This window comes from Heterodontus francisci, chromosome 8 (genome assembly GCF_036365525.1).
Source record: "Heterodontus francisci isolate sHetFra1 chromosome 8, sHetFra1.hap1, whole genome shotgun sequence".
NCBI classification, from domain to species: Eukaryota; Metazoa; Chordata; class Chondrichthyes; order Heterodontiformes; family Heterodontidae; genus Heterodontus; species Heterodontus francisci.
Window position 1 is genome coordinate 15,817,717 of NC_090378.1, and position 144,179 is coordinate 15,961,895.

At 44.0% G+C, this 144,179-nt stretch overlaps 2 protein-coding genes across 3 annotated transcripts in view; both read right to left on the bottom strand.

Moving 5' to 3' along the window:
• Positions 1 to 14,446: 14,446 nt before the first annotated feature.
• gipc2 (GIPC PDZ domain containing family, member 2) lies at positions 14,447 to 101,347 on the bottom strand. 2 transcript variants are annotated; one of them, XM_068036663.1, is made up of 6 exons: positions 100,949 to 101,347; positions 44,844 to 45,029; positions 35,657 to 35,837; positions 25,130 to 25,239; positions 20,745 to 20,826; positions 14,447 to 16,919 (listed from the first exon to the last, which is right to left on the bottom strand). In XM_068036663.1, the coding sequence occupies exons 1-6, from the start codon at positions 101,228 to 101,230 to the stop codon at positions 16,768 to 16,770; spliced, it is 993 nt and encodes a 330-aa protein (XP_067892764.1). In that variant the 5' UTR covers positions 101,231 to 101,347; the 3' UTR covers positions 14,447 to 16,767. The 2 variants fall into 2 exon arrangements, with proteins under 2 accessions (XP_067892764.1, XP_067892763.1); XM_068036662.1 differs by having other exon boundaries at positions 25,130 to 25,242.
• A 28,326-nt stretch (positions 101,348 to 129,673) lies between these two features.
• dnajb4 (DnaJ heat shock protein family (Hsp40) member B4) overlaps positions 129,674 to 144,179 on the bottom strand; it is a 21,457-nt gene continuing 6,951 nt past the window's right edge. Inside the window, exons 2-5 of the mRNA XM_068036683.1 lie at positions 140,483 to 140,549; positions 136,711 to 138,724; positions 134,976 to 135,556; positions 129,674 to 130,927 (exon numbers count right to left, since the gene is read on the bottom strand). Of these exons, the coding sequence (XP_067892784.1) occupies positions 130,694 to 130,927; positions 134,976 to 135,556; positions 136,711 to 136,921 (1,026 nt within the window). The 5' untranslated portion in view covers positions 136,922 to 138,724; positions 140,483 to 140,549 and the 3' untranslated portion in view covers positions 129,674 to 130,693. The remainder of the gene's footprint in view (positions 130,928 to 134,975; positions 135,557 to 136,710; positions 138,725 to 140,482; positions 140,550 to 144,179) is intronic.

Below are 144,179 nucleotides of genomic sequence, written 5' to 3' on the forward strand. Positions count from 1 at the left end.
GCCAGAAGAAGGTATCGTCTTGCTCTCTTAGAGATCCACTCGCAGGGAGGCGTGGCGCCTGAAGTGCTGCAATGTCCATATTGAGTCTACTGAGTTCGATGTTAATGATGGCGGTCTTTCGAGAATGAGACTGTTAAAATTTATTCAGCTCAAATTATACATTACATCACGATTAGTGTGCAAAATCATGAAAAGTATTTTTTTTAAAAAGGATAAATGAGAAACTGTTTTCCAGTTGCGCCCTCCCTCAGCTGATGACTCAGTACGCCTGCATGTTGAACACCACTTGGAGGAAGCACTGAGGGTGGCAAGGGCGCAAAAGGTACTCTGGGTGGGGAATTCAATGTCCATCACCAAGAGTGGCTCGGTAGCACCACTACTGACCGAGCTGGCCCAGTGCTAAAGGACACAGCTGCTAGACTGGGTATGCAGCAGGTGGTGGGGGAACCAAGAGGGAAAAACATACTTGGCCTCATCCTCACCAATCTGCCTGCCGCAGATGCATCTGCCCATGACAGTATTGGTAGGAGTGACCACCGTACAGTCCTTGTGGAGACAATGTCCCGCCTTCACATTGAGGATACCCTCCATCGTGTTGTGTAGCACTATCAACGTGCGAAATAGGATAAATTTCAAACAGATCTAGCAATGCAAAACTGGGCATCCATGAAGCGCTGTGGGCCATCAGCAGCAGCAGAATTGTACTCAACCACAATCTGTAACCTCATGGCCTGGCAATTGCCCCCACTCTACCATTGCCATCATGCCAGGAGACCAACCCTAGTTCAATGAAGAGTGCAGGAGGGCGTGCCAGTCGCAGCACCAGGCATACCTCAAAATGAGGTGTCAACCTGGTGAAGCTACAACACAGGACTACTTGCGTGCCAAACTGCGTAAGCAGCATGCAATAGAGAGAGCTAAGCAATCCCATAACCAACGGATCAGATCTAAGCTCTGCAGTCCTGCCACATCCAGCCGTGAATGGTAGTGGACAATTAAACAACTAACTGGAGGAGGTGGCTCCACAAATATCCCCATCCTCAATGATGGGGGAGCCCAGCACATCAGTGCCAAAGATAAGGCTGAAACATTTGCAACAATCTTCAGCCAGAAGTGCCGAGTTGATGATCCATCTCGGCCTCCTCCTGAAGTCCCCAGCATCACAGATGCTAGACTTCAGCCAATTCGATTCAATCCGCATGATATCAGGAAACGACTGAAGGCACTGGATACTGCAAAGGCTATGGGTTCGACAATATTCCGGCAATAGGACTGAAGACCTGTGCTCCAGACCTTGCCGCGCCCCTAACCAACCTGTTCCAGTGCAGCTACAACAGCATCTACCCTGCAATGTGGAAAATTTCCCAGATATGTCCTGTACACAAAAAGCAGGACAAGTCCAACCCGACCAATTACCGCCCCATCAGCCTGCTCTCAATCATCAGCAAAGTGATGGAAGGCGTCATCGACAGCGCTATCAAGTGGCACTTGCTTAGCAATAACCTGCTCAGTAACGCTCAGTTTGGGTTCGAGAAGGGCCACTCAGCTCCTGACCTGATTACAGCCTTGATTCAAACATGGACAAAAGAGATGAGGTGAGAGTGACTGCCCTTGACATCAAGGCAGCATTTGACTGAGTATGGCATTAAGGAGCCCTAGAAAAACTGGTGTCAATGGGAATCAGGGGGAAAACTCTCTGCTGGTTGGAGTCCTAGCTAGCTCAAAGGAAGATGGTTGTGGTTGTTGGAAGTCAATCATCTCAGTTCCAGGACATCACTGCAGGAGTTCCTCAGGTAGTGTCCTCGGCCCAACCATCTTCAGCTGCTTCATCAATAACCTTCCTTCAATCATAAGGTCAGAAGCGGGGATGTTCACTGATGATTGCACAATGTTCGCGACTCCTCAGATACTGAAGCAGTCCGTGTAGAAATGCAGCAAGACCTGGACAGATAAGTGGCAAGTAACATTCGCGCCACACAAGTGCCAGGCAATGACCATCCCCAACAAGAGAGAGTCTAACCATCTCCCCTTGACATTCAATGGCATTGCCATCACTGAATCCTGCACTAACAACATCCCAGGGGTTACCATTGACCAGAAACTGAACTGGAGTAGCCATATAATTACCATGGCTACAAGAGCAGGTCAGAGGCTTGCGTCAAGTAACTCACCTCCTGACACGCCAAATCCTGTCCCACCATCTATAAGGCACAAGTCAGGAGTGTGATGGAATACTCTCCACTTGCCTGGATGGGTGCGGCTCCAACTACACTCAAGAAGCTCGACACCATCCAGGACAAAGCATCCCGCTTGATTGGCACCCCATCTACAAACATTCACTCCCTCCACCACCGATGCACAGTGGCAGCAATGTGTACCATCTACAAGATGCACTGCAGCAACGCACCAAGGCTCCTTCGACAGCACCTTCCAAACCAGTGACCTCTACTAAGATGGCTGAAGATGGTTGGGCCGAGGACACTACCGGAGGAACTCCTGCAGTGATGTCCTGGAACTCAGATGATTGACTTCCAACAACCACAACCATCTTCCTTTGAGCTAGCTAGGACTCCAACCAGCAGAGAGTTTTCCCCCTGATTCCCATTGACACCAGTTTTTCTAGGGCTCCTTAATGCCATACTCAGTCAAATGCTGCCTTGATGTCAAGGGCAGTCACTCTCACCTCATCTCTTTTGTCCATGTTTGAATCAAGGCTGTAATCAGGTCAGGAGCTGAGTGGCCCTTCTCGAACCCAAACTGAGCGTTACTGAGCAGGTTATTGCTAAGCAAGTGCCACTTGATAGCGCTGTTGATGACAAGGACAAGGGCAGCAAATGCACCGGAACACCAACACCTGCAAGTGCCCCTCCAAGCCACACACCATCCTGACTTGGAACTATATCACCATTCCTTCACTTCGCTGGGTCAAAATCCTGGAACTCCGTTCCTAACAGCACTGTGGGTATACCTACCTCACATGGACTGCAACAGTTCAAGGCAGCAGCTCACCACCATCTTCCCAAGGGCAATTAGGGATGGGCAATAAATCCTGGCCTAGCCAGTGACGCCCACATCCCATGAATGAATTAAAAAAAGGGTTGGTAACCAGAGGACAGAGATTTACAGTAAGTGGCAAAAAAGGTGATTAGCACTTTTTAAAAAAAAAATCAAGTTGTGATAATCTGGATTGCACTAGTCAAAGCAGATTCAACAACATTGAAATCAGAATTGGACAAATACGTGAAGGAGAAAAAAAGAGCAGAGGAGTGGGCTTAATTCGATAGTTCTACCAAAGAGCCAGCACAGGCACGATGGGCCAAATGGCCTCCTCGTTTGCTGCATTATTCCAGGATTCTACCATCTTCAAGCAAATAAATAAGTTGAATATACCCTCCTACCTTGCAAAAGATACTATGCTTCAAAAGTATTTCATTGGCTGTAAAGCACCTTAGAACACAGAGGTCCTGAAAGAAGCTATACAAATACAAGTTCTTGACACCTTTCTTTCCCAACCTGCAGAGGTTGGAATGTGAATCTGATGGCATCTGGTGTGGGGAAGGTGTGTCCCGGTGGAGTGTGAAGGGCAGTCGCAAGATTTTGAGGGAAAATGAGTACCAGGTTGATGTATCTGGTGCATCACTGTCCTTTTTCCACACAATGGGAGCCCTCCCAGTCGTTCTGGATCTTGAACAATCTAACCAAAAAAGTAAAGCATTTTTAGTAATACTTTTATTGCTGGTGAGCCAGTTGAAGCTCCACAAAAATATTGCAACTTCCTGGAACTTGCTTTAGCGAGTCAATAAGAAATTCAATTATTTTTTCCTGAAATTAGCCAGTTTTATTTGCTTTTTATTTCCAGTGGTCGGAAGGGATCCTGCATATGGTCACGCAATCGCATAAGCATTTTGGAGCATATTTAAACTATGATCTTTCTTGTCGGAGCTTAATATTGGAAAGTGGGGAAGCGGTATCAGAGCCAAGCCTGATCATCTCTTCCCTTTACATCCACATACATACAAATTCCAATTACAGGCCAGTGAATAACCATCAGGAGGTGCTTTGCCCATCTGTACAAAGGGATTGCTGATACTAATTGTAGGGCCTTATCCATTGACATGGTTGGGATAAATTATCAAAGCAGCCTTAAACCTCAGACTTAGTAAACTATTCAGGCGTCAACCGTGGCTCAGTGGTAGCACTCTCACGTCTACCCTCCCCCCTCAAATCAGAAGGTTGGGGGTTCATAGTCCCACTTCATGAACTGAAAACATAATCTAGGCAGAGTGCAGTAATGCATAGCAGGGTGATGTAATCTTTCAGGTGAGACATGAAACGCAGGCCCCATGTGTTCTCTCAGGAGGATGTAAAAATAAATCCCACGGCTCTATTCGAAGAGCAGCAAGGAAACTGTCCCCAGTGACTCGGCTACTATTTATCGCTTATCCCAACATTACGTAAAGAGACTATCTGATCATTATCACATTGCTCGTTGTGGGAGCATGCTGTGTGCAAATTGGCTGTCTCATTTCCTACATTAAAACCGTGATTACACCACAAAAGTATTTAGTTGGCTATGAAGCACTTTGGGAGATTCTGGGGTCACTTTACAAGAGCAAGTCTTTCTTTCCAGTATTTTCTGATCTTGTTCCAGACATCTGTAATGCACAAGAGTATAAACCTATACAACACCTGGGGAAGAGTTACGATGATGTGAATAGTCATAACAACCAGTACACTTGACATTCAATCCAGGCAGTCCCCACTTGAAACAGATTAAAAGAAAAAGGACCAATGTGCAAACAGATGTTTTCTATCGAAGAGAGTGATCATGATGGATTGTTATGATTGCCAAATTGTTGGAGGGGATGTTGTGATTAAGTTCCTATGCTGTTTGTTTTTAAGCATGACCTAACTTGGCACAAAGGGCCATTGCACAATCCGAGTGGTTGCAGCAGTAGGTAGCTGTGGAGCAATCAGCATGCATTTTGTGTACAAGTATTTCCAATACATATCAGCATCTTTAATAGTCCTCCTTCATCTACTGCTATTTTGGCCTCACCATCTCCTCTAATGGTGTGTTAGGTACAACAACTTGCATTTATATAGCACCTTGAACATGGTAAAATGTCCCAAGGCACTTCACAGGATTGTTATCAGACAAAATCTAACAGTGAGCCACGTAAGATGCTACAGGAGACCAAAAGCTTGGGCAAAGAGATAGGTTTTAAAGAGCATCTTAAAAGGAAGACAGAGGTACAGAAGTTTAAGGAGGGAATTCCAGACATTAGGGCCCAGGCAGCAGAACACAGGGTTACCAATGATGGAGTGATGAAAATAGGTGACACGCAATAGGTCAGAATTGGAGAAGGGTTGTAGGGCTGGAGGAGATTACAGAGTTAGGGAGACAAGGCTGCGTTTGGCTTAGTTGCTCGTGAATCTGGGTAAGAAGATTGTTTTCCTGGGATTTCCTCAGAGCTGCTCCCACTCCTTTTCAAAGTGCAACATAAACCCTGTTTACGACACTTCCAGCGAGGCTACAACAGCAGAAAGGAAATTCAGGACCATAGTTTCAAACTCCATACTAGGAGTTGGCTATCTACTGAAAGAAAGACTTGCACTTAACACCTCAGTATGTCCCAAAGCACACTGTAATGTATGAAACACACTGCAAGCTCCCACAGCAATGTAATAACCAGGTCATCTGATAATCCCACCAGATAATCTGGTTTTTGTGATGTTGATAGAGGAATAAATATTGGCTAGGAAACTGGGGAGAACTTCCTTGCTCTTCAAAATAGTGTCACGCGATCTTTTACTTGCACGCGAGGGGGCAGATGCTGCATCATCTGAAAGACGACACCTTCAACAGTACAGCACTCCCTCAGTACTACACTACACTACAGCCTAGACTTTTTTGTTCAAGTTTCTGCAGTGGGATTTGAACCTACAATCTTCTGAATCAGAGGCGCAAGTGTTACCAACTGGTACGCAGCGAGTACCACATTATCAAAGGAGCTGTCTGTCAGATGAGATGTTAAATGGAGACCCTGGTTGGCTGTTGAGTCAGAACTGGAAAAGCGCAGAGATCACAGAGGTTTGCAGAACTGTAGGTGAAAGAAAGGGAGTCAAGGAAGAGTTAGGCTCAAATAAAAACTGCAAGTGTGGAAATACTCAGCAGGTCTGGCAGCATCTGTCGAGAGAGAAGCAGAGTTACCATTTCAGGTCAGTAGGTCACAGACCTGAAATGTTAACTGCTTCTCTCTCCACAGACGCTACCAGACATGCTGAGTATTTCCGCACTTGCAGTTTTTATTTCAGATTTACAGCATCTGCTTATTTTGCTTTTATTTAAGAGTTAGGCTCAGTTGCTCACAAGTCTGGGACGATTTGATGAAGAGCAGGGAGTTTTTGTGTGTCCTGAACAACATTCCCACTTCAAAACAATCTATTTAACCTCTACTCTATATTAAGTCTTACATTTGTGTGCACCTCCTGTCATGCAACACTTAGATGTATGATCTGGTTGATTGGCTCTTATACAAATCAAAAGGGAGGAATCATGGAAAGCTCAGCATGCAGGTACAGCAAGCAAATGGGAAGGCAAATGGAACATTGGCATTTATTGCAAGGGGGATGGCGCGTAAGTAGGGAAGTCTTGCTACAACTGTATAGCGCATAGGTGAGGCCATACCTAAAGTACTGCGTATAGTTTTGATCTCCTTACTTAAGGAGGGATGTACTTGCATTGGAAGCAGTTCAAGGAAGGTTCACTAGGCTGATTCCTGGGATGAATGGATTGTGTTAGGAGAAAAGGTTGAGCGAGTTGGGCCCTTACCTCACTGGAGTTTAGAAGAATGAGAAGTGATCTTGTTGAAACATACAAGATTTTGAGGGGGCTTGGCAGGGTAGATGCTGAGAGGATATTTCCCCTCATGGGGGAATCTAGAACTAGGGGGTACAGTTTCAAATTAAGGGATTTTCCATTTAAGACAGAGATGAGGTCATTAGTGTTTGGAATTCTCTTCCCCAGTGAGCAGTGGAGTCTGGGTCATTGAATATATGTTACACAAATTTTTGATTGACAAGGGAGTCATGGGTTATAGAGGGCAGGCAGTAAAGTGGAGTTAATGCCACAATCCAGCCAGTGATCTTATGGAATGGCGGAGCAGGCTCAAGGGGCCAAATGGCCTATTCCTGCTCCTATTTCTTATGTTGCGAAAATGGCTCAAAGACTATCAATAAGAAACTAAGAACATATGAAAATAAGCATTTCTCAATGACTAGTCAGGAGAACCAGCCAATAAGTGATGAACCAATTCAATCAAAAAGATTGTAATTTTTCCTTCAGTAACAAAGCCTAAGGTCCAAATTAAGGTTTTAAATAAAATAATCAAAAATTACTTAAGTCATAGAACACTATTACATTTATCTGTCTTTTGTGCTCTTTAAGAGCTTAATTAATTTTTCTTTTTAAACTTCAGAGCCTCAATGTGTCCCAAAGGACTGGAAACATTTATCAAAGAAGAACAAAGAACAGTACAGCACAGGAACAGGCCATTCGGCCCTGCAAGCCGGCGCCAATCTTGATGCCTGCCTAAACTAAAACCTTCTGCACTTCCGGGGTCCATATCCCTCTATTCCCATCCTATTCATGTATTTGTCAAGATGCCTCTTAAACGTCTCTATGGTACCTGCTTCCACCACCTCCCCGGCAACAAGTTCCAGGCACTCACCACCCTCTTGTGTAAAGAACTTGTCTCGCACATCCCCTCTAAACTTTGCCCCTTTCACCTTAAACCTATGTTCCCTAGTAACTGACTCTTCCACCCTGGGAAAAAGCTTCTGACTATCCACTCTGTCCATGCCGCTCATAACTTTGTTAACCTCTATCATGTCACCCCTCCACCTCCGTCGTTCCAGTGAAAACAATCCGATTTTATCCAACCTCTCCTCATAGCTAATGCCCTCCAGACCAGGCAACATCCTGGTAAACCTCTTCTGTACCCTCTCCAAAGCCTCCACGTCCTTCTGGGAGTGTGGCGACCAGAATTGCACACAATATTCCAAGTGTGGCCTAACTAAAGTTCTGTACAGCTGCAGCATGACTTGCCTATTTTTATACTCCATGCCCCGACCGATGAAGGCAAGCATGCCCTATGCCTTCTTGACTACCTTATCCACCTGCGTTGCCACTTTGTGACCTGTGGACCTGTACGCCCAGATCTCTCTGCCTGTCAATACTCCTAAGGGTTCTGCCATTTACTGTATACTTCCCACCTGCATTAGACCTTCCAAAATGCATTACCTCACATTTGTCCGGATTAAACTCCATCTGCCATTTCTCCGCCCAAGTCTCCAACCGATCTATATCCTGCTGTATCCTCATCACTGTCCGCAACTCCACCAACCTGTGTCGTCCGCAAACTTACTAATCAGACCAACTACATTTTCCTCCAAATCATTTATATATACTACAAACAGCAAAGGTCCCAGCACTGATCCCTGCGGAACACCACTAGTCACATCCCTCCATTCAGAAAAGCACCCTTCCACTGCTACCCTCTGTCTTCTATAACCGAGCCAGTTCTGTATCCATCTTGCCAGCTCACCTCTGATCCCATGTGACTTCACCTTTTGTATCATTTTTGTATCACCTGGGCAGTTAACGTTACTAACTATATCGGTGCAATGAGTTCATACAGCCTGCAAATACATCAACAAGTTTACGAGTAAGGTCCTGATTAACCTGTGAGGAACTGTCAGTTTCTTTGCTTATTCCAAAACACTTTAAAACAAACTGGATATTGAATTCTCAATTTTATTTCAAGAAAGCTACACACTTTCCATTTCTACTATAAAATGGTTTAATTTTTACCTCGTGATTAGGCAACACCCGAATTAATGGCATCTTTGGTTTCTTTCGTTGGCATTTTGGAAAAAAATGATTGTGATAAGATTGAGTCAATAAAGATGACCTACTTCCACCTCCATCTCAATCCTGTTTCAGTCCAATTGCTGCTGAAACCCTCATTCATGACTTTGTCACCTTGACTATTTCCGTGCCCTCTTAGCCAGGCTCCATCCTCCATAATACTAGCCACGTCTTAAGATTCTGTACTCCAATGCCATGGAATCCTGCTTGCTCATCACTATTTCCAGATATATATTGGCTCCTGATCCCCCAAACCCTCCAAATGTAAAATCAACCACCCTGTATTTCAATCCCTTCAAGACGAGCTTCTCCCTTTCTTTATGACCTTCTCCAGTCCTAAAACCTACTGAGAACTATGTGTTCTTCAAACTCCTTGTCGGAATATGAGGAGCCACTTGCCCTAGAACATTCGGCTTTTGACCCATTCTAGCAGTCAATGCATTTACGTGATTGGTCCAGTTGAGTTTCTGGTCAGTAGCGACCCTAGGAATGTTTAAGATAGGGCACCCAGCAATGGTAATATCACAGGGAGGTGGTTAGAGACTCTTTCTGGAAATGGTATAACGTTGATCATCCCTACCAAGTCTGTTCTCTCTGATGTGATGTTCCTTCAAAAGATTTAATCATCTTAAAGGTGCTATACAACTGCAAATTACTGTCGCAACAAACTTTTAATAGGACAATGGTACAGCACTGCTCAGATTCATTATGGGTTGTACTCCTCAAAGCTGTTCTGATGGAATAGTGTATGAGTAGGGCACATTGCGAGGGCAGGATCAAGCTAAGCTGTGATCTCTCTCCCCACACCCTCCCACCCCACCTCCCCAACTTCATCAAGCAGGCAATCAACGCGTACCATGTGGCAAGACTAGAAGAGCGTCAATTCCGATCAAGTAGTAGAGGCCACGCCAGAATGAATCAGAGCGTTCAGGAATGGAGGAGAGAAAATTGTCGGGGAACTGTATCCAAGAAAATACAGACTGACTGCAAACACTACAGGCAAGCAGACCCCTAAGTGAAATGTGCAAAGAATAGAAATGTTTTTTCCAAATTGGACTAGGTCCCATAACTGACTCAGACGTTACGTAAACAAAAATCTCCACAGGGAAAACAGACTTAAATTTAAATTCATAGCTGCGAGACTGGGTCTACGGCAGGTGGTGAGAGAACCAAGAGGGAAAAACATACTTGACCTTGTTCTCACGAATCTGCCTGCCGCAGATGCTTCTGTTCATGACTGTATTGGTAGGAGTGACCACCGCACAGTCCTTGTGGAGACGAAGTCCCGCCTTCACATTGAGGATACTGTCCATCATGTTGTGTGGCGCAATCACCGTGTTAAATGGGACAGATTTTGAACAGATCTAGCAATGCAAAACTGGGCATCCATGAAGCACTGTGGGCCATCAGCTGTAGCAGAATTGTACTCAGCCACAATCTGTAACCTCATGGCCTGGCAATTTCCTGCACTCTACCATTACCATCAAGCCAGGAGACCAACCCTGGTTCAATGAAGAGTGCAGGAAGGCATACCAGGAGCAGCACCAGGCATACCTCAAAATGAGGTGTCAACCTGGTGAAGCTACAACACAGGACTACTTGCATGCCAAACTGCATAAGCAGCATGCGACAGACAGACTAAACGATCCCATAACCAACGGATCAGATCTAAGCTCTGCAGTCCTGCCACATCCAGCCATGAATGGTTGTGGACAATTAAACAACTAACTGGAGGAGGTGGCTCCACAAATATCCCAATCCTCAATGATGGGGGAGCCCAGCACATCAGTGCAAAAGATAAGGCTGAAGCATTTGCAACAATCTTCAGCCAGAATGCCGAGTTGATGATCCATCTTGGCCTCTTCCTGAAGTCCCCAGCATCACTCCACGTGATATCAAGAAATGACTGAAGGCACCGGATACTGCAAAGGCTATGGGCCCTGACAATATTCCGGCAATAGTACTGAAGACCTGTGCTCCAGAACTTGCCGCGCCCCTAGCCAAGCTGTTCCAGTACAGCTACAACACTGGCATCTACCCTGCAATGTGGAAAATTGCCCAGGTATGTCCAGTACACAAAAGGCAGGACAAGCCCAACCCGGCCAATTACCGCCCCATCAGTCTACTCTCAATCATCAGCAAAGTGATGGAAGGTGTCATCGACAGTGCTATCAAGCAGCACTTGCTTAGCAATAGCCTGCTCAGTGATACCCAGTTTGGGTTCCGACAGGGCCACTCAGCACCTGAACTCATTACAGCCTTGGTTCAAACATGGACAAAAGAGCTGAACTCAAGAGGTGAGAGTGACTGCCCTTGACATCAAGCCAGCATTTGACCGAGTATGGCATCAAGGAGCCCTAGCAAAACTGGAGTCAATGGGAATCAGGCGGAAAACTCTCTGCTGTTTAGAGTCATACCTAGCGCAAAGGAAGATGGCTGCGACTGATTGATTTATTTAGAGATAAAGCATTGAAACAGGCCCTTCGGCCCGAGTCTGTGCTGACCATCAACCACCCATTTATACTAATCCTACACTAATTCCATATTCCTACTACATGCCCACCTTCCCTATATTCCCCTACCACCTACCTATACTAGGGGCAATTTTATAATGGCCAACTTACCTATCAACCTGCAGGTCTTTGGCTGTGGGAGGAAACCGGAGCACCCGGCAAAAACCCACGCGGTCACAAGGAGAACTTGCGAACTCCGCACAGGCAGTACCCAGAATTGAACCCGGGTCGCCGGAGCTGTGAGGCTGCGGTGCTAACCACTGCGCCGCCCATTGTTGGAGGTCAATCATCTGAGCTCCAGGACATCACTGCAGGAGTTCCTCAGGGTAGTGTCCTAGGCCCAACTATCTTCAGCTGCTTCATCAATGAACTTCCTTTAATCATAAGGTCAGAAGTGGGGATGTTCGCTGATGATTGTACAATGTTCAGCACCATTCGCGACTCCTCAGATACTGTAGCAGTCCGTGTAGAAATGCAGCAAGACTGGACAATATTCAGGCTTGGGCTGATAAGTGGCAAGTAACAGTCGCGCCACACAAGTGCCGGGCAATGACCATCTCCAACAAGAGAGAATCTAACCATTTCCCCTTGACATTCAATGGCATTACCATCCCTGAATCCCCCACTATCAACACCCTAGGGTCTACCATTGACCAGAAACTGAACTGGAGTAGTCATATAAATACCGTAGCTACAAAAGCAGATCAGAGGCTAGGAATCCTAGGCGAGTAACTCACCTCCTGATTCCCCAAAGCCTGTCCACCATCTACAAGGCACAAGTCAGGAGTGTGATGGAATACTCTCCACTTGCCTGGATGGGTGCAGCTCCAACACTCAAGAAGCTCGACACCATCCAGGACAAAGCAGCCCGCTTGATCGGCACAACATCCACAAACATTCACTCCCTCCACCACCGACGCACAGAGGCAGCAGTGTGTACCATCCACAAGATGCACTGCAGCAACACACCAAGGCTCCTTCGACAGCACCTTCCAAACCCGCGACCTCTACCACCTCGAAGGACAAGAGCAGCAGATGCATGGGAACACCACCATCTGCAAGTTCCCGTCCAAGCCACACACCCATCCTGACTTGGAACTATATCGCCGTTCCTTCGCTGTCACTGGGTCAAAATCCTGAAACTCCCTTCCTAACAGCACTGTGGGTGTACCTACCTCACATGGACTGCAGCAGTTCAAGAAGGCAGCTCACCACCACCTTCTCCAGGGCAATTAGGGATGGGCAATAAATGCTGGCATTGCCAGTGATGCCCACTTCCCATGAATAAATAAAAAATTATTAATGTTGTGATGTGCGCACTGATAATATTCTAAGCACTGGAACATTGAAGGGGCACCTGTCAAGGATCAAGTCTCTTTTCTTTTCATACTATGTTAATGCTAAGTGTGGGAAAAGTGTTTCATATCTTTGCATTTTGCACTGATCACTTGTATGGCCTGCTGTCCAAAATCTTCAAAATGCTAACAGGGTGAAGAGTGAACTTGCACTTGAATTCATTACACTCAACTGCAGGAGAACTGCAAATGCAGGTGGCAGATGGAATTTAATAGAGAAGTGTGAGGTGATGCATTTTGGCAGAAGGGTTAGAGAGAGGCAATATATACTTAATGGCACAGTTATAAAGAGTTTACAGCGACAGAGGGACCTGGGGGTTCATGTGCATAGATCTTTGAAGGAGATTTACCAGAATGGTTCGAGGGATAAGGGAATTTAGCTAAAAGATTAGGTTGAAGCTGGGGCTGTGCTCCCTGGAGCAAAGGAGGTTGAGGGGATATCTTGTATAGGTGTACAAGATTATGGCAGTTTAGATAAAGTAGACAAAGAAATGCTGCTCCCGTTAGCTGATGATACAAGGACTAGGGGACACAGATTTAAGGTTTTGGGCAAGAGATGCAGGGAAGATGCGAGGGAGAACTTTTTTTTTTAATGCAGAGTGGTAATGACCTGGAACTTGCTGCCCACGAGGGTGGTGGAAGCACAGACAAGTAATTGTTTCAAAAGGAAATTGATGGGTACTTGAGGGAAATAAGCTTACAGGGTTGCGGGGATAGGAGAGCCAGCATGGACCCGTTGGGCCAAATTGCCTCCTTCTGTGCTGTAATGAATCCCATGACTGAATACTTACTGGAAATTCTTTTGTTCCAACTTGATCTGGATTCATTAATTAAGTAGATTAACAGCAAACTCACACGAAAACATCCAAGTGACTTCCCCTCCACTTCCATTGATTTTATCGGATAAATCTCCAGCCAACTGGCAATGGAGACTTTACCTTAGATCCATGATGGAAACTCACCAGCTGCAGTGTGAAGACCTGAAAAGAATCTCTAGGATGACTATAATCCCAACCATCATTTATCCTTCAATCACTGAAGCAGATTATCTGGTCAATTATCTTGTTGGGGATTGTGGGACCTTGTTTGAGCAGTAATGCCACGTTTCCCTACTTCACAAGTACTTTATTGGCTGTGCAGCGCTTTGTGACATGAAAGGCACTATATAAATGCAAGTTCTTTTTAGAAAATGTGAGGGATTGGACGGTGTAGTAGATCAGATACTGATCTTTAATCTGTTTTTTGGGTTTGAGTCAAGCCCAGTCTGATGGGAGAAATTACTTCTGTGAAGTATGAGGATGGGTCGTCTCAACTCATTTCATAGTGGGAATAAATCATGTACAAAATGGTCTAATTTGGCATTAAAATGACATTGAGAAATATGGCACACTAATGCCGAAGGAAGCGCTCAAGTGTGGGACTGAGGCACATGATTGGGGAGGAACAGAGGAGACTTTACACTGCAAAGTGTTACTGCTGACCTGGGAGCGCTTGATGCTGAGAAAACCCAAAGTGGAAGATCTTACATCATCAAAATGAACACCTGTGATGAAAGCAAAAAGCAGTGATAAATGCTGTACAAAGGATTTAATCACAAAACTAAGCATATTTCTGTTATTTATCATACCAATATTTTTAACACAAGGTTTCTCAAAAAATCTTTAATAGAAAACAATCTTTACAGAAGACTTTTTCTCCTAATGTAGTGTAAATCTCATTTCTAATTTTCAGTAGTTCACACACAGATGCATTGTTTTAGGCAAAGTAGTCATTATAATCCATAGTGGCATTTTGAAGTACAATTATGGCAGAATGTCCATTTGCACTGTGCGACACCCTTTGTGATTAATGCTTAGTTATTTTTCCCTGTTTTTGATTTCCCCTATAAATGAAAGTGCAGAGAAATTTGGTTGAATTTAAAAGGAAAACTGGTCCCGTTAGACAGAGGTGTCTAAATTGCAACCTATGAGTCCACCTGCAGCCTCCAGGTCCTTAGCAGGTCAAGCCCTGTTTGTGCTTGTGTTTCTTACTCTGGTTGGTCCTGTTTGAGTTGTGAGCCTGGAGGTTTGGAAAGAGCTGGGTTATTTGGAAGGTGCAGGGGAGGGAGAGGTTGTGCTTTCGCCTCATTGGTCAATAAATTCTGAATCAAAATGCCAAAACCTGGGGGCATCAGCAGCTCGAGATATATACAAGTTAATGGGAATGTTGATCTAAACTTCATTTACAGTCTGGTGAGACTCCATGGTACATACCTGTTCAGCCCATGGGGACTAAGGTTGGACACCCCGGGAACAGTTTCTGAGGTAAGTGTTTCAGTAAGGCGATTGTAAAGTTATAGAAATATAAACTGGAATAAGCACCTACATCCCATTGAAAGATATAGCCATATGAACAAAAATCCATCCAGATGTAGAACAAAAAGCTCAAATAAATAAACAAGATGTTCAAGATTACAGACAACCAATGCATGAAGCAATCTCAATTAGATCTGGTTATATACTGCATTAAAAAATGAAAATGTTCAGTGGGTGGAAAAATAATTATAAAGCTTGACTCACCAAACAATGTTATACAAAAATTATTCTTCCAAGAAGCTCTGGCTAGCTTCCCGCACTCTGTGCAGCACTGGGGTTAAGGAATAACTTTCAAGTGAATGGGCGTTAGGGACAGGGGAGCTGTGCCAGATGAGGACATTGCCCCAGGTAAGGAGAACCCTCCTATAGTAAACTCCTACCTGCATTCCTATAAATCAACAGGCAACATGTATTTAAAGATTAAATGAATTCAAAATAGGAAGTACTGGATCAATATTTAAAAATAGAAATCTTAGCAAACTTCTGATTAGGTGACAGTCCCAGTACCACATTTCATGCAAAGATCAAAATTAGTAATTTGGTTATAAAAACACACTGCAGAATGGCATTAGGCACACTGTGGTAAATAAATTTAAGGCTTCATAAAAACCCAGATTGTGATAAAAACACTTCTTGGTTTGCAATTCTTTATATTTTGACTCAATATTAGGCCCATATACGTAGCACAAGTTGTACAAAACCCCCATTAAATTGAGCAATTTGAGTGCACAAAATATTCTTCAGAACGTCTTTGGCCCAATATAATTTATTCAGCTACAGTAAATCAATGTTGTCGCCAGCCTTATTCAGTATACGAATAAGGAACTGCATCACTGCCAATATGCTTTAGTGTACAGTACCCTTAATTCATCACCTCAGATTACTACAGCCAGCACTAAACCAGCGTGCCATAAATTGCAAATGCTCCCTTCAGACACAATCCAATTTTGAAATAACAGACTCTGTAGCTGTAATTGTTTAGTTGAAGTGGATATTGAATTAAATCTTTCCCACTCCCATTATTACACTTTACCCAGTGGCAACATTGGTAAATGGGCATCAGGTTATAAGTGCTTTGATTTTTGCCATTCTTGATAGGGAAAGAGTGAGCACCTTCTGGTCTCTCAACCCACTCACCCTCCTTTTATATTTGCATCTGAATGCTGCTCCCCAGCAGACACAAGGGAGAAATGGAAGAGGTAAATCCCTCAACAATTCATCAAGACCCTTGGAAAACATGGGTGTGTTGAGTTTGATCAAGGCAAGTCTGCCCTTCACTCTTCCCCTACACAAACTGTTTGGTAGTTGGGGGGGGGAAGGGGAGTGGTGGTGGGAGTGGGGTATGGGGAGTGCTGTGTGTTACATTTATTTGGCCTTGTGTTTATGATCACTGTCCTCCCATTTAGAGTTTATAGAGCGAAAATAACTCAATAAAAACTAAGCTGTAATAGCACAAATGGACATAAGTCACAGGGCAAATCAAATGCTTCAATTAAAACTGCATTCATTCTATTTTCAGGCTACAAAGTGAATTGTCCATTTGACATTAAAAAGGGAACAATGAATGAAAAGCTTCAAAACACTGTCCATTAATCCCTATAGAAATGTTGGCACTAAAGTCTTCCCTTCTTAGCGTCACCTATCGCTCCCCAAATGTCGAAGACAAACTCGTCTGGGAATGCAAAGTCTCCAAGAGCTTCATCGAGTGCCACTGCAAATTCATCAGGATTTTTCTTGTCCTTTCCGACCTCAACCATGGTCGCAGCTAATGAGAAAAAGAGTAAAACAGGTTTTAACAACTTGCATTTATCGGCCCCTTTAAAGTACTAAAATGTTGCATGCTGCTTCACAGGTTGTTGGTTCCGTCACCACCTGACACAGGCTCAATCTGGCAGCTATGTTCTTCAGGACTTGGCCAATGATGGTACCACCAAGTCAGTTGGTGGCAGACACTGATTACATCCTCTTATCCAGAGTACATTCAGTGCCTTTGCTTCCCTCAGAGCTCCCACTGGGTGACACACAATATGGAGAAATATCAATTTGCCACTTGGAGGGGGGGTGGTTGGTGATGATCAACAGGAGGGCTGCTCCATGTGTTTAATCTGAAGCCATCAAACTTCAAGGTTCAGAACTCCCAGAGTCACCCCTAACTACCTGTGCCCCACCGCTACAGGGTCTATGACCCAGGGATGGTTGTGGTGGAGTCAGCATTGCTGATGACGAATATGATTCAGTGAGCATGACTATGTCAGGCTGTTGTGACGAAAATCCCACATGCCAAATGGAAATATTAATTTCATCGTGTGGAACTTTGCCTGAGATTTTTCCTGGAAATTGTTACAAATAACTTTTAAAACAGAACAGCTAGCAGCCAAGGTGGCCACGCACAATCTGCATTTGAAAAATCCAATCAATCAGGCTTGAGGCAGAAGTGATCAACTCAGCCTAGCCAGAACAATGGGGCGCTCTGATTCACTTATCTGAGATAGCCTTATCAACATGGTAGTCAAAAGGCATCGACACCCATTGACTTTGAAAGAGCCAAACCACCACCCACCAAGTTTGTCTGAACAGCTTGAGGGGACAGCCTTGAATTTCAAAAGACTCTTCCAGAAGATTCAGATTCAAACACAAAGGGGTGGTCATATCACACGACTGCTTGGGCCACTCTGGAGATTTGAGAGTGGTGACTCAGAAGGCAGACAGTAACTGTGATCCAGCAAGGGAACATCTCTCTCTCCAGTAAAGTCCCAGATAAGCCTCAGCTGCAGCTACTAAGCCTCATGTCTACAGATCCTTATAGTCAGGAACCTGAAGCAAGCCCGAACTGTGCACGTGGCCAAGCGAGGACTTCAGGACTACAATTTCAACCAAAGACACTGAGACTGAGACTCAGTATTTAAATTCCATTTATTAAGGACTCTACTCCAACCTCCAACTCTGTTTTTCCCTTTGTGTGTGTGGCTCTTGTGCGAATGCAGGCATGGATGCATAGCGCATTTTAGTAATTGTAACCGGTTTAGAGTGATAAGGTTAACAAACTTGCATCTTTCTTGTTTAAACAAGAAAATCTGTCTGATTGATTCATTTGCAGTTGTATTAGAACAACAAGTGCTCACTGAAGTGGTAAGTTAATTCACTGTGATAAAAGGATAAACCCTATTGCCGTCAAACCAGAGAAGGGGCAAAAGGGGAGCCAGAGACCCCTTCCTCACCTGGTCGTAACACTGTTCCAAAAACAACCTCCTGAGAACATGCAAGTCAGTTGTACAACATGGTTGACTCTTAACTCCCTCTGAAGTGGCCAAACAAATCATTCCCATGTCAACAATTACAAACTTCAAACATTGGGTGGGGGGGGGGGGAATCTTAAAACGGATACACATCACATCAGGAAAACCTTTAGTTGACCCTGCAAAGTCTTTGCCAGAATCTGGGAACTGGTGCTCAAGTTGGGAGAGATGTCCTAACAGACTAATAAAGCAACATCCCAAAGTAAATAAAAAGAAAAACACTTCAAAAGAAGAGTTTGCATCTAACACCTTAAAGAATCTCTCCACTCTACAGATGCCGGCTGATTGATTGTGCTTTGCCAGCATTTCCCATTCCTGATTGGGTCATTGAATTTATTCAAGGCTGAGTTAGATAGATTTGTGACAGACAAGGAAGTCAAGGGTTATGGGCCAGAAGACAGGAAAGTGGAGTTGCGACTACAACCAGATCAGCCATGATCTTATCGAATGGTGGAGCAGGCTCGAAGGGCCAAATGGCCTATTCCTGCTCCTAAGTCCGATGTTCCTATTTCCTGTATTTTACTGGTAGGGGCGGCAGATTCCCTTCCCCAAAGGACATTAGTGAAGCATTTAGATATAAACAACTTTCAGCAACTTTCTTGGCCACAAATTTTTCTGATACCAGCTCACAAATTACCAAAATTATTGAATTCATTTTCATAATTGCTATGCTGGGCCTTGAACTCACTCATAACCAGCAGAGGCACGATGAGTCAAATGGCCTCCTTCAGTGCTGTATAATTCTATTAGACTGTTGTCACTACTAGGCTACCACATCATTTGCCAACAGCTAACATTAGCTGACCAGGACCCAAATCTTACTTCTATGAAAGCGGTCCTCACAGCAACCAGTTCAGTTTTTGACCAAGTGAAAAAAAAATTTCAACCCCCCCACCCCCTCGCAAAAAAGATTTCAGAAATGATAGGGGATCAAATTTGCTGTCATCCTGGGCATTACAATAAAGGCAACATTAGGCACACAAGCACCATTCTTTAGGATTACGTAGAATTTGCAGGACAGAAATACGCCATTCAGCCCATCTGGTCTGTATTGGTTTTTATGCTCTACACGAACTGCCTGCTGATCTATTTCATTGACACCCAATCAGCATAACCTCCTAGTCCTTTCTCCCTGGTGTAGCCATCCAGCTTCCTTTAATTGAATCTGTGTTATTCACCTTAACTACTCCTTTGTGGTAGCAAGTTCCACATTCTCACCACTCTCTGGGTAAAGAAGTTTCACCTGACTTTTCTATTGGATTAATTAGTGAATATCTTATATTAATGGCCCTTAGTTTTGGGATACCCCACAAGTGGAACCATCTTGACTGCAATGACCCTAGCAAACCCCTTCATAATTTTAAAGGCCATTCTTCTAAAGGGCTGCACCCCTGTGCGTCTGGTGATCTTTCGCAGCACTGCTTACTAACACACGCCACCTGACACACCATTAAAATATACAGAGAACTTAGAGAATTTTTATATAGACCTGAGACTTTTCTCTCACCCAACCGAGACACTGCTTTTGTTGGAGCTACCAGTTCGTCAAGGGTCATGGCTTACCTTTCATTTGATTTGATGAATAGAGTTCAGGGCAATCCTGATGGGCCAGAAATGACAAAACTGCAGTCCTTCACATTTTCAGGACAAATTATTTAACAAAGGAGCTTCACTCTTTTAACTACATAGCAACGTATAACAGAGGGGTGTCAGAGAATCAACAATGCAATCAGGAATGTAGCACCCTCACTGAGCAAATCAGCTGTGCTAATACAGGATGGAAATGAAGCATTTCACAAGTTGGAGATTCAGACTACTCAAGTTAGTTCATTCAGCCAGTTAAGGCCTCAAGCCAAACCCCTACTTCCACCACTCATAGCATGCAAATATAGCACCTAAAGTCTGTTCCAAGGATTGGTCACTCTAAAGAACGTCCTGACAGGAGTTCAAAATGTGCCTTACACTAGTTTAGAACCTGTGGCCTCTTGTCCAATCACAGTTTAAGCCAATATGCTGAAATACTGAGAGATACTCCTGAATTGCTCCATTCAAATTGCCCCTCTTGTGTTAGACAGCTCAAAATGCTGTTTAGGTAAACCCAAGTTTGGAAGTAGAAGATCTGTATTGCTAGGTATGAAAATTTCACACTTGTATCCTGAAATCCTAGTGGAACACTAGTAACACGAGATTGAAAAACACGTTTCACAAATAACTATAAAAGAGAGAAACACTTTGGTTATTTAGAGTTCTATAGAACCAAAAACCATTGTTAGGAAAAATAGCAATAAACTCACCTAATTCTGTGTCCCTTATACCCATATAACTTTCTAACAGATCATCAACTTTACTGATTGCCTTTTCTTCAAATTCAGTGGGCTGTTGATATAAAAAAAAGTTAGTTCAAGAATAAAAGTCAATTGACTATGGACTGTAAGACAATCAACAAATTTACCATACAAAAGATCCTCATGTTATTTTATATTATATAACAGCACCTTTCACAACCTCAGGACATCCCAAAGCTCTTTTCTCAATGGATTATCCTTGAAGTGTAATCACTGTGAATCAGCAGCCAATTTGAGCACAAACTGCAATGATATAAATGATCTAATAATCTAGGGGTGGGATGGGTTAGGCATTAGTTGCAGGATAAATGTTGACCAGGCACCGGGAGAGTTATGCAGGAATGTACAGCACCGAAACAGGCCACTCCACGAGCCCCTCCAATTACTCAACTATTCTGCACAATTTCTTCTTCAGTCGCTCGTGTTTCTCTCATCTCTCCTTCGACCTCATTTACTTCCCCAGCTCTTCTTCCAATAGCGTCATGAGATCTTTTATGTCCATCTGAAAGGGTAAATGGAGCCCTTGGTTTAACCTCTCATCCGCACAGAGGCACTTCAAATTGTGCAGCACTCCTTCAGTACTGCACCGGAAGTGTCAGCCTAGATTATGTGCTCAAGTCTCCAAAGTGAGGCTCAAATCCACCACCTCCTGACTCAAGGCACGAGTGCTACCAACTGACCTAAAGCTAACACGTAAAACAAACCTAGATAATCATGGCTATACACCAAGAACGGCCAATATAATTCTGAATCAGTAATGTAATATAGTGTCCACAGAGACGGTGGTAATGTCACTGGACTAGTAATCCAGGAGGCCTAAGTTAATGTCCTGGGGATAAAAACAAAGTGCTGGAAATACCCAGCAGGTCTGGCAGCACAGTTGGAGAGAGAAACAAAGTTAATGTTTCAGGTCTGGGTTCACTTCTGTGCTTGAAAATCTATGTTGTGCTGTGCATTTCACTCACTGTGGAATAAGGCTCGCCTCACCAAGTCTTGAAGTCTGCCTTCAGGAAGATTGAAGTAGTGCACATCCAAGAGGCACAAAGAATCATGTCATACAACAGGCCATTCAGCCCACCATGCAAAGCAGTCCCGATCATAACTCACTGTTTATCGACCCTCCTGCCAATGGAAGCAGTTTCTCCTTATTTACTCCAAAGTCCTTCATGATTTTGACTATCTCGATTAAATCGCACCTTAAGCTTCTCTGGTGTAAGAACAGTCACAGTTTCCTCACTCTCTGCACATAACTGAAGTCTCTCATGCCTGGTACCATTCTAATAAATATCCTCTGCTCCCTCTGCAAGGCCTCCACATCTTTCCGAGAGTGTGCTGCCCAGAATTGGATACAATATTCTGTATTTATCTTGTGAAATATGCTTGGGGAATGTACAGCAGGGTGCATGCTGGATGACCCTCAGCCTGTCCAGAAAACGGACAGAATAAAGCACTTTATTCTGTTTGTAGCCTGTTCACTGGGTCATCTTGAAGGTGGGATAAGAGAGGTAAAGCTGGAGTTTATTGAAGTATGTACACCATGCTTTGTGATGTTGATTGATGCTTCATGTGCTAGATATCAGCCTGTTATTTTTTTTTCTGTAGCGTGATCAAATAAAATGTCTGTTTAAAAGAAAAACACTGCAGAAATATCTGGCACAAAAAGGATCCCTATTAATAGGTTTCAAGCTAGACTATTTAAAATTAACATTAGAAATGCAAGCAGGAAGATCCCCTCCACAAAGAAATTCAGTGTTATCCTAAAACAGTAAAATATTTGACCATAAAGTGAGCTTCTAACCCCATCTTCACTGCATCACCAAGACTGCTTACTTCCATTTCCATAACACTGTCCATCTGAGTCTCTGCCACAGCTCACCTGCTGCCAAAACACTCATCCTTGGCTGTTACCTTGAGACTCAACTATTCCAATACCCTCCTGGCTGCCCTCCCACTTTGTGCCCTCCGCAAACACTATCTCATCCAAAACTCTGCGGCTCAAACTCATACCAAGTCCCGTTCACTCATCATCCCTGTGCTTGCTGACCTACATGGGCTCCTGGACAGACGATGACTCAATTTTAAAACACTTAGCCCCGTTTTCAAATCCCTCTATGGCATTGTCCCTCACTTTTTCTAGCTGCTCCAGCCCCATAACTCTCAGATAACTGCGCTCCTCTAATTCCAGCCTCTCACATATCCCCAATTTTAAAATTGCCCACCACTGGTGACTGTGCCAGAAGCTGCCAAAGCCCTGAGCTCGAGAATTCCCTCCCTATACCTGTCTACCTCCCTTTCCTCTTTTAAGACCCTCCTTAAATCCTGACTCTCGGATCAATCCTCATGTCTCTTGTGGCTCGGTGCCAAATTTTATTTAATAATCACTCTTGAAGCATTATGGGATATTTCACTACAGTAAAGTACAGTAAAAACAAGTTGTTGATGCTGTTGCTAATTTAGTGCACTATTTCCACAGGTTCAGGCATCAGACACAGCAAACAGAAATTAGCTCAGGTATAACTGTATTGGAACAGTAATCTTAACAGTTTTTAGGTGGAAACTGGGTAGTTTGACACAGGTATTTAACCTATGGGATCTGGTTGAAATCCAGCCCAGTCTGATGTGGCTCACACAATTACGCTGAAGTTACAGCATAGAAACAAGCTATTTTCCCCAACAGATCTATGCAGGTGCTCATACTATATACAAGCTTCCCCTCACTCTAGTTACCTTCCCCCGTTGTACCCTTTCCCTCATTTTGCATCATGCTATCTGCTTCAACCACTCCACGTGGCAGCTAGTTCCACATTCTCAGCTGTGTAAAGAAATTTTTCCTTAATTTTTTATTTGATCCATAACGGCAATCTTATATTTTCACTGCCTTGCTCCTGACTCATTTACAAGTGCAAACAGTTCCTCCACATCCACCCTATCTAAGTCTTCATAATTTTAAAACGCTCCATCAAATCTCTTGGGTCTTTTTTTTTCTCAATTCTGAGGGACAGTATCAACTTTCATTTAGAAAGGCATAGATTAATCAAGGAAAGTCAGCATGGATTTAAAGGAACTTGATTGAATTTTTTGAGGAAGTGACAAGTAGGGTTGATGAGGGCAGAGTGGTGGATGTGGTCTACATGGATTTTAGCAAGGCTTTTGATGAAGTTCCATATGGCAGACTGGTCAAAAGTCCTAGGAATCCAAGGGAGGATGGCAAATTGGATCCAAATTTGGCTTAGTGGCAGGAATCCAAGGGTAATGGTTGACGGGTGTTTTTGCAACTGGGAGGCTGTTAACAATGAGGTTCCGCAAGGCTCCGTATTCAGGCCCTTGCTTTTTGCAGTTTACATTAGACTCAAATGTAGGGGACATGATAAAGTCATCGACAGTTGAGACAAAATTTGGACATATGGTTGACAGTGAGAAGGAAAGCTTTAGGCTGCAGGAAGATATAGATATAAGTGGTCAGCTGGGCAGAAAAGTGGAAAATAGAATTCAATCCAGAGAAGTTCAAGGTAATGCATTTTGGGAGGTACAAAAATGCAAATGAATACAAACTAAACGGGAAGATACTGGGTACTGTAGATGAACAGAGGGACCTTGGAGAATGTGCCCATAGATCCTTAAAGGCAGCATGACAGGTCAATAAGGTGGTTAAGCAGGCATATGGCATGCTTTCCTTTTTTTAGCCAAGGCATAGAATACAAGAGCAGGGAGGTTATGCTAGAACTGTATACAACAGTAGTTGGACCACAGCTTGAGTCCTACATACAGTTCTGGTCACCACATTACAGAAAAGATGCAATTGCACTGGAGAGGGTGCAGGGGAAATCTACGAGGATGTTGCCATGACTGGAAAATTTTAGCTATGAGAAAAGATTGGATAGTCAGGAGTTGTTTTCTTTGGATCAGAGGAGGCTGAGAGATGACTTAATTGAGGTTTATAAAATTATGAGGGGCCTAGATAGATTAAGTAGGGATGACCTATTTACTTTAGCTGAGGGGTCAAAAACAAGAGGCATAGATTTGAATTAATCTGTAGAAGGATTAGATGGAAGATGAAGAAATGCTTTTTTTCACCCAGAGGGTGGTTGGGACCTGGAATTCTCTGCCTGAAAGGGTGGCAGAAGCAGAAACTCTCTCACATTTAAAAAAACAGTTGGACGTCTGCTTGAACAGCCATGACCTGCAGGACTACGGACCTAGTATAGGAAGGTGGGATTAGGCTGGGTCGTTCCATTCTCCAGAACAAAAAACACAAAATAACTTACATGTAACAGATTTGAAACTCTAAATATCTAAACCATGTTCAAAAAATCATTCCATTCTGTAGCACTTACTAATTCTTCAACAGTTGCAGGTCCCTTTGATCGTAATCGTAGTGTACCCCTCCCTGTGCCAATCTTGCTATCACCACCAGGTCTTCCTCCTCGTGACCTTGGCTCAATTGCTTCTGACAACGAAGGAAAAAAAGTAAATTAAATTTTAAAAGTCTCCAAATTTCACAAAATGGGGAAATGCAATTTTTTGCACAAGTCACATTTTCGAAGTAAACTACAGCTTCCTAATACATCACATACATCTACCTTCATGTACTGTACAATATCAAATCATTATATTGTGCTATAAAAGGTTTTGTATAACAGAGAGAGACAGAACAGCTTCAGAAAAGTCGCATTTACATACATCCTTTCACATCCTCAAGACGGCCCAAAATGCTTCACGGCCAATTACTTTTGAAGCAAAGTCACTGTTAGATAGGACAATGTAGCAGCCAATTTCAATATTGCAAGGTCCCATAAACAACAAATGAGATTAATGACCAGAAGAATGGATAAGACAGACATGCATTAATGCTCCACCTTCGATCACCTCAGAAACCTCAGAGCAGAACACATACAAAAACTGCTTTTGACCGGCAGTGACTATTGCTTTGTGAGCTAAAACAGCAGCGACTGAATGAATAGCCCAGTTAACCTCACTTCCCTCTCCTCCTTCATAAGGCTGTTTAAAAGTTGTCTCTTTGATTGAGCTTCTGGTCATCTGACCTAATCATAGATACAGAAAAGAGAAGGCTGATGGGTAGCCTGATTGAGTACTTTATTATGAAAGCACTTGAGAACAGAGAAGTAATTCTCATTTTTGGGAAGAGAGGTGAAGACATAGGGGAGACTAAAACTAGGGTCATCAATAGAAGATAATAACCAATAAATTCAATAGCGAATTGAGGAGAAACTTCTTTGCACAGAGAATGGTGAGAATGTGGAATTCGCCACTACAAGTTTAGGCGAATAGCATGGATGCATTCAAGGGGAAGCTAGATAAGGGTGTGGGGGAACAAAGAATAAAAGGTTGTGATAAGGTTAGAAGAGGGATGGGCTGTAGGCTTGTGTCGAGCACAAATGCGTCATGGATCGGTGGGTCCAAATGGCCTGCACCTGTTCTGTTACACTCGATTTACACAATATAGTTTGTGCCTGGCCACCACCGCAGAAGGAAATCACTTGCTTCCAAATTGTAATTTACATTTGATACAACAATTTGCATAACCATATCTGTGCAAGCAGACAGTGACAGAATTCAGGCAGTGAGACTGAAGTCATCATCACAGAGGGAGGCCATTTGAAAGCAATGGAACCGTTACCCTGTGGTGTAAGGAAAATTACAGCACGGAGAATTGTGATGGCTGAATGTTCGACCTCTGTTTTACAGAAGGGGCCTGAAGTACAACCAAGAAACAGAAGGCAAAGAAACAGTGTTCTGGGTGATCCATGGACTTGGGCAGAATATCGTGTTGGACGCAAAGATAGATGTAAGTGCAACCACATCTCAACTTATGCTCATTTAAATTCCAAGATAAAAACAGAAAATTCTGGAAATGTTCAGGTCAGGCAGCATCTTAAAGACACAGAGTTAACATTTCATGCCAATGCCCTGTCGTCAGAACTGGAAGATCTTCCAGACTTAGTGAATTCAATTGCATAATGTGCTATAGTGGAGTCTGAACCTCTGGATTGTTAGTCCAGTAACATAACCTGCAATCATAAAGCGATTCTAAACATACTGAAACATCTCAAGGCATTTCACAGGATTCACAAGCAACTTGACACTGCTAGGCTACGATACCTTTTGAAACTCTTGTGTAAAGACTCTCCTCTTCATGATTCTCTTTTAGTAACAGATCACCCTCCGGTTTAATCAAATGTTAGAACAGAAGCATTAAAGCTGGCAGAACATTGTGCATAGCACCACCAAGTGGCCAGGTTTGAGTCCCATCACATATCAGTACTGCCAGTTCTGATATACAAATTCAAAAGCAATGTGATAATGACTAAAAATTTTTTTTAAACTGATTTCAGTTGGATAAATATTGGCCAGAACCCTGGAGTTACTTACTTTTTCGAACTAGTACCAGGGAATCTTCTATGCGCACCTGAGAGAATAGACGGGGCCTTAGGTTAAAGTTCCATTCAGAAGATGACACCTCTGACAGTGCAGCATTCCCTCAGTACTGCATTGGGATCAGCCTGGATTTTGTGCTCAAGTCTGTGGAGTGGGACATGAACCCATGACTCAAATGCAGCAGAATGTGACCCACTGAGTCGCAGCAGTCATCTATAAATCAATCATTTGCGCAGTTTACAGCTGTTACAATAAGGAGGAGCGCAGCACAGCATCATCATTCCCAGTCAGTATTGCATGAGATAGAGCCAAGACCTGACAGGCAAACAAAGCAACCAACCCTAGCTGAGCTGGTATACATTTATTGCGCATCACTCTGGCCTGATCCCAGATGCTGTTTCCTTTGTGAGCTGCAGGCTTGCAGTCAGACTGCCGGGTTCCACAATGCAACTTCACTGAGGATTAACTGAACACCCTGCTCATCAGCAACTAGATAACAAATAGCAAAAGGTAGATCTCTTCCCTCCCTCATTTCCACTCCAGCCAACCTGCATTAATATAGACCATGTGTCCTCATTACATCTTAAAGTGCTTTACAGTCAATTAAGTACTTTTGACGTGTAGGCACTGCTCATGTAAGCAAAGGCTGCAGCCAATTTTCACCCAGTACAGTCGCACAAACTGCAAATGAGATCAAGGTCCAGTTCAGTTTTTGGTAGCGTTGGTCGAAAAAGAAAACAGTACAGAACTTGCTGCTTCCCATGGGTTGCAGTATCAATGAACTGCAATATCAGAACAGGTAGCACTGCGACAGTTATCAACCTTGGCCACTTCGTGTTACGCACAACTCACTGCCAACTTCAGTGCCTATGTTCCAATGATTGATTAAACAGGATGATGATTATTAGCAGAACAAGTTATCAAGAGGAGTGCCGTTGCACGAGAGTTTCACAAGGTATTAAATGATGTCTGATCACACTTCTGTGAAACACCCAGAGACATTTTACTGCATTAAAGGCACCACATAAATGCAGAAAAGACTGGAAATAGCCATTCAGGCAGCATCTGTGGATAGAGAAACAAAATTAATGTTTCACGTCAGTGACCTTTTGTCAGAACTGGAAAAAGTTATAGATTTAACAGGTTTTATGCAAGTACAGAGGCAATGAAAGGAGTAGTGGGGAGAAAAGAACAAAAAGAAAAAATCTTTTGTTCTTTCCTCTCCCTCGCTGCCTCAGTACTTGCTTAAAACCCATGAGGCATCTTTAACCTTTTTCAGTTAAGAAAGGCCATTAGCCTGAAATACTACTGCTTCTCCTTCCACAGATGCTGCCTGATATGCCGAGTACTTTCAGCATTTTCCATTTATATTTCAGAATTCTTCTTCTTCTTTGGCCTCCTTGTCTCGAGAGACAATGGGAAAGCGCCTAGAGGTGGTCAGTGGTTTGTGAAGCAGCATTCAAATGAGTATAAATCGAGAATAGCGATTACACTTTGGCACAGCACAAGCTATTCCACCCAAGTTCATCCATCACCCAGAACCCAGTTTCTCTGCCTCCTCTTTCTTACTTTTACCTCGACCCCTCTAGTCCAGAGGTCAAAACTTCAGCCATCACAATCCTGCATACTGTAATTCTCCTAAGGCCCCTGGGTTATCACTCCCACTGCCTCCAAATGGTCTCACTCTGCGATGATGGCTTCAGTCTCCCTTCCTGAATTCCGTCACTTCCTGCCTGCTCTGATACTGTCCTGCACATCATCCTTCCAAATGTACGATTACAATTTTGAAGTAATTTCTTTCTACTATCTGCAGCTACACCGAGTCTACGGCACAGAAACAGACTATTCAGCCCAATTGGTCCTCCTCCCACCCTTCTCCACCTAACCTATCAGCAAAACCATCTATGCCTTTCTCCCTCATGTTTATCTCGCTTTCTCTTGAATGCATCTATTTTAATCACCTGAACTATTCCTTACGACATCAAATTCCCCATTCTCTGATCAAAAGGAGTTTCTGCTGAATTCCCGATTGGATTTTTTTTTTTTAATAGAGACTATTGTAGATTTATAGTCTCTAATTTTGGACTCGTCTGCAGGTGGAAACATTTTCTCTACATATAGCCCATCATCATTTTCAAGACCTCTATCAGTACACCCCTCAGCCTTTGCTTTAAAATAAAAAAGCCCAGCCTGTTCAATCTTTCCTTATTGTTATAACCTCTCAGTTCCAGTATCATTAATGTGAATATTTTATGCACCTCATCCAGTGCCTCTTCAGCCTTTTTGATATGCAGACTACAACTGTGCACAGAACCCAAAGCATGGTCAACACAATGTTCAACACAAGTTTAATACAACTTCTCTGCTTTTGAATTGTACCCCTCTAGAAATGAACCCCAGTGCTGCGCTTTTTGTTAATCGCTCTAATAAACTGCATCTCTACTTTTAGTGATTTGTGAATCTATACCCCTAGATTCCCTTTCACCTCGACTCATTGAGACTCTTACTTCCCAAGGAGTATGTGGCCTCCTTATTCGTCCCACCACAGTTCACCACATCACCTATATTGAAATTCATTTGTGAATTTCAAATGCATTCTGCAAGTTTATTAACAGCAGACCACCACAAAGATTTTGCACGACGCATGTCATTCCACACACAAAGTCCAAACTAACACACCCAATTCAACTAAATACCCCACTTCTTCTTTGGCCTCCTTGTCTCAAGAGACAATGGGTAAGTGCCTGGAGGTGGTCAGTGGTTTGTGAACCAGTGCCTGGAGTGGCTATAAAGGCCAATTCTAGAGTGACAGGCTCTTCCACAGGTGCTGCAGAGAAATTTGGTCGTCGGGGCTGTTGCACAGTTGGCTCGTCCCTTGCGCTTCTGTCTTTTTTCCTGCCAACTGCCAAGTCTCTGACTCGCCGCACTTTAGCCCCGCCTTTATGGCTGCCCGCCAGCTCTGGCAATCGCTGGCAACTGACTCCCACGACTTGTGATCAATGTCACAGGACTTCATGTCACGTTTCCAGACGTCTTTAAAGCGGAGACATGGACGGCCGGTGGGTCTGATACCAGTGACGAGTTCGCTGTACAATGTGCCCTTGGCGATCCAAGCCATCTCAAGCGCCGCTGGTTCAGTAGGGTGCATATGCTGGGGATGTTGGCCGCCTCAAGGACTTCTGTGTTGGAGATATGGTCCTGCCACCTGATGCCAAGGATTCTCCAGAGGCAGCGAACATGGAATGAATTGAGACGTCGCTCTTGGCTGACATACATTGTCCAGGCCTTGCTGCCGTAGAGCAAGGTACTGAGGACACAGGCTTGATACACTCGGACTTCTGTGTTCAGTGTTAGTGCGCCATTTTCCCACACTCTCTTGGCCAGTTTGGACATAGCAGTGGAAGCCTTTCCCATGCGCTTGTTGATTTCTGCAGAGAGAGACAGGTTACTGATGATAGTTGAGCCTAGGTAGGTGAACTCTTGAACCACTTCCAGAGCGTGGTCGCCGATATTGATGGATGGAGCATTTCTGACGTCCTGTCCCATGATGTTCGCTTTCTTGAGGCTGATGGTTACGCCAAATTCATTGCAGGCAGCCGCAATCCTGTCGATGAGTCTCTGCAGACACTCTTCAGTGTGAGATGTTAATGTAGCATCGCCAGCAAAGAGGAGTTCCCTGATGAGGACTTTCCGTACTTTGGTCTTCACTCTTAGACAGGCAAGGTTGAACAACCTGCCACCTGATCTTGTGTGGAGGAAAACTCCTTCTTCTGAAGACTTGAACGCATGTGAGAGCAGCAGGGAGAAGATCCCAAACAGTGTAGGTGCAAGTACACAGCCCTGTTTCACGCCACTCAGGTTAGGAAAGGGGTCTGATGAGGCGCCGCTATGCTGAATTGTGCCTTTCATATTGTCATGGAATGAGTTGATGATACTTAGTAGCTTTGGTGGACATCCGATCTTTTCTAGTAGTCTGAAGCGACCACGTCTGCTGACGAGGTCAAAGGCTTTGGTGAGATCAATGAAAGCAACGTAGAGTGGCATCTGTTGTTCGTGGCCTTTCTCCTGTAGCTGACGAAGGGAGAACAGCATGTCAATGGTGGATCTCTCTGCTCGAAAGCCACACTGTGCCTCAGGGTAGACACGCTCGGCCAGCTTCTGGAGCCTGTTTAAAGCGACTCGAGCGAAGACTTTCCCCACTATGCTGAGCAGGGAGATTCCACGGTAGTTGTTGCGGTCACCGTGGTCACCCTTGTTCTTATAGAGGGTGATGATATTGGCATTGCGCACGTCCTGTGGTACTGCTCCCTCGGCCCAGCACAGGAAAAGCAGTTCATACAGTGCTGAAAGTATAGCAGGCTTGGCACTCTTGATGATTTCAGGGGTTATGCCGTCCTTCCCAGAGGATTTTCCGCCGACTAGAGAATCAATGGCATCACTGAGTTCCAATTTTGCTGGCTGTACGTCCAACTCGTCCATGACTGGCAGAGACTGGGCTGCATTGAGTGCGGTCTCAGTGACATTTTCCCTGGAGTATAGTTCTAGGTAGTGCTCCACCCAGCGGTCCATTTGCTTGCGTTGGTCAGTGATTGTGTCCCCTGATTTAGATTTGAGGGGGGCGATCTTCTTGATGGTTGGCCCAAAAGCCCTCTTAATGCCATCATACATTCCCCTGATGTTTCCGGTGTCAGAGGCCAGCTGAATATGACTGCATAGGTGTTGCCAGTAGTCATTTGCGCAGCGCCTGGCTGTTCTTTGTGCAGCACTTCTGGCTGCTTTAAGTGCTACGGATGTTAACTCGCTGGGGGCTTTCTTGTAGTTCAGCAGTGCAATGCGCTTAGCGGCTATGACAGGTTTCAGCTCTTCAAAGTGAGATCGAAACCAGTCTACATTCCGCTTCACACGTTTGCCATAGGTGATCATTGCTGAGTCATAGATGGCGTCTCTGATGTGGGCCCACTTGGTCTCTGCATCCCCTGTAGGAGTGTTCTGAACGGCTTTTTCAAGTGAATTTAGAAACCTATGTAACAGCTGTGGATGAGAAATTCTGCTAGTGTTGATGCGCGGGCGGCCCTTCTACTTGGAGTGATGCAGCTTCTTTGGTTTGAGTCTAACCTTGCTGCACACCAGGGAGTGGTCGGTGTCGCAGTCCGCACTGTGGAAGCTGCGTGTGTTTGAACGCTGTTTAAAGAGGCTCACTTTTTGAGGCCCAGCTGGTGCCAGCAACGTGATCTTGAGTGCCTCCAAGAAACCTGATGACAGGGTTTAGTGTGAAAGAACGAGTTGGTGATGCAGAGGTTATGATAGGTGCACAAGTCAAGCAGTCTCTGTCCATTCTCATTCATCCTTCCAATCTCATAGCGCCCAAGGCAGGAGGGCCATGAGTCATGGTCGGCCCCAACCCTGGCATTAAAGTCCCCCAGCAGGAACAGGTGTTCAGTATTGGGGATGCTACTAATGATATTATGGAGTTCCTCGTAGAACTGGTCTTTAGCTTCAGGTGGAGAGCAGAGTGTTGGAGCATAGACGCTAAGTAGGTGTACTGGACCAGAGGCGGTGAACAGTCGGATGGACAGTATGCGTTCCGAGCCATTTGAGGGTGGCTCTATCATGCTGAGCAAGGAGTTTCTGATGATGAAGCCCACTCCATGCTGTCTTGGTTCTTCAGGATCCCTACCCTGCCAGAAGGTGGTGTAGTCTTACTCTCTTAGAGATCTGCTCGCAGGGAGGAGTGTCTCCTGAAGTGCTGTAATGTCCACATTGAGTCTGCTGAGCTCATTGTTAATGATGACGGTCTTCCGAGAATCATTGATTTGTGTAAGGTCTTCCGACAGGCCAGGACACATAGTTCTGACGTTTCAGCTTGCAAAACGAAGGGCTGGTACCTTCTTTCCTTTTTTAGACCAAGGCTAAGGGAGTAAACCCCAACAGAAAATCCGGAGCGGAATCCCGAAGGCGGTCATATGTCACCTTTGGCATGTTTCCGGCAGTCCCTGCAGCCATACCGGTGCCATACGTCATGCTCTGCACTCCTTTGGACCCCACCAGAAAGGCAGAGGGGGGGGTTTTGATGCTTGGGCAACTCACAACCACCATACATCCGCCCAGGCACGCACCATGGAGAGGTCACACCATAGTCGCCTCACAGCGACCAAAACACGGAAGGCAGCAATTACGGGTTATAAGTCCAGCTCAATTGGTGTAGAGATTGGGCGCCACAGGTTGCCTTTGTCGGTGGGAGGGGTCATCGCATCTCACTGGACAGCTACCGCCCGCCTCATACCAGGCAGCCCCGAACAGTAAGGTTCTGTCCCGCCACAGTCCACCTGCTTCAATGCGTGCTTGGAGCTCAGGGTCATTGCCCGACAAATGGACTGTAACACCACACCAAACAGCACGACCCCACTGGACTACCTAAAAAACTGCAACGCCTACGCTTCTCCCCAGGCAACATGGATGTGCGCGTTCATTTACTGGAAGAAGCAAAAATCTCTGCTAAAGAATGCTAGGTAAACCACAATAAAGGATAATTTACAGCTTTTGAACAAGTCAGTTTGGCAGTTATTTTTTTTTCTAAATTCACAACTGTTAACATATTTCACTTCTGAGGATAAGTCCTTCAACCTTCAAGCAGATCAGGTTTCACCTTTGTCTATCTAAGTGGAGAATGAATTGGAGACACTAAATAGTTAAAATTTTGGGAATACCAGGCTGTGTGTGTGGCTGGTACCAAAACGTTAATGTTCAACTGCATTCTCCACTAGAACATACGTTTGAAATTTTCTGAAAATACATTTAACGAGGCACTTGCTGTGCTTCCAACTACAACTGTTTAGTTAACAGTTAAATCTGGAAATTAATGTGCAAATGCTACAAAATCCTTGTTGCTGGTATTACAGATATAAGGGCTAAGCTTTCTAACAGTTTGGCTGTGATCCTCCAAGTGATCTAAGAATATTCTACATTCGACAGCCCACAGAACACAAAATATAGGAAACAAGTGATTTTTCTTAGAGTAATATAAAACTGGTAAAGTTTCAAATACAATTTAAAATGAGGAAAGAGGGCTGGGGCAGGGGTCAGGCAAGAGCCCGAGGATAGAGGGAGGGAAGAAAGAGAAAGGGACTTGCATTTATCTAACACCTTTGACGACCTGAAGCAATCTCAGTTAAGTAATTTTGGGGCACAGCAAGGTCCCACTATCAGTAATGTGATAATAGCCAGATAATCTGTTTTTCTTCAGGTTTGCACTTGCTGATGTTCAATATTCAGTCTATTCACACCTATTCTGTACTAATGCTTTGTCTTTCAATACACCATTAACATATTGTTTGCCTTTGCTCCGTGACCTTTTGGCCAGCTATGTGGCCTGGTCCAATCTGCACCTTCTCCTTTGTTATCTCTTGCCCAACCCCCACCTCACTTGTTTATAATCTGTGACTTTTCTAATATTTGTCAGTTCCGAAGAAGGGTCACTGACCCGAAACGTTAACTCTGCTTCTCTTTCCACAGATGCTGCCAGACCTGCTGAGTGAATCCAGCATTTCTTCTTTTTGTTTTTATTAATGTTGGTTAAGGGATAAATACTGGTCAGATCATTGGGAAGGACTCCCCTGTTCTTCAGAATAATGTCATGGAATCTTCTACATCGACCTCACAGGGAAGACAGGGGCTCATTTTGACATATCCAAGACAGAGCATCTCTCCCTCATTACTGCACTGAGATGTCAAATTCTCAATTGAAATAACTCTAAGGAACTGAAAGTAAAGTACACATGAATGCTAGCCCAACATGTCAAACTGGGTCCATAAGTAAGCAATAAAATTTCTAACAATACCAGGTCCTTTTTGTTGGAACATCTATATGCTATAGGCCCCATGTCACACTATTCATACTGTTTAGAAAGGTAAGACAACCAGCTGCCCTAAAGCTCCAGTGACTAAATAGTTCAGAGAGACAGTACCTCTCATTCAAGTGTGGGCCGCCTTCTTGAAGTACGCCATAGCAGTGTAATACAACCACGTGGCCCATTGGCCATTTTCCAGGGCAGTTTAAGCATCGACCATGTCAGTGTGGGACTGGAGTCACAGTGAAGCCAGACTGTCTAAGGACGACATATTTCCTTCACTAAAGGAAGTTAGTGAACAGCTGCATTTTATTTGTAATGGCAATTCAACAGTTTCATGGTCACTTTGGAATGCCAGAGGAGACAGGACAAACTTGGGAAGGGCCGATAGCTCCTGGGTGAAAACAGGCACAACTTCAGCTACACTGCCCCTCAGTTGAAAATCAGCAAGCGTTTACGTGTCACAGATAAAGACTGATGCCAACGGCTCGGGTGTAATAGGGGCAGGATGACCACCAAGCAAAAGGTCGAGGGCCTGTTTCAGTGCTGTATCTCCAAATAAATAAAAATGAATAAAAATAAATACAGCCTTGCACTGCATTAGTTGTCAGGACTTACCAAATGCTTTTGTAGTTTCTACCAATTTCAACGTGAATGTTTGGCCTTTCGGCAACTCTTTTAGCATCTTGGCTACTTCATAGTGCCGACAGCCCACCACACCCCGGCCATTGATCGATTCGATGTGGTCACCAACAAGGATTACTTTAACTCGGTCAATGATGCTGTTCTCTTTGATGCGCTGGGAAATGAGAGTGAGAGAGAGCATGAACACTGTTAGGGCAAAGCAACAGAGCTGACTTCCAATTAAGAGTCTACACCAAAAACACAATTTTACACGTGTCGACCAACCCAGTATGTCTGTTACATTTTTTGCTATTACCATTTCATGGTAAATACAACCGTCTGATATCTTGGCATTCCTCCAATTGTGGCCTCTTGTGCATCCCCAGCTACCATCGCTCCACCTTTTGTGACCACACCTTCAGCTGTCTACATTCTAAGCTCTGGAATTCCCTCCCTAAGCCTCTCCACCTCTCTCCTCAAGACACTTCTTTTAAAAAAGTAGCGCAGTGGTTAGCACCGCAGTCTCACAGCTCCAGCGACCCCTAGGTACTGCCTGTGCGGAGTTTGCAAGTTCTCCCTGTGACCACGTGGGTTTTCGCTAGGTGCTCCGGTTTCCTCCCACAGCCAAAGACTTGCAGGTTGATAGGTAAATTGGCCATTATAAATTGCCCCTAGTGTAGGTAGGTGGTAGGGGAATTGAGGGAAGGTGGGAATGTGGTAGGAATATGGGATTAATGTAGGATTAGTATAAATGGGTGGTTGATGGTCGGCACAGACTCGGTGGGCCGAAGGGCCTGTTTCAGTGCTGTATCTCTAAAACAAAACCCACCTCATTGACCAAGCCTTTGGTCATCTGCCCTAATATCTCCTTTTGCGGCTCAGTGCCAAATTGTTCGGTAACACTCCTGTGAGGTGCTATATAAATGCTTAAAGGATACTTGAAGTTGGAACAATTTTGTGTCAAATCTTCAGCTTGGGAAGCCAACATAATGATTGAGCATTTGATGATGTCAATGTTCTACCTGATGCCTCAGTAGACAGAAGTACTGCCCAAAGTATTGTGTTTTCTTTCTACATTTCTCAGGACGTGGGCAATGCTGATGGGGCCGCATTTAGCGCCTTTTCCACACAAGTAGTTAATGTCAAAATCTGAAATAGATGGATTATTACAGAGTAGATCCACCAATTCCTCCCACAAATGTGGCTCCCTGCTGGGGTTTTTTTTTTTCTGGGTTGACACTATGAGCAGTGAAAATGTGAAATTTCTTCCAAATTGAGCTGGGTCAATTGAGGCTCAATGAGGAGTGTTGGAGAGCATGCCATGAGCAGCACCAGGCATATCAAAAACTGAGGTGCCAATCAGTGAAGCTAAAAAACAGGACTACGTGCATGTTTTTTTAGAATTAGAACATTACAGCGCAGTACAGGCCCTTCGGCCCTCGATGTTGCGCCGACCATCTGACCTACACTATTCCATTTTCATCCATATGTCTATCCAATGACCACTTAAATGCCCTTAAAGTTGGCGAGTCTACTACTGTTGCAGGCAGGGCGTTCCACGCCCCTACTACTCTCTGCGTAAAGAAACTACCTCTGACATCTGTCCTAAATCTTTCACCCCTCAACTTAAAGCTATGTCCCCTCGTGTTTGCCATCATCATCCGAGGAAAAAGACTCTCACTATCCACCCTATCTAACCCTCTGATTATCTTGTATGTCTCTATTAAGTCACCTCTCCTCCTCCTTCTCTCCAACGAAAACAACCTCAAGTCCCTCAGCCTTTCCTTGTAAGACCTTCCCTCCATACCAGGCAACATCCTAGTAAATCTCCTCTGCACCCTTTCCAAAGCTTCCACATCCTTCCTATAATGTGGTGACCAGAACTGCACGCAATACTCAAGGTGCGGCCTCACCAGAGTTTTGTACAGCTGCATCATGACCTCGTGGCTCCGAAACTCGATCCCCCTACTAATAAAAGCTAACACACCATATGCCTTCTTAACAGCCCTATTAACCTGGGTAGCAACTTTCAGGGATTTATGTACCTGGACACCAAGATCTCTCTGCTCATCTACACTACCAAGAATCTTCCCATTAGCCCAGTACTCTGCATTGCTGTTACTCCTTCCAAAGTGAATCACCTCACACTTCTCCACATTAAACTCCATTTGCCATCTCTCAGCCCAGCTCTGCAGCCTATCTATGTCCCTCTGTACCCTACAACATCCTTCGACACTATCCACAACTCCACCGACCTTCGTGTCATCCGCAAATTTACTAACCCACCCTTCTACACCCTCATCCAGGTCATTTATAAAAATGACAAACAGCAGTGGCCCCAAAACAGAACCTTGCGGTACACCACTAGTAACTAAACTCCAGGATGAACATTTGCCATCAACCACCACCCTCTGTCTTCTTTCAGCTAGCCAATTTCTGATCCAAAGCTCTAAATCACCTTCAACCCCATACTTCCATATTTTCTGCAATAGCCTACCGTGGGGAACCTTATCAAACGCCTTACTGAAATCCATATACACCACATCCACGGCTTTACCCTCATCCACCTGTTTGGTCACCTTCTCGAAAAACTCAATAAGGTTTGTGAGGCACGACCTACCTTTCACAAAACCGTGCTGACTATCACAAATGAACTTATTCTTTTCTAGATGATTATAAATCCTATCTCTTATAACCTTTCCCAACATTTTACCCACAACCGAAGTAAGGCTCACAGGTCTATAATTACCAGGGCTGTCTCTACTCCCCTTCTTGAACAAGGGGACAACATTTGCTATCCTCCAGTCTTCCGGCACTACTCCTGTCGACAATGACGACATAAAGATCAACAACAACGGCTCTGCAATCTCCTCCCTGGCTTCCCAGAGAATCCTAGGATAAATCCCATTTGGCCCAGGGGACTTATCTATTTTCACTCTTTCCAAAATTGCTAACACCTCCTCCTTGTGAATCTCAATCCCATCTAGCCTAGTAGGCTGTATCTCAGTAATCTCCTCGGCAACATTTTCTTTCTCTACTGTAAATACTGACGAAAAATATTCATTTAACGCTTCCCCTATCTCCTCTGATTCCGCACACAACTTCCCACTACTATCCTTGATTGGCCCTGTTCTAACTCATATCATTTTTTTATTCCTGATATACCTATAGAAAGCCTTAGGGTTTTCTTTGATCCTATCCGCCAATGACTTCTCGTGTCCTCTCCTTGCTCTTCTTAGCCCTCCCTTTAGATCCTTCCTGGCTAGCTTGTAACTCTCAAGCGCCCTAACTGAGCCTTCACGTCTCATCCTAACATAAGCCGCCCTCTTCCTCTTGACAAGCGCTTCAACTTCTTGAGTAAACCACGGCTCCTCGCTCGACAACTTCCTCCCTGCCTGACAGGTACATACTTATCAAGGACACACAGTAGCTGCTCCTTGAATAAGCTCCACATTTCGTTTGTGCCCATCCCCTGCAGTTTCCTTCCCCATCCTACACATCCTAAATCTTGCCTAATCGCGTCATAATTTCCTTTCCCCCAGCTATAATTCTTGCCCTGCGGTATATACCTGTCCCTGCCCATCGCTAAGGTAAACCTAACCGAATTGTGATCACTATCGCCAAAGTGCTCACCTACATCTAAATCGAACACCTGGCCGGGTTCATTACCCAGTACCAAATCCAATGTGGCATCGCCCCTGGTTGGCCTGTCCACATACTGTGTCAGAAAACCCTCCTGCACACACTGGACAAAAACAGACCCATCTAAAGTACTCGAACTATAGTATTTCCAGTCAATATTTGGAAAGTTAAAGTCCCCCATAACCACTACCCTGTTACTCTCGCTCCTGTCGAGAATCATCTTCGCTATCCTTTCCTCTACATCTCTGGAACTATTCGGAGGTCTATAGAAAACTCCCAACAGGGTGACCTCTCCTCTCCTGTTTCTAACCTCGGCCCATACTACCTCAGTAGACGAGTCCTCAAACGTCCTTTCTGCCGCTGTAATACTTTCCTTGATTAACAATGCCACACCCCCCCCCTTTTACCCTCTTCTCTGTTCTCACTGAAACATCTAAATCTAAATGTTAAAGAGAAGTGGCATGCCAAAGATAGAGCAAAGTGAGCCCACAACCAAAAAATTAGATCAAAACTCTGGAGTTTTGCCGCATCCAGTCGTGAACAGTGGTGGACAATTAAACAACCAGCAGGAGGTAGGAGGTTCCAAAAACATCCCCATCCTCAATGTTAGGGCAGCCCAGCACTTCAGTGCAAAAGACAAGGCTCAGGCATTTGCAACCATCTTCAGCCAGAAGAGATGATCCATCTCGGCCTCCACCTGAGGTTCCCATCACAGACGCCAGTCTTCAGCCAATTCAATTCACTCCATGTCACGTGATATCAATAAGCGGCTGAAGGCACTGGACACAGCAAAAGCTATGGGCCCCAACATCTAGGCTGTACTTCTAAAGACTTGAGCTTCAGAACTAGCCACTCCCTTAGTCCAATGTTCCAATGCAGCTACAGCACCGACATCTAACTGACAATGTGGAAAATTGCCCAGGTATGTCCTGTACACAGAAAGTAGGATAAATCCAATCCAGCCAATTACCACCCCAGCAGTCTAGTCTCAATCATTAGAAAAGTGATGGAAGGTGTCATCAACAGTGTTATCAAACAGCAATTACTCAGCAATAACCTGCTCACCGATGCTCAGTTTGGATTCTTCCAGGACCACTCTGCTCCAGACCTCAATACAGCCTTGGTCCAAACATGGACAAAACAGCTTTAATCCAGAGGTGAGGTGAGAGTGACTGTCCTTGATATCAAGGCAACATTTCACCAGAGAAGGGCATCAAGGAGCCCCATCAAAATTGAAGTCAGTGGGATCAGGGGAAAACTCTCCACTGGTTGGAGTTATACCTATCCCAAAGGAAGATGGGTGTCATCTTTGAAGGCCAGTCATATCAGTCCAAGACACTGCTGCAGGAGTTCATCAGGGTAGCGTCCTAGGCCCAAACATCTTCAACTGCTTGATCAATGACCTTCCATCCATCAGAGTCAGAAGTGGGAATGTTTGTTGATTCAAATAACATTTGTGCCACACATGTGCCAGACAATGGCCATCTTCAACAGGAGAGAATCTAACCATCTCCCCTTGATATTGAACAGCATTACCCACATCATCCTGGGTGTTACCATTGACCAGAACCTAACTGAACCAGCCATGTCAATATTGTGGCTACTAGAGCAGGTCAGAGGCTGGAAATTCTGGCAAGTAACTCATTTCCTGACTAGCCAAAGCCTGTCGATTATCTACAAGACACAAGTCAGTAATGTGATGGAATATGCTCCACTTGCCTGGATGAGGACAGCTCCAACACTCAAGAAGCTCGACATCATTCAGGACAAAGCAGCCTGCTTGATTGGCACCCCAGTCACCAACTTCAACATTCACTCCCTCCACCAATGGCACACAGTGGCAGCAATGTACACCATTTACAGGATGCACTGCAGCAACTCACCAAGGCTCCTTCAACAGCACCTCCCAAACCTGCAACCTCAACCACCTAGAAGAACAAGCGCAGCAGATGCATAGGAACACCACCTGCGTGTTACCCCCCCAAGCCACACACCATCCTGACTTGGAACTATATCACCATTCCTTCACTGTCACTGTCAAAATCCTGGTACTCCCTTCCTAACAGCACTGTGGGTGTACCTACCCCACATGGACTGCAGCAGCTCAAGAAGGCAGCGCACCACCACCTTCTCAAGGGCAATTATGGATGGGCAACAAATGCTGGCCTTGCCAGTGACACACACATCCCATGAATGAATAAAAAAAATTCACCACTGAAATAGATTTTTGTTACATAAGGGTGCCAAGGGATATGCAGCAAAGACAAGTAAATGGACTTCAGTTGCAGATCAGCAAGAAGTCTTTTTATGCAAATTTAAAGAATAACTTTTGCAATGCAGTTGAGCTGTTACAATCCAGAATGCACTGCCTGAAAAGGTGGTGGAAGCAGATTCAATAGTACATTTTTTTTAAGAGAATTGAAAATATACTTGAAAAGGAGAAATCTGTAGGACTATGGGGCGCCAATGAGGGAGCGCAGCTAATCAAATAGATCTTTCAAAAGGCTGCCCCAAAGATGATGGCTCCATCTGTGCTGTATGATTGATCTAACTCAATGGTAAAACAGGCTTCACAGCTTGTATATCATACTCCTGTTACTATGTACCATTGGTCTCATGCTGGAGGACTGAGGAAACAGAATAGACAATTCCCGATTGTAATCCGCTGATCCCTACTGGTAAGTGCAGGCGTCTGGAAAGCAGGGAAGGCCAGGATTGAGCTCAGCCGTGATGGTTCCACAAATAAACAAACCGCTGATACTGACTGGGAAGCCCCATACAAGAACAGTCACACAGTCAACATTTTCTCAATTAAAAAAAAAATCAAGCAGCCACAGGGATTTCGAATTACAACAGTCTGTTAATGGCCTTTTCCTGCCACGAGATGGCACTACAATACATCTTTGCACTGATATCACCAGCAGACACTTAATTACATAAACTTGCATCCCCTGCAAACAGATTTTTACATGGCATTTACTTTGGTAGCAATGTGAAGAATGCCTTTTTCCCATTGCTGTGTCTAACCATGGAATACTAATCAAATTGCTGACCCAACCCAAAGGGTGGCTCAATGATGACAGAAGCTCAACAAGCTGACAGGCAGGACCAGCCGAAGGGACCAGCAGTGCTCGACCAAATAATGCAGCTTCAAGTCCCACCCTACCAAAGTCGTTGGAGATGGGGGGTAAAATGGGACGCTTTGAGGGGGTGCGTTAATTTCAGGGAGCAAGGGTTCGAGTGGGCATGTAGACTGAATGCATCTTGTAAATTATTCAGCTTTTAACTTCACAGGAACATGAGGTGTGACAATTTCAGAGTGGTTAGGTTGACAAAGTTCAAGGTGGCTGGATTGGTACATAAACAATGATATGCTAAGGCCATCTCAGAAGGTGACATCTGTCAAAAGGAATAGAGTGTAGGGAAAGTTAGGCAACCTTTGATGCCTCTGTAATCGATTTCATCCTAAGGATTTCATTGATCGATAAATCGTGTTGTGTAAAATTGAAGTCATTGACAGGGCACACAAAAGGAACATTGGTAATACTAAAATATAACAGAATTGGAAAGAAACTATATGGAACAGATGTTGCAGAAAGAAAGACCTCTGAATTCACCGAGGACCTGTTAAGTGACGATTTCACAGCTAATGTGTAGATTCTCGATCTTAGAAACTCATAAGTGTTGTTGAGTGCATATTTGACGATTAATAGTTTTCATAGGCTTAATATATCCATAAATATCTACTTGTAACTCTGTGAACCTTCTAAGTTACTCTGCAAAATAATATGCATTCTCCAACACCCTAATCCATTTTACTACTTGAAGTAACAAAACCCTATTTCCATCCAGAATAATCGTTCGAACTGCAACGTACTAAAAAAGGGTCATTACCCAAGGTAAACAACAGAGCAGTAATGACTTCCTTCCCTTTGCCAACATTGTGCAGCAATTATTCTGTCAACAATGATCTCCTGACTAACTACTTTACTTTGTAAACTGCCTGTTGGAAACTCGCACACCCCACCCAACTCTTTGACACTTCCTTTCCGCTCTGAGCCTCTTATAGGAAACAGACATTGCACCACCAGTCCATTCATTCGCAGTTGGGTGCTTCTTTTTTAAATTAAGAGCCAGTTCCAATCTATTATTGAGTTCCAAAAAGTATTTTACATCTACACAAAAACTAGTCTTTTAATTTTAGGTTTTATCATAGAATATTCTAACACAGGAGGCCGACCCTTCGCACCTGTGCCGGGTCTGTGGAACAGCTATCCAATTAGTCTCACTCCTCTCCCCTGTTCTTTTCCTGTAGCCTTGCAAATTTCTCCTTTTTAAGCATTTATTCAATTCCCTTTTGAAAGTTACTATTGAATTTGTTTTCAACACCCTTTCAAACAGGGGAGTCCGGATCATCACTCACTATATTAAAAAAATATTCTCCACTCCTCTTTTCTCAACTGGTCTCCTCTTTTTGCACAGGATCTGAAACTCCCCTTCACTTTATAGCTTGAATTTCTGAAATATAATTGTTACAAATGTCAAGCGTATAATCCAAGCTGCACTATGGACAGCTATTTTCAGAGAACATTCTAGTCTCGAGTACCATGCAATAAAAATGGCTCGACTTACAAAGACCGACACTGCCCTGAAGATCTGCATGGCATTGGGTTACCATCATTAAGCTAAATAAAGTTTTCTGACCTTTACAAAAGTATAAAGCACACGAACACCCGTCCAAGATAGTCATGCTTACATAACACTGCCATCTCAGGGGAGATGGGGAGGCAAATAGGCAAAGAGAAAACATTTTGCAAGGGAAGTGAGATTTTACACTCATACTTGTGAAATTTCACTCCCACCATGTCAGGGTCTGTGGCTATCAAACTTCGTAAAGACTCGTAAAAATAGACCAACTGTTTTACCGAGAAACCACCAAATCCACAATTTTAGTGTCAAGAGAGACAATGGAAGTGGGTTAAACATCATCAGGAATTAGAGGAGGAAGCCAAGTGATCAATTGTGCCTGTGTGAGCTCTTCAATTGGAGCAATCCTGTCTAATCTCATTTATTTTTCAAGTATATTCTCTGGATATGGGTATTGCTTGCATTTATTGTCCATCCCTAGTCGCCTTCTTGAACCGCTGTAGTCTGTGTGAAGTTACTCCCACAGTTCTGTTAGGTAGGGATTTCCAGGATTTGACCCAGCGGCCATGAAGGAACAGTGATATATGTCCAAGTCAGGATGATGTGCCACTTGCAGATGTTGGTGTTCCCACATTCCTTTAAGAGGTTACAGAATTATTCAACAATAAAACAATGCTAAAGTTTCTAAGTACAAATGACACAATAGCTTGAACTTTCACCAAGAACACTGCTGGCAATAGCAATAAAACTTGCACGTGCTTTATCGGGGAAAAGAACAGGAGGAAGTGAAATCCCTGCAGTGAAAAAGCTGCAATAATGCTTTCGCAAAGATCCTATCCCAAACTCAATGCGATCGTCTCCACTTTGCCCAGATAATAGGATTGAAACCTACCTTTATAAAAGCAAATCCTGCCCCGTTATCAGTTATAGTTAATCCCAGAGCATCCTCTGCTTTAAATACGTCCACTTCTTTCTTGAGGCCCTTTGTGTGCGCAAAAATAAAATCTTCCAGGCCAATCTGCCCCCCAAGGAGCTTGTCCATGTCAATTCTGTGAGTATTCAACGTGCAGAACAGAATCTGTGTGGGAGGAAAGACAATAATGGTGAATATAGACAGACAGAGATCCTGTCTTCCAAGACAACACTGGTTGCCCCGAGCTGATTATTTCCAGGATTTATCAAAAGTCGCAAAATAAATTCAAAGCCATTCAGCTTTTTCAACTCTTGTGCATTCCCCACTTCCATTGCTCTACTATTGGTAACCATGCATTTAGCTGTTTAGGCCCCAAGCTCTGAAATTCTCTCAATAAACCGCTCCGCCTTCTCTCTTCAGTTAAGCAGCTCCTTAGAATTAACTCTTCAACCAAGGTTTGGTCACTTGTTCTAATATCTCCTTATGGGGCTGTGTTCAAAGTGCTATATAAAACCAAGCTGCTTTTGCTTGAAGCTAATTTAAATTGCATCAAACAAGCGTATAAAAGGAAATTCAAACTGATTAAAAATGCATTTTAATCAAAAATTAAGCAATCATTAAGTTGCAATAATTACAAGGTCACCAAGAAGTTGACCACTAAACACAAAAAAGAGTGAGGATCAAGTGAGCAGAGGTTTACCTATCATTTAAGTTAACTAGGGCGGCGCAGTGGTTAGCACCGCAGCCTCACAGCTCCAGCGACCCGGGTTCAATTCTGGGTACTGCCTGTGTGGAGTTTGCAAGTTCTCCCTGTGTCTGCATGGGTTTCCTCCGGGTGCTCCGGTTTTCTCCCACATGCCAAAGACTTGCAGGTTGATAGGTAAATTGGCCATTATAAATTACCCCTAGGATAGGTAGGTGGTAGGGAAATATAGGGACTGGTGGGGATGTGGTAGGAATATGGAATTAGTATAGGATTAGTATAAATGGGTGGTTGATGGTCGGCACAGACTCGGTGGGCCGAAGGGCCTGTTTCAGTGCTGTATCTCTAAAAAAAAAAGTCAGCAAAGACTAGATTTTTCTTACATCAGCTTGGCTCAGGCAACACCTTATCCCTGGGTCGGAAAAAAAGCATTTATAAAGCATCTTGCACGACCCAAGGATGTCCCAAAACCTGTCCACCATCTACAAGGCACAAGTCAGGAATGTGATGGAATACTCCCACATGCCTGGATGAGTGCGGCTCCAACAACACTCAAGAAGCTTGACACCATTCAGGACAACACAGCCCAATTAATCAGCACCCCATCCGCCAGCAGGGCACAGTAGCAACAGCGTGTGCGATCTACAAAATGCAACGTAGCAGATCGCCAAGTCTTGGTCGATAGCACCTTCCAAACCCGCGACCTCTACCAGAAAGAAGAACAAGGGCAACAGACACATGGGAACACCACCACCTACCAGTTCCCCTTCAAGCCACACACCATTTTGACTTGGAACTATATCACCGTTCCTTCACGGTCACTGGGTCCTAACAGCACTCTGGGTATACTTACAGCACATGGACTGCAGTGGCTCACCACCACCTTCTCAAGGGCAAGCAGGGGGTGGGCACACATTCCATGAAATTATTTTTAAAAAGGCAGAGTTTGCTGACAATGAAACCACTAGGTGGTGCAGTACTTGCACATGCGCAAATGCAGCCTCATGCACTTTAAAGTCACTGTCTGTGACTCTTGGCAGCTGCCAGGAGCAAAGATGGTGCTGCTCAATATATCTCAAAAATGAAACCAAATGGCCACTTCTGGTCCCCATTCCTGCTCCCTGCAACAGGTTGTTTAATAAATTTTATTGACAATTATTTCAGGACACAAACCCGAATTTTAAACCAGTGAGCATTTTATTAAGAGATTTCTAACATTTTGGAAGTTGGAACAGATAAATCATGGGAACTCATGTTCAGCATGAACACTGGCAAAGAGCTGCTTCTGTGTTGTAATAAGAGCCAAATCAACAACTTGATCCAGCATCACTTCTGTGAGCTTTGTGTTTAGACCTGAGCTCCAGGATAGCTGCATGTGCAGGATTGTATGTGCATTATAACAGAATCCGTGGCCTCGTCCCTTCTTCTCCCTTGGCCACTCGCTCCCCACTCCCTCCCACCCCTATCTTGTCACTCTCTCTTCCACCATGCGGGGAAAAGGGGCTGCGATGGTGGAAGGGAGCGGGGGCCAGAGGAGGGAGGGAGCCAAGTGAGAAGAGGTAGCGAGGCCACGAGTGACGAGTGACTAATCCTCCCGCCTGTGTGAATTAGTCACGTTCACGCAGCAAGCCGGGTGCTGACATCGGCTGCGCATGCACAGCACCATACTGGCAGCAAGCGCCTGTTCTGCGCATGTGCGCAACTGGGAGCGCTCTGATCCACGGGTGGGTGCTGCATTGTCAGGAGTCACTTTGTTAAAAAATAGCTTTTAAAGTGTCATCATTGTTGCAATGTCAAGAAACACAGCAGCCAATTTTGTCAATAGCAAGGTCACATAAACAGCAATGAAATAATGTCCAGGTAACCTTTATTACTGATGTTGGTTGAAGAATAAATATAGTCATGACACCAGGAAGAACCCCCCTGATCATCTTTGAAATTGTGCCATAGGATCTTTTCAAGTTCACTTGAGGGGACAGATGGGGCCTCGGTTTAACTTCCCATCTGAAAGGCGGCACCGCTGATTAGTGCTGCACTTCCTCAGTACTGCACTAAAGTATCAACTTAGACTTGAGCAGGACTTGAACTCAAGACTGACTATACCTGACCGGGGGGGCTTGATGCTGTCTTCAGATGTTCATACCAGAAAGGGTTCCAGTCTCCATCAGGAACATCCTTTGTCTTGACCAGTACAAAAAAAAGCAAAGAATAAAAGGAAGAAAGGACTGCCTTGAAAAAGGATTCAAACAGGAGCAGTTGATCAGTGATAGGGATACGGTACCTGTCCAGAACCACCTCCTAACGACCTCAACTGAACAGAAATGGAGCTGACCTTTTCCATCATAGGGAATACCAAATATTCTTGTGCCAATTTCAAGTTCAACTGTGGAATTTGTTTTTTTTAAAAACATGGCCTATAAAGCACTTTTTGAAGACATTAGTGAAGTCTTTGGAATCCTATTAAGCTGCACTAAGTTGACAGGATTTTGCATCTGGAGCACATTACATGCTCCATTTGATGATAAATTTGTGATGTTAAATCACAAATATATGAAAGCCATAAAAATTAACTTTGGGCAACTAGAGCTATTGTTAAGGAAGCAGTCAGAAGGATAATCGGTCATGTTTGAACACACATTGATGAGTCTGAAGCCAGAGAGGAAAGTGACCAGGAAAGTCAAGATTGGAGGCTAACGAGTACAGCCAGGAACATGGACATGGACAAACAGAAGGACAAAAATAGGATTCGAAATACAAAGAAAGAAAAAGGCAAATAAAAGAAGAAATGAAACAGTTAATAAGGTCAGCAAAAAAAGGAACCAGTCAATAAAAGAATGGAAACAAAGAACGGGATACTTGTGTCCCAAATCAAAGATCTGCGAGGTTTCTGAAAGATTAAGACGGACTAGCATTTATATCGCACCTTTCATGTCATTCCAAAGTGTTTTACAGCCAATGAAATTCTTTTTAAGTGCATTGTTAAAAGTAGAAAACACTAACCAATTTTATACATAGCAAGGTCCGACAAACAGCAATTTGTTAATGGCTAGTTCATCTGTTTTTAATTGTTGCTGCCAGGACCTCAGTTTAATTTCTCATTTGAAAGATGGCACTACGCTCCTTCAGTACTTACTGGACTGCCAGACTAGATTTATGTGCTCAAGCTCTGAAATGGGAGGTATATAAAATATTATTTGATCAATTAAATGTGGGGAGCTGACCAGCTTCAGTTTGTTCGGTGCCTGCATGGATACAGGCTACCTGCGTAAAGAGTGAGAAATTACTGGTCACAAAAACGTTCAAAGTCCATTCAGGTCAGAAACGTTTCTGTCCATTCTTGTACTTGGGAAAGCTTTTGGGATTCATCAGCCCTTCAGGGGAGTCTTGCAAACAAGGCTGTCAACTGCCAGGCCTTGTCCCGAAAGGGGTGGGATAGGTGAAAATCAGTTTTGGGGAAAACCAGCTTTAGAATCCAACACAAGGCGCAACTGAATTTAATTGACTTTTTGATATTTTTCTGTCTTAATCTGGATATGAAAGCAGTGTGTTGGCCAATCTAATCTCAGAAGTGGACCTTTACCACATTGCCAAGTTAGGCCATTACAAGCGTACAAAAATGGACAGGAAAAGATCAGCTGGTCCATCAGGCCTGCTCAGCCCACCATCAAACCCATTCCCTCCCCATCCACACAATCTCCGAAAACAGTCAAAAACATGGTTTTAAGCCAGATGTTAATGGTGGGCAAGAGTAGTCAGGCATAGAGATTCTAGTAGGGAGTTTGAGAGAGTAGGGCCATGGCAGATTAAGACCATTGCAGGAGTTCCACATAGGGGTCAAACTATAAAAATGGCAGCTCCATGTAGCTGAGTAGCAAAGGAGAGACAATGGAGGAGGAAGGTCTTTTTTTTTTTTAAAATTCATTCATGGGAAGTGGGCATCACTAGCTATGCCAGCATTTATTGCCCATGGGAAGTGGGCGGCACAGTGGCGCAGTGGTTAGCACCGCAACCTCACAGCTCCAGCAACCCAGGTTCAATTCTGGGTACTGCCTATGTGGAGTTTGCAAGTTCTCCCTGTGTCTGCGTGGGTTTCCTCCGGGTGCTCCGGTTTCCTCCCACATGCCAAAGACTTGCAGGTTGATAGGTGAATTGGCCATTATAAATTGCCCCTAGTATAGGTAGGTGGTAGGGAAATATAGGGACAGGTGGGGATGTGGTAGGAATATGGGATTAGTATAAATGGGTGGTTGATGGTCGGCACAGACTCGGTGGGCCGAAGGGCCTGTTTCAGTGCTGTATCTCTAAACTAAACTAAACTAATTGCCCTCGAGAAGGTGCGCAGCTGCCTTCTTGAACCGCTGCAGTCCATGTGAGGTAGGTACACCCACAGTGCTGTTAGGAAGGGAGTTCCAGGATTTTGACACAGCAACAGTGAAGGAACGGCGATATAGTTCCAAGTCAGGATGTTGTGTGACTTGGACGGGAACTTGCAGGTGGTGATGTTCCCATGAATCTGCTGCTCTTGTCCTTCTAGTTGGTAGAGGTTGCGGGTTCGGAAGGTGCTAAGAAGCCTTGGTGCGTTGCTGCAGTGCATCTTGCAGATGGTACGCACTGCTGCCACTGTGCGCCGGTGGTGGAGGGAGTGAATGTTTGTAGATGGGGTGCCAATCAAGCGGGCTGCTTTGTCCTGGATGGTGTTGAACTTCTTGAGTGTTGTTGGAGCTGCACCCATCCAGGCAAGTGGAGCGTATTCCATCACACTCCTGATTTGTGCCCTGCAGATGGCGGACAGGCTTTGGGGAATCAGGAGGTGAGTTACTCACTGCAGGATTCCTCGCCTCTGACCTGCTCATGTAGCCACGGTATTTATATGGCTACTCCAGTTCAGTTTCTGGTCAATGGTAGCCCCTAGGATGTTGATAATGGGGGATTCAGTGATGGTAATGCCATTGAATGTCAAGGGGAGATGGTTAGATTCTCTCTTGTTGGAGATGGTCATTGCCTGGCACAAATGTTACTTGCCACTTATCAGCCCAAGCCTGGATATTGTCCAGGTCCTGCTGCATTTCTACACGGACTGCTTCAGTATTTGAGGAGTCGCGAATGGTGCTGAACATTGTGCAATCATCAGCGAACATCCCCACTTCTGACCTTATGATTGAAGGAAGGTCATGGATGAAGCAGCTGAAGATGGTTGGGCCTAGGACACTACCCTTAGGAACTCCTGCAGTGATGCCCTGGAGCTCAGATGATTGACCTCCAACAACCACAGCCATCTTCCTCTGCGCTAGGTATGACTCTAACCAGAGAGTTTTCCCCCTGATTCCCATTGACTGCAGTTTTGCTAGGGCTCCTTGATGCCATACTAGGTCAAATGTGTCTTGATGTCCAGGGCAGTCACTCTCACCTCTGGAGTTCAGCTCTTTGTCCATATTTGAACCAAGGCTGTAATGAGGTCAGGTGCTGAGTGGCCCTGTCGAAACCCAAACCGGGTATCACTAAGCAGGTTATTGCTAAGCAAGTGCTGCTTGATGGCACTGTTGATGACACCTTCCATCACTTTGCTGATGATTGACCGATGGGGCGGTAATTGGCCAAGTTGGACTTTTTTTCTACATTGCTGGGTAGATGCCAGTGTTGCAACTATACTGGAACAGCTTGGCTAGGGGTGCAGCAAGTTCTGGAGCAAAGGTCTTCAGTGCTATTGCCGGAATATTGTCACGACCCATCGCCTTTACAGTATCCAGTGCCTTCAGTCGTTTCTTGATATCACGCAGAGTGAATCGAACTGGCTGAAGTCTGGCATCTGTAATGCTGGGGACTTCAGGAGGGGGACGAGATGGATCATCAACTCAGCACTTCTGGCTGAAGATTGTTGCAAATGCTTCAGCCTTATCTTTCGCACAGATGTGCTGGGTTTGCCCATCATTGAGGATGGGGATATTTGTGGAGCCACCTCCTCCAGTTAGTTGTTTAATTGTCCACAACCATTCACGGCTGGATGCGGCAGGACTGCAGAGCTTAGCTCTGATCCATTGGTTATGGGATCGCTTAGTCTGTCTATTGCATGCGGCATGCAAGTAGTCCTGAGTTGTAGCTTCACCAGGTTGACACCTCATTTTGAGGTATGCCTGGTGCTGCTCCTGGCATGCCCTCCTGCACTCTTCATTGAACCAGGGTTGGTCTCCTGGCTCGATGGTAATGGTAGAGCAGGGATATGCCGGGCCAGGAGGTTACAGATTGTGGTTGAGTACAATTCTGCTGCTGCTGATGGCCCACAGCACCTCAAGGATGCCCAGTTTTGCATTGCTAGATCTGTTTGAAATCTATTCCATTTAGCACGGTGATAGTGCCAAACATGGAAAGAATATACCATGTTTAAGCATACATAGACATATTAAATCTGAAAACTAACAATGTGTAATTTGAGGTTTCTTAAATTGTACTTAACGAATCACGAGCACATTGGCTGCAAACTAAGATTTTTTAAAGCCGAAATAACCAGCCCTCTGAACACTTAGACACCTATATAGCCTATTTACAGAGTATACAGACAACTCAAGACTCCAGGTTTCTCAGCAGTCTCAAAGCACACAAATTGACAATTTAAAAAAAAATTAATTCATGGGATGTGGGTGTCGCTGGCTAGGCCAGCATTTATTGCCCATCCCTAATTGCCCTCAAGGAGGTGGTGGTCAGCTGCCTTCTTGAACCGCTGCAATCCTTGGGGTGTAGGTACACGCATGGTGTTTTTAGGGAGGGAGTGGAAGGTTTTTGACCCAGCAATATGTTAACACACAAAAAACAGCACAGCAGTGTAGTGTATTAGGTTGATTGTTGTGTGACAGCTGAGGCTCAGTGGGTAGCACTTTTGCCTGAGTCAGAATGCTCTGGATTCAAGTCCCAAAAATCAAGGCTGACCCTCCAGTGCAGTACTGAGGAAGTGCTGCTCTATTACAGGTGCCATCTTTCAGATGACAGGTTCATGCCAGCGTTTATGCTCCACACGAGCTTCACCCTGCTCCTCTTGATTTAACCCCATCACTTAAAGATTCACCAGGATGTTGCCTGGACTGGAGCATTTCAGTTATGAAGAGAGACTGGATAGGCTGGGGTTGTTTTCTTGGAGCAGAGAAGGCTGAGGGAGGACTTGTTTAAGGTATACAAAATTATGAGGGGCATTGATAGGTTAGATAGGAAGAAACTTTTTCCCTTAGCGGAGGAAGTCAATAACTAGGGGGCATAGATTTAAGTTAAGGGGCAAGAGGTGTAAAGGGGAGTTGAGGAACAATTGTTTCACCCAGAGGGTGGTTGGAATCTGGAACACACTGCCTGAAGGGGTGGTAGAGGCAGGAACACTCACGACATACATGTATTTAGATGAGCACTTGAAACACCATAGCATACAAGGCTATGGGCCAAGTGCAGGGAAATGGGATTAGTTAGGACTGGTGCTTGATGATCAGCGCAGGCACGTTGGGCCGAAGAGCCTGTTTCTGTGCTGTAAAACTCGATGACTCTAATAAACCCAGACAAACAGGAGTAAAAACGGTGAGCAGAAACAAGATGGGAAGGGCCACCAAAGACAGCGAAAATCACGGTAAGGACCAATTCATTGCAGTTAGATTTGCCTGATGGTTTAGTAAGCTTCATCTAGTCAAACTAAGTGAACTTACTTCAAGTGAAATACAACAGACTAAATAATATACACATCTTAAGTGTGTATATAAAGATACATCACAACAATGCTGGCACACCAGTGCGATTCAGATTCCACACTTGGCCACTTTCAAATGTATGAATCTGTCTGCGTGGAATCACTTCTATCAACTAAATCCTTACAACCCAAACTCCAGAAACAAGATAGCAAAATACTGCACATGCTGGAAATCTGAAATAAAAACAGAAAATGCTGGAAATACTCAGCAGGTCTGGCAGCATCTGTGGAGCGAGAAGCAGAGTTAACGTTTCATATCTGTGACCTTCTATCAGTCCTAAGGATTCAGCCTGCTCAATGGAGGAGTTCAGTGATTAGCATGAGGCAGTTTAAGTGCTGCCCACAGGATCAATCTGACTATTGGAATAATTGAAGTCTCAGAGACAGAGAATTAACCCAGAGACATGCACTGATTGTAGCCAGCAATTTTTATACACTTAGAAATATAAAACCACACCAATCTCAGTTCAAGCTGCTGACCATAATTCAGAGCGAGGAGGTATGTGTCAAGCAGCTAACAGAATAGCTCCAAGCTCAAATCTGGTATAGAATTTCTTTCATTGGCCAGAAAGGCTCCAAACCTACTCGGGGTTATACCCACAGTAATTGAGACAGCGCAATTTACACAGCACCTTTTATGACCTCTGGACACCCAAAAGCTCTTTACGACTACTTCTGAAGAATGACGACTGCTGTCCTGTTAAAAAGGACAGCAGCCAATTTGCACACAGCGAAGTCCCACAGATAGCAATGAGATAATGACCAAAGACTGTTTTTAGTGATGTTGCTTGAGGGATAAATATTGGACAGGACACAGGAGAGAACAGTCCTGCTCTTCCTTAAAATAGTGCCATGGAAAACTTTCTGGCCATTTGAGAAGGCAGATGAGGCCTGGTTTAATCTCTCATTCAAATGACAGCACCTCTGACAGTGCAGCGCTCCCCAAGTACTGCACTGGAGTGGCCGCCTGGACTGCGTGCTCAAGTCTCCAAAGTGGAGCTTGAATCAACAACCTTCTGACTCAGAGGCAAGAGGCTACTCACTGATTCAAGGTTGACCCTGTCCCACTCCTGTATACGTCTGACTTTCTGCATTATAGAATCTTGATCTATTCATTTATTTTTAGAACTATGCCAGTATCGAGTCTTTCAGTGACAAGCAATTTCAATTACTGCCAGCCTCACAAGAAAGGGCCCGTCATAAGGGCTGACAAATGCAACACTACGTGACACGACACAGACACTTGCTGGAGATCGACATACGGATTCGACTTAGTTTACCTCATCCCCATTTCAACTTCAGAGACATCTTCATTGTGGGCCTCAGTCTGCAGCATTCTCAAAGGAATTTAGAAACAGGATATTAATGGAGTTAGATTTGCAATTTTCCAATCTGAAGTGACAATTCCTTAACTGAGAACTCTGCAGGATTATGGCTAATGCATCTGCAATTTCCCACCAACTTCCTTTATTCTATTCTTCAAAGCTCCTGGGTATTTGCCGGTCTTTCATGCGATTACTGTGTCGCAACCCTTGCTTATGTTAACATGAGTTTGAGTTCCAGTCCATGCTTCCCTCAAGTGTAAGGTATATCAGCCTCTTCCTCGACTCGGAAGACGGAAAGTAACTATACAACAAATCTATTTCCTTATTTTCCATTGTAAGATTACCTGCATCTGTTTTTAAAGAGCCCACATTACAATTGACTATCCCTTTTCTTCCAAAATAATTTTTAAAACTGCACCGTAATCTTGATATCACTTAACTTTCTCTTCATATTCTGCTTTGTAGCTCTTAGCATTTTTTTTGTCTGCCTTTCTCTTCTTCCTTTGATGCACTTTATATCTCGCCCAGTCCTCTGGAGCTACATCATTCTCTGCATTTTTATATTCTCTTTCCTTTAGCTTTATGTTATCTCATCTCTTTTGTCAACCATAGGTGTGTCATTTGGTAAATAAAGGTCTTTCCTCATACGGGTATATGCTGGTCCTGAACTAAGCTAAACGCTTCTTTCAATACATTCCACTGTTCATACGTAGTTTTGAACAGTTTGCTGTCATCAGTCCGTCTCATCCAGTTAAAGTTAAGCTGACAAAAATCTGGAAACTTAGTAACTGTGTTAAGTTCTAACACAAAAGCAAAATACTGTGGATGCTGGAAATCTGAAATAAAAACAGAAAATGCTGGAAATACTCGGATCAGACAGCACCTGTGCAGCAAGAAACAGAACGATTCTCAACAGCAGTCCACCACAACCGCCTTGATGGGGAAGCGTCATTGAGGGGGAAATTACACATTCCCCCGAAAGCAGGTTTCCGTCGAGGCCATGATGTCAATGTAACCATCCATGCTTCATGGATGGAAAGGACCTTGTTCACAAGTGAACAGACATGCTGGAGGTAGGTGCAGAGAAGGGCAGAGAGAGCTGATCTGCTGTCAAATTCCGCAGGGTCAACAGCGAGAGGGGAGAGTTAGACGGGAAGGAGATTAGCAAGTTTAGCTCCCAGGGAAACACAGGGCGGGAAGTTCGGTGAGAGTACAATGGAGTAGCTGAGGCTGCTGCTCATAATGAAAAAGTGCTGAGTGCCTCGATGAGCCCTTCAGAAGGTGCCAGCAGAGGCACAGCAAGAAGCTGTAGGTTTGTCGAAGAGGGATCAAGGCTGGGACAGCAGCAGGAGAGTAGGAAAGTTGAGGAGTACTGAAAGGTTGGGGTAGTGATTTGGGAGGGGCAAAGTGAAAAGATACATGATGATAGGAAAGGGGAGGTCTAGGAGTGGTAAAGAGAAAAGTAAAAAGGGGGAGAAATAAATGGGGGGAGTCATGAGTTTGGGTCATGAATGGCAGCCAAATACAACATGAACGGACCATAGGGAAAACTCAAGTTACACAGACCTAACAATTTTTCGGATACATAAAAACCTGACAGTCAATAGGAGAGAGGCCAGAGTTAAAGTCACAGGTCCTATGGTGAAATAACATTGATGTAGGTAGGGTGGAGTTCCCATGCAGCATTGTGAACAGTTATCCAAGTTGGGAGACAGGTGTAGCAAGTGAAGTTCAGAAGCTATTTGAAGCGTAGAATACCAGAATGCATTGAAGGTGGTATTTTCGTGGCAACAAAGATACAGGAGGTGTTTGGAATCGGTTGTGGGGCAGCAAGATAATGACAAATTTGGAGGTCACCATGAAATCCAGAAGTGGCAGAAGAGTACACACATATTGTGAAAAGTGCTATATTAATGCAAACAGTGATAATAGAACAAATAGAGAAACTTCTAGATGGTAAGAGCTTGTGCCTCAGTGCGAAAGCAATCCCATTAACAACCAATTTAAGAACAGTACTGCACAGGAACAGGCCATTCGGCCCTCCAAGCCTGTGCCGATCTTGATGCCTGCCTAAACTAAAACCTTCTGCACTTCCGGGGACTGTATCCCTCTATTCCCATCCTATTCATGTATTTCTCAAGATTCCTCTTAAACGCCACTATCCTATCTGCTTCCACCACCTCCCCCGGCAGCAAGTTCCAGGCACTCACCACCCTCTGTGTAAAAAAACTTGCTTCGCACATCCCCTCTAAACTTTGCCCCTCGCACCTTAAACCGATGTCCCCATGTAACTGACTCTTCCACCCTGGGAAAAAGCTTCTGACTATCCACTCTGTCCATGCCGCTCATAACTTTGTAAACCTCTATCATGTCGCTCCTCCACCTCCGTCATTCCAGTGAAAACAATCCGAGTTTTTCCAATCTCTCCTCATAGCTAATGCCCTCCAGACCAAGCAACATCCTGGTAAATCTCCTCTGTACCCTCTCCAAAGCCTCCACGTCCTTCTGGTAGCGTAGCGACCGGAATTGCACGCAATATTCTAAGTGTGGCCGAACTAAAGTTCTGTACAGCTGCAGCATGACTTGCCAATTTTTATACACTCTGCCCCGACCGATGAAGGCAAGCATGCCCTATGCCTTCTTGACTACCTTATCCACCTGCATTGCCACTTTCAGTGACCTGTGGACCTGTACGCCCAGATCTCTCTGCCTGTCAACACTCCTAAGGGTTCTGCCATTTACAATATACTTCCCACCTGCATAAGACCTTCCAAAATGCATTACCTCACATTTATCCGGATTAAACTCCATCTGCCATTTCTCCGCCCAAGTCTCCAACCGATCTATATCCTGCTGTATCCTCTGACAATCCTCATCATTATCCGCAACTCCACTAACCTTTGTGTCATCCGCAAACTTACTAATCAGACCAGCTACATTTTCCTCCAAATCATTTATATATACTACAAACAGCAAAGGTCCCAGCACTGATCCCTGCGGAACACCTAGTCACGAGTCACATCCCTCCATTCAGAAAAACACCCTTCCACTGATACCCTCTGTCTTTTATGACCAAGCCAGTTCTGTATCCATCTTGCCAGCTCACCTCTGATCCCGTGTGACTTCACCTTTTGTACCAGTCTGCCATGAGGGACCTTGTCAAAGGCTTTACTGAAGCCCATATAGATAACATCCACTGCCCTTCCTTCATCAATCATCTTAGTCACTTCCTCAAAAAACTCAATCAAATTAGGAAGACACGACCTCCCCTTCACAAAACCATGCTGTCTCTCGCTAATAAGTCCATTTGTTTCCAAATGGCAGTAAATCCTGTCCCGAAGAATCCTCTCTAATAGTTTCCCTACCACTGACGTAAGGCTCATCGGCCTATAATTTCCTGGATTAACCTTGCTACCCTTCTTAAACAAAGGTACAATATTGGCTATTCTCCAGTCCTCTGGGACCTCACCTGTGGCCAATGAAGATGCAAAGATTTCTGTCAAGGCCCCAGCAATTTCCTCCCTTGCCTCCCTCAGTATTCTAGGGTAGATCCCATCAGGCCCTGGGAACTTATCTACCTTAATGCTTTGCAAGACACCCAACACCTCCTCCTTTTTGATAATGAGATGACTGAGACTATCTGCACTCCCTTCCCTAGGCTCATCATTCACCAAGTCCTTTGCTTTGGTGAATACTGATGCAAAGTACTCATTTAGCACCTCACCCATTTCCTCTGGCTCCACACATAGCTTCCCATCTCTGTCCTTGAGTGGGCCAACCTTTTCCCTGGTTACCCTCTTGCTCTTTATATATGTATAAAAAGCCTTGGGATTTTCCTTAATCCTGTTTGCCAATGACTTTTCATGACGTCTTTTAGCCCTCCTGACTCCTTGCTTAAGTTCCTTCCTACTGTCTTTATATTCCTCAAGTGCTTCGTCTGTTCCTAGCCTTCCAGCCTTTACGAATGCTTCCTTTTTCTTTTTGACTAGGCTCACAATATCCCGCGTTATCCAGGCTTCCCAAAACTTGCCAAGTTTGTCTTTCCTCCTCACAGGAACATGCTGGTCCTGGATTCTAATCAGCTGACGTTTGAACGACTCCCACATGTCAGATGTTGATTTACCTTCAAACAGCTGCCCCCAATCTAAATTCTTCAGTTCCTGCCTAATATTGTTATAATTAGCCTTCCCCCCCTCCACCTAAAAGTGTGGCGAGTCGAAGAGACTTAGTAGTTGGCAGGAAAAAAGACAGAGGCGCAAGGGGAGAGCCAACTGTTTAACAGCCCCGACAATCATATTTTTCTGCAGCACCTGTGGAAGAGCCTGTCACTCTAGAATTGGCCTTTATAGCCACTCCAGGCGCTGCTCCACACACCACTGACCACCTCCAGGCGCTTACCCATTGTCTCTCGAGATAAGGAGGCCAAAGAAGAGCCTTCCCCCAATTTAGCACCTTCACCCGAGGACTACTCCTATCCTTATCCACAAGTACCTTAAAACTTATGGAATTATGGTCACTGTTCCCGAAATGCTCCCCCACTGAAACTTCGACCACCTGGCTGGGCTCATTCCCCAATACAAGGTCCAGAATGGCCCCATCCCTAGTTGGACTATCTACATACTGTTTCAAGAAGCCCTCCTGGATGCTCCTCACAAATTCTGCCCCATCCAAACCCCTAGCACTGAGAGTCCCAGTCAATATAGGGGAAGTTAAAATCACCCACCACCACAATCCTGTTATCTTTACATCTTTCCAAAATCTCTCTACATATCTGCTCCTCTACCTCCCGCTGGCTGTTGGGAGGCCTGTAGTAAACCGTCAACATCATGACTGCACCCTTCCTATTCCTGAGCTCCACTCATATTGCCTCACTGCATGACCCCTCTGAGGTGTCCTCCCGCAGTACAGCTGTGATATTCGCCTTAACCAGGAATGCAACTCCCCCACCCCTTTTACATCCCCCTCTATCCTGCCTGAAGCTTCTAAATCCTGGAACATTTAGCTGCCAATCCTGCCCTTCCCTCAACCAAGTCTCTGTAATAGCAACGTCATATTTCCAAGTACTAATCCAAGCTCTAAGTTCATCTGCCTTACCTGTTATACTTCTCGCATTGAAACAAATGTACTTCAGACCACCAGTCCCGCTGTGCTCAGCAACATCTCCCTGCCTGCTCTTCCTCTTAGTCCTACTGGCCTTATTTACTATGTCCTCCTCTTTTATTTCACTTGCTGTCCTACTGCTCTGGTTCCCATCACGCAAGACTCATCATGCTTATCAAGGGCAAGATTATTATTGCTGGAGAGTGGAACACTTTTCCATTTCAGGCAGCTAGTCGTCATTAAAAAGCACTCACGAGTCAGGTAACACAACCAAATTTGGGGTTTCTGCTTTGTCCTAAACAATATACAGCAGCCCCCAACCTCAGAAACATACCTGTTACTGCACCAGTGTTGCATTGTTCCATTTTTCACAACAGCCATTTTGACAATCAATTACGAAATGCAGACAAGTGTGCGCAGGCCTAAACCCCACAACGAGACCAAGACTGCCTAAACTCCTTTCACATAGCATCCTTACACCTGCTGCAACAAGAAGCTGAGAGCTTCAATTAATTCAATGAATAAGGGCATGGTTGTTGTGGCATGGAGCCAGAATTATAAGAGTCCCCATGGGCCATCTCTGGCTGAGTGAACTCTCTGGTCAGAGAAACAACATGGACACAGTAAATGGTTTCTCTGCCCAGATCAGAGAGGACACAGTTTGTGATACTCATCCCCTTCAAAGGGTCAGTTACAAAGATGAGAGAATTAAGCAACCGAGAGGGGATAGAAGTCTACGAGATATCTGATATCACAGCTAAGGTAAATCCAGAGCAGTACATCAAACTGTGCTTGGTGGGGTGGGGGGGGCAGTTGGGGGGGTGGTGACGACAACATGGGAGTTTAGACTGAATTGGTGGAAGGGAAATTTAAGGCAAATATCATGAAGATATTTGAAGAGTTATGAAGAGTTAAATTTAAGGCAAATATCATGAAGAGTTCCGAAGAAGGGTCACTGACCCGAAACGTTAACTCTGCTTCTCTTTCCACAGATGCTGCCAGACCTGCTGAGTGAATCCAGCATTTCTTGTTTTTGTTTCAGATTTCCAGCATCCGCAGTATTTTGCTTTTATTATCATGAAGATATTGTCTTGCACGAGCTAACAACACGGAGTGATCTGGGTAGGCTAGTGGAGGCAAACACCAGATTCATTCAAGGTGAGGGAAGTATTTTCTAAAATTCTGGATAGATGAGCTAAGAGAAGCTGAATGACCTCTAAAAAGAACTCCAAGATAATAACAAAATGAAGACACTTGCCATAGTGTTACAGACGAGTTAACATTCCCACTCTATATCACACCAACTGTATAATCCATCATAGAGAAATCACTTCATCCCTTCTCTGCTTCATTGCCATCAGATTCATCACAAAGGACTCCTTTGCTTTTCCCTGTCTATCAGTCCAGCTGCCAAACAATACGCAGTTTGTTTGTCCACACTTTTCTGACTGGTTGGTGGGTTTGAATTGGTCTGTGGAGTCAGCATGGCACACAATAGAAAGTTTATCAGTCCCATTTTCCACTGCAAGGGAAGCGAGTTGTGCAAATGAAAGCTTTTTTTTTGGCATTTAGAATTGACTCCAAAGGAGAGATCAGGTCTACAGTGGATATGTTCAAGCTTTTCACATGTACAGTGAGAGGTAAGTTCAGTACACACTCGTGAGAATATAAAATGGAGACACGAAGGTACAATTTACTCAATGTATCAAAGAGAGAGAGAGAGAAACTGATGTAAAGTCTAATCAATGAAATATAGGGATCGCAGAGGGAGACCCATTTTTAAAATGGACAACTTCTGATTGGTTTGTCGATCTTGGTTTCAGAGTCTTTTGTAAGGTCCAGTGAAGTTTTAGACTTGTGGGTTGACAGTTGGTTGAACAGATACTGCAACATGTTGCAACACCGAAGTTCAGCGTGTGTTGAGAAAGTTTTTTGATCGATTCAATGCAAGGTGAATGGGGAAAGACATCTTTGGTGGGCGGTCTCTGGCAAGAGGAAGAGACTATGGTGATGTGTACTGGAAAGATTTGGAGGCAGATTGGGATAAAAGAGGTTTGACATTACAGAATTTAAAGAAAAATGGAGAGACACTGAGGGGACAACATGGGGAGGGAGGGTATGAGATAATGGAATTGGTTAAGTATATTAAGTTGACCGCAAATGCTTTGCGGGTCTCTGCTAGTTTCAAGATAATGCTGAAGTTCACACAAATGAGCCTGTCACGCTAAAATAATAAAAAGTTTAACATGCCAAGAAGATTTGCTGGAATTATTTAGAAGTTCAAGCACATCATATCCTTGGTATTTTACCCAAGTCAAAATGAACATGCTGACAGTTTGTGCGGTCGAATGATAGACTGATCACAGGATTCGGAAAACCATTCGACCTATCCAAACCCGTAACAGACAACACACAGCACCTGCCCATCATATCATCCATCCTTTTATTTATTTATTTTATTTAGAGATACAGCACTGAAACAGGCCCTTTGGCACACCGAGTCTGTGCAACCATCAACCACCCATTTATACTAATCCTACATTAATCCCATATTCCTACCACATCCCCACCTTCCCTCAATTATCCTACCACCTACCTACACGAGGGGCAATTTATAATGGACAATTTACCTATCAACCTGCAAGTCTTTGGCTGTGGGAGGAAACTGGAGCACCCGGCGAAAACCCACGCAGTCACAGGGAGAACTTGCAAACTCCATACAGGCAGTACCCAGAATTGAACCCGGGTCGCTGGTGAGGCTGCGGTGTTAACCACTGCGCCACTGTGCTGCCCCAAATCTTAATTTTCTTAATTGATTTAAATGTTGTCTCCACTCTCCTAGTTGAAGTACCGCTTCGCAAACTGGTCAGTCAGTTTAATGAACTTGCTGTTAGATATATTTCACTCATTTTCCTTCATGTAGTTAGAGTATTGCTGTGTCATCGGTACAACTTGCCAACTTTAGGAACTCACAATTACACATGAATTTCCGTTATCCTCCACAGCACCCTCCATTATTGCAAATATCAATGTTCCACTGTACAGTTCAATGCCTAATGTTTGCTTTGTTGACAGTATAGCATCAAGATGGTACACAAACATTAGTCTCACTGCAAAAAAAAGCACCCAAATCCGTACGGTCATTTTGAGAAACAAATCAAATTATATGCCATCATAACAAAAGGCTGCACGCGAAAGGAAAAACAAGAATTGATAATACTGATTGATGTCGCCTTGGCTCAGTCAGAAGATTAAGCCCCACTATGGAGTTGGGGACATAATTTAGGCTGATACTTCAATGCAGTGAGTGAATGCTTCAGATCAAGGATGTGATCTTTCAGATGGGATGTTAAACAGAGATAAGCGGAAGATTCCTACATTCCTATATCCCGTGACACAACTGGAAAGTGTAGTCCAACTTCTCTCAAACATTACCAAAGCAATAGATTAAGTCATATGTTCACTTGCAAGTTTATGGGGCCCTGATGTCTTTTTGTTTACATAGCACTGCAACACTGCGAAACATTTTAGGACATTTGAAAGACAGGTTCTGACTTCATTTCTGGCACATGTACCAGAACATGCAGAGGCAAATACTGTGCTACTGACAGCAGTAGGAAATTAAACTTTCTCTGCATCGCTAAGTGAGATGTGAAAAATATGGCGGCTTTTTCCAATTGTCTTCAAACAGAAACCAGGTCATGGATAAACAATAAACAATGGATAATTGGTACTCTGAGGTACTCTAGATCAGAACAATAATCCTTACACCCCAAGGCAACATGGGCACACACTATCTCAAATAGCAACTTCCTGTCTGAACATCAAGAAAATGATTTTTTTTTAATTCAACAGAGGGCTTTCACTCACAGATGAGCTGCCAATCAGCAAGTGGCCATCTTCCAGATGGCGAGAAACAGGACATTGCATGCCTGCAGCGAAAGGCAGACTGAGCTCAGCTACTGCTTCAGACCCAAATTATATTCCATCCTGTTGCAATCCTATCAGTTTTGAGCTCTCTGGGACCAAACACAAGCTGCTTTTATACAGAGCTTTAGTGGCTGTCCAGGGGACCAGCTCCCAAACACAAAGCTTTGCAGCTGGTGACAACCCCAAAGAAAACCTGCTCACTTCACTAAGGGAGAGAAAGAGAGGGGTCTTACAGATGACAAACCTTAGCATCTACTTCAAACTTGGAAATATTGCCGTAAATCAGCTCATCTGCTAAAGCCCTCATCTATGCCTTTGTTACCTTCAGATTCAACAACGCCAAAACTATCTAGGTCAGCCTCTCACTTAGCACCTTCTGTAAACTTGAGCTCATGTCAAACTCCCCTCGCCAAACTCCCTCTAAGCTCAACTCACCTATCACCCACGTGCTCATAAACCTGCTTTGGCTCCTGCTCCACAACATCTTGAATTTAGAATTCTCACCTTCATTTTCAAATCCCTCAAGGCCTTGCCCCTCCCTATCACTGTAACCTCCTCGAACTCTACAACCCTCTGCAATAGTGTCCAATCCTAGACTCTTATCCACTCCTCCCCTATTTTCAAACCCTTTGACAGCTGTGTCTTCATCAGCCGAGGCCCTAAACTCTGGAATTCCCTCCAAACCTTTTTGCCTCTCTACCCCTTTAAAGATGCTCCTTAAAACTTATTTCTTTGACCAAGCTTTTGGTCACCTGTGTTAAAATCTCCTTGTGTGACAGTCAAAAACACACCTGGAGATATTCTACTCTATTAAAGGCATTATATAAACATAAGCTGGTGTCGGTGAATCTGGCAAGCTAGCCCAGCCCCAAGGCACAGTCAGTAAAATCGCCACTGCATATGCCAGACACATTCCTGTGAATGCAATTTGCTCATGGTCTCCAAATCTATTGGACTCCCTTACACCCAAGATTTTGAAAAACCCTAATCTAGTCAAAAAATATTGGGAACTGCTGCGCATAATGTGAAATTGACCCCAAATCAGGCTGTATTTAGTGAACGGCTGGCTGGTGACTGAAGTCTCCATCAGCTGTTCATACTGTTAACAACTGCAGCAGACTGAAAGTGGAAAGAACAAGAACAAAGAACAGTACAGCACAGGAACAGGCCATTCGGCCCTCCAAACCTGCGCCGATCATGATGCCTGCCTAAACTAAAACCTTGTGCACTTCCGGGGTCCATATCCCTCTATTCCCATCCTATTCATGTATTTGTCAAGATGCCTCTTAAATGTCTCTATGGTATCTGCTTCCACCACCTCCCCCGGCAACAAGTTCCAGGCACTCACCACCCTCTGTGTAAAGAACTTGCCTCGCACATCCCCTCTAAACTTTGCCCCTCGCACCTTAAACCTACGTTCTCTAGTAACTGACTCTTCCACCCTGGGAAAAAGCTTCTGACTATCCACTCTGTCCATGCCGCTCATAACTTTGTAAACCTCTATCATGTCACCCCTCCACCTCCGTCATTCCAGTGAAAACAATCCGAGTTTATCCAACCTCTCCTCATAGCGAATGCCCTCCAGACCAGGCAACATCCCAGTAAACCTCCTCTGTACCCTCTCCAAAGCTTCCACGTCCTTCTGGTAGCGTGGCGACCAGAATTGCACGTAATATTCTAAGTGTGACCTAACTAAAGTTCTGTACAGCTGCAGCATGACTTGCCAATTTTTATACTCTATGCCCCGACCGATGAAGGCAGGCATGTCCTATGCCTTCTTGACAACCTTATCCACCTGCATTGCCACTTTCAGTGACCTGTGGGCCTGTACGCCCAGATCTCTCTGCCTGTCAACACTCCTAAGGGTTCTGCCATTTACTATATACTTCCCACCTGCATAAGACCTTCCAAAATGCATTACCTCACATTTGTCCGGATTAAACTCCATCTGCCATTTCTCCGCCCAAGTCTCCAACCGATCTATATCCTGCTGTACCCTCTGACAATCCTCATCACTGTCCACAACTCCACCAACCTTTGTGTCGTCCGCAAACTTACTAATCAGACCAACTACATTTTCCTCCAAATCATTTATATATACTACAAACAGCAAAGGTCCCAGCACTGATCCCTGCGGAACACCACTAGTCACATCCCTTCATTCAGAAAAGCACCCATCCACTGATACTCTCTGTCTTCTATGACCGAACCAGTTCTGTATCCAACTTGCCAGCTCACCTCTGATCCCATGTGACTTCACCTTTTGTATCAGTCTGCCATGCGGGACCTTGTCAAAGGCTTTACTGAAGTCCATATAGATAACATCCACTGCCCTTCCTTCGTCAATCATCTTCGTCACTTCCTCAAAAAACTCATTCAAATTAGTGAGACACGACCTCCCCTTCACAAAACCATGCTGCCTCTCGCTAATAAGTCCATTTGTTTCCAAATGGGAGTAAATCCTGTCCCGAAGAATCCTCTCTAATAATTTCCCTACCACTGATGTAGGGCTCACCGGCCTATAATTTCCTGGATTATCTTTGCTACCCTTCTTAAACAAAGGAACAACATTGGCTATTCTCCAGTCCTCTGGGACCTCACCTGTAGCCAATGAGGATGCAAAGATTTCTGTCAAGGCCCCAGCAATTTCTTCCCTTGCCTCCCTTAGTATTCTGGGGTAGATCCCTAGGTATTAGCAACAGAAAAAGGGTGGATAGCACTCAGAGGTACTCAGATGGGTAAATAGTTAACAGCACTTAATCTCACTTTAACCAAGTGCAGGAAGCTTATGGAATTGTCCAAAAAAAAGTCCACTTAATGTGTTGTGAGCAGTGCCTTTGTAATTGACTTGAATGGTAATGGCAAATGGTCAGCGCCAATGCTCCCTCCAATTTTCCTTCATTTTGCACAGCCCTCTTATTGCACTGCACAGTCTCTTTAAGATTGCCACGCAGCCACATATATGCACATCTTAAAGGGACTGCTTCTGGTGTGCATGTTTGCCCTCCCAGCACACAAATTCTGGACTACTGCATGGCCATCCATGCACATGCGCTGTTTAGGGGAAATTTTGGGCACCACTTGCCCAACAAAGGCAGCGTCTTGTGATGAACATGGGCAGTGCAAGTGGTGGAACTGTACTAATCCCATATAATAACAGCTATATTTCATCAGAAAGTATGTTTAAACTGATTAAAACAAAACAAGCAGATTTTAACCGTGTCTCTAGTTAAGCTATATAACTTGGAAATATTTGCTTTTTTTTGAAAAAATATTTCCAGTTGATCTTCTGCAGTGCTGTTCACAGACAAAAATAAACAACTCTTTTCCTGTCACTGCTTCAGTTTTTCTTCCACTAATTCACAACCTGATTTTGGTTCGTCAAACTCATTGCCGAGTATGTTAAGTCTCGTTCCCTTCTCATTCTGTGCACCTCCCAATCTGTCAGTAATGCTCTCAAACATGTGTCTACTGAAGTACCTTTCCTCAAATGAAAAATACACAGCAAATAGTTGCAAAATAGAGAGGGGGAAGGAGTAGAGGGGGGGGAGCAAAGAACAGAGAAATGGAGGTAGGGTATGGCAAAAGGGATATAATGAAACTTCATTATACTTTATCTGCCAAATTAGAGATTTGGTTTACAAGTCCCCCAACCAAAACAATACATATAAATTACCCAACCGCATTAAGGTAACATGACACCCAGTTGTAAATTCTTAATAGATGCTTATGTTATCTAATCCTTCCCAAACAGAAAACAGACCAAGGATTGTGCGAAATGGGTTTGTTACACTTTTTGCTTCTTGACTAGATGTAAAGGCTAATCATGATTCTAAGACAATTTTAAGACTTTTTTCTTCAGTCTTCAGAGAAGTAATCCCAAAGATATTGAAGACACACCCAGGCACTGTCTTTATAGCCTTGGGGCAGGTATCAAAGTTATCTCCAAGTACTAACAGTTTACTGGTTTTAACGTTGCAGCTGATGTTCCCGATATGTAGGTATCCCGAAATTGCTAACGTGAACATGGGACCAGAGATGACCATTCAGCCCCTCAAGCCTGTTTATCATTCATGCAGATCATGGATGACACATATTTTAACTCCATCTAACCTGCCTTAGTTCCGGAACCCTTTGTACCTTGACTAACCAAATTCTTGTCAGTTTTGAAATTTTCAATCGATCCCATAGTCTCAACTCTTTGGAAAAGTGTATTCCACCACCCTGTGAGAAGAAATGTTTCCAAACATCACTGACAAGCTTCGCTGTAATTTTAAAGTTATGCCTCTGTTTCAGACTCCCTCCCAACTTTCTATCTACCCTATCCAATTTTTTAATTATCTTCAACACCTCAGTTAGGTCACTCCTTAATCTTCTATCGGCAAGGTAATAAAAGCGCAGTCTATGCAACCTGTCCGCATAATTTGACCGTTTCAGTCCCAGCATCATTCTATTGAAGATTTGCTACATCTCCAAGGTCAATATATCCTCCCTTAGGTGCAGTGCCAGAACTGAACAGAATACTCCGACGGGGCTGAACTACAGTTTAACACAACAGAAGCATCGCCTTCCATTCTTTTTTTATCCAGCCCTCTTGAGATAAAGGTGAACATTCTATTAGCCTTTTGGGAAAAGCAAACAAAATGCTGCAGTCAGCAGGACAGGCAGCATTTGTGAAGAAACAGCAAAAAGAGGTTAGTTTGCCATTTCAGCTCCTCAGCCCTCAGAAAGCCTGCCAGATTCGCTTCCAATTACTGGGAAGATCCAGTTTTCAAAAAGCACCTCAGTGAACCTGGCAAGTTTAATATGCATTGATGTCGGAGGATCCAATCACTTACACTGGAAGGTGGTGCATGGGAGACAGTGGCATAGTGGTAATGTCACTGAACAGGTAATCCAAAGGCCCAGGCTAATACTCTGGGAACACAGGACCAAATCCCATCACAGCAGCTGGTGTAATTTAAATTCAATTAATAAAAATCTGAAATTGAAAGCTAGTCTCAGTAATGGTGCCAGGAATCCATCATCGATTGTCATAAAAACCCACATGGTTCACTCATGTCCTTTAGGAAAGGAAATGTACTGTCCTTACCTAATCTGGTCTACATGTGACTCCGGACCCACATCAACGTGGTTGATGCTTAACTGCCCTCTGAATTGGCCTAGCAAACCACTCAGTTGTCAAGGGCGATTAGGGATGGGCAACAAATGCTGGCCTTGCCAGCAACGCCCACATTTCATGAAAGAATAAAAAAGGGGCTGCTTTCAATAGTTAACTTCGCTACCAGCTGCTTTTGCATCTGTGTGCTGTGCATGTAATGTAAGGTAATAACATGTCGTTAAAGTATATTGTTTGAGAACAGATCAATATCTGAAAATCAACATTCAAATCACATTTGGCTAATACATGCCAAGAGTGTTAATTATTAAAGAAGTTTTTACAAACAATTTATTGACTCCACATAAAATTCCCACACAGATCACAAGATCTTAATACAAGGCTAGCAATTCAACTCACTTGCATTTGAACAATGGGCAATAAGCAACTTGCATTTACACAGTGCTGCTCACACAATGAAACATCAAGACTTTTCACAGGACACGAGACAAAAGTTGGCACAAGTCATTTGAGGAGATACTGAGACAGGGGCCTAAACTACAGCCCAAGAATATGTGCCCCACAAATTTTTACCAATCCAGGCCACAAAGTCCAGTTCTATTTATGCATATATTTCTTACTCCCTGGTTTGTCTTGTTCGAATTTTCTGGGCGTGTAAGTGCTGTTACCAGGACCACATTTGGGTCCTCGGGGTCACAGTTTTAACCCCATTTCAAACAGAATGCACCCAAGCAACCCATAAAGCAAAAAGACTTGTGCACTCATTTGTTAAGTCACCAAATTGTTGATTCCTAGTAGGAAAATACAGAATAGTATGGTGCAGACAGATCATTTTTATAGATTATACAATACCCAAGGAAAAAAACTCATTTCTATAGCATCTTTCACAACCACAGGGCATTCCAAAGTGCTTTAGACCAATGATATGCTTTTTTTTTTAAAGTTCAGTCACCATTGTAATGCTGTAATTGCAGAGCAAGCTCAACAAATACAAATAGTATAAGGACCAGTGATAATCTGTTTTAGGTGTTGGCTGATGCATAAATATTGGAACTCTTCTGCTCACCTTTGAAAAATCTTTCATGTTCACCTGAGGGGGGGGGGGGGGGGGAACATGGGGCCATGGTTTACCATCTCATCCCAAAGACAGCAACTCCAACTGTGCAGCACTCACACAATACTGCACTCAAGTGACAGCCTAGATTATGTGCTCAAGTACCAGAGCATGATAACATTATCGGAACATTAAGGGGATACCAGCCTCCGTCTTCACCTCAGTGAGTTGCTGATATAACTGGCTTTACCTCCCAAATTTCTCGGACAGAATCAGACAGTGATCAACCTGCCCTTTAGGTGTTCCAGCACCCAGCATAAAAGTGAACAGTCACCTTAGACCATTGAGGTACACTGCCGATAACATGTACCAACAGAACTGTACAATACACCTTGCTGTATAGCTGGCTTTCCAACCATCTAATCTGCAAGATTAAATTGGATCTAAAGGCATGATTCATTGATTGCATACCATTCAGTTCTGTCAACATAAGGCTTGAAGTTGCAGAAGGATTTACAATGCGCTTACCTGCTCTTGTGCTGTACTTAGCCCAACTAAGAGAGTTAACTTCTTGGGTAATAATTGCATCAGGAAAATTAAAAACTAAGCAAACTGATGCTATCCTATCCTTTAACTGTACTCTTAACTGGAACAGCTGAAGACAGCAGGTTTGATACTTGTTCGGCACTCAGCTGTCGTCAGTAATGGCCATGTCCAGACACTGGGGGAGGGGAGAATGTCGGTTTCCTCTAATCACTACCCAGAATTGTTGCTGATAAAAATTTGTATGCAGACATAGGGCATAGAGGGGGACCAGTTCCTCAAAGCCCACTGCTGCTCACCATCTGCAGCTACAAGAATGGCGTAAAGGGTAGCTATCAGTGGGCTGCTGAGGTCTATGGGCTTTAACTGAATAATCAGATGTTTCAGGAATTGGAGACAGGGAAGACAATAAAAGAAATAATTGGCTAATCTAAAAAAACCTGATCTTGAATTTAATTGCAGGATGGAGCAGGGTGGGGAGGAAGATAGTGGCTAAAATGTTTGGCTCCAATCACCAAGACCCCAATTTCAAGTCATAGCTGCATCAAAATCCTTTATACTTCATTTGCACTTGCTACATGGAAACACATCAGATGGGCACAAATGAGCAAGGCTGGATTCTAAACAATTCTAAGCTCTCATCAACAAGCCAGTAATCAACTGAGCGGCACAGTGGTTAGCACCACAGCCTCACAGCTCCAGTGACCTGGGATCGGTTCTGGGTACTGCCTGTGCGGAGTTTGCAAGTTCTCCCCTGTGACCGTGTGGGTTTCCGCTGGGTGCTCCGTTTTCCTCCCAAAGCCAAAGACTTGCAGGTTGATAGGTAAATTGGCCATTGTAAATTGCCCCTAGTGTAGGTAGGTGGTAGGATAATTCAGGGAAGGTAGGGATGTGGTAGGGAATATGGGGTTAATGTAGGATTAGTATAAATGGGTGGCTGTTGGTCGGCACAGACTCGGTGGGCCGAAGGGCCTGGTTCAGTGCTGTATCTCTCCGACTCTATGACTATAACTCTGCCTTCCAAACAATCCAGAATTCCACAGAGGAGGAAAATGAATGGAGAAGGGGGGGGGGGGGGGGGGGGTAAAGAATGTAAAAATTCCCCAACAAATCTAAATATCAAGTCATTCTTCTATTATGTTCTTATGCAATGATCCAAATTACACAGTATTACAGCACAGAAAAAGACCATTCAGCCCAAAGTGGGCAGACTTGTCAAACATTACTCACTTAAAAATGCCAAATTGGATGCTAGGCTCAGAGGACCATAATTCCTTGACATGAACTAAGGGAAGGCTGAACATCAGTTTAATGTTATCACATATATGCACACAACACAGTGAAGGAGGGGAAAGTGTTGATGGGACAGCAGGATTTGAGGGTGGAGGGTTTGTGGGGACTATGGAAAGGAGTTCAGGGAAGTGGTTCAAGGGGAAGGTGCTTTGGGGGAGGGAACGTAGTTCAAGGGGGAAGTGACCAAAGGCCAATTCCATGACTGGCCCCAGTTGCCCTTTAGGGTTTGAATCCTCTCAGCAGCTCCTTTCCCTGCCGATCCTAGGGAAGTGCAACGTGTTTGCAGATTCCAGGAACGAAGGCAGCAATGGTAGCCCCATCTTTCCATAATGCAGCACAGCAGAGAAAAGGCCTAATCAACAGCACACATCACGCTGCAACCTGGAAGATTGTCAATTGACCCTCATGACCTGGGCAGGAGGTGGCGGAGCAGAAGAAGCGCAACTGTGTCAGCGGCCATGCTGAATGGCCGTCTATGCACAAAGGTCACTCCTGAGTATTGGCAAGATGGCAGATGAGGAGGAGGCAGGACAGCAGTTGCCTGGCCTTGGTCATGTTGGTTTTTATCTCTGTCCTAGTGAGATCACATTGGTGAGATGCTGAGCCCACCGACCGACACACATGTTTGTTAGGGATAACTGAAGATGCACCTCTGCTTCTTGCAGTCTCAATGCGATTGGTCAGACCTGGAACATCTCAGATTCAGTAACCAGTCTTGCTGAATTTATCAACCATAGGTACTGTTGCACAGTTACATACAGAAATAGAACATTCGGCTCAACTGGTGTCTATGCTCTACACAAGTCTCCTCCCATACCTCTCCATCTGTGGCGCAGTGGTTAGCACCGCAGCCTCACAGCTCCAGCGACCCGGGTTCAATTCTGGGTACTGCCTGTGTGGAGTTTGCAAGTTCTCCCTGTGTCTGCATGGGTTTCCTCCGGGTGCTCCGGTTTCCTCCCACATGCCAAAGACTTGCAGGTTGATAGGTTAATTGGCCATTATAAAATTGCCCCTAGTATAGGTAGGTGGTAGGGAAATATAGGGACTGGTGGGGATGTGGTAGGAATATGGGATTAGTGTAGGATTAGTATAAATGGGTGGTTGATGGTCAGCACAGACTCGGTGGGCCGAAGGGCCTGTTTCAGTGCTGTATCTCTAAACTAAACTAAAAAAAAACTAAAACATAACCTTCCAGTCCTTTCTCCCTCATGTTATTAGTTCCCGTTAACTGCATTTACGCTATTCGTCTCAACTACGTCCTATGGTAATAAAAGCAAAATACTGCGGATGCTGGAAATCTGAAATATAAACAGAAAGTGCAGGAAATACACAGGTCAGGCAGCATCTGTGGAGAGAAAAAGTGTGAACATTTCAGGTCTGTGACCTTTCATCAGAACTGTCAAAGGATAGAGCAAGTGAAAGCAGAGAGGGGGAAGTAGTAGAACAAAAAAGGGAGGATCTGTGGGCAGACAGCAGGAGAGATTAAATGACAAAGATGGCATGAAAAAAGCAAAGGGAGTAGTAATAGCCAGTAAAAGACAAAGCATTTGCCCAGATAGTGTTAATGACAGAATAATGAACAGCTCTGTCCGAAAGCAAAACATGAAAAACAAGTTTAAGACTGGCACCTGGTTAAAATAAAATCCAGGCAGTCGTGGTCTGAAGTTGTTGAACTCAATTTTGAGTCCAGAGGGCTGTAGAGTACAGTTTTGAACTTGCACATAAACACCGAGACAGTCACAAAGGCAAAAACATATCTTAGGTTTTCATTTGTATCTCCATCAATATCCATCTCCTATGACATTACTCATGGTTAGCACCCAGGTCAACTCGAGAGCTGATAGGGCTGTGTATGAGGGGAGTGGGTCTAGCCTAAGACTGCAACCAGTATCAGACTGGAAAATGAAAGTCAGGATCCACTGAATCCCTGCCTCCGCTATACAGAAAATGTTGTTTCCAAATGGTGGTAGTCTATAGACTTCATCTGTATTTTAAGTAGATGAACGTTTAAGTTTCTAGAATTTCTTTGGTCACTTTTTTCTTTGAAAAAGATTACAAGGATCTGACTGGCAGCTTGATCATGCTGGTGGTGACTGGCAAACAGACACTTAACCAAAGATCTTCGTCCTTTTTCATATCCCGCCATGGTATAACCCGTCCTTGGAGAGCTCTGCTCAGGCCATACACTCCCAGCTTGCACCCTCTGCTCTTCTTACTCTGGATTACACCTCATTTCACCCCCCCCCCCCCCTCCCCCACTCAATGGGGATCTTCCAGCTCTTTGCAACTCATTCTCAAACCACTTTCCCTCATTATCTCTTTGCCTTGCCTCACGATGATTTTCTTTCAAAGAAACTCTTCCACTGCTTTCATGATTTCCCTAACGCATTCCAGTGCCAGTTCCATATTACCCTCTGCCTATGGTAAAGCACTACGCACTGCTCTTTTACATAAGAGTTCTATAACATGGAAGCTGTTGGTGAAAGAAGAAAATTTGGACTAGAGAATAGTCTTCCAACCCAAGAGATTTAAAAGAGCTGCAGTCTGTAAATAGGCTCCAAAGAGGAGAAAGGGATGAAAGAAGGGGTTCAAGGATGAGAGCAGAAAGAGGAAAGTGTCTTGCTTTTTGCATGCATGGGTATGAAGTTAAAACTCTACAGAAAAGAGACTTGCATTTATATAGCACTTTTCATGATCATTAGACGTCTCAAAGCGCTTTACGGCCAATGAAGTACTTTTGAAGTGCAGTCGCTGTTGTTGAATAAGAAACACAGCAGCCAATTTGTACATTGCACACTTCCACACACAGCAATGTGATAATGACCAGATAATCTGTTCTTGCGATGGTGACTGAGGGAATGAATATTGGTCAGGACACCAGGGATAAACTCCCCTGCTCTTCTTGAAAATAATATCATGGGATCTTTTACATCCACCTGAGCAGGCAAACGGGGCCTCAGTTTAACATTTCAGCCAAAAGGCCGCACTTCCAACACTGCAGCACTGCCTCAGTACCGCACTGGAGCGTCAGCCTAGACTTTTGTACTCAACCCTGCAATGGGACTTGAACCAGAACCTAGTGATTGAGAGGCGCGAGTGCTACCAACTGAGTCACAGCTAACACAAAGGTACATATTCCGAAAGGATTACAGTTTAATAGGATCAATCAACACAAAACAAACACTTTTCTCTAGATTCCCAGTAACTACAGAGGGATGAATGTATTAAGGTTTGCAATGGTTATACCATGAGTCAACTTGGATCATATCACCAAGGGTTTGGCCAAGTCATGAGTTAGTTATGTTGGTCTGGTTCATAAGTGACAATCGCAACCCAAGTCCACAACAAACAGCTGTTCTTAAATCTGGTGTGAAAACAAAAAAGGTTACGCTGAGGTGCAACAGTGTGGTAGGAGGTTTGCCTTCCACCACGTGCCAATATCAGGATGCTTGGTGCAAACACAGAGTGCTCAAAAAGTTAAATAGAGTGTTTCATTCTGTAGCACCAACATCTTTCATCTTGACAAGCACAACGCCTGTATACTGCCTAAAATAGAATGTGATCTGTTAACTCGCATGAGAAGTGGAGTTCGTTACAAATTCAAGATAACTCAACCAGAGCCGTCCTTCCCACAAGCTGCTGACAGCTTAGAAATTAAACAGCTACACTTTCATTCTAGCCATTAGTGTCAGCTGTAACCAAGGAAACCACCATCACAAGTGACCCGGAGCATTCCAGAATTCCTAAACATGTCAAGACAACTGTTCAATATGACAAAAGCAAAATACTGTGGATGCTGGAAATCTGAAATAAAAACAAAAAATGCTGGAACCACTCAGCAGGTCTGGCAGCATCTGTGGAAAGAGAAGCAGAGTTAATGTTTCGGGTCAGTGACCCTTCTTCGGAACTGACAAATATTAAAAATGTCACAGGTTATAAGCAAGTGAGGTGGGGGTGGGGCAAGAGATAACAAAGGAGAAGGTGTAGATTGGACGAGTTCACACTGGGAATTTAAACAGATACTACCAGCATAAAACCAAACTGAAGGGATCTGCACTGGCACCCTCATGTCAATTGTCTTTTATAATTGCTCACCATTTTGCCTACACTACACACTCAAGCAGTGCATTCCAGATCCTAACGACTCACTGCATGAAGTTTTTCCTCATGGCACTTTTGCTTCTTTTTCCAATCACTGTAAATCTGTGCCCTCACTCTCAATCCTTTCACGAGTGGTAAAAGTTTTTCCCCATCAACTCTGTCCAGACCCCTCATGATTTTGAATACCATTAACAAATCTCCTCTCAGCCTTCTCTTCTCCAAGGAAAACAGTCCCAACTTCTCCAATCTGTCTTCATACCCAAAAATCCTCATCCCTGGAACAAGTCTCATGAATCTTTTCGGTACTCTTCAATGCCTTCACATCTTCCCCAAAGTGCAGCGCCCAGAACTAGATGCAATGCTGATAGCGTGAGATTAAGAGGAGTGCAAGGTGGAGCATAACACTGGCATGGACCAGTTGGGCCGAATGGCCTATTTCTATGCTGCAGAGTATATAACTTTATGTAAAAGGAAGCTCACTGCGCCGACTTCATTTCTACAGTCTGCTCAAAAAGTGGTCTCTGTAAGGCCCTGAGGCTCCACTGTCCAACAAAGGCAAACAGTCTCAGCTTCCTTCATCAGAACCAGCAGCTTTAATCTAATAGCACATTCATAAAACCACATTACAGTACAAAGAATTGCCAACAATAGAAGAGCATGTGCATAAAGTATCCAGAAAGGCTCAAAAAGATTAAGAACGCTCAACTTATTTGTCTCCCTCGAAGCCCATTTTAACAGCTACTCTGAGTGGTTCTTCTGTATGGAGCACCTCTTTACCAATTAGGCACACTACAGCCTGCCAGACTGAACATCAAGTTCAATAATTTCAGAGCATGACAGGCCCCCCTTTTTATTTTTAGTTATTCTTTCCACATATTTTTTATTTATTTTATTTTAGTTTATGTCATCATTTTTTTTTACAATGTGCCTACTCACTTTTTTTTTCATTTTTGTGCTTTGGGCCAGGGCAGTTCATTTTTCTGTCAATTAACACCCTCGCTGCACTAACGCTTTGTCTTTCAGCATACCATTAACATACCATTTGCCTTTGCTCCATGACCTTCTGGTCGGTTATTCCCTGTGACCCTCTGCCCGATCAACAACTTACCTTTTGTTATCTCTTGCCCCACCCCCATTTTATTTACTTAAAACCTATTACATTTGTAACATTTGCCAGTTCTGATTTAGGGTCACTGACCTGAAACGTTAACTCTGCTTACCTCTCCACAGATGCTGCCAGACCTGCTGAGTATTTCCAGCATTTCTTGTTTTTATTTTACTCCCTCTATGACCTCGTCTGCTTACCTCCCATTAGCCATAGGAGTCAGCAGAATGGTGTTAAAACTTGAATTTGCAACCAAATTGATTAACTTAGCCATGCTGCAACAATAAAATAAGCCAACTGTTCCCTTTGGCAACAAAATTTTTAGTATAATGAAGAAACCAAACTTGAAAAAATACACATTTCCTTCATTTAACATCTCCAACAGATAATATTAAGAACTTCTGCTTTATGCTCAAACTTTAATAGAAACCTCCCTTACTTAACTTGAATAATGGTGGAACCTTTCACAAGAACACAAGCAGCGCGAGTAGACCATATGGCCCAGTGAGCCTGCTCCGCCATTCAACACAATCATGGTTGATCTTAGGCTTCAACTCCACTTTCCTTATCCCCCAATTCTCCAAGACCAAAAATCGAACTATCCCATCCTTAAATGTATTCAACGATGGAGCATCCACAACCCTCTGGGGTAGAGAATTCCAAAGATTCACAACCCTTCAAGTGAAGTAATTTCTCCTCATATCAGTCCTAAATGATCGGCCCCTTATCCTGAGACTGTGTTTTAGATTCCCCAAGCAGCAGAAACAATCTGTCTACCCGATCCAGCCCCTTCAGAATCTTGTATATTTCAGTGAGATCACCTCTCATTCTTCTCAACTCCAGAGTATAGACCCAATTTACTCAGCCTATCATACAACAACCCCTTCATCCAAGGGTCCAATTTAGTGTACCTTTGCTGTACCGCCTCCACTGCAAATATATCCTTTCTTAAACGTGGAGACCAAAACTGCACACAGTATTCCAGATGTGGTCTCACCAAAACCCTGTACAGTTGTCTTGCTACAATTTTGTTCCTGTACTCCAATCCCCTTGCAATTAAGGCCATCATGCCATTTGCCCAATTGCTTGCTGCGCCTGTATGATAAAGAACAAAGAACAGTACAGCACAGGAACAGGCCATTCGGCCCGCCAAGCCTGCGCCGATCTTGATGTCTGCCTAAACGAACACCTTCTGCACTTCCGGGGTCCATATCCCTCTATTCCCATCCTATTCATGTATTTGTCAAGATGTCTCTTAAACGTCGCTATCGTATCTGCTTCCACCACCTCCCCTGGCAGCAAGTTCCAGGCACTCACCACCCTCTGTCTAAAAAAAACTTGCCTCGCACATCCTCTCTAAACCTTGCCCCTCGCACCTTAAACCGATGACCCCTAGTAACTGACTCTACCACCCTGGGAAAAAGCTTCTGACTATCCACTCTGTCCCTGCCGCTCATAACTTTGCAAACCTCGATCATGTCGCCCCTCCACCTCCATCGTTCCAGTGAAAACAATCAGAGTTTTTCAAACCTCTCCGCATAGCTAATGCCCTCCAGACCAGGCACCATCCTGGTAAACCTCCTCTGTACCTTCTCCAAAGCCTCCACGTCCTTCTGGTAGTGTGGCGACCAGAATTGCACGCAATATTCTAAGTGTGGCCGAACTAAAGTTCTGTACAGCTTCAGCATGACTTGCCAATTTTTATACTCTATGCCCCGACCGATGAAGGCAAGCATGCCGTATGCCCTCTTGACTACCTTATCCACCTGCGTTGCCACTTTGTGACCTGTGGACCTGTACGCCCAGATCTCTCTGCCTGTCAATACTCCTAAGGGTTCTGCCATTTACTGTATACCTCCCACCTGCATTAGACCTTCCAAAATACATTACCTCACATTTGTCCGGATTAAACTCCATCTGCCATTTCTCCGCCCAAGTCTCCAACCGATCTATATCCTGCTGTATCCTCTGACAATCCTCATCATTATCCGCAACTCCACTAACCTTTGTGTCGTCCGCAAACTTACTAAATCAGACCAGCTACATTTTCCTCCAAATCATTTATATATACTACAAACAGCAAAGGTCCCAGCACTGATCCCTGCGGAACACCACTAGTCACATCCCTCCATTCATAAAAACACCCATCCACTGACACCCTCTGTCTTCTATGACCGAGCCAGTTCTGTATCCATCTTGCCAGCTCACCTCTGATCCCGTGTGACTTCACCTTTTGTACCAGTCTGCCATGAGGGACCTTGTCAAAGCACACCCAAGTCTCTGTATATCGACACAATTTCACACCTTTTAAAAAATATTCTTTTCTATTCTTATGACCGTGAATAATTTCACACTTCGCCACAAAATACTTCATCTGCCATCTTATTGCCTACTCACTTAACCTGTCACTATCTCTTTGCAGCCTCTCTGCATCCTCCCACAGTTTACCATCCCACATACCTTTGTACCATCAGCAAACTTAGATACCCAACTCTGTCTCTTCATCTAAGTCATTAATATAGAGTGTAAATAACTGAGGCCCCATCACGGATCCTTGCGGCACTCCACTATTCGCTGCCTGCCAAACTGAAAATACCCCATTTATGCCGACTCTTTGCTTTCTGTCTGTTAACCAATCTTCTATCCATGCTAATATATTGCCCCAACTCCATGAGCCTTTATCATGCCTATTAAACTTTTGTGTGGCACCTTATTGAAGGCCTTTTGGAAATCCAGGTATACATCTACTGGTTTCCCCTTAATCTACCCTCCGAGCTGCATCCTCAAAAATTAATACATTTGTCAAACAGGATTTCCCTTTAGTAAAACCATGTTGATTTGTTCGAATCATACTGTGCTTTTCTAAGTGCATTGTTAAGCCTTCCCAAATAGATTCCAGCGTTTTCCCAATGACTGATGTTCAGCTAATTGGCCTGTAGATCCCAGTTTTCTCTCTCCCTCCTTTTTTTGAAAAGTGGTATAACTTTTGTCAACTTCCAATCTGATGGGATCCTTCCCAAATCTAAGGAATTTGGGAAAATCATAGCTCACGCATCCACTATCTCTGAAGCTCTCTTTTAGAACCCTGGGGTGTAGGCCATCAGGGCACAGGGATTTGTTGGATTTTATTCCCTTATGTTTCCCCAATACTTTTTCTCTGTTGATATTAATTTACTTAATTTCCTCACTCTTTTTAGTCCCTAGCTTACTGTCTATTTCTAGTACGAAACTTGTGTCTTCTGTGACGGCAGACAAAATATTTGTTCAATGCCTCTGCCATTTCCTCATTCCCAATGATAATTTCTCCTGTCTCCACTTCTAAAGGGACCCACATTTACTTTAGCTACTCTCTTCCTTTTAAATACCTATAAAAGCTCTCACAATCTGTTTTTATATTACTGGCTAGTTTGCTCTCATTCTCCTTCATCACCACCTTTTTGGAGGCCTTTTGCTGGTTTCTAAAACACTCCCAATTTTCAGACTTGCTACTCTTTTTGCAACAATGTAAGCCTCTTCTTTTAATCTAAATCTATCTTTAATTTCCTGAGTGAACCACGGATGGGTCTTTATTGCTGAGTTTTTGTTTTTCAATGGAATATATTTTTGTCAAACATTTTGAATTGTTTCTTTAAAGGTGAACGCCAGAGGGTGGTGGGTGTCTGGAATTCACTGCCAGAAACAGTGGTGGAGGCAGAAACCCTCAATTCTTTTATAAGGTACCTAGACAGGCACCTGAAGTGCTGTAACCTGCAAGGTTATGGACCAGGTGCTGGAAGGTGGGATTAGATTAGGCAACTAGTTTTTTCAGCCGGCACAAACATGTCAGGCTGAACGGCCTCCTTCTGTGCTGTAATATTTCTATGGTTCTATGAAACTAGAGAAGGGTATTAAATGCTGGTTTCACCATCGATGCCCATATCCTGAGAATGATTTGTTATTACATGATAAAGTAATGAAGTAAAAATCTGCACAGGCTAGCATGCTTAATAATTGAGCTTGTCATTCTGACCAGGAAAACAAAACAGCAGTAAAAACTACTGGTGGGAGATGGAAGCCAATATCCCTACAGTATGACCATAATCGGACAACTATCAAAACTTAACTGATTTAATTACACAGCCTATTGTTAACAATTTCACACTCTCCGAGTACAAACAGTAAGTTTTCATGCTGCAAACTCCTGCAGTGGCTTGCTATTGTATTTATACAGGCTGGAATTAAGCATACACGATTTAAAATCTACCCACATATGTTGGGTCTTTGGTATTTCCTTCCTTAAACCACTTGGAAATGTGAACCAGTTTATAAAAAACAAGTTAAATATCAGTACTATAAAAGATTTCTGGGAATAGTCCTGTATTCCTGTTTTGAACACAATATCAGATAGGCAACAGGAAATTATGATCTCATAATTGAGGGAATTTGACGAGAAGCTGATGTCAAGTCGTTATGGAGAATTACCAGAAGGCATCCATTTGGACCAAGGTCTCTGTACTACTGCTCCCGTACTGCAGCAATTTGCTTTAGTAATGCAATCCCTTCAATAAGACAGAGTTCGGAGCAAAAATCATGTCTATAGGTTAGATGCAGGAAGCTGCTCAAAGCCGCAGAATAAATGACTTTGAGGCTCCTGCTGTCTTCAGCGAAGTTTCAGAATCCTACTAGGGTTGTGTGGGGAGGGGGAGCAGGCAGGAAAGTGGAATTGAAGCCCAAGAGCAGCCATAATCATATAGAATGGTGGAGCAGGTCAATGGGCCATTTGGTCTACTCCTGCTCCTATTTCTTGCGTTCTTGTGACAGGGTTGGCAACAAATAATGGAGAGGTGACCGCGTAGTAGTAATGTTACTTGAACATTAATCCAGGTGCCTAGGGTACTGGTCTGGGGACATGGGTTTAAATCCCACCACGGCAGATGGTGAAATCTGAATTCAATCCATAAATCTGGAATTAAAAGCAGAGTCTAATGGTGTCCATGAAACCATTGTCGATTGTTGTAAAAACCTATCTGGTTCACTAATGTCCTTGAGGAAGGAAACCTGCTGCCCTTACCTGTTCTGGCTGACATGTGACTCGAAACCCACAGTAAGGTGGTTGACTCTTAAATGCCTTCAGTGGGCAATTAGGGATGGACAATAAATGCCCATCTAAACTGAAGCTGATCCTTAGATCACACCCTCCATAAACACTTGTTCAAAATGCTGCTGCCCAGGTCCTCTGCTGCATTAAGTCTCATACCAATCACTCCCTTCCTCGCTGGCTCACTTCATTGAATTTAAAATCCCTGGCTGCTTCAAATTCCTTCACAATTACTCCCACCACTCTGTGCCACTGGGAAGGTAGTATTTGAATAAAAAGGCACACCCTCACCTTGCCTTCAGTTCGATTGAAAAATCCCATCAGTGGCTGGTGACAAGGCACCAGTGCCACAGGTTTAGTACAATGGATTGAGTCATTTGAATGCAAATGAGATAAATGTCTTTCCTAAAATAACATTGTGGGATACAGTATATCAGTAATTTGAGACATGACATGTGGTAACTGTAGCATGCTGGGGAGTGTGGTGGTGGCAGGTGGCTGGGGGGGGGGGGGGGGGGGGAGAACAGGCGATTTTGCACTTACAATTCCCAAAACTTTCCATCACTGGGATTTTGCTCATGTCATGTATGGATCTGTTATAGACTAATAGATAGAGAATGATTGCTATTAGTCAACAACACCATTATCATGTGACTACCAGGCTGGTAAAATGTGGCCTAATTGGCTTTGATCTTCTTTCATTCAGCAATTCTTATGCAATATCTCCCACACTCACGAAAACAAAAGACCTGCTTTCTGCCATATCAAAACGTGAGATAATACCACTTGCCCCAACAAACAGTATATCAGGAACAGATGGCACAGAGATTTGCAGCCATGATCTTCCAGAGTTCTCAAACTCACTCCAGCAGAGGCATCCTCCAAGTATAAGGGAAAGAACCTCTGCAAAATTAGGTTTGAGGTACAGCTTTAACAGCTGTGGAGAGAAATGTTTACTCTAAGCTGCGCACTGGTGCAGCAGCCCAAAAGTTCCCATGCAGGCTGCACAAACATAGGCCCCTTTAAATTACCGCACACAGTCATGCAAAACAATTTAAAGGGAGCATGCACTTATCAGCCATGCACAACAAAAAAAATTAGAGGGCAATTTGGTGGTAAGGTTGAATGGTACAAACCCAGACTAATGATTCCTTACCAGTGCGAGTGTTTTCAGATCACTGACCAGAGAGACATATGTTTAAAAGCGACCAAGTGTTCTGGGACTATAGTGACTTAGCTGATCTCAGCCCATGTGATTTATAGACATGACGATTGTACTCAGCGCCCTCCTTTTTTTTTCCAAAGGAATAGTAATTCTCTGGACATGGGCATCACTGGCAAGGCCAGCATTCGCTGTCATCCCTAGCTGCCCTCATCATGACCCTTCTTGCACTGACGATAAAGGTTCTCCCACTACGTTGTTAGGTACAGTGTTCCAGGATTTTGACTGAGCAACGATAAAGGACCCTTTTATTGAGCCACTGCTACAATTTTAATACAACTGAGTGGCTTGCTAGCCTACTTCAAGCGCAGTTCAGTGTCAACCATGGCTTCGGAATGGAATCACATATTAGGTACACTACTATGCCCAAGCTGTGCGAGGGAAGGATGGTTGGCGGGGGGGGGGGGGGGGGGGTGGAAGTAGCAAGGGTTTCTACTGCAGCTTGCAATCCTGCTGGAAAAGTATCCACATGGATGCCTAAGGACAGGATCGGGCTTGTCTGTAAGCGCCCCTCCTCAAGTTGATGCATACTATCAAGACACAAAAATGAAGAATGGTTACTTTGGTGAGCAGCCTTAAGCTTCCACTGAAACCACATCAACAAGAGGCAAGGGAAATCAGTTAAAAAAAAAAATTTGAGCAAGTGCTCAGATATTAAAACTCACCTATCACACTATTAAAAGTATTTCATTGGCTATAAAGTGCTTTGGGACAGTCGCAGGTTGTGCAAGGTGCTATAAAAATAAATTCAAGTCTTCCTTTATGCCCAGTTCTTTAATAAGAATCCTTCTGGTAAAGAACTTGGGGACAAAGTGTTAAACATAACTTTGGCTCAAAAAGTCAGTGTCCTATCCATATTAGGCATCACAGATTGAATTCTATTCTGAACACTGGCTACAGCCTCACCAAGATGCACTTTTACCCAATTAAATAGGATACACAAATTCAATGCAGGAAGTTATGGCATGCAAGTTCAAATTTAAATGCATGTTTGTACAAGCTAATAGCAGGCTACATCAAAGTGCCCTTATTCTGTGCAGAGCCACACAATGCAGCCACTAAGCTCTACCCACCATTTAGTACATTCCCATTGCCTTAAATTGCAGGAATATTTAGCCTGCCTGTGCAAACATTGGCAAATCACGAAACCTCAACACTTCAAGGTCTGTTCAGTGAGGCAGCTCCACTACTACCCGCTTTATTCTATGGGGTTTCCAAATGCTCCTTTGCACTAAGAGTGTAAGTGCAGATGGGAGATGGTGCACACTGTTAGATGTTGTGGATGAGTAGCACTGAAAGGCATAAGGGAGTGAAGTTGGCACAGTCCACCACCTTGACTAGAATTTCTTGAACATGTAGAAATTAGATACAAAACTAATGACAGTAACAAGAAAATATGAAAGTCCAGGATTGGGAAAGACCACTGGATTCCCATCAGTCATTCCCAGTGAACAAACCTTCCACATTCCTATAATCAATGTTTCCTCCATGTACGTATTCAACTCTTGAATTTTTTAATGCAAGCAGCCCTCACCTTTTCCCCTAGGCAGTCCCTTCCATATACTCACCACCTTAGACACAAGAACAGGAGTAGGTCATCCAGCCCCTCAAGCCTGCTCCATCATTCAATTTGATCATGGCTGATCTATATACTAACTCCATTTACCTACCTTAGTACCATATTCCTTAATACTCTTAGCTAGCAAACCTTGAGATACTGGATTTTTAAAAATGTAATGCTTTTTGTGGGAAAGCGTTCCACACTTCCCAACCCTTTGTGTGAATACGTTTCCCAACTTGTCTTCTGAATGGCTGAACTCTGATTTTAAGGTTGTATCCCCTTGTCCTAGACTCTCCACCTCATTGATCTTCCAAGGATTTTGAAAGGAGTCAATCAAATCACCCCTTAATCTTATATTTTATATGGAATAGAAGGCTAGATCAATGCAATCCGGCTTCATAATTGAATGTTTGGAGCCCTGGCAACTTTTGGTTGAATGTGCACTGTTCTCCTTCCAACATCAATATGGTGCAGCGCTAAGAACTCCAGGGCTTTATATAACAGTAGCAAAATTTCCTTCCCTCAGAATCTAGTCCTCTAAATATAAAGGCAGACATTACATTCGTCTTTTAGATAATCTCTGAACCTAACCACTATATTTTAGTAATGTGTACATGGACCCCTAAATCTCTTTGGACCTCCACTGTTCCTAGCTAGAAAACAACTCAGTGAAAGCAATAAAGGTTTGAGGCTGAGAAGTGCAGAACCCATCGGGAAGTCCAGGGTATCTCAACTTGCTGCAGCACAGCTCACACACCAGTTCACTCAGTCTTAGCCCAGGTCGCCCACAGTGCAGCCACAACTTGCCGTAGCCCATCCATGGCAAATATGACCAGGTATTGATTTGCTGGGTAAAGTGCTGACACCAACCCAGTTACAGACTACAGTTGAAAGCTGAACACAGAGGAACCGTTACAAAGCCTGGAGTGTGCAACAAGAGGCAAAAAAAGGATGCAATTATATGTATATAGTTAATGGCGCATGTGGGATCAATTCAGCTTTCGGTAATTAATAATACTGATGGGGAGGGCAGGGAGGGACCAGTCAGGCTTAACATCAGGCTACACATTGTGTGCATACGAACATATGAATTAGGAACAAGAGTAGGCCATTCAAGCCTGCTCTGCCATTTAACAAGATCATGGCTGATCTGATTGTAACCTCAATTCCACATTCCCGCCTACCCCCAGTAATCTTTCACCCCCTTTCTTATCAAGAATCTATCTATCTATCTCTGCCTTAAAAATATTCAAAGACTCTGCTTCCACTGCCCTTTGAGGAAGAGAATTCCAAAGGCTCACAATCTTCAGAGAGAAAAAATTTCTCTTCATCTGTCTTAGATGGGCGACACATTTTTAAGCAGTGATCAAATTCTAGATTCTTCCACAAGGGGAAACATCCTTTCTACATCCACCCGGTCAAGACCCCTCAGGATTTTGTGTGTTTCAATCAAGTCACCTCTTACTCTCCTGAATTCCAGCGGATACAAGCCTAGTTTGTCCAACCTTTCCCCATATGACAACACACGCATTCCAGTTATTAGTCTTGTAAACCTTCTCTGAACTGCTTCCAATGCATTTACATCCTTCCTTAAATAAGATCAATACTGTATGTACACAGTACTCCAGATGTGGTCGACCAATGCCCTGCAGAACTGCTTTTTTATTCAATTTTCCTCGCAATAAACGATAACATTCGATTAGCTTTCCTAATTACGAGCCGTACCTGCATGCTAACCTTTTGCAATCCATGCACTAGGATACACAAATCCCACTACATCTCTAAAATAAAAGCCAAATACTGCGGACGCTGGAAATCGGAAATAAAAACAAGAAATGCTGGAAATACAGATGCTGCCAGCCCTGCTCAGTATTTCCAGCATTTCTTGTTTTTATCCCTCTGCATCTCAGCACTCTGCAATCTCTCACCATTTCGATAATATGCTTCTGTTTTATTCTTCCTGCCAAAATGGACAATTTCACATTTTCTCACATTATACTCCATTTGCCAGGTCTTTGCCCACTCACTTAACCTATCTATATCCCTATGCAGCCTCGTGTCCTCTTCACAACTTACTTGCCTACCTATCTTTGTGTCATTAGCAAATTTAGCAACCATACCACCGGTCCCTTCATTCAAATCATTTATATAAAATTTAAAAAGTTTAGGCCCCAGCACTGATCCCTGTGGCACACTACTTGTTACATCTTGCCAATCAGAAAATGATCCAGTTATGCCTACTGTTTGCTTCCTGTTAGCTAGCCAATCTTCTATCCCAGCCAATATGTTACCTCCTACACCATGGGCTCTAATTTTCCTCAATAACCTCTGATGTGACACCTTATCAAATGCCTTCTGCAAATCTAAGTACAATACATCCACTGGTTCCCCTTATCCACAGCACATGTAACTCCCTCAAAGAACTCCAAAAAAATTGGTTAAACATGATTTCCCTTTCACAAAACCATGTTGACTCTGCTTGATTACCTTGAATTTTTCTAAGTGCCCTAGTATATCGTCTTTAATAATAGCTTCAAACATTTTCCCTATGACGAATGTTAAGCTAACTGGCCTGTAGTTTCCTGCTTTCTGTCTCCCCTCCTTTTTGAATAAAAGGAGTTACATTCGCTATTTTCCAATCTAATGGAAGGTTCCCTGAATCTAGGGAATTTTGGAAAATTAAAACCAACGCATCAACTACCTCACTAGCCACTTCTATCAAGACCCTAGGATGAAGTCCATCGGGACCCGGTGACTTGTCAGCCCACAGTTCCAACAATTTGCTCGGTAGCACTTCCCTGGTGATACTAATTTTCTTGAGTTCCTCCTCATCTTCCATTTCCTGATTTACAGCTATTTCTGGGATGGTACTTGTATCCTCTGTAGTGAAGACCGATGCAAGTTACCAGTTCAAATCATCTGCCTTATTTTCCATTATTAATTCCCCAGGCTCACTTTCTGTCGGACCAACACTCAGTTTGTTAACTCTTTTCTTTTTTAAATAGCTATAGAAACTTTTATTATGTTATATTTCTGGTAAGCTTTCTCTCATACTCTAATTTCCTCACCCTTATTAATCTTTTAATCGTTCTTTGCTGTTTATATTCTGTCCAATCTTCTGACCTGCCACTCATTCTGTGCTATATGCATTTTATTTAAGTTTGATACTATTTAACTTTTTTAGTTAACCATGAATGGTGGGTCCTCCCCTTAGAATTTTTCTTCTTCGTTGGAATGCATCTATTCTGGTTGTTCTGAAATATCCCCTTAAATGTCTGCCACTGCATCTGCATTGACCTCTCTCTTAACCTACTTTGCCAGTTCACTTTAGCTAGCTCTGCTTTCATGCCCTCATAATTGCCCTTATTTAAGTTCAATATACTAGTCTTGGACTCACTCTTCTCTTCCTCAAACTGGATGCAAAATTCATCATATGATCGCTGATGCCTAGGGGCCCCTTCACTATGAGGTCATTAATTAATCTTATCCCGTTGCACAATATTAGGTCTAGTACAGTCTGCTCTCTGGTTGGCTCCAGAACATGCTGTTCTGAGAAACTATCCCAAACACATTCTATGAACTCATCTAGGCTACCATTGCCCATCTGATTTTTCCAGTCTATATGTAATTAAAATCCCCCTCGATTGTCGCCATACCTGTCTGACAAGCTCCCATTACTTCTTCCTTCATAACCCGTCCTGCCATGTGGTTACTATTAGGAGGGCTGTACACCACTCCCACAAATGACTTCTTGCCTTTCTCATCTCTACCCAAACTGCTGTTACATCCTGGTTTCCTGAACTTAGGTCATCCCTCTCTATTGTATTAATACCATCATTAATTAAACACAGCCACCCCTCCAGCTTTTCCTAGCTTCCACTCCTTCCTAAACGTCATGCAGCACCCTTGAATATTCAGGTCCCAATCTATGTCATCCTGCAGCCATGTCACCGTTATGGCTATCAGATCGTACTTATTTATTTCTATTTGTGCTATCAGTTCAGCAGTTTTGTTTCGAATGCTACATGCATTCAGATACAGAGCCTTTAGTTTTGTCCTATTATTACAGGGGGATGGAAACCTTTGCAAGGAGTCAGAGGAGGGGGGGGATCAAAGACAAAAACAAAAGACAGTCAGGGGAAGAAAAGTGGTAGGCAGAGAAATCAAGGGCCAGAATCAAGCAGGGCCACAGTGAAAAATAGTGGGAAAGGGACAAGTATGTTAAAAAGACAAGCCTTAAGGCTTTGTGCATTAACGCGTGGAGCATTCGCAATAAAGTGAATGAATTAATTAATCGCGCAAATAGATGTAAACGGGTATGATATAGTCAGGATTACGGAGACATGGCTGCAGGTTAACCAGGGATGGGAAATGAACATCCAGGGGTATTCAGTATTTAGGAAGGACAGACAAAAAGCAAAAGGCGGTGGAGTTGTATTGCTCGTTAAAGAGGAAATTAATGCAATAGTGAGGAAAGATATTAGCTCTGATGATGTGGAATCTGTATGGATAGAGCTGAGAAACACAAAGGGGTAAAAAACATTAGTGGGGGTTGTATGTAGACCCCCAAACTGTAGTGGTGATGTTGGGAATGGCATTAAACAGGAAATTAGAGACACATGCGATAAAGGAACATCTGTAATTATGGGTGAATTTAATCTGCATATAGATTGGGCAAATCAAACTAGTCACAATACCGTAGAGGAGGAATTCTTGGGAGTGTATACAGGATGGTTTTCTGGACCAATACATTGAGGAACCAACTAGAGAACAGGCCATCCTAAACTGGGTATTGTGTAATGAGAGGGGAATAATTGACAATCTAGTTGTGTAAGACCCCTTGGGGATAAGCAACCCTAATATGCTAGAATTCTTCATCGAGATGGAAAGTGACGTAGTTGATTCTGAGACAAGGGTCCTGAATCTGAGTAAAGGAAACTATGAAGGTATGAGGTGCAAGTTGGCTATGATGGATTGGGAAATGTTACTTAAAGGGATGAAGGTGGAAAGACAATGGCAAACAAAGAGCGCCTGGATGAACTGTAACAATTGTTTATTCCTGTCTGGCGCAAAAGTAAAACGGGAAAGGTAGCCAAACCATGGCTTGCAAGGGAAATTAGAGATAGCTTTATATACAAGGAAGAGGCATATAAATTTGCCAGGAAAAACAACAGACCAGAGGATTGGGAGCAGTTTAGAATTTAGCAAAGGAGGGCCAAGGGATTGATTAAGAAGGGGAAAATAGAGTACGAGAGCAAGCTTGCAGGGAATATAAAAACTGACTGTAAAAGTTTCTATAGGTGTGTGAAGAGAAAAAGTTTAGTGAAGACAAATTAGGGCCCTTACAGTCAGAAACAGGGGAATTTATTATGGGGAACAAAGAAATGGCTGACCAACTAAATGCATTCTTTGGTTCTGTCTTCACAAAAGAACACACAAATATCATACCAGAAATGTCAGGGAACACAGGGTTTAGTTAGAGTGAAGAACTGAAGGAAATCAGTATTAGCAGAGAAATGGTGTTTGGGAAATTGATGGAATTGAAGGCCGATAAATCCCCAGGGCCTGATGGTATGCATCCCAGAGTACTTAAGGAAGTGGCCCTAGAAATAGTGGATGCATTGGTGGTCATCCCCAAGATTCTATAGACTCTGGAACAGTTCCTACAGATTGGAGGGTAGCTAATGTAACCCCACTATTTAAAAAGGGAGGTAGAGAGAAAGCAAGGAATTACAGACACGCCAGCCTGATATCGGTAGTGGGGAAAATTCTAGAGTCCATTATCAAAGATTTTATCGCAGAGCACTTGGAGAACAGTGGTAGAATCGGACAGAGTCAGCATGGATTTAGGAAACGGAAATCATGTTTGACAAGTTTACTAGAATTCTTCGAGGATGTAATTAGTAGAGTTGATGAGGGGGAGCCAGTGGATGTGGTTTATTTGGACTTTCACAAGGCTTTCGACAAAGTCGCACATAGAAATTAGCATGTAAAATTAAAGCGCATGGGATTGGGGGCAGCGTATTGCGATGGATAGAAAATTGGTTGGCAGACAGGAAAGAGTAGGGATAAATGGGTCTTTTCCGAATGGCAGGGAGTGACTAGTAGGGTACCGCAGGGATCGGTGGTGGGACCCCAGCTATTCACAATATATATTAATGATTTAGATGAGGCAACTAAATGTAATATCTCCAAATTTGCAGATGGCACAAAACTGGGTGGGAGGGTGAGTTGTAAGGAGGATGCATAGAGGCTTCAGGGTGATTTGGACAAGTTGAGTGAGTGGGCAAATGCATAGCAGATGCAGTATAATATGGATAAATTTGAGGTTATCCACTTTGGTAGCAAAAACAGGAAGGCAGATTATCTGAACGGCTATAAACCGAGAGAGGGGAATATGCAATAAGACCTGGGTGTTCTTGGGCAGCACAGTGGCGCAGTGGTTAGCACCGCAGCCTCACAGCTCCTGCGACCCGGGTTCAATTCTGGGTACTGCCTGTGTGGAGTTTGCAAGTTCTCCCTGTGTCTGCGTGGGCTTTCTCCGGGTGCTCCGGTTTCCTCCCACAAGCCAAAAAGATTTGCAGGTTGGTAGGTAAATTGGCCATTATAAATTGCCCCTAGTATAGGTAGGTGGTAGGGAAATATCGGGACAGGTGGGGATGTGGTAGGAATATGGGATTAGTGTAGGATTAGTATAAATGGGTGGTTGATGGTCGGCACAGACTCGGTGGGCCGAAGGGCCTGTTTCAGTGCTGTATCTCGAAACTAAACCAGTCGCTGAAGGTAAGCATGCAGATCCAACAGGCAGTAAAAAAGGCAAATAGTATGTTGGCCTTCATAGCAAGAGGATTTGACTACAGAAGCAGGGATGTCTTGCTGGAATTATACAGGACCTTAGTGAGGCCACACCTGGAATACTGTATGCAGTTTTGGTCTCCTTATCTGAAGAAGGATGTTCTTGCTATAGAGGGACTGCAGCTAAGGTTTACCAGACTGGTTCCTGGGATGGCGGGACTGACGTATGAGGAGAGATTGAGTCGGTTAGGATTATATTCGCTGGAGTTCAGAAGAGTGAGGGATCTCATAGAAACTTATAAATTTCTAACAGGACGTGACAGGGTAGATGCAGGAAGGATGTTGCCGATGGTGGGGGAGTCCAGAATCAGGGGTCATAGTCTAGGATACGGGGTAAACCTTTCAGGACTGAGATGAGGAGAAATTACTTCACCCAGAGAATGGTTAGCCTGTGGAATTCGCTACCACGGAAAGCAGTTGAGGCCAAAACATTGTATGTTTTCAAGAAGGAGTTAGATATCGCTCTTGGGTTTAAAGGGGTCAAAGGATATGGGGTGAAAGCGGGAACAGGTTACTGAGTTGGATCAAAAACAAGAAATGCTGGATTCACTCAGCAGGTCTGGCAGCATCTGTGGAAAGAGAAGCAGAGTTAACGTTTCGGGTCAGTGACCCTTCTTCGGAACTGAGTTGGATGATCAGCCGTGATCATAAGGAATGGTGGAGCAGGTTCAAAGGGCATAATGGCCTACGCCTGCTCCTATTTTCTATGTTTTTATGTAACCTCTAGCTTTATCTGCTCTTTTACTTAGATTTGTACTCTGTCCCTTCCTGTCACAGTCTTTATTATTTACAATATAATGACTTTCTATCTTGCTTGTCTCTGCACTTTGATTTATCACATCTTCCCAAGTTTGATCCCTTGCCTCACTATTTAGTTTAAAATCCTCTCTACTTACTTAGTTACGTGGCTCACTAGAGCAATGGTCCCAGCACGGTTCAGGTGAAGACTATCCCAATGGTGCAGCCTCCACCTTCCCCAGTACTGGTGCCAGTGTCCCACAAACCAGAACCCATTTTGACCACACCAGTCCTTGAGCCATGCATTCATTCCTCTAATCTTATTAGCCCTTTGCCAATTTTCACATGGCTCAGGTAATAATCCAGAGATTACTATCTGAGGTTTTGCTTCTTAATTTAGTGCCTCGCTCCTCATACTTACTATGCAGAACTTCTTTCCTTGTCCTACCTATGTCATTGGTATCTACATGGACCCTCCCTCTCCCACTGTAATTTCCTCTCCAGCCCCAAGATGATGTCCTGAACCCTGGAACCACGCAGGCAAAACAGCCTTCTGGACACTCACTCTTTGCTGCAGAGAACAGTGTCAATCCCCCTCACTATACTGTCCCTAACTACCACTACTTCAGTTTTTGCTCTCCCCACCTGAATGGTTTCCTGTACCATGGTGCCATGGCCATTCTGCTCATCCACCCTGCAGATCTCGCTCTCGTCCACACAGGTTGCAAGCACCTCAAACCTGTCTGGTAATTGCAAAGGCTAAAGCTCCTCCACGACTGTCTGCTCGGTCCCCTTACCTGCCTCACCCACAGTCACAACCTCCTGTTCGTCACTGCTGACCAAAACAGACGACCCTATTCTAAAGGGTGTGACCATCGTCTGGTACAAAGTGTCCAGCTATCTTCCCCCCTCCCTGATGTTGCGCAGTGTCCACAGTTGTTTCCTGATCAATAATCCTAATCTGGAATTCCTCTAGCTGCTTACACTTTCTGTAGATGTGTTTGTCCTGGATCTCGTTGGCATCCAGAGTTGTAACAACACCTGTCCTGCCATTGTTACTTATGTTATTTAGTTAATTGACAAAGTAATTGAAGTAAATTAACTTCAAATAATTCCTATGTAGACTATAATTTACTGTGCTTATTAAATGCTAGTACCACCAACTAAGTTATACATCTCTTAATTACACAGGTAGGTGTTTTAGGTATTTATTTTAAAGTTTTACTTTTTATTTATATATCTTGCCTAACTCCAGCGTCCTAAGCTAGCTATGATCACAATGTCCCTTACACAATGCACTTTCCGGCCAATCAACTTAATTACTAAACTTCACTAATACAATTCTCTCTCTCTCTTTGGCCTCCTTGTCTCGAGACAATATGGGTAAGCGCCTGGAGGTGGTCAGTGGTTTGTGGAGCAGCGCCTGGAGTGGCTATAAAGGCCAATTCTAGAGTGACAGGCTCTTCCACAGGTGCGGCAGATAAAATTGGTTGTCAGGGCTATTACGCAGTTAGCTCTCCCCTTGTGCTTCTGTCTTTTGTCCTGCTAACTGCCAAGTCTCTTCGACTCACCACACTTTATCCCCGCCTTTATGGCTGCCCGCCAGCTCTGGCTATCACTGGCAACTGACTCCCACGACTTGTGATCAATGTCACAGGACTTCATGTCACGTTTGCAGAAGTCTTTAAAGCGGAGACATGGACGGCCGATGGGTCTGATACCAGTGGCAGGTTCGCTGTACAATGTGCCCTTGGGGATCCTGCCATCTTCCATGCGGCTCACATGGCCAAGCCATCTCAAGTGCCACTGGCTCAGTAGGGTGTATAAGCTGGGGATGTTGGCCGCCTCAAGGACTTCAGTGTTGGAGATACGGTCCTGCCACCTGACGCCAAGGATTCTCCGGAGGCAGCGAAGATGGAATGAATTGAGACGACGCTCTTGGCTGACATACGTTGTCCAGGCTTCGCTGCCATACAGCAAGGTACTGAGGACACAGGCTTGATACACTCGGACTTTTGTGTTCCGTGTCAGTGTGCCATTTTCCCACACTCTCTTGGCCAGTCTGGACATAGCACTGGAAGCCTTTCCCATGCGCTTGTTGATTTCTGCATCTAGAGACAGGTTACTGGTGATAGTTGAGCCTAGGTAGGTGAACTCTTGAACCACTTCCAGAGCGTGGTCGCCGATATTGATCAACGGAGCATTTCTGATGTCCTGTCCCATGATGTTCGTTTTCGAGGCTGATGGTTAGGCCAAATTCGTTGCAGGCAGCCACAAACATGTCGATGAGACTCTGCAGACACTCTTCAGTGTGAGATGTTAATGCAGCATCGTCAGCAAAGAGGAGTTCCCTGATGAGGACTTTCCGTACTTTGGTCTTCGCTCTTAGACGGGCAAGGTTGAACAACCTGCCACCTGATCTCGTGTGGAGGAAAATTCCTTCTTCTGAAGACTTGAACGCATGAGAGAGCAGCAGGGAGAAGATGATCCCAAACAGTATGGGTGCGAGAACACAGCCCTGTTTCTCGCCACTCAGCATAGGAAAGGGGTCTGATGAGACGCCGCTATGCTGAATTGTGCCTTTCATATTGTCATGGAATGAGGTGATGATACTGATTTGGTGGACATCCGATCTTTTCTAGTAGTCTGAAGAGACCACATCTGCTGACGAGGTCAAAGGATTTGGTGAGATCAATGAAAGCAAGTTAGAGGAGCATCTGTTGTTCGCAGCATTTCTCCTGTAGCTGACGAAGGGAGAGCAGCATACAATTAGTACCACAATCACTGATAAATTACCCGGGTTTTGAAAGATAAAGGAGCTAAATACTCAATCAACTTACAACTTTCCTGTGATGTCACACCTCATGTGCCCACACTGTTGCGAAACTGTGTCTGTCTGTCTCTCTCTCTCCCCTGATGTGCTCTGCTGGTCCCTGAGTTCCGACACTGTTTGTAAACTGCCTCTCTCTCTCTACGTGTTCTGCTGGTCCGCAAGTTCCCGTGCTGTTTTTTGTTACGACCGAGGCGGGAGGAGTGCACTGTCTTTTCTACTTCCACTTCTCCACAGGTCACAGCATATATTTAAATGTTTACCCAGTTACCAGTGCGATCAATCATAGACTCTACCCTTTATCCCAGAATAAAATACACCAACCAGGTTTCTTCAATAAACAATCAGTTTATTATAAAGCAAGACATATCCAGTAACAATGCAAAGCATTAGCACCGTGAAACATAGCTAAAACAGTTAACCAAAAGAAAGAGATTTTCTGTTTAGAGCTCGGTTAACAAAAAAAACAAAAAAAATACTTGAGCCAAATACTTGCTAATTCTTGCATTAAAAAATGAGAAGCAACGGAAAGAGGTCAGTTGTCCCTTTTTGGTTTGGCATCCCAAATACGCATAGATGGCTGTCACTGGAATCTTTCTAGAACAGTTCTTTTCAGGCAACAAAATCAGTTTGGCAGACTTTCCAGGAGAAATGCGGCAACAGGGGTTTCTGGCCAGCCTTTCAGGAGGAACACAGCATTAATTTCTCTTTCTTACACACACTTCTAAGAGCTTCTCCAAGAGATGGAAAAGCTGGCAGGCTTTTCGAAGAGGCGGAAATGGCTGAGCTGGACTTTTTCTCTTGGCATGTCAATTTTAAACTTTTAAAACACTCCACACCCCAACTGATTGTCCAAAACAAAACCAAAACAATATCTCAAGAGTCAAGCCTCCTGACCCGTCATTTTTCTGTAAACATCTCCCCCATGTCAAAAGGCCCCTGCTGGGTCTTTATCTGAAGACAGGTAACTTCGATGCAGAAATCAGAACGCGCATGGGAAAGGCTTCCACTGCTATGTCCAGACTGGCCAAGAGAGTGTGGGAAAATGGCGCACTGACACGGAACACAAAAGTCCGAGTGTATCAAGCCTGTGTCCTCAGTACCTTGCTCTGTGGCAGCGAGGCCTGGACAACGTATGTCAGCCAAGAGCGACGTCTCAATTCATTCCATCTTCGCTGCCTCCGGAGAATACTTGGCATCAGGCGGCAGGACCGTATCTCCAACACAGAAGTCCTCGAGGTGGCCAACATGTACACACTACAGAGTCAGCGGCACTTGAGATGGCTTGGCCATGTGAGCCGCATGGAAGATGGCAGGGTCCCCAAAGACACATTGTACAGCGAGCTCGCCACTGGTATCAGACCCACCGGCCGTCCATGTCTCCGCTTTAAAGACGTCTGCAAACGCGGCATGAAATCCTGTGACATTGATCACAAGTCGTGGGAGTCAGTTGCCAGCGTTCGCCAGAGCTGGCGGGCAGCCATAAAGACGGGGCTAAAATGTGGCGAGTTGAAGAGACTTAGTAGTTGGCAGGAAAAAAGACAGAGGCGCAAGGGGAGAGCCAACTGTGCAACAGCCCCAACAAACAAATTTCTCTGCCGCACCTGTGGAAGAGCCTGTCACTCTAGAATTGGCCTTTATAGCCACTCCAGGCGCTGCTTCACAAACCACTGACCACCTCCAGGCGCGTATCCATTGTCTCTCGAGATAAGGAGGCCAAAGAATCAATCTTATGGTAAAAGCTGGGACAAATTCTTTTGTACATTTTCCTGCCCTGCTGCAAGTTCCGAAATTTCCCATAGTGTACCAGAATTGTGCTGCAGCCTGTCCAATAACATGGGATCACCACTTACAAGTTTGACTAAACTGATTTAGCACAACAGCATGTTAACACAGATTTCTGAATGGACACATTCACTTGCCTGTGTGTGGAACAAGGAAACTGTGTGTGGAACAAGGAAATAAAACGTGTATTTATCTCAGTGTCCTTCACGACCACAGGATGTTGCAAAGCACTTTACAGCCAATTAGTGTTGCAATGTCGAAATGTGGCAGCTAATTTTCGCATAGTAAGTTCCCACAAACAGCAGTGTGATCTTGACCAGAGAATCTGTTCTTATTAATGTTGTTCGAATGATAAATGTTGGCCATGACGTCAGGGAGAACACACCCTCCTCTTTTTCAAATAATGCAGTGGGATTTTTTGTTATTCCCCTCCATGTTTGAGGTCATGCCCCTTTATTGTGCGATCTGACTATGTTAAACATGTGACATTTATCTTCCTTGTGCTTTTCAGGATTTGGCTGTTTTTTTAAATTACCCCTGCACCTTCCCTTCTCCAGTCTAAGCAATTCCAGCTTGAATTCATAACTTATGCCTAATCTCGGCCGCCCTTTGCTGCACCTGTTCCAATACCTGAACAAACTGGACACAGTACTCCAGGTGGAGCCACATCGGCACTCTGTACAAATTCAACTATTTCCTGTTCCTCTGGCTGCACAGCCCAAGATCCTCTGCACTGTCTTCACTGCTGCCTGCCACCTGCCATCAAGCTGGAGTTTAGCAACCTATCCACCAGTACCCCCAAAATCTCACTCCTGCATCACAGCCTGTAAAATAAAACCATTTAGCTTATATTGCTCATTATCCCTTCCAAATCTCATGATTTTACATTTATCCGTATGAAATTAAATGTGCCATACCACAACACCAGCTCCCAAATCTATCCAAATCATCAGTATTTGATTTGCTTGTTGCCTTTTGGGGTGCCTTCCAGGTTTTGCCTCCCTAAGGAGATTACTTGGATGTAGGGGTATTGTGACCAACTCTAGACAACTACACTTCGCTACGGGTGTGAAGGCTTTGGCAAGGTTAAGAGATTTACTACAATGGTTCTAGGGATGAGGGATTTAAGTTACATGGATAGACTGCAGAAACTGGGCTGATGGTTTAAATCTTTCAATCTAAACTTCCCAATACACTTGCCACCCAAGGCACTAGAATCCTCCAATGTGTCACCCAGTCTTCCCAACAAATAGTTTGCACATGATATCTGACAACACTGCCCTCTTAATCCACCAATAGAGGTCACAATTACCAGACTGTCAGGGCATTTTGCTAATATCCCAGCTCAGACTGGGTATGAGCAATTTCACAAGTATGCAACCATTGCTGAAACCATTTTGCAATATAAGCCAGGCTGATTCAGAAAGTGACAAACATCAGCGAACTGCTCTTGACAAAGTGGGATCAATGACATCAGGAGAATATGATTCACCTTCAGGATTTCCATAGGAGTCTGGCTTGCAGCTCAGCTCAATTAAGATAATAAACTGCACTGGTTCAACTTGTTCCTCTTTCTCAACAACTGCTCATGAACAAAACCATTATCTCTAACTATGAGCAAAGAAAAGTCAACAAGAAAAGGACATCTGACAGTCTATTACTCCAGCAGCCAACTGTTTTCTGAATAATCTGACAATGTGTCCCTACAGCACAGAAAAAAGTCATGAAAGTGCAAGATGGGACAAATAAAACAGCTAACAGCACTCATAAGGTGAAAATCATGGCGATAAGTTTGGGAGGCACTTGAGAACAGACAAGGGGGTGGCATGGCAGAGGAAATGTGGAGAAAAACAGCAATCCCAGAGGACAGGGACAGATCTGGCAAAAAAAAAGTCAGCCACAGTGGTGTAGCTAGGAGTCAATCACAAATATCAGAGGACCATACAGGGACGAACGCTCGAGAGGGGGTCCATGAGGCAATATGGGGTGAGGCCATAGATGGATTTCAATGCCAGGACAAAAACCCTCCAGCTATTTTGCTGAGGGCATGAAGAGTCAGCAGAGCTCAAAAGATTATGGGTCCAGGTGTAAAGAGGCCAATGGGGTTGCTCACTCTGGCTCCCTGTCTGGCTTCCATGACGATGTCCATACTTGGGCATCCTTGGAGCAGGGGTATGTGGTGTCTATAGGTAAGCTTGAGGCTGTCCGTGGCCAGGGAAACTGCACTGCATATGGGACACAAGGAGCATTATAATTTGATTTGAAAAGCATCCTTCAGTTTTTACCCATAATTTGAAATTCATTGCGCCCCTTTAAAAAAAAAAGTGTTAAATTGATTGATGTCACTTAGGTCACCCAAATTGGCAGCTAAATAAATTAGAACTCAAAAGGACGTGATTGATGAAGACATGAGTCTTTGTACAGTTGGACGGACAGGATTGTATGAAATGAATAAGGAAGAGCAAGACAAACACATTTTCGTCCAATATTACGACAATGATTTTCTATGAATTGGAATCTGTAAAGTGAATCAGCAGACTCACATCCTGAAACTTGTTGATCTAAACATTTATGCCAAGCAGCATCCAAACGTTATATTCTCGCTATCTGCATTCCTTTTCCCTCTTCTTTAGCATATTTCATTGGATTTTACAGTTAACCTACATTAAAATGTAGAGTGTGCAAGGAAAACAAGGACCTAAACATTTAATATCTTAACTTAATACATTTTCATCAGCAATGAAAAACAAAATAACACAGAAAAAGTTATTTAAAAGTGTTCGTTTAGTTCCTTAATGAAAAGTGTTCAAACAATACAAGCAAAACTTAAAACAGGATCAACACAAAATCCATTTCAAAGTAGTCAGAGTTGACCATTGCACCTCCAAGCTTCATACACAAAACCATTTTCCTTAGAAACAGGATGCAGAGGATTTCCCTTGTCTTTCACGTGACAGCTTGACTTTGGTGTGCAAGGCATTCCATGTACCAGTTCACAAATTACACTAATCGCTACTATTCAGTCCCAAGATTCTAAAGGAAGATTCACCTATTTTAATTTAACACAAGTAGCAAATTGTCTTAAAAACCAAACTGTTCTATAAGATTTGCAATGTGTCTTACTCACTAACATTTCCTCAGTGATGAAAACTTTGGTCATAATACGACTGCAAGTGGAGCAACTTATCACTCGACTCAACAGGGAGAGTGCTAAACAAGCGCCATCTCCACAGAATAATCCAACACAAATACTACAGCATAAATAATTGCATCTAAACTTTGACACAAACTAAAAAGGGAAAAACAAAATGACAATTAATAACTGGATGTGCCTGGTCAGGTTACAGATGCAAAGAGGATGTGACATACACCCACAAGCTGCTTTTCAAATGGATTGTGTGGCAAAGAGATGCAGGATGTACGTATATCAGTATCCTCAAAGGAGGAGTGATCAAATAAGCTAAGACCAGCTTTACAGTCAACATTTTTATGGCTGATTTTGAGTCTGAAAGAACAAACCTGTATTTGTATAGCACCTTCCAAAAAGGGAGGGAGGGGGTGGGGGAGAGGAGGGAGAGGGTGGGGGAGAGGGGGAGAGGAGGGGCAAGGTGGGGGAGAGGAGGGGGAAGGTGGGGGAGAGGAAGGGGAGGGTGGGGGAGAGGAAGGGGAGGGTGGGGGAGAGGAAGGGGAGGGTGGGGGAGAGGAAGGGGAGGGTGGGGGAGAGGAAGGGGAGGGTGGGGGAGAGTGGGGGAGAGGAGGGGGAAGGTGGGGGAGAGGAGGGGGAAGGTGGGGGAGAGGAAGGGGAGGGTGGGGGAGAGGAAGGGGAGGGTGGGGGAGAGGAAGGGGAGGGTGGGGGAGAGGAAGGGGAGGGTGGGGGAGAGGAAGGGGAGGGTGGGGGAGAGTGGGGGAGAGGAGGGGCAAGGTGGGGGAGAGGAGGGGCAAGGTGGGGGAGAGGAGGGGCAAGGTGGGGGAGAGGAGGGGCAAGGTGGGGGAGAGGAGTGGGGGAGATGGGTAGCGGGTTTTTACCTCAGAGGCGGGGATACCGAACACTTCCCCGATCTTGGCGTACAGCTCCCTGACGTTGGAGAAGCCCTCGATGCGGCCGGTGGGGCTGCCGTGCGCTAGCTGCGTGTGGAAGACCAGCTTGGGCCGGGCGTGAGGCGGCGGGGCAGGCAGTCCGGGTCCGCCCGCGGTGGGTGATGTGGCCCCAGGGCTACCACCCCTGTAACCTGGACCCCCCTCATTCTCCACCAGGGTGGAGCTGTCCCGCGACTTATTCTTCCTCCTGTTCTTCAGGCCCAGCGGCATTCTCCGTTCAGTGTTGACGGCTCCTCACAAACTCCCGTTACCAATAGCTCGACTCCACAGGTGAAGCACTAACTTCGCACCGCGCAAGCGCTATCACCCGGCCACCGCGATGGAGGCGGGGCTACAACTGCGCATGCTCCGTCTCCACAATCCTGGCCGACACCACATCACCGCGCACGCGCAACCAGCACAGGCCTCTGTTGAAACCGTCACCACCCCTCCTCCCAGGGGACTATGACGCATGCGCAATTCTCAGGTATGAATGCAGGCGGGGCTTCCAGGTGCCGTGACGTCATAGCTGTCTTGGCTCAGGTCAGAGAATACCTGGGGCGTGGGCTGGCGCAGCGGAATGTACATTGATACTGTTACCTGGATGTTTTTGCTTTCTCTCACTTTTTTCTATACTGTATTAAAATATCGAAAACGACGTTTCTAGAAAAAACACAAAATTGTTTTTATTCATTTAATTTTTATTGATAAACTGGTTAACATTTCCCATAAGAACATAAGAAATAGAACCATAGAAAAATTTCAGCGCAGAAGGAGGCCATACAGCCCGTCGTGTCTGTGCCAGCTGAAAACTAGCTGTCCAATCCAATTCCACCTTCCAGCACCTAGTCCATAGCCTTGCAGATTACAGCACTTCCAGGTGCCTTTTAAAAGAACTGAGGGTTTCTGCCTCCACCATCATTCCTGGCAGTGTATTGCAGACACCCACCACCCTCTGGGTGAAAAGGTTTTTCCTCATGTCCCCTCATCTGTGCCCCCTGGTAATTGACCTCTCTGCTAGGGGAAACAGGTCCTACCTGTCTTCTATCTAGGCCCAGCATAATCTTGTACGCTTCAATTAAGTCACCCCTCAGCCTCCTCTGTTCTAAAGAAAACAGCCTTAGCCTATCCAATCTTTCTTCATAGCTGCAACTTTCAAGCCCTGGCAACATTCTTGTAAATCTCTTCTGCACTCTCTCCAGAGCAATTATGTCCTTCCTGTAATGTGGTGACCAGAACTGTATGCAATACTCCAACCGTGGCTGAACCAGCATTTTATACAGGTCCAACATTACATCCCTGTTTTTGTATTCTATACCTCGGCCAATAAAGAATTCCATATGCCTTCTTCACCTGCCCTGCCACCTTTAGGGACTGTGGACATGCACTCCAAGGTTTCTCACTTCTTCTACCCCTCTCAGTATCCTCCTGTTTATTGAATATTCCCTCGCTTTATTTGCCGACCTCAAGTGCATTAACTTACACTTCTCCGAATTGAATTCCATTTGCCACTTTTCCGCCCACTCGACTAAACCATTGATATCATTCTGGAGTTACAGCCATCCTTTTCACTATCAACTACACGACCAATTTTTGTTTCATCAGCAAATTTCCCAATCATGCCTCCCACATTTAAGTCCAGATCATTAATATATACCACAAACAGCAAGGGACCCAACACTGAACCCTGTGGAACGCCACTGGGAACCGCTTTTCATTTACTAAAACACCTGTCAACTACTTCCCTTTGTTTCCTGTCACTGAACCAATTTTAGATCCAACCTGCCACATTCCGCTGTATCCCATGGGCTTTCATCTTACTGACCAGTCTGCCATGCGGGACCTGGTCAAATGCCTTACTAAAATCCATATAGACCACATCCACTGCACTACCCTCATCAATTCTCCTTGTTACTTCCTCAAAGAATTCAATTAAGTTAGTAAGACATGACCTTCCCTTAACAAATCCATGCTGACTATCCCTGATCAGTCCGTGCCTTTCTATGTGGCAGTTTATCCTGTCCCTCAGAATTGATTCTCATAACTTACTCACCACCAAGGTCAGACTGACCGGCCTATAATTATTTGGCCTATCCCTCGCACCCTTTTAAACAATGGTTCGCAGACCTCCAATCCTCTGGCACCTCGCCTGTATCCAGTCAGGATCTGAAGATGATCCTCAGCACATCTGCTATTTGCTCCCTAGCTTCCTTTAATAACCTGGGATGCAATCCATCTGATCCTGGTGATTTATCCACTTTCAAGGATGTCAGACCCTCTAGTACTTCCTCTCTCATTATGCTAATCATATCTAATATTTCACACTCCTCTTTTACTACAATGTCTGCATCATCCCTCTCCTTTGTGAAGACAGAGACAAAGAGCTCATTAAGAACCCTGCCCACATCATCTGCATCCATGTGTAAGTTCCCTTGTACATCCCTGATAGGCCCTACCCTGTGCTTAGTTATCCTCTTGCTCTTAATGTACTGATAAAACATCTTTGGGTTTTCCTTGATTTTACCTGTCAATATTTTTCATGTCCTCTCTTTGCTGTTCTAATTTCCTTTTTTATTTCACCCCTGCACTTTCTATACTCCTCTAAGCTTTCTAAAGTATTAAGTTTTTTGTAATCATCATAAGCTTTCTTTTGCTGCCTCAACATACCCTGTAAGCCTCTGGATAACCAGGGGACTCTAGATTTGGCTGTACCACCCTTCATCTTTGTGGGGACATGCCTACACTGTGCCTGTAGAATCTCAGTTTTGAATGCTTCCCACTTTTGCCAGATCACCTCTCAGTTTGTAAAATTTGCCTTCCCCAATTTAGAACTTTAACTCCTGTCTTATCTTTGTCTTTTTCCATGACTATGCTAAAACTAACTGTATTATAATCGCTATCTCCAAAATGGAGCAGGCGAAGGTCATTTGGCTCCTTCAGCCTGCTTCCCCATTCTATAAGACCCTGAGACTATGTCCCCTGCTTCTAGACTCTCCAACCAGGGGAAGCAGGCTCTCAGCATCTAATCTATCAAGCTGTCTCAGAATCTTTTATGTTTCAATGAGATTACCTCTCATTCTTCTGAACCCCCCAAGAGTATAGACCGGTTCTACTCAATTTCACCTCACACGACAACCTTCTTATCCCAGGAATCAACTTAGTGAAACTTCATTGCACCTTTTCGAAGGCAAGTATATTCTTTCTTAGAGACCAAAACTGTGCACAGCGCAGAAGGAAGGAATTGTCACTAAAAGCTAGCATGCAGGTGCAGCAAGATATTAGGAAGGCAAATGGTATGTTGGCCTTCAATGCAAGGGGTTTGAGTACAGAAGTAAAGAAGTCTTGCTGCAATTGTATAAAGCCTTGGTGAGACCGCACCTAGAGTATTGTGTAAGGTTTTGACCTCCTCATCTAAGCTAGGATGTGCTTGCCATACAGGGAGTGAAACAGGTGTTCACTAGACTAATCCCTGGGATGACGAGATTGTCTTATGAGGAGAGTTTGAGGAAACTGGGCCTGTATTCTCTAGAGTTTTGAAGAATGAGAGGTGATCTTATTGAAACTGACAAAATTCATACAGGGTGGGACAGGGTGGATGTAGATAGGATGTTTCCTCTGGCTGGTGAGCCTAGAACCAGGGGACATAATCTCAGAATAAGGGTAGGGCATTTAAGACTGAGATGAGGAAGAATTTCTTCACTCAGAGGGTGGTGAATCTTTGGAATCTTCTACCCCAGAGAGCTGTGGAAGCTCAATCATTGAACATGTTCAAGATAGAAATCGAGAGATAACTAGATACTAAAGACATGAAGGGATATGGGGATATGGTGGGCCGAAAGGCCTGTTTCAGTGCTGTGTCTCTCTATGACTCTATAATGCAGGAAAATGGCGTAGAGGTAGCTGATCAGCCATGATCTAATTGAATGGCGTAGCAGGCTCGATGGGCTAAATGGCCTACTCCTTCTCCTATGTTCCTAAGCCATTTGACCCATTGTGCCTATGCTGGCTATTTGAAAGAGCCCTGCATCTGGTTACTTTTCAAGTATATATTCAATTTCCGAGTCAAAGAGACTTAGCAGTTGGCAGGAAAAAAGACAGAAGCGCAAGGGGAGCGCCAACTGTGTAACAGCCCCGACAAACAAATTTTTCTGCAGCACCTGTGGAAGAGCCTGTCACTCTAGAATTGGCCTTTATAGCCACTCCAGGCACTGCTCCACACACCACTGACCACCTCCAGGCGCTTACCCATTGTCTCTCGAGATAAGGAGGCCAAAGAATATATCCAATTTAATTTTGTAAGTTCTGAAAGAATCTGCTTCCATCACCCTTTCAGGCAGTGTATTCCAGATCCTAACAACATTACTAAATACAATTACCAACCATAATTATATTAATGAAAAGTAAGCAACTCGTAAGAAACATTACTAATTGATTGATCATGGTTTCCCTTAGTTTAGTATCTTGTAAATTACAAACAATAAAAAAATGTATGTAATTAACAAATTTGATGGAGAAGAACCTTTGCAAGACGAAGAGCTTATTATTGTAAACAACATGCCAACTCCAACAAAACAATATTGCTTTTGTTCCTTTTGATTTACTGCCTTTGTAATAATAAACAGTGAGAAAAACAACAGCAATTTGTATTTCATTGTACATTTTATTTTCAGCATTAAGATAGACAGCGAATACATCAAAGCAGGGACCAGTCGTTGTCTTCTTACCCAAATCTCACAGAACAGCAATAAGAAGCAGGAACATTGGTCAATTATCCCCTCCCTAGCCTGAGGAAGTTATGTGTAATTGTAGCTCCCCTCCCACTAATTCAACTAAGATCAGTTAACTCTGTACAAATCCAGCATCGGCCCGGGCCGTTCACAGTCTGTTTGATTTGCCTACTCATGAGGTAATCTCCCTGAAACATCAAGAGAATCTACAAATGTGTCAACTGTAGCTCAGTGGGCAGCCCTCTTGCTACTGAGTCTGTAGGTTATGGGTCCAAGTCCCACTCCAAAGGGTGGAGCACATAATTTAGGCTAAAATAAAAGCAAAATACTGCGGATGCTGGAAATCTGAAACAAAAACAAGAAATGCCGGAACCACCCAGCAGGCCCGGCAGCATCCGTGGAAAGAGAAGCAGGGTCAGCGACCCTTCCTCGGAACAGGTTCCGAGTTCCGAGGAAGGGTCGCTGACCCGGGGCGTTGACTCTGCTTCTCTTTCCACGGATGCTGCTGGGTGGTTCCGGCATTTCTTGTTTTTGTTGTACATAATTTAGGCTGGTATTCCAGTGTAGTACTGAGGAAGTGCTGTCTTTCAGGCGGCACAGTGGCGCAGTGGTTAGCACCGCAGCCTCACAGCTCCAGGGACCCGGGTTCGATTCTGGGTACTGCCTGTGCGGAGTTTGCAAGTTCTCCCTGTGACCGTGTGGGTTTTCGCCGGGTGCTCCGGTTTCCTCCCACAGCCAAAGACTTGCAGGTGATAGGTAAATTGGCCATTGTAAATTGCCCGTAGTGTAGGCAGGTGGTAGTGAATATGGGATTATTGTAGGGTTAGTATAAATGGGTGGTTGTTGGTCGGCACAGACTCGGTGGGCCGAAGGGCCTGTTTCAGTGCTGTATCTCTAAATAAAATAAAAAAATAAAATGAAATATTCAACTGAAGCCCTTTCACTATCTTTAGGAAGAACAAAGGAGTTCTCCAAGGTGACCTGGCCAATATTTATCTCTCAACCAATCTCAGTTACACAGATTATCTGGTCATTATCACATTGCTGCTTGTGGAAGCTTGCTGTGTGCAAACCGACTGCTGCATTTCCTACATCACACATCACAGCAGTAACAATACTTCAAAAATACTTGATTGACTGTAAAGCACTTTGGGATGTCCTGAGGCTGCGAAAGGCACTCTATAAATGCAAGTCTTTCTCCTGATCTTCTATACTGCTGTTTTCTTATCTCCAAACATTGTTCCCATCCAGTAGCCTTCAGCAACTGCATTATCTTCACATATTATCACATCTGATCACATGTTGATGTTCAGAGAGACTTGCGTGTACTTGTACAAGGAACACAGAAACTTAGTATGCAGGTACAGCACGCAATTAGGAAAGCAAATGGCATGTTGGCCTTTATTGCAAGGGAATTGGAGTACAAAAATAAGGAAGTGTTGCTATAATTGTATAGGGCTTTGATGAGACCACACCTGGAGTATTGTGTGCAGTTTTGGTCTCCATATTGAAAAAGGGATATACTTGGAGTGGAGGTGGTACAGTGAAGGTTCACTAGATTGATTCCTGGGATGAGAGGATTGTCAAATGTTGAGAGGCTGAGTAAATTGAGTTTATATTCTCTGGAGTTTAGAAGAAAGAGGTGATCTCCATTGAAATATGCAAGATTCAGAAGGGGCTTGACAGGGTAACACCGGTTGTTTGCCGTAGCTGGGGACTCTAGTACATGCGGGAACAGTCTCAGGATGGGGCCGATCATTCAGGACTGAGATGACAAGAAAGGATTTCACTCAGAGGGTTGTGATTCTTTGGAATTGTCTCCCCCAGATGTTTGTGGATGCTCCAATGTTGAGTATATTCAAGGCTGAAATAGAAAAAATTTTGGTCCCTTAGGGAATCAAGGGATATGGGGAGCAGACAGGAAAATGGAGTGGAGGCAGAAAATCAGCCATGATAGTACTGAATGGCGGGATGGGCAATAAATGCTAGCCTAGCCAGGGATGCCCGCATCCCAAGAATGAATACATTTTTAAAAAGCAGGCTCAAGGGGCCGTATGGGCTACTCCTACTCAGATTTCTTATGCTTTTGTGTTCTTTTCTATCTTATACAGAATTTTTAAAATTGTGGTTATTACACATAACCAGTCTGAGACTTGTAGTTGTAAAGAATGATTTGGAAGCATCAACGTTATACTATAGGTGCCCAAGGTGTCAAATCCGCACCCTCATCACCATGAGTGGGATCTGTTCCTGCACATTTACAACTACATTTATATCAGGAAACGGCTGAAGGCACTGGATACTGCAAAGGCTATGGGCCCTGACAACATTCTGGCAATAGTACCGCAGACTTGTGCTCCAGAACGAGCTTCACCCCTAGCCAAGCTGTTCCAGTACAGCTACAACACTGGCATCTACCCGGCAATGTGAAATATTGCCCAAGTATGTCCTGTACACAAAAAGCAGGACAAATCCAAAGTGGCCATTTACCGCCCTATTAGTCTACTCTCAATCATCAGCAAAGTGATGGAAAAGATCGTCGACAGTGCTATCAAGCAGCAGTTGCTCAGCAATAACCTGTTCACTGATGCTCAGTTTACATTCAGTCAGGGCCACTCAGCTCCTGACCCCATTACAACCTTTGACGAAACACGGACAAAAGAACTGAGCCCCAGAGGTGAGGCAACAGTGACTGCCCTTAACATCAAGGCAGCATTTGACCGAGTATGGCATCAAGGAGCCCTAGCAAAACTGGAGTCAATGGGAATCAAGGGGAAATCTCTCTGCTGGTTGGAGTCATACCTAGCACAAAGGAAGATGGTTGTGGTTGTTGGACGTCAATCATCTCAGTCCCACGACATCGCTGCAGGAGTTCCTTAGAGTAGAGACCTAAGCCCAACTATCTTCAGCTGCTTCATCAATGACCTTTCCTCCATCATAAGGTTGGAAGTGGGGATGCTTGCTGATGATTGCACGATGTTCACCATTTATGACTCCTCAGACACTGAAGCAGTCCGTGTAGAAATGCTGCAAGACCTGGACAATATTCAGGCTTGGGTTGATAAGTGACAAGTAACATTCACGTCACACAAATGCCAGGCAATGACCATCTCCAACCAGAGAGAATCCAACTATCTCCACTTAGAGTCATAGAGAGATACAGCACTGAAACAGGCCCTTCGGCCCACCAAGTCTGTGCCGACCAACAACCACCCACTTATACTAATCCTACATTAATCCCATATTCCCTACCACATCCCCACCATTCTCCTACCACCTACCTACACTAGGGGCAATTTACAATGGCCAATTTACCTCGCAACCTGCAAGTCTTTGGCTGTGGGAGGAAACAGGAGCACCCGGCGGAAACCCACGCAGTCTCAGGGAGAACTTGCAAACTCCATACAGACAGTACCTAGAACCGAACCCAGGTCACTGGAGCAGTGAGGCTGCGGTGCTAACCATTGCGCCACTGTGCCGCCCCACTTAATATTCAATGGCATTACCATCGCTGAATTAAAGCCTGGCTCGGGTATAAAATTAAAACCCGAACCGGGCCCAACCCAACCACATCCAACCTGAACCCAACCTGGGCCCAAGTCCTTTAATTTTTTTAAATGCCCGACCCGACCCGAACCCGACACATGTAGACGGATTTGGTCGGGTAGCCAGGCTTTACTGCAGAGTGCAGAGTCCGGACTACACGTTTCCTGCCTTGACGTCCTGAATGTTCATTTGAAGATTACTTCCCAGAGCAAGGCAGCACTGTCCACGTCCAGCCCGAACCGACCTGAGCCTGAATGCTGGATCCGGAAGAGAGACCCGACTTGACCCGAACCCAACACATGTCTTCGGGTCTGATCGGTTTGGGTCAGATAGCCACGCTTTACACTGAATCCCCCACTATCAACATCTGGGGGTTATCAGAAACTGAACTGGACCAGCCACATCAATACCATGGCTACCAGAGCAGGTCAGAGGCTGGGAATTCTGGAGCGAGGAACTCATCTCCTGACTCCCAATGCCTGTCCACCATCTACAAGGCACAAGTCAGGACTGTGATGGAATACTCTGCACTTGTCTGGATGGGAGCAGCTCCGACAACATTCAAGAAGCTCGACACCATCCACGACTAAGCAGCCTGCTTGATTGGCACCCCATCCACCGCCTTCAACTTTCACTCCCTTCACCACCAAGACAGTGGTAGCAGTGTGTACCATCTACAAGATGCACTGAAGCAATTCACCAAGGCTCCTTTGACAGCACCTTCCAAACCCACGACCTCTACCACCTAGAAGAACAAGGGCAGCAGATGCAGGGGAACACCACCAGCTGCAAGTTCCCCTCCAAGCCGCACACCATCCTGACTTGGAACTATATCGTCGTTCCTTCTCTGTTGCTGGGTGAAAATCCTGGACTTCCCTTCCTACCAGCACAGTGGGTGTACCTACATCCCCACCCCCCCCCCCCATTCAAGGACTACAGTGGTTCAAGAAGGCAGCACACCGCCACCTTCTAGAAACCATAGCAAGGTTACAGAACAGAAAGGCCATTCAGCCCATCGTGTCTGTGCCAGCTGAAAAATCTAGCCGCCCATTTCTTTGTGTTGTCTGGTGTGGGGCCCAAACACTTAGCCTTCCATCTCAGAGGTGAGATTGCTATCACTGAGCCAAGATTCACTTCCATTGGTTGTTCAGTCGACTCAACTCTCTGGAGTGGAACTTGAACCCACAACCTTTTGACTTAGAGATGAAAATACGACAAACTGAGCCAAAGATAATTGGGTAAACTGAGTCATGATATGTCGTAACACTTTATAAAGTTGCTCGCAATTCTTGAGACATTAAGAAATGCAAATAACATCTGTGACAACTACTTTCTGCACCGCAGAAATAGTGGAACACAAAGTTAAGGGAAAAAGTTTTTTTCAGTCTGCTACATTTTTAAAATGGATATAATTTTTTTGTGCTACTATTATGATTCTGAAGTTTCAGTTCTGCATCCCATTTCAGTGGCTATCCTAAAACTAATTGGCCAGCTTACGAACATACGCTTGGTTTCCAAATAAAATCTATAGGGGTATTCTACAGCCCAACTAATAGAAGTGAAGTGGAGGAAGAACTGTGCAAGCAAATCTATGAAATGAGTAAAAGACATAGAATAATAATTATGGGAGACTTCAATTATGTCCAAATAAACTTGCAAGGAGAGGTAGGGAAAGCAGTTAAGGGAATGGAGGCTTTACAGTGTGTTCAAGGCTCCTTTTTTGCCCAGTATATAAGAAACTCAACAAGGGAGGAATTGCTGCTGGATCTTGTAATGGGAAATGAACCCAATTAATTCAGAGAAATAAATGTAGGGGAACATCTGGGCAACATCGATCACATAATCAATTTTATATCATGATTGAGAAAGACATAAGTGAGATCAAAGTAATAGAATGGAAACAAAACTAGTCTTGAGGGAATGAGAATGAAACTAGGGAAGGTAAATGAGAAAAAAGCTGACAAAGAGATAGAACAATAGTGGAAATATTTAAAAAGGTGGTCAATAGAGTTCAGAAGAAATATATTCTGCTGAAAAAAGAACAAACTAACCAATGATGAAAAACTATGGATGAATAAAAAGAAAAGGATAAAATTGAAACAACAGAAAAAGGCATAGACTAAGAACATATGCAATAAAGGAGATGATAAAATGGCATGAGAAGAGGTCCGAAAAGCAGTTAAAAAAGGGAAGGGAAAGAGGAAATATCAAATTAACTTATCAATGAATATAAAAAGAAACAGTAAAATATTCTACAGTCACATAAATAACAAAAGAAAAATCAGGATAGGGCCATTAAGGATCCTAGATAAACACAAGATAAGCTCATAGATAATGACAGAAAAATGGTAGAAATACTGATCAATTACTTTGGCAATATTTACCAGGAAGACAAACAAGGAAGATGTGACATTAGAAGAAGTTAGTCACTGATTATCAACGAGGAGGGAAGACAGAAAAAGAAATATTTTGTCATTATTCAGAAATAATTGAATCTGTGTCTCGGAGACAAGGAGCCACAGTAACACTCCAGTTTTTTTGCTCAGCTGGTGTTTTGTGCTTGAAGGCTAACAATTCTAACAACACAATATTTGATAGTCCACCAAAATTGTCAAGTATGAGAAAAGGCCACTTGCCTCAATTAAGATGTTTCCTTCTATCCAGCATGACATCTAATTGTTTTAGATGTTAATTTAACTGCCATTGTTTGGCATCAGTTTTACAGTAAGTGTCTTAGTGACATAACTTAACAATAAAGTACAGCAAGCTGGATCATGGCAACCCAGGAAACCCAAGTACGACATCAGCTCATGATTTGAAGGAATGAAACTCTAAATAAAATCTTGCATCTCAAGACATCCAAGAGAATACATTTAATTTATTCTAAATTGCAGAACTGCATTGTAGGTGAATCGGGCAGTTGTTTTGCTCACCGCAAGATCCCATGTTACTGAGAAAATATCAGAATTACTTCATATTGAAGGCATTGGAGAGAGTGCAGAAAAGATTCATGAGAATGGCTCCAGGGATAAGGAACTCCATTTATGAAGATAGATTGGAGAAGTTGGGATTATTTTCCTTGGAGAAGAGAAGGCTGAGAGGCGATCCGATGGAGGTATTCAAAATCATGAGGGATCTGGACAGAGTAGATAGGGAAAAACTGTTCCCATTCAAGAAAGGATCAAGAAAGAGAGGGCATAGATTTAAGGTAATTGGTAAAAGAACAATGGTGACGCAGTGAGTGGTCAGGATCTGGAATGCACTGTCTGAGAGTGTGCTTGAGGCTGGTTCAATCGAGGCATTCAAAAGGGATTTAGATAATTATCTGAAAAGGAACAATGTACAGAGGTATAAGGGAATGGCAGAAAGCAAATTGGTCATTCAGAAAGCTAGTGCAGACACGATGGGCCAAATGGCCTCCTTCTGTGCTGTAACCATTCTGTGATTCTGTGAAAAGAACAAAAACATATAAAGATATTTAAGATAGAAAGGAGGAGATAATTGATAAACTTAGAGAGGATAAAATGGTGTGGGTTTTCGCCGGGTGCTCCGGTTTCCTCCCACAGCCAGAGACTTGCAGGTTCATAGGTAAATTGACCATTATAAATTGCCCCTAGTATAGGTAGGTGGTAGGGGAATATAGGAAAGGTGGGGATGTGGTAGGAATATGGGATTAGTGCAGGATTAGTATAAATGGGTGGTTGATGGTCGGCACAGACTCGGTGGGCCGAAGGCCCTGTTTCAGTGCTGTATCTCTCGAAACCACTGGTCTTGATGGTTATATCGATGTGTATTAAGAAATGACAGAGGCACTCTTTCAAATAAATAAAACTTCATTTCAAAAGAGAGTAGAAAGACTGCTGGACAACTAATGTGATTCCTATATTTAAAACATGTAACAGAACAATTCCAGGGAACTACAGAATTAGAGTCTATAGCTTAGAGTCAATTGTAGAGAAGATAATTGAGTCTTTACTCAAATTTGTAATAGAAAAACATCTGGAAAACAAAAATATAATAGAGTGGTCAGCACAGACTTCAAAAATAAAGATTATGCTTGACCAATCTTATTGAATTCTTTGAAGAAGTAACAGAAACAGTTGACAAGGTAATGATGGAATGTATTTGGATTTTCCAAAGGCCTTCAATAACTATACTCGTAACTCAGGTCAGAGCATGTGGAATCAGGGGAGCAAGTGGCCTCCCTTAGGAAGGCAAATGGCATGTGGGCCTTTATTGCAAGGGGATTGGAGTATAACAATAAAGAAATCATGCTACAATTGTACAGGGCTTTGGTGAGACCACATTTGGAATATTGTGTGCAGTTTTGATCTCCACATTTAAGAAAGGATATATTTGCATTGGAGGCGGTACAACAAAGGCTCACTAAATTGGTCCCAGGGATGAAGGGATTGTCCTATGATGACAGGCTGAGTAGATTGGGCCTATATCCTCTGGAGTTTGGAAGAATGAGCGGCAATCTCACTGAAACATACAAAATTCTGAAGGGGCTGGATAGGGTAGACATTGAGAGATTGTTTTCGCTGGTTGGAGAATCTGAAACATGGGGGAACAGTCTCAGGATAAGGGGCCGATCATTTAGGACTGAGATGAGGAGAAATTACTTCACTCAAAGGGTTGTGAATCTTTGGAATTCTCTACCCCAGAGGGTTGTGGATATTCCATCATTGAATACATTTAAGGCTGGGATAAACAGATTTTTGATCTCCCAGGGAATCAAGGGATATGGCGAGCGGGCGGAAAAGTGGAGTTGAAGCCTAAGGTCAGCCATGATTGTATAGAATGGCGGAGCAGGCTCGATGGCCCATATGGTCTACTCCTGCTCCTATTTTTTGTGTTCTTAGAATGGATTACAAGATGGCTGGAAAATAAAAAAAAATAGAGTAAGGGTTTACAATAGTTACTCAGACTGGCAAAAAGTGGAAATTAGTGTTCCACTGGAATCGGTGCTGCAACCACCACTGTTCACTTTTTAAATAAATGATTTGGAAATGAAAGTACAACACGGAAATATTTTATATATCTGATTTATCTCAGAGAAATGCAGAGATGGCACTAGTTCTAAATCAACAACAGGTTTATTTACAGTACTTTAAAATATCTCAGCAATTATAAGATTTCTACACATTGTCTCAACCAGAACTCAGGTCTGTTTATTCTGGAACCTTGAATTATGGTTTCAGTTCCTTCACGCTTAAGCTCCACCCACAGACTTAAGCAATTAAGCACAGTGAACCTCAATCAGTGAACGGGCTAACACAATCAAACACAGATCAATTAAACCATTGAACACTACAGTGACCAAATAGAACTATTTAAGATTATGTAGGAGTTTGATAGGGTAGACATAGAGGAGATGTTTCTATTTGTGGAGAGTCCAAAACTAGCATCCATAGATATAAAATAATCACTGATGATTCAATAAGGAATTTAACAGAAACCTTTTTACCCAGAGAGTGCTTACAATGTGGAAGGAGCAATTGAGGCATTGATGCATTTAACAGGAAGCTAGGTAAAGACATGAGAGAGAAAGGAAGTAGATGGTTGTGCGGGTAGAGTTAGATGAAGAGGGTGGGAGGAGGCTCATATGGAGCATAAACACTGGCATGTACATGTTTGGACAAATGGTCTGTTTCTGTACTGTAGTTTCTATGTAATTATATGTATTTTAAATGGCAATTTATATTGTGTATAAGTGTTTCACCACAATATTTTATAACCAGTGGAGCTGTAGCTAAAGGAAAAGTGGGTCCACTGCACAATGTAACTCACTGGTTTGATACAGAATGTCAAATGACCTTTTCTGAAGCCACGTAAATTTAATTAAACATGGAAAAGGGGGAACCTAACCTTTGAGCACAGGAAGCGAATAAAGCAAACGAGAGGCTGCACCAGCTCTTACTGCCTTAATATTTTATGAAGGCTGAAATTTTTAAGTCGCGTAATCAAGTTAAGTAAAGATTAGAAAGGGTCTTCCATGGACAGCTAAGGATAGGCAATAAACGCAGCCTTGTCAGCGTTGCTACTCCTGAGGACAAATTTCAAAACTTATACGGCAGAGACAATGGTGAGAAAACAGATATTTAGATGAAAGAAGAAATGAAGACTTGCATTTTTACAGCATCTTTCACAACCTCAGAATGTTACAAAGTGCTTTACAGCCAATGAAATACTTTTAAAGCATTGTCACAATTGTAATTTAGGAAACACGGCTACCAATTTACACAGAGCAAGCAGCCAGAAACAGCGAGTGATAATGACCAGATAATTTGTTTTTGTGATGTTGATTGAGGGGTAAATATTGGCCAGAACCCTGGGGATAGCTCTCTCCACTTCTTTGAAATAGTGCCCTGGGATATTTTACATCCACCTTAGAGGGCAGATGGGGCTTGTTTTAACATGCAAAAGATGGTATCTCCAAAATTGCGGTACTCCCTCAGTTCTCCACTGAAGTGTCAGCCTAGATTCTTGTGCTCATATCCTGGAGTGGGACGTGATGCACAAATAGAAAAAAAAAAGATATCCTGAAAGTTGTTGTTTGTAACGAGACATAGTTTATTAATAGAAAGAAATGCTTGCATTTATATAGCACCTTTCATGACCTCAGGATGTGCCAAAACTCTTTACAGACGATGAAGTATTTTTGAAGTGTCGTCACTTTTGTAATGGAGGAAACGTTGAAGCCAATTTGCAGACATCAAGTTCCCAAAACAGCATCATGATAATGACCAGATAATCTGTTTTAGTGATGCTGGCTGAGGGATAAATATTGGGCAGAATGCTGGGGAGAACTTCCATGCTCTTCTTTGAATAGTGTCATGGGATATTTTATCTCCATCTTGATTTAACATCTCATCTCAAAGCCGGCACCTCCAACAATGCAGCACTCCCTCAGTACTCAAGAGATCCACAACAATATATCCATGGCCCCTTCCTCTTAATCCACATGCTGCCCTTTTATGAGATTGTCCAAAGACATGGGGGAAGCTTCTATATCTAAGCTGACTATACCCAGCTCTATCTCTCCACCAGCTATCTCCATCCCTCTACTTTCTCCATGTTGTCAGGCTTCTTGTCTAACATCCGGCCTTGGATGAGCAGCAATTTTCTCCATTAAACATTGGGAAGACTGAAGCCATAACTTTTTGCCCCCTCCACAAACTCCATCACTCTTCTTGGCCACTGTCACAAGCTGAACCAGACTGTCTGCAACCTCATAATCCTATTTGACCCCAAGATGGAGTTTCTGACATCAAATCCTCTCCATCACAAGGACCGTCTATTTCACTTCCATAACCTCACCCACCTCCACCCCAGCTCATCCCTCATCCATGCTTTGGTCCAGGCTTGAATATTCCAATTCTCTTTTGCCTGGCCGACCATCCTCAATGCTCCATATACTTAAACTCATTCAAGACTCTGCCACCCATTGCCTATTCAGCACCAAGTCTTGCTCACCTATCAGCACTGTCCTTACTGATCAATGTCTCCTGGTGCTCCAGTGCCTCCAATTTAAAATTCTCATTGTTGTGTTTAACTCTCTTCAGAGCTTTGCACCTCTCTATCTCTGTAACCTCCTCAGCCTTACAGCCTCCCCATCTGACCTATGCTCCCAACCAACGAGCTCATCATTTCTCCAACTTTCACCTTTTGTCCATCCTTCCATCCTTCAGCATTGGCAGTTGTGCCTTCAGCCACCAAGGCCCCATCAGTGTAATTCCCTGCTTAAGCCCTTCCTCTACCCACCCTCCATCCCCTGCTTTTCGATCTTCCTTAAAACCCACCTCTTTGACAAACTCTTTGACCTAATATCTCCTTCCTTGGCTCAGTATCCATTTATTCTTGATTATGACTCTAGGAAGGGTATTTCTCAAATGGAGTATTCTATCCAGTTCTGGGCACCACACTTCAGGAAGGATGTGAAGGCATTAGAGAGGGTGAAGAAATGATTTACAAGAATGGTTCCAGGGATGAGTGACTTCAGTTAGGTGGATAGATGGGAGAAGCTTGGGCTGTTGTCCTTGGAGAAGAGAACATTAAGAGGAGATTAGATAGAGGTGTTAAAAATCATGAGGTGTAGGTGGCACAGTGGCGCAATGGTTAGCACCGCAACCTCACAGCTCCAGGGACCCGGGTTCGATTCTGGGTACTGCCTGAGCGGAGTTTGCAAGTTCTCCCTGTGACAGCGTGGGTTTTCGTCGGGTGCTCTGGTTTCCTCCCACAGCCAAAGACTTGCAGGTGATATGTAAATTGGCCGTTGTAAATTGCCCCTAGTGTAGGTAGGTGGTAGGGAATATGGGTTTACTGTAGGGTTAGAAAAATGGGTGGTTGTTGGTCGGCACAGACTTGGTGGGCCGAAGGGCCTGTTTCAGTGCTGTATCTCTAAATAAAATAAAAATCTTTGGAAGAAACCTCTGAGAAAAGGCTGTTTATGTAATTTTGCTAGGATTTCTGTTCATCTTTCACCAAAGATATGGAGGAGATTGAGGGATTCTATGGAACTGGTCCCCGACATGTATATTTTTTTAAAAAACTATTTTACATAGCACTTCAACATGATAATGAAACATCTCAAAGAACTTCATTCAATGAGTTTTTTGGAATGCAGTTGACTGTTCTTCTGTACACTGAAGCAATAGCCAAGGCTGCTTTAACAACACCTCCCAAAGCTGTCCCTTCAACCATCTAGAAGGTCAAGGGCAGCAGACCCATGGGAGCAACATCACCTCTAAGTTCCCCTCCGAGTCACACACCATCCTGGCCTGGACATGTATCACTGTTCCTTCAATGTTGTTGGGTCAAAATCCTGGAACTCCCTATCTACCAGCACTGTGGGAGCACATTCACCACACAGACTGCAGTGGTTCATGATGAAGGCTCACCACCACCTCCTCAATAGCAATTAGGACAGGCAATAAATACTGGCTTTTCCAGTGATGCCACTGTCCCAAGAATGAGTTTTTTTAAAAAGCCATTGCCTGCTACCAATATCCCACTAATAGTCATGGGTGAGTGACCAGACGATGTGACTTTTTTGTATGTGGTGTCAGATAAGGAAGAATGTTGGCTGAGATACAAGAGTTGCCTGTTTGTTCTCAAATCATGGAATGGAATCTTATACAGAAAAGCTCTCCACCTCTCTCTCCTCCTTAACAACCTACATTAAAATTCACCCCTGTAACCAATCTTTTTAGTTTCCCCTCCTAATCTTTCCTTCTTTGACTTAACATATTTTTTTTCTTTATATCTCTGTGAATCTCATTTGGGATGTTTTATTTCTTGTTAATGACTCTTAAGTAAATGCAAGTTGTGTTGCTATTGAGAAACAGAGACTTCAGAATTGCATGTTCCTCAATAAATGATCCATATTTCTTTGCAAAACTGGAAATGATTAGTACAAAGCAGAAATAGTTCAAAGGCTGGTAAGAAAAAAACAATATCATATTACCAGACTCTGTATTACATTAAACTCACTCAAGGACTATTTATAATAAGATTGATTTACTCCTGTGATAATAATAATCTGTGACACATCAGTAAACAGAGATCATAATTATACTAGACATTTTATTTAGAATTCTCTAGAACCAAGACAGTAAGTTTTTAAAAATACTGTTGCTGAGTGTTATGTCCAGGTGAGCAATGTGTCTAGGGGTCTTTGGCTGTCTTTACCTGGTCTTATTGTAACGGTTCAATTTTAAACACACAGTGTTTTGAACTCCCCTTTTTGTGAATCCGTGTTCACAGTTTCCAATTATAAGGCAAAGAACTGAGCACAAACAGGCTTTCTTTGGTTTAAAGCAGAAAGAGGAAATTTATTAAAACCTTAACCTTAAACTCTAATATGATTCAAGCTACGGATATACGATGCGCTCACGCTAGCATGCACATGCAATATAAACGTGCAGATAGGAATAGAAAAGAGCAGAAGAAAAGATAAGTGGAACAGTTTGTGGCAATATCTTGTTTCTGTTTCTCAAGCTTGCTGTAGTCCTTGATTGAAGATATGGTCTTCGCTGGGGCCCAGTAATCTTCTTACAACTTTGTTCACATGGCAAACCCTTCTGTCTTTGAGTTTCACATGTTTTCACAAGATTCAGTTCCATGGGAAGAGATGAAGACAGGCAGACAGGCAGGCAGGCACAAGAGATCTTCTCAGTCCATGAGCGCACGGCGTTCTCTGCCTGGCAATTCCTTTGTTTGAGAGTTTAAAAACTCTGCAACAGCCAGTCAGTCATATGACCAAAACTGGTCTGACCACTTCTGTGTATTGGAGGAACAGGGATTGGCCCCCTTATTTTCACATTGTCTGGTACTATACAAATGCCCTTCCAGTCAGAGATTGCAATTTTTAAAGTTTTAATGTTCATGTGGAGAAATAATGTGTGCCTCAGTCTTGGCAGGTGGGGTTTGCCTGACACCTCCACACCCAGGGGAATGAAATGCGATTTGAAGAAAATGGCGCATTTCATTACAGAGTTTGGAAGAAATATAAGAGACAGAAAGAAACCATGCATATCTCATTCATTTCCATTCATTCACCAGTCTTGAAGCTCATTAAGATGGTCTGTTCTGGGGGGGGGGGGGGCTAGGGCTGCTTTAATTTCCCCTTTTTGTTTCTTCAGGAGAGTTAGTGGGGGGGTGGGGGGGGGGCGGGTCTATCCTGAACTCCCTGATTCATGCAAAGACTTTTGGCTTCGGGGATGGGTGGTTCCCTTTTCCTCTGACTGTGGGTGAGGAGTCTCTGTTACTCTCCCTTTTGTTCTCTGGAACACTGCTACCTATAGGTATTTGTGCAGACTTAACTGCATTTTCCAGTGACCCCTCGACTAGGTGAGGCATCACCCTCACAGTTTCTCTGCCCTCTATAGGTCTCTCTTTGTCTCTGCAGGTTCCTGTAAATGCTGTTAGCAACTCTGGTGGGGTGCTTCTCGAGTCTGTATTTACATAAGAGGATGTGGGGTCTAACTTTTCACATTTTTCTGGGTTGGCTGACTGGGCAGTAGGGGTTTTCATCCAGGATTCTTCCCAGACTTCCTTTAACCTACCCTCTGTGTCACTTTTCCCCCTTTTATTTCTAAACCTTTGCCAGCCTTGTGCCTGCCTGTCCCTATTGTTCTCAGCGGGGGTCCCTTACAATTCACTAGCTCTCTGCTGGAGGGTCCTCCTAATACCGGTACAGGACTTAGGGGTGCAGGTTTTACTGTAGGTTGGGGTTTCTCCTCAACCTGACACATGTGGAAACTCCTGCAGTACTCCATCACATCTTTGTGGAGTTCTGGCCAGTCAAACTGCTGCCTTATGTGGGTTTGGTCCTTCGTATACCAACATGTGCAGCCACTATAGTCTCGTGGGCCCTTCTTAATATTTCTCCCTGGTACCTCTGGTGGCACCACTCACTGGTGAACTACTGTCCACCCCTGGCCCTCAGGTCTGTGAGGAGAACTCCGTTTCCTCATCAGTACCTCATACTTTAACTAGTAGCAGTCAGGGAGTCCCTCTACTTCACTTTCAGATTGGGCAGCCTGTGCTAACGTTTGTAATACTGGGTCGGCTCACTGAGCCTCAGCTAGGGAAAATTCATTTAATTCATTCCCTGGGTCTCCGAACTTTCCAAAGAAAGTCTCGGACAGACAGACCTCATGGTCACCTGCCTGCAGTGTCAATGCAGTCTCCTCTGGGGGAGCTGGTTTGATCATGGTCTGATCCACTACACATTCAGGGAAACTGCAGGAGACAGTCTCCTGCCACTGCCCTGTCTCTCTAACCTCCTGTGGTCTGTCTTTCAGTACTGGGGGTGCTATTACCTTCACCCCTGCCAGATAATTACCTCGGAGCAGGTCAACCTCGTCCACAGGCAAAGTAGGGATAGTCCCTCCAGTCACCAGTCCCGAAACTAGCTTGCACTCCAGGTGCACCCGATGTACAGGTCCAGACATACGCTGCCCTTCAATACCATTCACCATCATTTTGGTGTACACTGCACTCTCTGGGGAAAAGGTCAGGCCTTTTCCCAGTAAAAGCAATCTGGTCGCCCCTGTGTCCCTGAGAATCACTATGGGCTTGCCTGCCCCACTCGAGGGATATGGAGTTACTTTTCCTTCAGATACAAAACCCTGGTAACCTTCAGGAATCCTATTAACTTTTCCTGCACTGGCCGTAGTAAGCTTCCTGGGTTGCACGCTAACTGCAGTCAAAGACACAGCCCATTCCGTTTTTTCCATCAGGCCCTCGTCTTCACTGAGTGGGTGTGCCCTGATTAACCCTACCGGTTTCCCCTTTAATTTCCAGCAGTCAGCTTTTTAATGCCCTGCTTTGTTACAATGGAAGCTCACAAGTCTCCGGGTCTCACTCTTGCTCACAGCACCTTCCGTTTTGGCTGGAGGAGTTACCCCTGTGTCTCCTGCTTTCCTGTCTCTTCCAGGACTACCTGGGCTTCCATCACCTTCCCACCCTTTGTCCTTTACGGATTTGTGGAGGTGATCAGGAAAGCTTCTCTCCTGGGAAACTGACTTATAAATTGAAGCAAACTCATCGGCCTTAACAGCCGCTTACCGGGCTTCCTAAACCCGCTGCTCCTAAACATGAGTTTTTATTGAGAATGGGAGAGAGTTTTTAAATTCCTCTAACAGGATTACTTTTTTGAGAGTCTCATAGCTGAGTTGTATTTTTAAAGCCCTCAGCCACTGGTCAAAATCCAACTGCTTGCTTCTTTCAAACTCCAGATTTGATAGGTTTGATTGGCTTGCTTTTTAACGGTTCGAAACTAATGGCGATAGGCTTTGGGTACGAATTCATATGCCCCGAGGATAGCATTTTTGATCAGTTCACAGTTTGATGAGCTCTCATCTGGCAGCGAGGAATAGACCTCATGGGCTTTTCCAGTTAGGTTGCTCAGCAGTAAAAGAGACCAGGTCTCAGCTGGCCATTTTAGCTGCCTTGTCAGTTTCTCGAAAGACATGACAAACGCTTCCACATTGTCCTCATTGAATCTTGAAATTAATTGGGCGAGTTTTAGCAATTTTGTACCCAAGCCTGAATTCTGATTCTCCATATTGGCCATGCTTTCACTAGGGTTACTCTGTCGCCCCCTAGCTAACTCAAGACGCCTCAACTCTCTTTCTTTGGATTCTTTCCAGAATACCTTTCTCTCTCTCATTCCTTCTCCTGTCTTTCTTTTTCTTTCTCCTGTCTTTCTTCCTCTCTCTCTCATTCTCTCTCCTGTCTTTCTTTTTCTTCACGTTCCATTTGGAAGTCTCTTTCTTTCTCCCTCTCCTGCCTTTCTCTCTTTCTCTTTCCCTGTCTTCGAATTCAAGTTTCCTTTGTTCCAGTTGTATCTTTGCTGGCAGTACCCGATCTGAGTCTGCTTCGTCAGATTCAAGGCTACTACCCTTAGGAGTTCAGACTTCCTAGCCTTGCCACATACAGTAATCCCACACTGATCAGCCATTTTTCTTAACTCCTCCATAGACAGTGCTTTTAACTTATCCCAAGATACTTCACCTTGGCTTGGAGAGCTTCTTGCTTCAGTTGCAGACATGTTAGTATACAATCACACACAACAAGAAAACCTGTACTGATTTGCTCTTTTTGATTGGGAACAATTTGGCTTCTCACTTCAATTTTCACTTGTTTATCTGTGGGTAACAATCCAGACGCTGGCACCCAATTTCTGTTAGACCAGATGAGCAATGTGTCTAGGGGTCTTTGGCTGTCTTCACCTGGTCTTATTGTAACAGGGTTTAATTTTAAACACATTGTGTTTTGAGCTCCCCTTTTTGTGAATCCGTGTTCACAGTTTCCAATTATAAGGCAAAGAACTGAGCACACACAGGCTTTCTTTGATTTAAATCAGAAAGAGGAAATTTATTAAAACCTTAAACTTAATCTCTAATACGGTTCATGCTTAAGGATATATGATGCGCTCACGCTAGCATGCACATGCAATATAAACGTGCAGATAGGAATAGAAAAGAGCAGAAGAAAAGATAAATGGAACAGTTTGTGGCAATATCTTGTTTCTGTTTCTCAAGCTTGCTGTAGTCCTTGATTGAAGATATGGTCTTGCGATTCGTTGGGGCTCAGTATTCTTCTTACAACTTTGTTCATGTGGCAAACTATTTTCTCTTTGAGTTTCATGTGATTTCACAAGATTCAGTTACATGGGAAGAGATGAAGACAGGCAAACAGACAGGCAGGCAGAGGAGATCTTCTCAGTCCATGAGCATTTGGCATTCTCTGCCTGGCAATTCCTTTGTTTGGGAGTTCAAAAACTCTGCAACAGCCAGTCATGTGACCAAAACTGGTCTGACCACTTCTGTGTATTGGAGGAACAGGGATTGACTCCCTTTGTTTCCACATTGTCTGGTACTATGCAAAGGTCCTTCCAGTCAGAGATTGCAATTTTTAAAGTTTTAATGTTTATGTGGCAAAATAATTTTCTGTCCATCGTGATGCACTACCCCCAATCCCATGCGCTTTAATTTTACATGCTAATCTCTTATGTGAGACTATGTCGAAAACCTTCTGAAAGTGCAAATAAACCACATCCACTGGCTCCCCCTCATCAACTCTACTAGTTACATCCTCGAAGAATTCCAGTAGATTTGGCAAGCATGATTTCCCTTTCGTAAATCCATGCTGACTCTGCCTGATTCTACCATTGTTCTCTAAATGCTCTGCTATAAAATCTTTGATAATGCGCTCTAGAATTTTCCCCACTATCGATGTCAGGCTGACTGGACTATAATTCCCTGCTTTCTCTCTCTTCTTCTTCTTCTTCTTCTTCTTTGGCTCCTTGTCCCCTTCCACTATTTTTCACTGTGGCCCTATTTGATTCGGGCCCTTGATTTCTCTGCTTATCACTTTTCTTATTCCCCTTACTGTCTTTTGTTCTTGTCTTTGATCCCCCTCCTCTGACTCCTTGCAAAGGTTCCCAACCCCCATGCCATTTTAGTTTAAACCCTCCCCAACCACTCTAGCAAATACCCCCCATAGGACATCAGTCCCGGTCCTGCCCAGGTGTATTCCGTCCAGTTTGTACTGGTCCCACCTCCCCCAGAACCGGTCCCAATGCCCCAGGAATCTAAAACCTTCCCCTTCACACCATCTCTTCAGCCACGTATTCATCTGATATATCCTGCTATTTCTACTCTGACTAGCACGTGGCACTGGTAGTAATCCTGAGATCACTACCTTTGAGGATCTACTTTTCAACTTACTTCCGAGCTCCCTATATTCTGCTTTTTCTTCAGCCTCAGTTCATCATGCTGCTCTCCTCGATTAAATATATATAAAAAAAGTTTGGCCTAAAGAATATCATCATGCCAAACACCATAATTGTAACAACTTTGATTTTTGTCAGCAAATAGCCATTGAGTAACATGCACACTCATATCACACATACATCACACATATCACACATGTACATACCAAACATCACACATCCGTACACACATCACACAAGTATTACGCGCACACATATCAGACGAGCACACACAGTTTACACATATGCACAGACATATCACACATATCGCACACTCAACAGCTGATCAGTTGTTCACAGGTAGTCTGAAACATGGTTTAATCTTTTGCTGCTAAACTGACCTATCCCTTTAAGGCCAATATCCAGATACTCCCTGCATGGAAGTGGTTTCAGTAAACCCTGAGATTAACTGGAGTTTGATTGTTGTTTGGCAAGGGAAATTTGCATGTGTCAGGCAAACTGCACCCCCCTCCCCCCGCCCCCCCCCCCCGCCATGCCAAGACTGAGGCATACATTATTTCACCACACGAACAAAAACTTAAAATTGCGAGCCCTGACTGGAAGGACATTTACATAGTACCAGACAATGTTGAAACAATGGGGTCCCAGCAGTTACTTCTCCAATACACAGAAGTGGTCAGACCAGTTTTAGTCACATGACTAACTGGCTGTTGCAGAGAATTTGAACTTCCAACAAAAGATTTGAAGGAGACAAAGCCATGTGCTCATGGAGTAAAGATCTCTCCTGGAACTGAAGGAAGAATTACAGCCTCTTCTGTCTGCGTGCTTCCATCTTCTTCCCACGGAACTGACTCTTGTGAAAACACGTGAAATTCAAAGAGGCAAAGGTTTCCTACATGAACAAGGTTTACGAAGAATACTGGGCCCTAACAAAACCATATCTTCAATCAAGGACCACAGCGAGCTCGAGAAACAGTAACAAGATATTGCCTCAAACTGTTCTACTTATCTTTTCCTCTGCTCTTTTCTGTCCCTAATTGCATGTGTGTATCAGGCGTGAGTGCGTTGTATATCCGCTACAACACTGGCATCTACCCTGCAATATGGAAAATTGCCCAAGTATGCCCTGTACACAAAAAGCATGTCCAACCCGGCTAATTACCGCCCCATCAGCCTACTCTCAATCATCAGCAAACTGATGGAAGGTGTCATTAACAGTGCCCTCAAGCGGCACTTATTTTATTTTTATTTTTTTATTTAGAGATACAGCACTGAAACAGGCCCTTCGGCCCACCGAGTCTGTGCCGACCATCAACCACCCATTTATACTAATCCGACATTAATCCCATATTCCTGCCATATCCCCACCTTCCCCTACTACCTACCTATACTAGGGGCAATTTATAGTGGCCAATTTACCCATCAACCTGCAAGTCTTTGGCTGTGGGAGGAAACCGGAGCACCCGGCGGAAACCCACGCAGTCAGAGGGAGAACTTGCAAACTCCGCACAGGCAGTACCCAGAATTGAACCCGGGTCGCTGGAGCTGTGAGGCTGCAGTGCTAACCACTGCACCACTGTGCTGCACTTGCTTAGCAATAATCTGCTCAGTGACGCTCAGTTTGGGTTCCGCCGGGGCCACTCAGCTCCTGACCTCATTACAGCCTTGGTTCAAACATGGACAAAAGAGCTGAACTCCAGAGGTGAGGCAAGAGTGACTGCCCTTGCCATCAAGGCAGCATTTGACTGAATATGGCATCAAGGATCCCTAGCAAAACTAAGGTCAATGGGAATCAGGGGGAAAACTCTCCACTGGTTGGTGTCATACCTAGCATAAAGGAAGATGGTTGTGGTTGTTGGAGTTAAATCATCTGAGCTCCAGGACATCACTGCAGGAGTTCCTCAGGGTAGTGTCCTAGGCCCAACCATCTTCAGCTGCTTCAATGATCTTCCTTCAATCATAAGGTCAGAAGTGGGGATGTTCGCTGATGATTCCACAATGTTCAGCACCATTCGCAACTCCTCAGATACTGAAGCAGTCCTTGTAGAAATGCAGCAAGACCTGGACAATATCCAGGCTTGGGCTGATAAGTGGCAAGTAACATTCATGCCACACAAGTGCCAGGCAATGACCATCTCCAACAAGAAAGAATCTAACCATCTCCCCATGATATTCAATGGCATTAGCATCGCTGAATCCCCCACTATCAACATCCTAGGGGCTACCATTGACCAGAACCTGAACTGGAGTAGCCATATAAATACCACGGCTACAACAGCAGGTCAGAGGCTAGGAATCCTGAGGCGAGTAACTCCCCAAAGTCTGTCCACCATCAACAAGGGACAAGTCAGAAGTGTGATGGAATACTCTCCACTTGCCTGGATGGGTGCAGCTCCAACAACACTCAGGAAGCTCGACACCATCCAGGACAAAGCAGCCTGCTTGATTGGCACCCCATCTACAAACATTCACTCCCTCCACCACCGACGCACAGTGGTAGCAGTGTGTACCATCTACAAGATGCACTGCAGCAATGCACCAAAGCTCCTTAGACAGCACCTTCCTAACCCACGACCTCTACCAACTAGAAGGACAAGGGCAGCAAATGCATGGGAACACCACCGCCTGCAAGCGCTCCTCCAAGTCACACACCATCCTGACTTGGAACTATATCGCCATTCCTTCACTGTCGCTGGGTCAAAATCCTGGAACTACCTTCCTAACAGCACTGTGAGTTTACTTACCCCACACTGACTGCAGCGGTTCAAGAAGGCAGCTCACCACCTTCTCAAGGGCAATTCGGGATGGGCAATAAATGCTGGCCTGGCCAGTGACGCCTACATCCCGTGAATGAATTAAAAAAAAAATCTCAAGACAGGAGCTGCTCTGATTTTTAACCACTTTTCTCACCCTTCTTTCCTTTCTCATCTAATTGTAGCCAGGGAAATCAGTTGCAATGGCTTCTCCTCTTGCTCCCGTATCATTACCTCTGGTGTCCCCCAAGGATCTATCCTTGGCCTCCTCCTATTTCTCATCTACATGCTGCCCCTCGACGACATTATCAGAAAGCAGGGCATTTTCACATGTATACTGATAGCACTCAGCTCTACCTCACCACCACTTCTCTCGACTCCTGCACTGTTCCTAAATTATCAGACTGCTTATCTGAAATCCAGTACTGGATGAGCAGAAATGTCCTCCCATTGAATAATGGGAAGACAGAAGCCATCGTTTTTGGTTCCCTCTCCAAACTCCAGTTCCTCGCTACCAATTCCAATTCACTCCCTGGCAACAGTCTGAGATTAAGCCAGTCTATTCGCAATCTTGGTGTCACATTTTGATCCTGAGGTGAGCTTCCGACCTCATATTTATTCCATCACTAAGACCACCTATTTCCACCTCACTAACATCACCCCTGTCTCAGCTCATCTTCATTACCACTGGACTCTACTATTCCAACACACTCCTGGCTGGTCTCCCACATGCTACTCCCTGTAAAGTTGAGGTCGTCCAAAACTCTGCCGCCCATGTCTTAACTCACACCAAGTCCCGTTTCCTCATCACCCCTATGCTCGCTGACCTACATTGGCTCCAGGTCAAGCAACGTCTTGATTTTAAAATTTTTCTTGTTTTCAAATCCTTCCATGGCCTCACCCCTCCCTATCTTTGTAACCTCCTCCAGCCCCAGATATCTGCACTCCTCTAATTCTGGTCTCTTGTGCATTTCTGAGTTTAATTGCTCCACCATTGGTGGCCACACCTTCAGTAGCCTAGGCCACAAGCTCTGGAATACTCTTCCTACACCTCTCCACTTCATTTCCTCCTTTAAGGCGCTTCTTAAAACCAACCTCTTTGACCAAGATTTTGGTCATCGAACCTAATATCTCCTTTTGTAGCTCAGTGTCATACTTTGTTTTATAATGCTCTTGAAAAATGCCTTGGGACTTATTACGTTAAAGGTGCTATATGAATATAAGTTGTTGTTGAAGATGCCAACTCTAACTGGGTACAGTTCTGCAGGTACTCTCTGGTAACCTAGTCCCAATCCTTCATGTGCAAACCAAGACAAGAAGCATCTCAGCTCATGCATCTTTCCGACCAATCACCTCTACCAATATCTTGTAACATCCATTCTTCTCTGTATGTAGCTTGAGATGTTGTGTACATTAAAAGCTGCTCTATAAATGCAAGTTGTTGTTGAGTCAGCAGGCTTTTCAACTGTGGGTTTCAGGATAGGGGAAGAGGAAAGAAATTACAGTTAAGACCAATCTTCTTGTCACCTATACACATTACACTTCCAACAGAGGTCACTGGATAGAGGCTGAGGAGCAGGAACCCCTAATTTCCCCATTCCCTCGTCTACAAGGGTACAGGTATGTAATAAGATAACAAAGTAAGAGAGTTATACCAATCCCACTAGCCTAATGGAAAAATAATTCAAACAGAAACTAGTTTATTAACTGAAGTTATTCACAAGGCACAGGTTCAATTAAATGCTTCTTATATGGAGTTGTATTTTGTATAATTTTGCATTATTGTTTAATGCAGAAACATATGCATTGTCATGCAGACTGAAGCGAAAGTAATGTAAAAAAGTGCCAACTGACAGAAATATCTTGGACTCATAAAAGTTCTGATCAACCTGTACACTGAGTTTGGAACTGTAATGTGTTTGAGACCCCAACATAACCAGGCCCTGGAGTAATTGCAAGTACTATCTGTAAAGCTAAGCTCTGGAATTTCCTCCATGGACCTCTCCACCTGTACTCCTCTAAGACACTCCTTAAAACTTACCTTCTTAAACTAAGCTTTTGGGCACCTGTTCTAATATCTCCTTGTGCGGCTTGGTGCCATTTCTCACCAGATAATGCTCCTGTGAAGCACCTTTGGACTTTTTAAACTATATTAAAAGGCAACATATAAATGCAAGTTTTGCTGTAATATGTTGAAACAAACTATGAACCCTACCCTCAACATGCAAGAAACTTATTGATTTGAGGAAGAGATAGAAACATTAAATCAAAGCAAAACCATCCTCTAACATCATTGGCCATTACAGTAATAATGGTAGGAAAAATGGTGTACATCATAAAGCCATAGACATTACAGAACACAAGATACTGGATATCAACTTTGTTAATGTATTTACATTTTAATAAAATAAAATGAAAGCATAACTGTTCAGAAGTACATTTTATCATACAATAAGCTAAAACATTTTGAAGCTTTCCTGCTTCAATTTTAGATTTTAATAATTACTGTCAGTGTTGTTGGATCTATTTCAGTCGATGTTATTGAGAAGCTAGAAATAAGATTGCATATTAGCCAATACCCTGATGTTGTTCCAATGCACTTCTTGTATGATGCCTTTAGTTAAATTACTTCAAATAGTTCTCTTCTTGTGATAGATCTGTAACTTATAGTACAGTACTTCACCCAAAACTTGTGTGGCTTAAAGTGCTCTCTCAAGACGCCACCAAAACTTGGATGAAAAAAAAACTGATAACACTGGATATTTTGCACAGTTCAAGAGGACAGAGTATGAAAATTTTACAAAAGCAAAATACTGCAGATGCTGCAAATCTGAAATAAAAACAGGAAATGCCCACCAATATGCCTCACCTGAAAAAATCTGCGTGGCCCATTTCAAAACAATGAATACATCAATTGACAGTGCATAGACATGGAGGGTCAAATTGCACAATGCCGAATTTGTTAAAGTTTGTGTGATATTTCTTACTGAAAATGTTAATCTGGTCAAACTGCACTTTGGGGGATATCACACAGTGCAATCTGAACCCAGGACATTTCTACTTTAGAACTAGTCCTCGAGTGCAACATTAGGCTCAGCCGCTGAGCAAGAACGTTCCTTCGACGATCTTCAACAGATACTGGCTTTTGTCGGGCAGCATTTTATATTTACAAAAAACATTGGCTAAATAAAAAAAAAAGTACAAAAATTCGATGGCTGCACCAAACAGGATATGGTAAAAAGCTCCAGCCTCTGCTTTTAGAACCACGACAAAAGGTTATTGCTGTTTGAGAGACCTCCCAAAACATGCATTCATACTTCATCCCAGAACACACACATGGCCCAAGTACAATACTGCAAAGCAGTCACTTCACTGTGTACAGTCATGTGACACTTCTGGTGAGAGAAGCCAGTCCTCACATTTACGACACGGGTAAATGTCGCTTCAGCACTTCTTTGGATGATGTGGCTATAAAGTCTGGGAAAATGACTTCAAATTCCACGATTAGGTCACCTCGGCGGTCTGGGTTTTTAGGGAATGGCAATCCTTTGCTGCTTATTCTCTTCCTTGCCCCTGGTTTTATCACTTCCTGAGTATTTAGCGGGATTGATCTGCCTTCCATAGTTGGCACATGAATTGCACAACCACATAAAGCCTGCAATGAAGAAGGAGGAAAGAATAACTGGATGAAAGAATGTTGATGGTACTCTTATATTATGTTTGTTAGGTCATTTAATTCACCTGCACTTGGAGGGCTAGATTCATGCCAGACCCGATGTAAGTGCCTGCTCTTCATGCTAAGCCCAGACACAAAAGACTATTTGGCTGTGGAGGGCATGACAGTTGAGTCTAATGTGCTCGAAGCTCAGGTGTATTTTCCAGCAGGAGCCACAGGGTCATGATTGGAAACAGAAACCTTGGCCTATTCTCACTTGCAGCTATTCCCCCACCCCATCCCCAATCCTGTCCCCTTTCTCTAAACTTTGGCCTATTACCACCATTCCACCACCATCATAGTCCTCTTTCTCCAAACTGTGGGCCACTCCCTCCTGCCCTCAAGCCTGCCTCAATCCCCTGCCCCATATGTTCCCGAAATCCTGGCCAATTCCCCCCCCCCCCGCACCCCAAACTAGACATTCCCCTTTCTCCAAACCTTGGCCTATTCTCTTCCACCCCCCAACCAATAAATAGGGAAATTTGTAGTTTAGCACCTTTCAGATCCTCAGGATTTCCAAAATTGTTTCATAGCTAATTAAGTACTTTTGAAGTAGTCACTGCTATTATGTAGGTAAATGTAGCAGTAAATTTACACACAGTTTAGTTCCCAGAAACAGCAACGAGACGAATGAATGAAAAATATGTTTTACTGGTGTTGTTTGGACAATACATGTGGGCCTCGCTATTGAGAAAACTCACTGCTCTTCTTTGACTATTGCCATGAACACTTGAACAGACGGGGCCTCAACTGAACATCTCATCCAAAAGACAGGACCTTCAACAGTGCAGCACTCCATCGGTACTGCACTGAGTGGGGATTGGACTTCGAGCCTTCTGAGGCGAGAATGCTACCACTGAGAGAAGTACCAATAAAAGGAAATGAAAGGTTGTATAACTGAAGCAGACACTTCCATTATTCTGACAACCAAAATTAGTTTCACAGTGTACATCTGGAGATGGTTCAATACTGTAGTGTATGAACAGTGTTTCCAGGCAGTTGTTAAAACAGTCAAAATTACTAACTTGCTTATTAAAAACAACTTGCATCAATATAGCACTTTTAACTTGGAAAAATATCCCAAGATGCTTAAAAGGAGGATAATCAGATGAAAATGGGCACTGGATATATTAGGAGGGGAAGACAATTTTTATAAATGTCCGGACATTAAAATGATTCAAGAACAGGGACTCTCTCCTCTCAAAACATTTGAATTTCTGATTGTTGGGAGAGAACTGAATGCATACATGTACCCAAGCATACACTCACAGCTGCTTCTTGGGCTGGAAGAATAGCATTGCAGCCAGACAGGACCCAGGCCATATAAACTGGATAGCTGCAGTGGAAACACATCCTTCCAGATCAAGACAACAACAACTTACATTTACATAGTGCCTTTAGGATATTAAAATATCCCAAGTAGCAAGTAGCACGACTGAGGCTGGGCAATTCTATTTGTTCCACATCAAAAGAAAATGCATTTAAAGAAAAAAAATGCATTCATAGGATGTGGGCATTGCTGGCAAGGCCAGCATGTATTGCCCATCCCTAAAATTAGAATCAAACTGCAGTCAGCACTCTAAGGCACAGCTCCAAACAAACAGATCACAGAATGATACAGCACAGAAAGAGGCCATTTGGCCCATCATGCCGGTGCAGGCACTTTGAAAGAGCTATCCAAATAGTCTCACTCCCCTGCTCTATCCCCATGGCCCTGCAATTATTTTCCCTTTCAAGTATTTATCCAATTGCCTTTTGAAAAATATATTACTGAATCTGCTTCCACCACCCCTTCAGGCAGTGCATTCCAGATCAGAATACAGTGGGTAAAATAAATACTCATCTCCCCTCTGGTTCTTCTTCCAATTACCTTACAATCTGTGACCTCTGGTTTCTGATCCTCCTGCCAGTAGAAACAGCGCCCTTTTTTATTTAAATAAAAGTTAAAACCCTTGATAAGGTTGAGCACTTCTATCAAATCTCCTACTAACATTCTCTGCTTGAAGCAGAAAATCCCAGCTTCTCTAGTCTCTCCATATAACTGAAGTCCCTCATCCCAGTTATCATTCTGGTAAATCTCCTCTGCACCCTTTCCAAGGCCTTGACATTCTTCCTAAAGCACGGTGCCCAGAAATGGAGACAATATTCCAGCTGAGGACCAAGCAGTGATTTGTAAAGCTTTTGCACTCTATGCTTTTTATAAAGTCAACAATTCCATATGTGCCCATTATCTCCAACTTTGATCCCCTTGCAGATGGGATAGCCACTCGTCTGCTCTATGATCGGGTTATCAAACTTTTCCTGCGAGAACCTCCATGACCTTTTGTCCTACACCCAAATTTCCTCTGCCCTCTTCTAAAGGAAACACCTTTCTATGCACCTGTTGAGGTAAAATTATTAACTTTTTTTTTATTTACTATCTTGCTGCACCTGGCATGTAGAGAGAGAGTACTTTCTTGACTTAGATCTCATCAAGTCTCAGGCCAACTCATTACAATCTTCCTGACCAATATTTATCCCTCAACCAATATCTGTTAAAAAAGATTATCTGGTCATTAGCTACCTGCGATGTGTGGGATCTTGTATGCAAATTGCCTGCCATATTTCCTACATTACAAGAATGACTACACTTCAAAAAGGTACTTTATTGACTGTAAAGTGCTTTGGGATGTTCGGATAGGCACCATAAAAATGCATGTTGTTTCTTTCGTGTTCTCTCAGGCACTGGCCATTAAAAACTTGTAACTGCTATTGTTGATATTGTACTATTGCTATCCGGGTGAATACAGTCTGATACTGGCCTCTTACATTTTTCTTTCTTAATCTGTATGTTGGCCAAAATTTCCCTTGCATGTTAATAGCATGAGAAAGCTCAGAAGGAGGAAAGGTCATTCAGCCCATCAAACCTGTTCCTCCCAGTATATGCATTATTACTTAAGTCATGAAATAGCTATCCTCCCCAGATCTCTGATAATAAACTATAACTTTCCAAATCGGAAAATCACATGTAGCAACTCCCAAATTTCTAATACACAACCGGAGCAGGCAAAAGTTCTTAACTAAGCGCTAACTAAAATTGGAAAATTATTCCTCATCTCCCTTCCTAACCCCAAATATCATAATGCCTTGACTACTACCCCAGCTAATACAGCACAATTCGTAAAATCAACCTCAGGATATTCTGGTCTGTATTTATTTATACACTTGGGTACATGAGCTGTCAGAGAAGACTGGATATAAAGTCAGATCTGCTGTGAGAAGGGTTATAGCTGCTGCTATGTAATAATAGAAAAACGTTTCTAAAAATAAAAATCAGCTTGCATTCATTTATAGCTCCCTAAAAACTGACTGTATTTGCAACACTGGGTGGACTTTTTCACAAAGGCTTTTGACAAACTAAACTGGAGATTAATGTGACAATTATAATTTGACTGAGTGGATATTTACTTTGGGGTTTTGGTTTGGACAGGCGAGTGGTGTCCTCCAGCTGGTTAGTGAATGGCAGGGGGCACTTCTAGATGGTTATGATGGCATTGAGTTTGGCCAAATCTCACCATTCACTGGGCTTCACACAAAGGCCTTGGAATTGGTGGCAGCAGCAGCAACTTGCATTGATATAAAGCCTTTGACATAGTAAAGTGTAGCAAGGTGCTTCACAGGAATGTAATCAGAACAAATTTAACACCAAACCACATGAAAAGCTATCAGGACAGGTGAGCAAACGTTTGGTCAAAGTGGTAGATTTTAAGGGTGGAGAGGTTTAGGGAGGGAATTCCCCAGTTTATGGCTAAGGGAGTTGATTGGGGATTGGCAAGAAGCTGGAATTGGAGGAGCGCAGTGATCTCAGGAGTTGGGGGTAGTTGTAGAGTTGGAGGAAGTTATTCCTTACTTTAACTATAAAACTTTTCCAACATACAGGAAAATCAAAAGGAAACAAACAACAACTTTGCAGATCAAACTCTACTTACAGCTCTATTTGTCAACGTACCTCGCGTAGGCTGAGCCGGGCATGGTAGACAATATTTGATCCGTCCCTCGTGAAGTGGGGATGCGGCTTGTCCTTCAGTACAAAAACCACGTCAGCCGGAATAGTGTTAGGCATTTCGTCCCCTTCCTTGGGAAATGTGATTTTGGTTCCCTCTTTCCAGCCCTTTTTAATTTCGATGGTCAGTATTTTGTCCTCCGTCCTGACGGTCCTGCCATCAGGATTCAGCCGCTTCCTGGAAATCTTCATTCTCTTGGTGGAGCCGTTGTAGATCTCCTCCAGTGACACTCGGAGGTCGTGAATGATGGGAGGGTCTTGTCTGCGCCTCATCTGCCCCATCACCCCTCCTCCGTGCCGGTCCCTCGGGAAGCCGTTCATGCTGAAGCCCCCAAACTGGGCGAAGGGGTCAGAGTCCACGTCCATGCCCTCTTCCTGATGGCCATTTGCCATCCTCCTTCCGAAGAACATTTCGAAGGGGTTGGCACCCTCGAAGAATGCTGCAAAGGTGGCATGTGGGTCTCCGTGGAAAGTGTAGCGGAATGATCCTCCCTGCTCATCGGGACCTCCAGCTCCTCCTTTCAGCCCTGTACAAGGTAAAGGAAAGGACACTCACTATCTGCCTGTGGCTTTCCCTGAACAGTCTGCAAAGACCTTGTTCTGCCAGGCGATGACAGTTACCGCACAGATCTTTGCCCATCCTCCCCCCAACAAGAGGCAGTCAATGTTGGGGGTCAATTGGAACGTTCCAAACTGTGATTGATAGGACTTTGGTTAGGTAAGGGTGAGCTAGGGATTTGGAGCCAACTGTGAATAAAAGGGATTGTCATAGAGCACAGAAACAGGCCCTTCAGCCCATCGTGTGTGTGCCGGCCATCAAGCACCCATTTTCCAGCACTTGGCCCGTAGTACAGATCAACCACGATCGAATTAATATCTGGAACAGGCTCAAGGGGAATGACATCAGGAATATTGAACAAAGGCGGGTAAATAATGGAGGAAGTAAAAATAGTGATACGGGGAAAGAGCAGGGCGAGTGGGAGTAATGGGATTGCTCTTCGAAAGAGGCAGCACAGACATGATGGACTGAATGGTCTCCTTCAGTGCTGTATTATTCTATGGTTCTATGAAATGGAGTTGAAATATAAATCAGCCATGATCTAACTGAATGGCAGGGCAAGCTCGAGGAGTTGAGTGACCCAGTCCAGTTCACATACTACCCAAAATACATGGAGCTGTTGAATATCCATGTAGTTAAAAGAAGCAATCTGTTTAAAGTGTAGTGCATTCATTTACAAAAAAAAAGCACACGCATACACATCCAAATGTCTCAACGGCTTCATGGTCACAGTCATTGGTAAAATCTCACTTGCTAATATTTGCCAGAAGTTGAGGCAACAACCAAAAGACCCTAGATTGGGTTTTCACGAGAAAGAGTAAGACAGCTTTGAACAACGGCAGCACAAAACCACTCGCAAAAAAACTGTATTAAAATGGAAATGTGAGTTCTTTCAATCACGGTTGGCGCGGAATCAATGGATTGACAGGTTGTGGTCGCGTTACAGACCCAGGAGGGATGACAATTTTGGAAAAAATGCTGCAATTTCATGTCAATTTCACGCCCCTCCACCTTCAGTCTGGGATCAATCCACTCCATACTCTGATAAACTCGATGCCATAGTTTCCCACTTTACAAAAAAAAAGGGGGAATGGTTTTGCCCCCAACATAACCTCCACTCACCTTCTTCCCCAAATTGGTCGTAGATCTCCCTCTTCTTGGGGTCACTCAGGACCTCGTAAGCTTCAGCCACCTCCTTGAACTTCTCCTCGGCGTTAGCTGATTTATTTTTGTCCGGGTGCCATTTCAGAGCTTGTTTCCGATAAGCTTTCTTGATCTCTTCCTCGGAAGCTCCTTTCTGCAAGCCCAGAATGCGGTAATAATCCTTACCCATTCTGAGATGAAATAGTTACAAGAACAGAACACCCTGACCAAGTACTGCGGAGAAAGGCTGTGTATCCGCACAGTGTAATTGCAGCTCTCTCTGAATGCGGCTCCCTCCCTCTCCTTCCAGCTTGCTCCTCCTGTCAATCTCGCCGTCTGCAGTTGACTTTATATAAAACCCATTCCGCCTGGCTCCTGGGAAAAGCCCAGCTCCTTCCAGAACATGCACTGCAACGTCATTTCCCATCCACCCATGAGCCACTGACGCAAACTTTTTAGCAGTCCTTCCAAATTGCGTTGCTCCTAGAGGGCTTGAAAAGGTCAAATTATGCTGAATTTGGAAATGTAAAGAATGAAAACTATGATTCTCAGAGCACATGACCGAGGCAAAATGGGCAACTTTGTGAGTGACCCCTGACTGGGGCAGGTATGTGAGACGTACTGACCCTCTCGGGCACAAGCATGTTAATAACGGACGCCAAAACAGATTTGCAGGCGACCCATATTGACCTAACTTGGTGTTCTGGTACTGTGCTGTAATGATTGGAGCTGTAACAGGATGGGTGAAAGTCCTCCCTTTTTTTTGTCCTGAATAATATGTTCATACAACACATCAAAAATCGTCTGTTTTCGGAGCTACACATTACTGAAAAACTAGTCTCAAGTAATTGATCACATGGGAAAATAGACACTCTCTTATCTATCACATGGAAATCTGATTTTTTTGGTGTTAAAATAGGATGTTTTTTGCCCAAAAACACAATAGCAAATAGAAATAGCACTAAAAGTTAGCGTAAGGTGGTGCACAAAATTAGGCCACGAGTTTGTGAATTTCTCCCTTCTCCTCCCCTGAAGATAATCACTCCTTCAATTAGCTTTGAATGCCTAGCCCAAATGACTATTATTCCTGGACAGCAAAGTGTTGGTTGGCTGTTCAGTCATAGAATGCTTCATAGCTGGCCCAGTCTGTCCTCCCCTCACATCCATACACGTACAATTTCAGCTGAGACTGTTGAGCCAATGAAGTGTTGTGAGTTTGAGCAGCACAGCTGCAGAAGCTGACAACAATAATTTGCATTATATAGTGCCTTTGCATAACAGTGTCCCCAGGCACTTCACAGGAGTGTTATCAAACAAAATTTGACACTGAGCCACATAAGGAGAATTCAGACAGCAGACCAAAAGCTTGGTTAGAGGTCAGGTTTAAGGAGCGTCTTAAAGGATGAAAGTGAGGTAGAGAGGCAGAAAAGTTTGGGCAGGGAATTCCCGAGCTTAGGGCCTATACTGCTGGTGGAGTGATTAAAATCAGGTTTGGGCAAGGTGCCAGAATTAGATTAATACAGATATCTGAAGGTTGCAGGGCTGGAGATTACAGAGATAGAGAGGGGCGAGGCCCTAGAAAACAAAGAAGAGAATTTTAAAATTGAGGCATTGCTTTACTGGGAGCCAATGTAGGTTAGTGAGCACAGGAGTGATGGGTGAACAAGACTTGGTGTGAGTTAGGACATGGACAGCACAGTCTTGGATGACCTCAAGTTTATGGAGTCTAGAATGTGCGAGGCCAGCCAGGAGTGCATGAGTCAGGTCTAAAGTTAAAGGCATGAATGAGGGTCAGCAGAGCAGCGTTCGACAAGATTTGGGGAATAATTGGCTGTCCACCGAATCTCTTCAGTCTCATCCATTCCTTCCATGACAACATGCACTGCACGGTTTGATGGTTCCACTTCTGACTGTTTCAGAGTGAAGAATGGAGTGAAACAAGGTTGTGTCCACTCTGGCATCTTCTTCTCCATGCTCCTGACCTTTGCCTTCCCTGCAGATATAGAAGGAGTCTATTTGCACACCAGGTCAGACAGCAAGCTCTACAATCTATCAAGACTGAAAACGAAGACAAAAGCACTTTGCAACCTGATCAGAGAATTCCTCGACGCTGACAATGCTGTGCTAGTCGCTCACATAGAAACTCAGCTACAAAGTCTCAGGAACTGTCTCTCCCATGCTCTAACTTGTTCTTCTTGACTATCAGCATCAAGAAACCGGTGGTAATGGGACAAGGTGTTACATCTCTGCCCCTCATCACACTAAATAACACCCCACTGGAAGTGGTTAGTAACTTCTGCTGCCTTGGGTCCATGGTGACAATCTGTCCCGTGATGTAGAGCTAGATACACACATAAGGAAAGCAGCTATCATCTTTGGCCAACTCGCGAATCGCTCATAGGATAACACCAAGCTGACCCTTAGAACCAAGCTCATGGTTTATAAGGCCTTTGTTCTCAGCACCTTGCTGTATTGGCTCTGAAACATGGGCGACTTAGAGCTACCAGGAAAAGAAGCTCAATAATTTCCATCTTCGCTATCTGCAGCGTATTATGGGTATATCCGGGCAGGACAAAATCACAAATGCAGCAGTCCTCTCAAAGGCAGAGCTCCCAATTGTGTTGGCACTAATCAAACAGAGGCAGATTCGGTGGATCTGACACATCCACAGGATGGAAGATGGTCGGATAGCCAAGGACCTTCTGTATGGTGAGGTAGCCAGGGCCAGATAACTAGTAGAGCGCCCAAAGCTCCGCTTCAAGAATGCTTGCAAGCGAGACATGAAGGCCCTAAATGTCGACTTTCGCACCAGGGAGTCACTTGCTGGCGAAAGAGGGAAATGGCAACAGATCCTCTGGACTGGTGTGCACTACCACGATGACCAGTTGTTATAGCAGCTTGGCAACAGGTGCCATCAAAAACAACAACTCAGTGTCACTTGGCAGCTTCACGTGTGGCACTTGTGGCATAACCTGCCTCAAGGATTTGCATTCACAACCATCAGCAAAGGTGCATTAGGAGAAAACACCCCACCTAAATGGATTGTTTGCTGCATGTCCATCATCTTTCATAGATGTAAGGATGCCATCATCATAAAATGAGGGTTTCAGCAGCAGAGGAGCTGGAGTTGGGCAATGTTACAGAGGCGGAAATCGATGGTCTTAGTGATGGTGTGGATATGTGGTCAGAAGCTCACCTGGGGGTCAAATATGACACCAAGCTTGCAAACAGGCTGGTTCAGTCTCAGTCAGTTGCCAGGGCAAGCGATGGAGTCAACGGCTAGAGAATGGAGTTTGTGATGAAGCCTGAAAAAATGGCTTTAAACAATAGCTTGGGGTCTCTCACCATTTAAGGAAAAATCCAAGTTTGTTCTTTAATGCAGTGGTTGTAAAGCTGGAGCAGAGTGAAACTTGTACCTGAGGCTGGCACCACACTTGCCTAAATTTGATTAGGTTACCTGACATCTAAATTACACAACATTGATGTAAAGCAGAAACTGTGCTGCAAAATGGCCTATTAACTGAGGAAAGGCCAACTACCTGAAATGTTCACTCTGTTTCTCTCTCCACAGATGCTGCCTCACCTGCTGAGTATTTCCAGCATTTTCTGTTTTTATTGCGGCCTATTGACAAACTGTCTCGGGAACAGAATACTCAGTAGGTCAGACAGCAACTGTGGAGAGAGAAACAGAGTTAATGTTTCAGGTTGATGATCTTTGATGTTATGATAGGTCATCGATCTGAAACGTTACCTCTGTTTGGCTGTCCTCTAGTAAATGGTGCTTTGGACAAAAAGGTTTCACTCAGGTGAGGCAGCATCTGTGGAGAGAGAAACAGAGTTAACATGTCAGGCCGTTAGCCTTTCCTCAGTTAATAGGCCATTTTGCAGTACAGTTTCTGCTTTACATCAATGTTGTGTAATTTAGATGTCAGGAGTTAAAAAAAACCGCATTCAATACCAAGTGAACCATTTAATCAAAGACTTGCAGTTATATAGCACCTTAACTCCATTTCAAATATAACTATTTTGAAATGCTGTGACTTAAGTAGGAAATGCAACATTTGTTTTGCACACAGCACAATCCAACAAATTTAGCCATGAGATGAATAGCCACTTAATCTGTTTTTTGTGGTGTTGGACAAGGGAGGAACATTGACCGGGACACCAGAGAACTGTGCACTCTTCCACAAATAGCATCCACATGAACCATGGAACAGGCAGATGGTGTGCCAGTTTAACAAAGAACAATATATCTGACAATGCAGTTCTCGCTCAATATTGCACTGGAGTGTCAGCTTTAAATTATGGAGAGGGGCACTTCAACCCAAATCACCAGACTCAAAGCTAAGTCTACTAACTGAGCTAACTTGACATTATAGTGGTACATATGATACGTGCTTCCTTGACACTGAGTGCCAAAATGCAAAGTTGCAAAGTACCTTCACACTAACATGACCATGGCACTCGAATAACTGCTCACTGTTGCTTACATGAAAGTGGAAACCTAAAGGATAAAGTAGCAGAACCAATACGTGGGAAGAACTCAGTTCTGAAAAAGGGGTCCAGGGAGAGCTCTGAAGTTGTTACCCAATGTTAGGTGGTAACGTTCTCACCTGGATCAGAAGATTGTGGATTCTGGCCCTACTCCAGGGATTTGAGCACCTAATCTAGGCCGACACTTTAACTTACTACTGAGGGAGTGCTGCATTGTCAGAAAGCTTTTGGATCAGACATTAAACTGAGGCTGTAATTCCCTGTTCAGGTGGTTGTAAAAGATTCCCTGGCAGTTTTTCCAAAAGAAAAGAAATGGGGCTTCTCCCATTGTCCTGACCAACATTCCTCCCTCAAGCAACTCCACCAAAAAACGGATTACAAAAGTAAAATACAGAAATTCTGCAAATCTTTAGATTTTAGATAAAACCAGAAAATGCTGGAAATACTCAGCAGTTCAGACAGCATTTGTGGAGAGAAAACAGAGTTAACATTTCAGTTCGATGACCTTTCAAAACAGATTAACTGTTCACATATCCCATTAGTTGTTTGTGAAATCTCACTCTTGGACAATTGTTTACCTACATAAAAACAGCAATTGAACTTCAAAAGTAACTCATTGGCTGTGAAGCACTTTGAGATGTCCTGAGGATGGGAATGGTGCTATATAAATACAACTTCTTACTTTCTAATCTGTAACTGTTATCACGTATGATTAATAACGAGCCATGCTTCATAAAACTTCTAGTGAACTTGACAGGTTATGCATGAAATTAATTGATATCATTTGGTTGGGAACTCCGCACTGGACAACTCTGTTGAGATATATTTAAAATGAGATAGTTAAAATCTCTGTGCCAACCAAGGGATGGGGTGTGTGGGCATTATCCCCTTTTATTGATTGAGAAAGCCCCTTTATCAATTTGATCTCATCCTTCTGGACTACCAAACTTTGTTTACTCGGATAGATTGGAAAAGTTGGGACTGTTTTCCTTGGAGAAGAGAAGGTTGAGAGGAGATTTGATGGAGGTGTTCAAAATCATGAGGGGTCTGGACAGAGCAGACAGGGAAAAACTGTTCCTATTGATCAGGAACAAGAGGGCACAGATTTAAGGTAATTGACAAAAGTGGTAATGGCGGCATGGGGAAAAGCTTTTACATAGGGCAGCACAGTGGCGCAGTGGTTAGCACCGCAGCCTCACAGCTCCAGCGACCCGGGTTCAATTCTGGTTACTGCCAGTGTGGAGTTTGCAAGTTCTCCCTGTGACTGCGTGGGTGTTCGCTGGGTGTTCTGGTTTCCTCCCACAGCCAAAGACTTGCAGGTTGATAGGTAAATTGGCCATTATAGATTGCCCCTAGTATAGGTAGGTGGTAGGGGAATTGTGGGGATGTGGTAAGAATATGGGATTAATGTAGGATTAGTATGAAATATGAATATTTCATGAAATATGAAATATGAAAGGCACAATTCAACATGGTGGCTCATCAGACCCCTTTCCTATCCTGAGTGGCGTGAAACAGGGCTGTGTTCTCGCACCCACACTTTTTGGGATTTTCTTCTCCCTACTGCTTTCACATGCGTTCAAGTCCTCGGAAGAAGGAACTTTCCTCCACACAAGATCAGGGGGCAGGTTGTTCAACCTTGCCCGTCTAAGAGCGAAGTCCAAAGTACAGAAAGTCCTCATCAGGGAACTCCTCTTTGCTGACGATGCTGCTTTAACATCTCACACTGAAGAGTGCCTGCACAGTCTCATCGACAGGTTTGCGGCTGCCTGCAATGAATTTGGCCTAACCATCAGCCTCAAGAAAATGAACATCATGGGCAGGACGTCAGAAATGCTCCATTCATCAATATTGGCGACCACGCTCTGGAAGTGGTTCAAGAGTTCACCTACCTAGGCTCAACTATCACCAGTAACCTGTCTCTAGATGCAGAAATCAACAAGTGCATGGGAAAGGCTTCCACTGCCCAGACTGGCCAAGAGAGTGTGGGAAAATGGCGCACTGACACGGAACACAAAAGTCGAGTGTATCAAGCCTGTGTCCTCAGTACCTTGCTCTATGGCAGCGAGGCCTGGACAACGTATGTCAGCCAAGAGCGATGTCTCAATTCATTCCATCTTCGCTGCCTCCGGAGAATACTTGGCATCAGGTGGCAGGACCGTATCTCCAACACAGAAGTCCTCGAGGCGGCCAACATCCCCAGCTTATACACACTACTGAGTCAGTGGCGCTTGGGATGGCTTGGCCATGTGAGCCGCATAGAAGATGGCAGGATCCCCAAAGACACATTGTACAGCGAGCTTGCCACTGGTATCAGACCCATCGGCCGTCCATGTCTCCGCTTTAAAGACGTCTGCAAACGCGACATGAAATCCTGTGACATTGATCACAAGTCGTGGGAGTCAGTTGCCAGCGTTCGCCAGAGCTGGCGGGCAGCCATAAAGGCGGGGCTAAAGTATGGCGAGTCGAAGAGACTTAGCAGTTGGCAGGAAAAAAGACAGAGGTGCAAGGGAAGAGCCAACTGTGTAACAGCCCCGACAATCATATTTTTCTGCAGCACCTGTGGAAGAGCCTGTCACTCTAGAATTGGCCTTTATAGCCACTCCAGGCACTGCTCCCCACACCACTGACCACCTCCAGGCAGTTACCCATTGTCTCTCGAGATAAGGAGGCCAAAGAAAAAAAAAAGTATAAATGGGTGGTTGATGGTTGGCACAGACTCAGTGGGCTGAAGGGCCTGTTTCAGTGCTGTATCTCTAAATAAATAAATAAATAAAAACACAGCGAGGGGTTAGGATCTGGAATGCACCACCTGAGTGTGTGGTGGAGGCAAGTTCTATCCAGGCATTCAAGAGGGAATTGGATTGTAATTTGAAAAGCAGAATGTGCAGGGCTACAGAGAGAAGGCAGGAAAGTGGCATTCGCTGAATTGCTCCTTCAGAGACCCAGCACGG

Excerpts from the sequence above, each read along its gene's own strand:
- gipc2 (XM_068036662.1), bottom strand. The coding sequence starts at position 101,230 with ATGCCGCTGGGCCTGAAGAACAGGAGGAAGAATAAGTCGCGGGACAGC. Across the intron at positions 45,030-100,948 it reads TCGGTATCCCCGCCTCTGAG|ATTCTGTTCTGCACGTTGAA; the intron begins GTAAAAACCCGC and ends CCTCCCACACAG. Across the intron at positions 20,827-25,129 it reads CTGCAACTGTTGAAGAATTA|CCCACTGAATTTGAAGAAAA; the intron begins GTAAGTGCTACA and ends TTATATCAACAG.